Consider the following 139,673-nt stretch of genomic DNA (forward strand, 5'->3'; position numbering starts at 1 on the left):
ATCCTTCTGAAAGAAGCCACTGCCACCAGGGAACACGATTGCCATGAAGGGTTATACGTGATCTGCAACAATCTCTAAGTAGGTGGTATGTGACAAAGTAACGTCCACATGAATGCCAGAACCCAAGGTTTGCCAGCAGAACATTACCCAGGGCAAAAAACTGCCTCCACTGGCCTGCCTTCTTCCCATAGTGCATCCTGCTGCTATCATTTCCCCAGGCAAATAATGCACACACACCTCTGGCCATCCTCCTGATCTAAAAGAAAACATTATTCATCAGACCAGGCAACTTTCTTTCATGCTCCATGGCAACGTTCTGATGCTCACATCCCCATTGAAGATGCTTTCAGTGGTGGACAGGGGTCATAATGAGCTGATCGGTCTGCAGGTATGCAGCGCTATACATAGAAAATGGGACACTATAGGCATCAAAACAACTTTAGCTTACTGTAAAAACTGCTTAATGAAGCTAATGTTGTTTTGATGCCTACCGTATCCCTTCAATGAATTGGCTGTAGATAGACTATTCCAGCTTGCAACTCTTAGCAACGTAGCTAAAACAGAAAGCATGCAATGTGACGTACTCAGGGTCAGAAGAAGTGTATCCATTTGAAGGCTGGTTCTGCAATCTAATTAAAGTAAATGGCCTGTAATAGCTGCTAATAGCTAGTCTCGATTTTACCTCTATTTTATGTATATTGACTTTATGGAATCCTGTAGCATTCCTCCCACCATTCCAACAAAAATGAAATGCTCTGCAGTTGCAATATCAAAGAGTTATCATGCCTCGGGATGCGTAATAAGAAATCTGATAATATAACTGGCGTATGAACTATACAATATCCTTCATTATTAAAGGGACACTATAGTCACCAGAAGCACTACAGCTTAATGTAGTTGTCCTGGTGTCTATAGCATGTCCCTGCAGGCTTTTCAATGTTAACACAGCAAACTTTCTTGCTAAGAACAATGTACAGCCCACTGTGTGCTTGCTCCACTCCCCACCCCACCCCACCCCCAGTGCTGTCTAAAATTAATGATGGAAATTGCACTCATTTAAGATATTGACCCCTTTACTGCACAGTAGCAAAATATGCATTATTCTCCCTTCATTACGGGCTATAATAGCACAGATCACTTCTTTATCACTTCTTTTAATTACTTCATTGTATGTGTTATATATATACATATATATATATATATATATATATATATATATATATATATATTTAAACTAGAACATATATGTATAACGATACATCATAAGCAAAACAAGGTAAGTAATTTTTACATGGTATAGATACTACATGACATGCAAGTCTCAGGACACATCAAACTATTAAATGGTGTGTGACATAAAGGCTTGCTAATGGATCGGTCAAAGCTGCATCTCAGTCCTACTCTTAAAAATAATCAATCATGTACTTGATTTTAAACATAAAAGGTAATTTGCTGAGCTGCAGTTAATAGATAGTCAAGTTAATTAAAAATTGTAGATTGGATATAAAATTAGGCTGCCGGCTGGAATTGTAGATGGAACGCTTGAAAGCCCAGTACCCCTTCGCTGAGAATTCATCTCTCATAAGCTCCATTTTAATCATTATTTATATTCTGGGATAGATAATCTTTGGTAATTCATAATTGATCACCTGGAAAACAACTTCATAGATATGTCAATAGTCTACAGAATCCTCCAGTGCTTTTAATTGTTTTGCACAATGGATAATCTATGCATTTCATAACTGAGCTAATTAAATACTGCTGGACATTCAATGAACGCTGCTTAGAAATGCAGACGGGAACTTGCACCGTGTTCAGCCAACTCATTTATTAAAGCTCAGCTGCTGATGAGGCCAAAACAATCATTTATGAACTAGTGGACCCTGGAGGAAGTGATTGCCAAGTGGTTGCTACACTGTAAAAAGACACAAAAAAGATTGATGCAACTCTATGACACATTTCAGTGAACCAATAAAGATATATGTAATTAAAAGATTTACATGTTTATAATTAAACACCTATAAAAAAAACACACAATATTGAGTGGTGGAGAATTCTTCAACAGAACAGTTACACAGAACAGGCTTACTCTGCAAAAGCCCATATAATACACAAATACCAACAACAAACTCCACAATTTATTGGTACGTGATTATCGTTAGCACCATATCATTCTATTTACCAAAGTTATCTAATTTCCTATCCCACCAATAATCGTTTGTTGTTATATATATATATTTAAACACAGTTGTTTGGTCTCCCATTGATATATGATCACTATGAAGGAAATTCTACACATGTAGTCAGACATTTTATTTAGAAACAATGTACAGAGGTTATTGTTGTAATCATTTTCCCAATATTGCTTAGTGTATGGATTGGATTTCTCCAGCCTAACACAATGCATGCTTATCGACGCAATGGACTTAAAAACGATGAGAAGATTTCTCCTGGAAGTGCTGTCTCTTGACCCATGTCCACTAAACCTTGCGATAGTCAGAATGGGATCCGATTATCTTATTTTACCAAGCATTCCTTATGGTTAACTTTAACTCTAAAATCTTTGTTCCAGGTGTAGGAACCCATAATATCTTGGGGGCATGCCTGTCAGAGGTTTGAGGTGAATGGGCTCAATATGAGAGATTTGGACAAACACAGTCACTAAACTTAAAGTCTTTACTGATAAGGCAAAATATATAGCTGAAAGTCCCAGTGCAAAATGGAAAACAGCAAACAAGGCAGAATCTTGATTGGCAATACAAGTAATATTAAATATTTAATATGTAAAATAAAAATTTACCAAATGGTCACCACTGGATTAGCCAGGCGAGGGGTTAACCAAAGCTGGAACACGGGGCGCCCGGTGAGTAAGTGTGTTGCGCCGTGACAATGCCTTTCACCAAGAGATTATATTAATGAGGACACTACTTGAATACTGGTTGCAATCCCCATTTCCCCTCAAACAGCCTGAGTTATTTGTGGCATGGATTTCACGAGGTTCTGTAAACATTCTGGTCCGTGTCAAATTGAAACATCATACAGTTGTTGCAGATTTGTCAGCAGCACATCCATGTTTTAATACTGTAAACCTCATGTGCCATCACATCTCAAGAATATTCTATTGGATTGTGAAGTACATTGAACTGATTGTCATGTTTGTGGAACCAGCTTTAGATGGTGTGTACTTTTGACATTTTGTGTTAAATGGCTGGATGTAACCATTAAACCAAGGGTAGACAACCTTCCGCACTCCAGATGTTGTGGACTACATCTCCCTTGATTCTTTGCCAGCATTCTGCTGTAAGAGCATTATGGGAGATGTAGTCTGAGTGCCATTCTGGGGTCAAGAAGGATTTTTTTTCCTAGCTTGTTGCAAAATTGGAAGTGCTTCAGACTGGGTTTTTGCCTTCTTTTCGAACAACAGCAAAAAACAAATGTGAGGAAGGCTGAACTTAATGGAAGCAAGTCTCTTTTCAGCTATGTAACTATGTAACTATATGTAGTCCACAACATCTGGAGTGCCGATGATGGCCTACCGCTGCTTAGCCATATAGCCACAAACAATACCGAGGTATTTATATCTGATACTTAGTTGGTAATCAGGGGTTAATGTGTGGTGGCAAGTAATATTCCCCACATCATTTTGACCCCACCGTCTTCATGTTGCAGCAGAAAATAAGATTTGCCAAAACATAACTTTTTTTCTTCTTCTGTTTCAATACATTTGTGCCTGGTGGAGACTCAGTTTCCTGTTCTTAGTTGACCGCAATGGTCTTTTCCTACTGTATTGTATCCACTTCAAGGTTCAGTAGTTTATTGATGGATGATATCCCGCCCACTATTTGCACCACATTACATTACATGTTTCTTGAGCCGTATCTTCTGCTGTGTCTCTCGGTTATTCACCTCACTTTTATGAGTAGCATTCTCTACACTGTATATAGTTTTTAGCCATTACGGATATCCAGTAGGCACATGTTATCTAGTGTGCCATGGTATTTAGGCCGCGTGTAGGTGTAAGTGTTATGATGGGGTCCGTTTTATGTTTAGTTTACCCTTACTAGTGATAACCTCACGCGGACACCGTGTTGGTGCTATTGCGCGGTGTGCTTTACTGATGGGTTGTGTACCTTTAGATAGGGACCCTCTGACAGTTTTGTGACCTTGCTAGACCAATGTAGCTGTAGAAGTTTGTCTTTTCTCCCCTCTCTTTTGCGTATATTCTTGAGGGTTCTCCTCTATCTATATTTTGGTTATGTAAGTACACCCTCCTGGTTTATGGAGTACTGATGTAATGTTTGTGATTACAGTTAGTTGGGGTCTATTTGTATGTTTTGTAAACCTACCCAGAACCCTTATTATTGGGAACTATTACCAGTGGTGCATCCTGGTTTTGTGCTGCCCTAGGCTCAGAGGAAGTGCTCCCTCGCCGCCCACCCAGCAGCCCACCGGCATGTCAGTTAGCCGCAAGGCTAACAAGACATTTGCCTTGGGCATTTGGGGGTGTTTTTTTTTGCCGCCCCCTGGAAAATGCCGCCCAAGGCAAATGCCTTGTTTGCCTCGCGGCTAAAACGTCCCTGACTATTACCCAATTTATTTTTCCTCATTTGTCTCTTTTTCATCTTTTTATTTGTGGGGGCTGCCTTTGGGACTTTTCAGTTAACCTTTATAGCTCCTGACTCCCTTACCTGACCACACACATCTGTTCACCTCCATTCTGGTAACGTTTGCTTTATTTATGTTGCTTAGCTTAGGAGTTGTGAATATTCGGAGTATAGGAAGATTCTTATTTTACTTAATTACTCTCTTATACTCAGATCTATTTCTGTCCCATATCCACTTTTAGCAATTAGAAAGTCACTGGCTTTTTATACTATTGCTTCACTCGTTTATTATAGACACTTTTTGGGCCATTTCTCCTCTCTATCTCTATCCTAAATGGATCAGGTGTCCAGTTCTAAATATCCTTCTATTTTGATTGATTTCGGGTTAAGCCCAGGCTTGAAATAGAAGGATTAGTGACAGTTTGCTGCCACAGCTCCCCCCTCCCCCCTTTCTTTGGGTGAAAACTTTTTTTCCCCTTAATTGGTTTTGACGTTCAGAGAGACTTTTCACAATTTTACTTTGGTTTTGCATGTAAAAGCTTTAACATACTTTAAATAGCAAACCATCTACTTTTTAAGGCTGGAATTGGGGCTTTTGCTTTATTTCTTGTGACTCGTAGATGGTGAGCAAGGATGTGTCTTCAAATCATCTCAATTGACACCTAGCTCACACAATCCATCCCAAGTTTTCATGGCCATTTTCTCTGTATTTATACAGAATAATTCCCCAACCATGAATATTTAGCAGTTATGTAAATTGTGTGGACCTTACACTACTGAATGACACATTGATAATCACCGAAATCTTTTGTTAAAACTTTTTCAGGTCATTCTTCATTGTCTTTAAAATGTATATTAAGTATTTAGCAAATTACATCACAATCCAGTTCCATCCTGGCACAGCCAAGGCATACTATCAGGGTTATTTACTAACAGTGACAATTCAAAGTGGATTTCGATTTTGAACCTAAGTTTGAAATCTATTATGAATTCTCTCGGTATTAACGTTATTGTATTGAAGGAGGTGACATGAAAACAAAGATAGATTTACCAAAGTGTCATGATCAGAAAAGCTCAGTTCCATGAATAGGAAGACAAAAAGCAAAACACAAATTCATCATGAAATGAATGCAAGTTTAATAACCATGTAGCCTAAAAGGAAGACATAATAATCAATCCATTTGTTTAAAGGGGTACTGTATGCATAATAATTACGTCATGTTATGGAATTGGCTATGGTGCCTGGATCCATTGGCGCCATCTCTCCATTAAGTCTTTCAACCATTTTCAAATAGTTTAACAATGGATGAGAGTCCTTGACTGCCAACATCCCAACCCCCACTAGAAGTATGGCTAAGGCAGAGATTACATTCTTCATTTGCCAAACCAATTCAAGCCACAATAGCCATAGTGCTAGGCTGAGGGTGGTTAGCCGACATTCTGAGACAACCACTAGCGCCCATTGCTGCTCGGGCTTATGACCCAGAGGCACAGAGGTAGATTGGCTGATGGGAACGCTCATTTAACATTACGCTATTCAAAAATAGTTAAACACTGAACAGAAGGACTGCACAGGGGGCTCCACACACTATAATCACTTCAAAGAGAAGAAGTGGTTACACCGCATAAAGTGTCCCTTTGAGTTCTAGACTGCAAATGATAACGGCAATAAGGCATGTCACTTTACAGCCACTTGTTCTGTCACAATCAGTATTGATAAATAACATTGCTGAAATGGTTTAGAGATTAGCAGATGCATAGTACAGATAGGAGACTGCATTACTTGGATCAAAGTAGCAGACTGGCAGTTAAACTACAAATTCAATTTCAGACGCCAACATTTTAATCACTGCTGCTTATCAAAGCATGTTTATGCCAAGTCAACCCAATTTGCTTTAAAAATTTAAGTACTACTAAAGTTTATAATCACCACTTAGTGTACAGAATCATCAGCTATAATAATGGAGAATAAGAAACATGGTATGTACATAAAAAAAAAATGCTGGTTTTACCTTTCTGGAACCCGCTTGCTTCAATATTAACACAGTCTCCCAATCTACAGCTTTTATACATCACCATTCATACACCAAGAAACACTCCTCCACATTATGACAGTCTCTGCTTGCTAGAAAAACATTTGGGGGACCCAGAACATGTATTATTTAATAGTGGTGCTGTTAGATCCTTAAAATTACCTTGGTTTTAACATTATACGCAAATATGTCTCAGCGCAGACAAAAAATGTTAATGTATTTTTTTTCTCCCAAACAATCTTTCAGGGCTATTTAAAAATCACCTGCCTCGTATGCCCCATATGGAGATTTAAATGTAGAAAGTAATCCAGGCACTCCAAAGTATCCCCAAAACAGGCAACTTTTATTGGTTCGTGGGTCCAATAAAAGTTGCCTGTTTTTGGGATCCTTTGGAGTGCCTGGATTATTTTCTACATTTAATTCTACATTTGGTCCTCTGGTACTGGGACTGACCCGGTTAGTACCCAAGGGTCCCTGAGAGGAAGGGTCTGGGTGCAGTTCCACAATCTATCTATGCACATGGAGATTTAGTCACAGCACGTGACCACTTTGTGTTTAAAGTCCACCACTTCTTATTGCTTACTCAAGTCTGAATTTTGCAATTTAACTTTCAAATTTACTACAATTCGCTTTGTAGTGAATAAACCCCGGACCAGTGGGACCCTATGCTGGTATATAAACCACTTAATTTTAGCGCAAGTATGGACAACCTTCAACGTAAGCTAATAGAAGACAGACTAGAACTTTAGTCAAGTCATATCCAATTACAGCCAAGTAATTGAAGGTTAAAGTGGAAATTAAAACAAACAGAATAGCAAATCATGCATAAATTAAATTTTTACTGCAATTTAAAAAAGTTTACATCCTCTGGTTTACAAATATAGTCATTTGTTCTTGTAATAGTCACATTGAAGGGTTACTCCAATCAGCGTGATCAGTTCAATGATTAGAAGTAGTTATGGTTTCTGGAGTCTATATGTGCAGTGTTTCACTTTGAACCACGGCATGGAGATTAAGCTCTCAGTTGCCGGAGGTGTAACTCCAGTTCCAGCAGGGTCATTGGGATTGTTCCAGGATGGCGAATATCAATATTGTGCAAAATTGGTGTCCGATGCCGCCAACCCCAATCAGTGTCACCCCTGTCCTCCCCTCAGTCTGCCCTCTCTAACCTCCATTCCCCTGGCAAATGAGATTGACATCCGCCAAGAAGGAATTAGTCTCAGTGGAGAACTTAGAAAAGAAGCTAGTTTATGCTCAGTGAAAACACTTTTTTTTTGAGTTGGAGTAATCCTTTAATGTAATTAATAACCACTAGTTATTTTCCTATTATCTCATATGTGTGATAGAAGGCACAGTGTCATTTTATACAAAGTGCAGACCGATATGAATTCTTCAGGTGTATGTACTAAACAACAAGTTATAGGTAAGGCAAAACGGATATGCAGAAAGCAGGCCAAAAACAGAGGGGGGAAAATAGGTTATAAAATTGTTTAGATGACCTGATACAAATAGATACTTTTATATATAGAGAAAATCTATATACGGTAGGTGTTCTCCATCTATCAAACCTCAGTAATATTGACAAATATTCTATAATAAAAAGCAAATCGGTCTGGTAATCGGACAGCTAAGAAGGCAGTGAGGAAGCTGCAGTCTGATCATCAATCGCCCAGAATTTAATTGGTGGTAGATGTGAAATGATTGCCAGGGATTTATACTACTGCAGTTGGAGGGGTCTCATCTATTACTGGTGGGGAGGGGGGTTGTTTGTAATTAACCCTTTATTTATTACAGGGTACGTCACCACATCTGAACAATCAAGGGTTTAAAACCAAAGCGACTGCAAAAATAAAACTTATTGGATAAAATGTAAAAAAATGCAGGAAATAAAATATAAGTATATTATTTCACTCGACCCACCTTCACTAAATAAATTGCAGTTATTGAACAGAAGTGGATCAATCATGAAACAGACATGTATCAATCAAGTGCATTTCTTCCATTCAGTAATATATTGTACGTATCGTTTGCTTCTGTTACATTTCATGATTTGTATGTCATGCCCCAAACGTTCCCTAATGGGTAGATTCCAAGGCCACAGAATTCTACTTTATTTCACACTATGAGAGTTATGCATAAACAGGCTCATTTACTAAACTGAGAAGACAATGTGAATGTCAAATACAAGGCTAAACTAAAGAAACTGGGGATCGCTACATCAGCTATGCTTCTAGTCTGACCACTTTGGCCTTACAAATGTAAATTCTCACTATACTGAAGGCACCTAAAATAAGCAATTCTGGGGCAAAAGTTTTTAGAGTGGAGTATTTGCCAAGGAGAGCAATCGAACGTTACTTATATTTGCTCATAAGCAACAACCCTCTATGTTTTGGGTTGATCCACTTTGAATGGACACTCCATGTAATTACAGGAGCATGCCATTAAAATGTGTAATTTGTTTTACAATTTAGTAGATATACTCTCCAAACAGGGTTTAAAATTTTAACTTGCCACTAGCCATCAACAAGTAAAAATGTAGCCCTGTCAAGTGGAAACTCAGCCCTAAAATAAATACTATAGCTAGCAGTGACAAGTAGCGTTTAAGGCCTGGCTAGTAGCAAATGACTTCATATTGTAAAAGTCCTGCCTGTTTTCTTTGAGGCTTTACAATCATTATCAGTGAGCTGCCCTGTATAGTTTGTGTTTATAACCCCCTTGACTAAGCTGTATATGCTCAAGTGTTTTTTTTTTTTTTTTTTATTAAACGAGAAATGGACCGAGATTTAGTTTCTTTTGAAGGTACTTGCTCAGTTGTGCTTATTCTTGTGTGGGTTGAGAGGCAATTTTCAGTGTCTTATTGGTTCTTCTATGAGCTTCCACTACTGACCCTTTCATTCCATATCTCAAAGCACTAATATTTCCTTTTTAAAAGAGACTTTAAAAATAACTGGAAAAATAAAAACTTTTTTCATAAATATACAAAATTATGCATACTTTTTCCCCAACGCAAAAAAACAAAAAAAAAACAAATATTGCTTTGTTTATGGTTTTATAGTCTAATATTTTATCTTTCTGCAATGAAAAATAATTTAACGAGGTTTAAAGTCTCTGCATTATTTAAATCACTGTAGAACAGTAATAAAACAGCCATGAAAGACTGATTCACTTTTAAGTATTATTTCTACCCCCTGAAAAAGAAAAAAAAAAATTTATGCCTAGACAAGAAAAATAAACAATACAACTAATTAATACAAGGCTTCTGGCTTCGTTCTTCAGAGTGAAATGTGTTCTTTGTTCGCTTAAAGCTGTTGATTGGTGAAGAAAGACTTGGCTTCTCCGCAAACAGGATTAACACACATAGGACAGCGTAGAGTTAACTGTTTAGAGCAGATCTCGTTGGATTTGATATGTGTTAGAACTATATCTGCGAGGGCCTGAATAAAACAAACAAAAGGTAAAAGTTTAAAAATAAAAAGTGAGAAAAGTAAAGTAGATGAAAAGCACTAGGCATACGAGTTCTCAAAATATTGGAATCTATTCTTTGAACCCAGCATTGTGGATAACTGGTAACAAAAATGGTACGTTTTAAAGCACAATATCTGAGAAGGAACAAAAGTGTAAGTGAATTTAGTTTGCTACTTTTCTGCATTAAAGGATTGCAATTGCCTGATCAATTCTCCATGAAACTCATTTGTGTATAAACCCCATGGTTTTAAAATTAAAAATAAATAAATATCAAACAAGCAAATGAAAGCCTCAAAAACACTTTCCATTAACTATTAGTTTATTTTTCCTTTCAGTGTTAAAGCAGCTCCTAGAACACTTAAAACATTAAAGAGTCCCTCCAGGTAATGCTAGATGCTATATGTATCTTATTAGTCTGTTTTGTGAAACATTGCCACAAAACGTTATGCAAACTTTATTTGTCCTATAAACGCCAGCAGCAGGTCACTATGGGATATGCATGTGTGCATTTTCCCTTTAGATAGTTTACAATTTGTGCTTGTAACGTGGAAAACAAAGTGGAAGGACCCAAGGTGGAACAGTGTTTTGCAAAACCATGTATGGCACCATGCAGAAATTAACCTCTAAATGTTAAAAGCGGGTTCCAACTGGGGAATCTTTCTCTGTACTAACTATCTGACCTTCCATGGCAATATTTAACCCCTTAAGGACACATGACATGTCTGACACGTCATGATTCCCTTTTATTCCAGAAGTTTGGTCCTTAAGGGGTTAATTAGACAAGTATTTCATTCCATCCTTTATTGGTACAATTCATACATTTTGGAGGACCACTTCTCAGCATTTTTTTTTTTATCTCCTTTACTGTATAAAAATCAAAAATATTGTGTGCGTTGTATAAATTTGCACATAAAACTTTATTAAAGAACATAGTTTTGTTAAATTTTTTTAAAAAAAAACTAAAAAAAAAAACTGTCGAAAACATTTTTCTTCTCCTTTATATTGCCCTAGAAGACAAAATAATACGTGGCTTGATAATTTGAGTAGTGGTCTTTAACTCTTTCAGCAAAAATGGAATGAGCAAAAGTGCAGCTTGTTATGTCTAATGCTTTAAGGTGTAACAGACATCCATGCAAAGGCTTGTATTGTTTATTCTTGGCTAGACTGCTTCCCACTTAAGAAGAATAGATTTTCACATTGTTGTAGTGGTTAGAAGTGAGAACCGATAATCACTGGGATACAGTCAATAGCATTAAAGCAAGTTTAACAATACTGATACCTTAGAGAACAATGGATTTCCATTAAGGGATTCAGCTCTTCTGATGTTTTCAACTCCACACTAAAAATAAAACAAGGAAAAAAATGAAAAAAAAAAATGCTTTACTCTCAATTGTTCTAAAGCACCTGCCAAAAAAGGACAGATTATTATACAAAAAGTTATAACAGTGCAATAAAGCAGCTGCCTAATTCTTTAAAAAAAAAAAAAAAAACTCTCAAAAAAGGTTATATAAACATGGAATATTATAACTCCAATTCTCTTTAAAAAAAAAAAAATAATAAAAAAAAAGTGTTACGCTTGTTTCAGAGGATATAAAAAGGTATACTAAAGGCATCGAATGAGCTTTAGCTTAAAGAAGCAGTTTTGGTGTATAGATCCTGGTCCTACAGTCTCACTGCTCAATTTGCTGCCATTTAGGAGGTAAAGTGACCCTAGAATCACCAGAACAACTACAACTTGTTCTGGTGCTTATATTATGCCCCTGCAGGCATTTACATGTGAACACTGCCTTTTCAGGAAAAAGGCAGGGTTTACATTACATTACTGCCTAGGGCGACTTCCAGTAGCAGTCACTCAGATGGCCACTAGAGGCGCTTCTTGGGTCAGTGCTGCACAATGTGATGTTGCACTGATGTTTAGCGTATCCACGCTCTGCATGGAGGCACTAAGCTTTCCCCATAGAGATGCACTTAGTCAATGCATCTGTATGAGGAGATGCTGATTGGCGCAACACAGCGTTTTGCTGCACGTACACATTAGCCTCCTAATGCTTTCCTATAGGAAACCATTGGATTGGCAGAGATTGTCAATTCTGATGATCTCAGCCATGGAGGTGCATCGGGACGGTACCAGTGCACCCACACAGAGCTCGAATAAAAAGGTATGCTTTAATGGAGGCAAGGGGCGGTCACCTAACTTTATAGGGTCAGGAATAGACGTTTGTATTCCTGAACCTATAGCGTTCCTTTAAATAACGGTTTATGTAGCCCTAGACACAGCATCCTGCACAATATGTTCTAACATCAAAGCTATGTTTCCTTGATAAATCTACTCCAGTTGTATGCCCTGTATCTGCACGTGCATGTTGCTGTACTGTTCTTTGTAAAACAGTCAATAAAGATTGAAAACACTTAAAATAAAAATAAAATGCTGTGGCAGAACCTTGGAGAGCTGTGTATAAACAAATGCCAGCATACCTCAATGAACTAGAGCAAAGTTGTAAACAAGAGTGGGACAAAATTCCTCTAAAATGATGTGAGAGAGACTGAAAGTCATACAGAAAACGATTACTTCAAGTTATTGCTGCTAAAGGTGGTTCCACAAGCTATTGAATCAGAAGGTGTACTTAGATTTTCACATGGCTTCTCCATTTTGTTAAATAAATCATGGCACAGTAATATATCGTGTGCTGCTGCTCATCTGAGGAAATAGTTACCCAATTGTAAGACCTGCTTAGGAACAGATGGGTGTTATGTCCGGATATGTAAAACCATAACCATTCTTTTTCCCCCATGAGTAGAGATCTCTCTACAAAACACACACACATACTGCCAAACATACCCCAACCACTTTATAGAATCAATACATACGCCCACTTTTTCGATCACACCATGACATTTTGGTTAGAGAATTTATATATATATATATACACCCACACACTGATCGATAAATAAAACCACCTGCCTAATATCGTGTAGGTCCCCCTCGTGCTGCCAAAACAGCTTTGATACATCGGAGCATGGACTCCACAAAACCTCTAAACGTGTCCTGTGGTATCTGGCACCAAGATATTAGCAACAGATCCTTAAAGTCCAGCAAGTTGCGAGGTGTGGATTGGATTTGTTGTCCCAGCACATTCCGCAGATGCTCAAGTGGATTGAGATCTGGGGAATTTAGAGGACAAGACAACATCTTAAATGCTTTGTCATGTTCCTTAAACCATTCCTGAACAAAATTTTTTTACAGTGTAGCAGGGTGCATTATCCTGCTGAAAAGAGCCACTAAGAGCTGTACGTGATCTGCAATAATCGCTTGATAAGGGGTACATGACAAAATGATCTCCACATGAATGCCAGGACCCAAGGTTTCCCAGCAGAACATTGTCCAGAGCATAACACTGCCTCCACCAGCCTGCCACCTTCACATAGTGCATCCTGCTGCCATCTCTTACATAGAGTAAATGACACATGCACCTGGCCATCCACCGGATCTAAATAAAATGTGATTTATCAGACAAGGCAACCTTATTCCATTGCTCCATGGTCCTGTTCTGATGCTCACGTCTCTACTAAAGGCAGTGGAAAAGGGTCATCATGGACACTGACCAGTCTGTGGCTAGACAGCCCCACACGCCACAAGCTGCAATGCACTGTGTTCTGACACCTTTATGTTTTTCAGCAATTTGAGCTACAGCAGATCTTCGGTGCAATCAGACCCAGCGGGTTAGCTTTTGCTCCCCACGTTCATCATTGAACCTCGAGCACCCATGACTAATACTGGTTCACTGGTTGTCCTTCCTTACACCACTTTGCCAAGAACTAAGCACAGCATACCAGGAACACCCCACAAGACTTGCAGTTTTGGAGATGCTCTGACTCTGTCATCTAGCCATCACTATTTGGCACTTGTCAAAGTCACTCAGATCTTTTATCTTGCCCATTTTTCCTGCTTTAACATATGAAATTCAAGCACCCTACACAGGTGCCATCGTAATGATAAAATCAATGTTATTCACTTTACTGGTCAGTGGTTATAATGTTGTGGTTTAGTTGTGTATAGTGTAACGGCTGTGGAACATCAAGGATCCCGCAGATCGGGTTATGTAAATCCAGTTCAATGTAAGTGTTCTGCACAGATTAGTTTAGGACAAATGTAATACCAATGTGTCATTTGTGGATGATCTAATGGTTTCGAGGTGAAATTGCTCATAACAATTCCTATTACGCACAGACATCCATGACATTTTAGTGTGACACCAACACCCTTTACATATAACTGAACAATGAAACAACATCATCCATGTCTACACAAATGTGACTTTACCTCATTTGCCAAAACCTGTGCGTACTCAATATCCAACTCGTAGAGTGTTTCGATATGATCACTGGTGAATGCAATGGGGACCAACAAAATGTTCTTCTTTCCTCTCTTGCAGAGGCCTTCAATTGCGTCACTAGTTTGGGGTCCAAGCCAGGCCATTGGCCCTACCTGTAAACAATTATATACAAATGATACTAGCCAAGGTTTTAAAATCTAAAACAGAAAACACCTAGTTTTTAAATATTTTAGTTTTTATTTTAATAAACACTTTAAAGTCAGAATTATTCATGAAATGTTCAGTAAAATAGAATAGAATATTATAATGTAATACAGTCTTGGTGTGCGTTATTTTGAAATGACAATTTTTTTTAAAATGACATTCAGGTCATATTTAGCAGCTTCCTATATGTGCTAAGAAGAATTTGAAGGTTTGAAACCATGCAAAATTTAATTTGAGATGTTCCCAATGCTTCAAATAGTATTTAAAGATGGCCTCACAGAGGCTATAATGAATTAAAAAATAAATAAATCTTAATTATTTTATATTAAAATTAAACATGACGACGCTTTCCTTTTATGGAAAAGTATTCCCATTGCTGAGAAAAATTTAGCCAGGGTTTTCTCTTGCCTTGGCCAGCTCCAGGAAACACTGACAATTCAGCAATACATCTTCAAGCTGAGCATGGTTTCGTTTGAAATCAACAAGGGAACAAATCTGAGCAAACTTATCGAGATGCACAAGTCAGATATGCTAGCCGTTTTTATAGACAAAAATAAGTAACATTTGTTTTGCTCAAAAGTGGGCAAAAGAAAAAAAAATATTTAATATGGGGTCACATCAGGTCACTGAGATATGGGATATTCCAACTATAGATCATCTAAGACATACCTTGGACTGCCACACTAATCTGTAGGGGTTTGAAAAGCCTAATTTCTCCATAACTTTTTGTACAGTAGCACCAACTTCTTGTGGGTATGGATCCCCTCGATTGACAACCTGGAAAGAACGAGATTTAAGGCTAAACACACAGTTATGTGTTACTTGGTCTTATACAATAATCCCTGTACTAGAGGAACCAAACAAGCAAAATTCTTCCAAAAAAAAGGTGCAAAATAGAAAGCCCCCCTCTATGTAAAGGGATAGAGTCAAGAAATGCCGAACCAAAACAGAATACGTTTGGTAATAGATATTTCACTGGATTTTAGTAAAATTGATAAGTAAACATACAGTCACTACATTTTATCCCTGTTTCAATCATGAGTGGAGTGGAAGAGATATTTGCAGTAAAGACTTAAAGTGGAACTGTCACTTGCATATTTTAATAACTTTCAAAAAGCTCTACTGGTGGCCAACAGTTCCAAGGTATTACCACAAGATGGCAGTATTTAAGATTGTCCATATAACGTAAATACACACTTTGATAGGTTTTACTTTTGCATTAACCCCCCACACCCCTCCTTTTCCCTACTCCCCCCCCCCCCCCCCCCCCAAAAAACAAAAAAAAACACATTAATACACTAGACTAGAGTTAACGAGTTTAGCCGCTTGTTTAGAAAATAGAGGAAAAGCAAAACTACATCTCTTAATATCTTTAAATCATGCCAACTTTGCACTTCTACCATTTTTCCCTCCTAGTTGTGCTCTATTGTCGTATAAAATACCAGTTTTTTGGGGAGAGGTAGTTATACTTTATTGAGCCTTTATATCGAGGTGAACCACTTTGAAATAGATTTAATATAGTTGGTCTACCATTAATATTTTTTTTAGTCCTTCTACAATTTTTTTCCCAGCCATTATTTTGAGGATATTTATTTTTGATTTTTCATTCCAAGATTGAGCAGCACTTTATGTAACAGATATTTATCTTGGTTGGTAGTTATTACCATTCACCCTAGGGCAGGGGTGGGGAACACATAAAAAAAAAAAACAATATTAGTAAAACTCAGTTTGACATGACCTAGGTTTCATAAAACCTTGCTAGCTTAATTGCAAGTGGAAGTATAGATCAGGATTTTGCCAAGGCGTTTGATCCAGTTCCACACAATAGGTTAGTGTTCAAACTAAAAGAAATTGGTCTAGATGAAAATTATTGATCTTGGGTAAAACATTGGCTTAAACATAGAGTGGTCATTAATGGTACATTTTCAAGCTGGTAAATGGTGGTGTATTTTTTTAAAATATTCCTCCCACCCTCCCTATCCCATCTCTGGCTCTGATTGTGAGCATGCACTTTGAGCTGACGAAACGATCCAAGCACCAGTTTCCATGAGAAGCCTAGGAGTGGACCGCCCAAGTGCAGGGATGAGGTCAGGGACAGGGAGTGGAAGATCAGTGCCAGGAGCTGCGCCTGGTGCTGGATGTCGGGTAAGCAAAAATACTTTTTATAGCTTTTAAGGAGGCAGGCAATATGACCCTATAGGTCAAAAAAAAAAAAAAAAAAAGTTCTTTAAAGGGTTGGAGTAGCCCTTTAATAGAGAGTCATTTTTTTCCCCCCTACACCAGCTCTCTCATATCAAATGCACACAACTCCTGCTTCCCAAACTCAACTACATTTTTCAGCCTATGTTCCACATATTCCATTGTGGTCATAGTGTGTAGACACAAACTGCACAAGACCATTCACAGTTTTGTGATAGGCTGTCAAACATGAAGCTGTAGCAAGCTGGTAAGCCCAGTGCAGCAACACTCTGCTTAGGCACCAGCAGCCTGGACTGTCACGTTATATAAAACTTTGCCTTGATCATCATCATCTGTTATGTTCACTAAAAACATGCAAGTAAAGTCGGCAATAGAAAGAATAAAATGCTTACTGCCATGGGCAACGAGTGAGCCGAGAACAGAATGACAACATCTCCTCGTTTGTCAGCTGGAAACAAGCTCAGTTCCTTGGTAATGTGATCTGCAAAACACTACAAAGATAAGGAACACTTAATAACTGGCCACAATCGGTCTATTCAAGGAAACGCATCACGGAATTGTAACAGATGGGGAATCTTTTAAAGTGCATTTTTCATTAAAGGATTTATAAAAATAAAAAAAGTTACATTATTGTACTACAAAATAAAAGCAGATCTGCACAATATATTAGCCAAATTGCTATCAAATCCAAATATTTAATTTTGTTCTAGAAGGATGTATTTTCATGATGTGACAGCACATACAGAAAGGGCAATATGGCGTCCATGCATCGACTATGCCACAACTCCCAGCAACAGTCCCCAACTAATTGCAGATTACATTGTAATGGAAGTGATAAGCGTAACTAAATCTATATATTGGAAAGAGAGTAAGGGAGTACAAGGGATGAGAAGATCAGGCCACCTGGATAAGCAGAGGGTGTGTCGGCCATCGGTCAATAATGCTCCATCTCATGTTTGGCTTTGCACCTTTTGAATTATAATACCGGTATATTGCATTTAGACTGCTTCCTGCGAAAAAATAAAAATAAAAATATTTGAGCAATTTTCCAAAAGGATAACAGGAGGCTGGGGGAGAAAGACGTCACATCTACTTATGGGACAGAATTATGAACTTTGCACAACAGTCCTAGGTTAAATGACATCCACTGACAAGGTAAAAAAAACAAAACAAAAACAAAAAAACACACAACTGCCTATTTAATCCATCACAATTCATAAACTCAAGACAACATGACAAGCCTTTGACTAAGGGCTACCCCTAAAGCAAGAAGTTAGATGTGTCTTCTGTGCGGTCCATCATGCTATTCTGTAAAGGAAAATGCTAAAGTTAAAAAAGAAATATATTTAACCTTTTTCCTCAATCGAATTAAATGTTTCTCATAGAAATGCTACTCAGTCCCAAATCAGATGCTTCTCACAGAAATGCATTTTATTAATAAAAAGGAAATAAAAAATAAAAATAAATTAAAAAAACCTCACACCTCGAACTGAAACTACTTTTAAGGCTTCTAACATTTTTTCCCATGTTGGTTATAAAGGTGGCTCATGTAAACTCTTTTCTGCTCCCCATCCTGTCCCACGCGTTTCTATACTTTGAGTAAGTGCCATAGATTAGAAATTGATATTTTTTACATTTAAACTTGGAGGGTTTTTTTTTTGCCTGTAGTAGATTGTGTGGACTGGATCTTGTAGATCAGCAAGTCTCCATTGCATCTGCAACAACAATATCTATTTAAGCAATCAGGTTCTATACTAATATGAGGGGAATTTGGGATTTATTTAATAGCATGAATATTTTTTGCATGTAATAAATTGCATACTCTACATCCCTTGATATGTATGCAGTACCTAGCTCCACTTCACTTTTTGCTGTGCATGGGATGTGGCTTTTGTGATGCGGATTCTCAGAAAATAATTCAATTCTTCTCAAACTATTTTTTTCACAGAAAAAAAATTAAAATAAAAAGTGGTGCACTCTATGGTATGAACTATTACAGATTCTAAGGTAAACCAACCTGTAGTTGAACAGCTGTACTGAGGATATTGCGTAAAAGCAATAGCGCGTTCTACTCCATCTTGTTCCATTTGTTCAATAGCAGCTTCAGTCAGTGGATCCACATACCTGAAACCAATGTAGTATTTATGAGGTCCTGTGGAAAGAAAAAGAAAAAAAATATATATGAGATACTAGGAAAAGCATAAAGTTATACAACACTCAGATATATATATCTGCATCATGACGGGCCTCCCTTCCAAGTCTGTTCTCTTCCTATGCCTTTATATATGCTGCATGCACATAACATGACAGCTCTGACTGTACTTTGGCAAATTCGTATCATTACAATTAACCAGCTAAAACAACACAAACAGAACATGGAGTGTGCCCATAGACCACTCAATTCTAGAGTAGGCCTTTCCTGTCCTAGATCTCTCATGAACCTCACTATCAAGGTCAATGGGTACTTTCTACAGTTTTTTTCCTAGCTGTGCCAAATTAATCAAATGCCTAAACAAATTGTTTTGACCACGATTTATGAATCAATTTGTTTGTCCAGAGAATAACAGGCAATTTATGTTTTCAGTACAGGTAAACAGGGTTTGTGCACAAGTCTAGTCTTCGTTGTCTGCTTGTTATTACGCAGAATAGAACAATGAAATATGCATTGTACGCTTAACAACATAGAATGACATATTCAGCTCATACAAGGATACCTGACCATTTCCTGTACTACCTGCCAAGGTGATAAAGTAATAAGATGTGTTTCCTGTGCAAAAGGAGTTTAGGATACAAAGATATCTGGTTGATTTGCCTACGCAAATATCCTGCATCTAGGCACTCTTCAAATATTTATATAACTGGAAGATATCAATTTCTACACAATAACCATATCAAAACTAGCAAATTAGGTCTACACAAATAAATGTATGTAACAAAATAACAATATATAGAATAAAATAATCTATTAAACGATAAAACTAAATGTATTACACAGGTCATATTGCACACATACAATTCACATTTTGTTACATCCCGTGGCCATGAATCCTCTCCTACGCATGGTCACAGTACATCACGTAAATCGAATTCATTAAGAAAATCAGAAGAAAAGACTGCTCTAATATGGAAAACATCCACAAAATCTATTTAAGGGAAGGGACAGTTATAGTAATATTACTTTTATTAAAAAGAAGTGAACACGTCCCCAACACGAGTTTTATTAATTAATGAGAGGGCAGTGTAGAGTACCAGAAGTCCTAGCATTGGTTTGTGGGATCTCTTATATTAATGTGAGCATTGGTAGCGCACAGACATTGCTCCCTAAATTGCTCTCAGGTCTGTCTAGCAGAGAACATTTCATTAGAACACCAAGCATTTTTCAACTAGAAAGGATCACACAGAATCAGTAAATTCATTATTTGTTAGCTGATGCACCCACTGCTTGCTCTCAATATCACCAGCAATTTGTCCCACTGCCACGCCAGTCGACAGGAAGGGCAGCTGCATTTTTTTCGAAAAATATATGGGCCCTGAGTGGAAATCTGCTGCCATGTCATAAGACACAACACAAACACAGGAGACATATTCCAAGTTAGAGAATTTATAGATTGTTTTTTTCCCCCCAGTTTAGTTATTTAGGTGGGACTTTCCCTTTAAAAATGAGACACTGTATCTTCTCCTTACAGTATCTGGTGAAACATCCCTCCCTTTCACTGCACGTTAGCCAGTCTCCAAAACCCAACCCAGATTATCTAGTACTGCAGCTTTAAAGATCTGAGCAAGCTTTAAAGTGGTGTATATGCTACAGTTAACATTTAAATGACACATATGTATGTGCAAGATAAATGAATATACACACATAAAAAGCCATGGCCTGCAACAAGAGGTTTGAATACCTTTAAAATGATACAGTTAAGGAATAACATACATTTTGACAGTAATTAAAGTAGATGATCATTTTAACTTTGAAGGTAGAAAAAAAAAAAAAAAAAAAAAAAAAAGGGACAAAAAAATCCCTTCTGTCAATAGTCTATCAAAGAGACAATTTCCTCATTCCAGATGGAAGATTATTGCATGGATTCCAGAAAAGCGCATAGGATTAACGCTCTCCATAATAAAGATATTGCCACAAATGTATTCTTTACATATGTGCCACTCCTAAAGTATGTAACAAAATATGCGAATGTGTGTGGAATCATAATGCCAATAGAGCTTGGGGATATTTATACAGCAAACAGATACCTGTTCTCAGAACAACTATAGTTGTCTGGGCTCATAGTGTAACAAACACCTAAATTTGGCCCTCAAACAAGGCAAGCATTTCCATCTTGTGATTAGGTCATTGACAAGGAATGATATGTTAAATGGACACTGTTGGCATCCAGACCAATTCAGCTAATAGTCTGAGTGCTGTGTCCCTATGTAAAACATTGCAGTTCCGGAGAACTGCAATGTTTACATTGCATCACTAAGTCAGCCCTCTGTGGCTGTCTACCAGAAAGCCACTGGGGGGGGCTTCCGGAATCCAAACTGACTTTTGGTCCATTATCTGATGCTGTACGGCCTTACAGACCTCCAGCGTCAGATTTTCCCCATATGAAAGCATTGGGGAAGAGTAAGGGCGGAGCCTGACCCCGCACCAAGGGACATTGGCGTTGGATTCAGGTAAGTGGCTGTAGGAGTTTTAACCCCTTCAGCCTGCAGGAGGGGGGCACTATAGGATCTCTTTAACCTAAAGGCTACACAACAATTTCCTAGGGCACTGCAGGTTTATTGGGACACATTATAGAAACAGGCATACAGCAATACCTGTTGCAGGAGATAGTTCATCCAATAGTTTTACCATTCCTTCCCCTTGCAGGGCTGTCCACTTTTTAATGGGGGATCCCCCACCTATCTTGTTATATTGTTCTTGGATTTTGGGGGTTCGTCGTTTGGCAATAAAAGGCCCAAGTTTGCTGAAAATATATAAAAAAAATATATATATATATATTTTTTTAAAAAAAAAGAGAGAAAAGAGAAAAGAGAAAAGAGGTAATGTTGCAGTTATTCTATTAAAAAGCACAAAATAAAGAGCACTATTCGCTGAAGGGCAAATTTAAGTTATGGACCAAAATAGTTGAATAAAAGTCAAAACACTTTTCCCATAATCTATCTTAAAAGGTTAGCCAAGCATTATGGGAAACACACTTTACAAGTGTATCTAAAACTGGATACAATGATACCGTACGTGTATCTCTGGTAATCAAAAAGCATTAGAGGAATGATGGCTGTTCAGTTAAATTAGTTAAACTTATATTGAATCATAAAATCTATCCAACATCACCAATTTTTATTATGAAACTGTATGCATTGGCAACATTTTATAATTAATGCTGCCCTCCACATATGGGCCATACTACAACAATGAACGATTGCACAAACATTAAGCACAAATCTTCCATCTCTGTTTACTTTGGATATTAAGTGACAAGGGGTGTATTAAACATTTGGGTCAGAGAACAAAAATGGCTGTATGTTAAAATAATTAAAACCACGTTGGTGGAAAGCCATATTAGTGAAGCATCCTTACCTTTGTGCGGGAAGTGTCATGAGGTCTTTGTCCAAAAATAGGCGCAGTAAGAAATTGTGAACATCATCTGTTGTTTCAGGACCTCCCATGTTTAACATAAGGATCCCAGTCTTTGGTTTCCTCAAGGGGAGAATGAAAAAAAAGAGAAAAGGTATGAACAATGCTACAATACACTTCTATGTTGAATCTTAGAATTGTGCAATTTGATGAGTTTTCATGGAGATACCAACGTGAAAAACCTAAAGTGCATGCTTAGGCATCTTCTTCCCATTTTGTCAGGACTGCAAGCATCCTTCTAATGAGGACATGCAAAGTATCATGGGATAGCAGGAGATTTACATAATTTGCCTGGCTATGCCTTGTCAACCTTCCATATTACATAAATAAAATTAAAAAAAATACATAAAAACACTTGCAAATAGATTTTGAGCTGTGACATTATTACTGAGGTGACTTTGATCTAATGTTTGTATCAATATTGGTGCTAGTGTGAGTATGGACATATTTCGCTGTCTATTGGCTTTTTAGATTGGTTATCAGTGATATCCAAGCACTCCATAGTCTTACAGTACTGATATTAGAGTACCTACAGTATGAGCATGTGAGAACATTGTCATTGATTAAAATGTGTCTCTGCAGTCTGGGTTCTGACAGTATGGAAGTATATATGGTTAGCTACCTCTTATCTGGATGGACTGCAGGCTGTGTGGAAGCTGTGGCCGCACTTGCAATCCATCGCATTTTCAGTGTGTTCTCATTTTTCACAGCTGTACAAAGAAAACATTGGTCAGACAGTAAGACATATAATATATGATCAGGATGCTATTTGAGTGTACCTTTATAAAGAGTCTAGAACCTAAAGGGACACTAGAGGAACCTAGACCACTTCATCTCAATGTAGTCTTGGTGCTGTGCCCAGTCTGTTCAAGCCTGAAATGTAAAATATTGACATTCTTTCAGAATGGTAATATTTACATTGTAGATTTAACATGCCTCTAGTGACTGCCTAACAGCCACTAGAGCCACTTGCTAAAACCAAGTAAAACTCAGTTATAGATCAAATGATGCTCCTAAAGCAGCATACGATTGACGCAGCACAGCAGTTTACTTCATATGCGCACCAGCCTCCCAATGTTCCCTATGGGGAAGCTTTTGATTGGCTGAGATCATCAACAGTGAGTGGAACTGGCAAAGAGAAGAGCAAGTAATACTAACTTTTCAAACTCTCACGCAGGTAGGGAGCTCTGACACCTAGACAGGTGACAGGACACTAGAATATTAGTAACACATGTTTGTAAGCTTCCAATGTACATGACATAAAAAAAAAAATATATATATTCAAACTCCAGCATGGAAAGAGTTAAAAAGAAAGTTAAACTAACCTTTTTTTTTTAAAAAAGCCAGGAGAGTCCTTACCGCTTCTCCAATCTGCCTCCTGTTAAGTCATCAATACTAATGACTTGTGTTCAATCAGATGCGCCTCATACACTCAGAACAAGTGTTCAGAGGGAGTAAGGTAGGAAACCCTCTTACATTGGCGGATCCAGGGGGGGGGCAACGGGGCAATTGCCCCCCCCCGAGATTCCCCCCGGCCGGCTAGTGCAGGGCTGGCATTGCCCAAGTGCCAGCCCTGCAATGTGCCTGCGGACCGGGAAGAGAGATCAGTGATCTCCCTCCCCGGTCCGCAAGCACTGTGCTGGCAGCCGGCAGGAGAGTGAGAGAGGACCCGGCGGGAGCTCAGCCTGCAGCTCCTCCGGGTCCTCCTCTCACTAGCATGGAGCGTTGCCGCGGTAACCACGGCAACGCTCCAAATCTCGCGAGAGTGAACTCTAGCCCTGGAGCGCGGGCTAGAGTTCACTCTCCCCACCTGACCACCAGGGAATCACACTGGGACCACCAGGGACGGAGAAATGTCCCCCCTCCTCCTCCTCAATAAAGGTAAGAAGGGAGGGGGGACATAAATATATTAATTTTATTAAATACATTTTTTTTTTAATTAAAAAAACCTCCCTTCCCTCCTCCCCCCGTACACACACTGCCCAACAAACACACACTGCCCCACAAACACACACTGTCCCCATACACACACTGTCCCCATACACACACTGTCCCCATACACACACTGTCCCCATACACACACTGTCCCCATACACACACTGTCCCCATACACACACTGTCCCCATACACACACTGTCCCCATACACACACTGTCCCCATACACACACTGTCCCCATACACACACTGTCCCCTTAAACACACTGACCCCTTAAACACACTGACCCCTTAAACACACTGACCCCATACACACACTGACCCCATACACACACTGACCCCATACACACACTGACCTCATACACACACTGACCCCATAAACACACTGACCCCATAAACACACTGACCCCATACACACACTGACCCCATACACACACTGACCCCATACACACACTGACCCCTTAAAAACACTGACCCCATACACACACTGACCCCATAATCACACACTGACCCCATAATCACACACTGACCCCATAATCACACACTGACCCCATAAACACACTGACCCCATAAACACACTGACCCCATACACACACTGACCCCATACACACACTGACCCCATAATCACACACTGACCCCATATACACACTGCCCCACAAACACACACTGACCCCATAAACACACTGACCCCATAAACACACTGACCCCATAAACACACTGACCCCATAAACACACTGACCCCATAAACACACTGACCCCATAAACACACTGACCCCATAAACACACTGACCCCATAAACACACTGACCCCATAAACACACTGACCCCATAAACACACTGACCCCATAAACACACTGACCCCATAAACACACTGACCCCATAAACACACTGACCCCATAAACACACTGACCCCATACACACACTGACCCCATACACACACTGACCCCATACACACACTGACCCCATACACACACTGACCCCATACACACACTGACCCCATACACACACTGACCCCATACACACACTGACCCCATACACACACTGACCCCATACACACACTGACCCCATACACACACTGACCCCATACACACACTGACCCCATAAACACACTGACCCCATAAACACACTGACCCCATACACACACTGACCCCATACACACACTGACCCCATACACACACTGACCCCATAAACACACTGACCCCATAAACACACTGACCCCATAAACACACTGACCCCATAAACACACTGACCCCATAAACACACTGACCCCTTAAAAACACTGACCCCATACACACACTGACCCCATAATCACACACTGACCCCATACACACACTGACCCCATACACACACTGACCCCATACACACACTGACCCCATACACACACTGACCCCATACACACACTGACCCCATAATCACACACTGACCCCATAATCACACACTGACCCCATAATCACACACTGACCCCATAATCACACACTGACCCCATAAACACACTGACCCCATACACACACTGACCCCATACACACACTGACCCCATACACACACTGACCCCATACACACACTGACCCCTTACACACACTGACCCCTTACACACACTGACCCCTTACACACACTGACCCCTTACACACACTGACCCCTTACACACACTGACCCCATACACACACTGACCCCATACACACACTGACCCCATACACACACTGACCCCATAATCACACACTGACCCCATAATCACACACTGACCCCATAATCACACTGACCCCATAATCACACTGACCCCATAATCACACTGACCCCATACTCACACTGACCCCATAAACACACTGACCCCATACACACACTGACCCCACAAACACACACTGACCCCACAAACACACACTGACCCCATAAACACACTGACCCCATAAACACACTGTCCCCATAAACACACTGACCCCATACACACACTGCCCCACAAACACACACACTGTCCCCATACACACACTGTCCCCATACACACACTGTCCCCATAAACACACTGACCCCATAAACACACTGTCCCCATAAACACACTGTCCCCATAAACACACTGTCCCCATAAACACACTGTCCCCATACACACACTGTCCCCATACACACACTGTCCCCATACACACACTGACCCCATACACACACTGCCCCCATACACACACTGCCCCCATACACACACTGTCCCCATACACACACTGTCCCCATACACACACTGTCCCCATACACACACTGTCCCCATACACACACTGTCCCCATACACACACTGTCCCCATACACACACTGTCCCCATACACACACTGTCCCCATACACACACTGTCCCCATACACACACTGCCCCACAAACACACACTGCCCCACAAACACTGTCCCCATACACACACTGCACACCCATATACACACTGCACACCCATACACACACTCCACACACACACACACACAGACACATACAGTGCCGTACACACACTGCTGCCCCCCCATACACGCATTGCCCCACACACACGACCCCCCGCATACACACACTGCCCCACACATACATACAGTGCCTCCCCATACATACAGTGCTCCCCATACACACACTGCCCCACAGACATACAGTGCCCCCCATACACACACTGCCACCCTCACACACACACTGCCCCACACATACACTGCCCCCTAACACACACACTGCAACCCTGAAATACACTGCCGCCCTTACGCACTCACACACACTTTACCGCTCACACACACACTGCACCTTTCACACACACCACTTCTCCTATGCCCTATATCCCAGCAGACCCCAGGTAAGTTGTCAAACTGTTCTTAAACGGTATGACTACTTACTCTGGGGTGGGATCCTGGCACTACTGGCACCATATCTACTACACTGAGCTGTAGTGGTTATTGTGCCATGATTATTTATTTAAATAATCTACAAGTGCCCCTCCCGAGATCAGGCTCTGGATCCGCCACTGCCCTCTTAGCTGTTTGAACGCTAGCCGAGATTAATAAATGTATTTATTAAAGTGCTGATTGGCTCCTACATAAAAAATAGCCTACATGGGGTATCTAAAGCACTTCAACAAGCCAAAGTGCTTAAAGGGACAGGAGTGTTGTATGAATCATAAAATACAAAACACAAAAAAATGAATTTTAACTTTCAACCAACCAAATGAGCAACAGATGAGCAACAGATCCAGTTTTCAGGGAGTATAAAAGTCTAAATCACACAAAACCACAAAAAGCAAGTCTTACATTCAACATTATCTGACTTGCGTCGAAGTTTCATGGCTACGCCTGGCGTCCCAATGCTTTATTCACAAAGCACATCTGGGACCTTTACGACAAGCAGCTGCAGAGGATCTATATAGCTGTTGGTGTAGCAACATTAGTCATCATGAAATAATAGGTTATTGACAGACCCCAACAATAGGTGGAGCTGCAGCAAGGGTGCATGTTTGATTGCAATTTAAATTTATGACGTTTGCACACACTGGTTAACGAGCATTGTTTAGTTATACATCATTTACAGTTAAACCACCACTAAAATCAACCAGGCCACTTATTCTCACTAAAATGGACAGAGTGCCGTAGTCTTGTGATTTTAACCCTTCAAGTTAGAAACACTGCAGTTTTGCAGAAACGACAATGCTTAACAGGCCTCTACTAAAGAGGACTGTCCTACTGATGTTCCTTTAGTGCAGGGGTGGGGAACCTTCGGCCTTCCAGATGTTTCAGACTACATCTCCCATAATGCTCTTACAGTCATAATGCTAGCAAAGCATCTAGGGAGATGTAATCCACATCTGGAGAGCCAAAGGTGCTTTGGTGCAGTGATTAAAGCACTAAAGCACCTTTTGGCTCTCCAGATGACTTAAAGGTAGGCAGACAATGTAATAGAGCAGCAGGAAATGCTAGCAGAATGCTTGGTTGTATAGGGAGAGGTATTGGCAGTAGAAAGAGGGAAGTACTCATGCCATTGTACAGAACACTGGTGAGACCTCACTTGGAGTATTGTACGCAGTACTGGAGACCGTATCTTCAGAAGGATATTGATACCTTAGAGAGAGTTCAGAGAAGGGCTACTAAACTGGATCATGGATTGCAGGATAAAACTTACCAGGAAAGGTTAAAGGATCTTAACATGTATAGCTTGGAGGAAAGACGAGACAGGGGGGATATGATAGAAACATTTAAATACATAAAGGGAATCAACACAGTAAAGGAGGAGACTATATTTAACCCCTTAACACCGCAGCCAAATGTACAAGTTGTGAACAGAACAAAACGTAAACAAAACCTGGCATTTGCGCTATAGGTCTGTCCAACCGTAATTCACCTCTTTCATATTAAATACATCCCCCCTTATTATATATCATTTTATTCAGGGGAAACAGGGCTTTCATTTAACATCAAATATTTAGGTATTGAACATAATTTAATATAAAAAATATATTAAAAAAATGGGAGAAAAAAATAATTTTTTTATTTTTTTTAGTTCTATGTGACATTTTAACTGTGGATGTCAAAATACGGTTGGCTTTTACTGCAATACAATACACATATTTGTATTCAGCGATGTCTCATGTGTAAAACAGTACCCCCTATGTACAGGTTTTATGGTGTTTTGGGAAGTTACAGGGTCAAATATAGTGTGTTACATTTGAAATTGAAATTCGCCAGATTGGTTACGTTGCCTTTGAGACTGTATAGTAGCCCAGGAATTAAATTTACACCCATAATGGCATACCATTTGCAATAGTAGACAACCCAAGGTATTGCAAATGGGGTATGTCCAGTCTTTTTTAGTAGCCATTTGGTCACAAACACTGGCCAAAGTTAGCGTTAGTATTTGTTTGTGTGTGAAAAATGCAAAAAACTGCATTTTGGCCAGTGTTTGTGACTAAGTGGCTACTAAAAAAAGTCTGGACAAACCCCATTTGCAATACCTTGGGTTGTCTACTATTGCAAGTGGTATGCCATCATAGGGGTAATTTTCATTCTTGGGCTACCATAGGGTCACAAAGGAAACGTAAGCAATCTGGCAAATTTTAATGTGAAAAAAATGAAACACAAGCCTTATATTTGACGCTGTAACTTTTGAAAACACCATAAAACCTGTACATGTGGGGTACTGTTGTACTCGGGAGACTTCGCTCAACACAAATATTTGTATTTCAAAACAGTAAAAAGTATTGCAGCAATAATATCGTCCGTGTAAGTGCTGTTTGTGCGTGAAAAATGCAGAAAACTTCACTTTTACTGGTGATATCATCGTTGTAATACATTTTACTGTTTTGAAACACTAATATCTGTGTTCAGCAAAGTCTCCCGAGTAAAACAGTACCCCCCCATGTACAGGTTTTATGGTGTCTTGGAAAGTTATAGGGTTAAATATAGTGCTAGCAAATTAAATTCCCTATACTTTCGGCATGGGTTGTCAGGCAGGTCCCGCTAATTGTAATTAATTAGGATACCCAATTATGTAAAATTATTACATAAATATAGGTGTATAATTAATATATATATATATATATATATACACACACACACACACACACACATATGTGTGTGTGTATATATATATATATATATATATATATATATATATATATATATATATATATATATATATATATTTTTTTTTTTTTTATATTTTTATTTATATATAGGTATATATAGTGATATATACGTATATATTTATGTATATAGATATATATATATTATGATATATATTATTTTGTTCTACGTGTATTTTGATATAAATATATATATTAATATCACAATACAGTTAGAACGAAATAACACATCTATATATTTTTTAATTATTTATTTTGAAATATTTTTTTAATTTTATTTTTTTACGTATTTACATATATTTTTTTTATATTATATATATATATATAACAATAATTATATATATATTTAATCAGTATCAGTCTACATGTAATTTGATATTAATATATATATATATATATGTATTAATATTTAAATACACGTCGTGTATGTGTAAATGTGTGTATGTGTATATATATATATATATATATATATATATATATATATATATATATACACACACACACACACACACACACACTTAGATCATATATATATATATATATATATATATATATATATATATATATATATATAATATATATGATCTAAGTATATTTTATTTGTAACTGTAATTTTTTTAATTTATTTTTTTTAACTAATATTTTAATTTTTTCACAGGACAGGGGGCAGAGACAGTGTCAGCCAGTGATTTCACATCACTGGCTGACACACAGGATCAGTGATCACAGTGACTGCCTGTCACTGTGATCACCTCCTGCAGATTGGGTAATTGACCACAGGGGGGAGTGCCTGGGTGGTACAAGCACTCCCCCCTTCCAATCTGCAGGGGGATCATTGTGCCAGTTACATGTGTCAGCCAATAGGCTGACACATGTAACACTGATCGCAGTGACAGGCTGTCACTGCGATCAGAGCGCTCTGAGATCGCAGTGACAGCCTGTCACTGCGATCTCAGACTTAGCAGATCGCAGTCACTGACCCCAGGGGGACTGCCTGGGGGGCCAGGTAAGTCCCCCGACCGTGATCTGCAGAAGGGGAAAGCCGCCGGCTGCATGTGTCAGCCGATTTGAAATCGGCTGACATGCTGAATACTGGTCGCAGTGACAGCCTGTCACTGCAATCAGAGACTGCAGATCGCGGTCACCGGCCACAGGGGGGGTTGCCTGGGGGGCCAGGTATCCCCCCGACCGCGATCTGCAGCGGGCGATTAGCGCCAGCCACGTGGGCGGCCATTATGGCGAGGGCGTACTATTACGCCCGCCGGCCTTTAGAGCCGGTTCCTGCAGGGCGTAATAGTACGTCCTCCGGATTTAAAGGGTTAAAAGAAGAAAAACTACCACAACAAGAGGACAGTCTTAAATTAGAGGGACAAAGGTTTAAAAATAATTTCAGGAAGTATTACTTTACTGAGAGGGTAGTGGATGCGTGGAATAGCCTTCCAGCTGAAGTGGTAGAGGTTAACACAGTGAAGGAGTTTAAGCATGCGTGGGATAGGCATAAGGCTATCCTAACTATAAGATAAGGCTAGGGACTAATGAAAGAATTTAGTAAATTGGGCAGACTAGATGGGCCGAATGGTTCTTATCTGCCGTCACATTCTAGGTTTCTATTTTCAGTTGCTTTCTATACAATCCCAGGTTGTTTCACATTGTTGTTTGTATGTATATTACTATACCCAGATCAATTGCAAATATGGACTCACGATTGGCCAGGTTTCTTCTTGGTCAGTTCACATCCAAAACAAAAATAAAATGAATGCCCTTATGTTTGGAACCTGGCACCATGACCTGGCACTAGGTCTTAAAATCTGGGCATGTCGTCTGCCCTTGCCTTAGGGCAGGGCTTGACAAATTTGTTTGAAATCTAGGAGCCAGGTTTTATTTTTTATGGGTTACTATATAGTCACCAGAACCACTACAGATTAATGTAGTTGTTCTGGTGCCTATAGCCTGACACTGTTCAGAGAAAAGGCAGCGTTTACATTGCTGCCTACTAAGACCTCTAGTGACAATCACACAGACGGCCACTAGAGAGTCCTGTGTCAGTACTCTACATGGAGGCGCTGAATATTACCCATAGAGAACATGCATAATATCCTCCCAATTGTCTCTCATGGGAAAGCATTGGCAAAGCTAAAAATCATTAAGATCTCAGCTATGGAGGCAGGACAAGCAACAGCGAAACCAGCACAGCATGGGGAAAAACGGTAAGTAAAAACACCAATCATGTGATCGGAGGGGGGCCATTACCTAAACAGACAAACTCTCTCTGACAAACATACACACACTCATTGACAGACACATTTATATTTTTAATTCTAATCCACCCAGCCTCCCTACCTTTGAGAGAGCGGAGTGGACTTTTCCTGGGTTCCAGTGGTGCTGATATACCTGGGTGCGAGGGAGCAGTGATCTTCCTGCAGCTGGCACAGTATGCAATATGTATAGTATAGAGTTACGGAGGCCGGCATAGTAGGCATGAGATATAGAATATGTGGTATACAGTTGATACTTGAAAAATTTGAATATCGTGCAAAAGTTAAAGGGACACTCCAGGCACCCAGACCACTTCTGCTCATTGGAGTGGTCTGGGTGCCAACTCCCACTACTCTTAACCCTGCAACTGTAATTATTGCAGTTTTCTATAAACTGCAATAATTACATTGCAGGGTTAACTCCACCTCTAGTGGCTGTCTATTAGACAGCCACTAGAGGTCACTTCCTGGGTTCTAGCACAGGAAACCTGTGCTAGAGCGTCGCTGGACGTCCTCACGCTGTGTGAGGACCTCCAGCGTCGCTCAAAACCCCATAGGAAAGCATTGAAATTATTTTTCAATGCTTTCCTATGGGGAGACGTAATGCGCATGCGCGGCATTTCCGCGCATGCGCATTAGGTCTCCTCGGCCGGCGGGCGAGATCAGTCTCGCCCACCGGCCGACGCAATCACTGGGAGGAGTGTCGCGGAGGCGGAGACAGCGGCGAGGGACATCGCCGCTGTCCCAGGTAAGTGACTGAAGGGGTTTTCACCCCTTCAGTAACCGGGGTCTGGTGGGTGGGAGGGAGAGGGACCCTCCAGTGCCAAAAAAATGGATCGTTTTTCTAGCACTGGAGTTTCCCTTTAATTAATGCAAGGTAAAAGGGAAACTAATATATGAGATAGACGCATTACATGCAAAGCAAGATAGTTCAAGCCGTGATTTGTCATAATTGCAATGATTATGGCTTACAGCTCATGAAAACCCCAAATCCACAATCTCAGTAAATTAGAATATTACATGCAATCAATAAAACAAGGAGTGTACATAGAACAAGATTGGACCTCTGAAAAGTATAAGCATGCATATGGACTCAGTACTTTGGGCCCCTTTTGCAGCAATTACTGCATCAATGCGGCGTGGCATGGAAGCTATCAGCTCTTCTGCATTGTTCGGTCTCATCTTTCTCTTGGCAATGCCCCATAGATTCTCTATAGGGTTCAGGTCAGATGAGTTTGCTGGCCAATCAAGCACAGTAATTCCACGGTCATTGAACCAGGCTTTGGTGCTTTTGGTAGTGTGGGCAGGTGCAAAGTCCTGCTGGAAAATGAAGTCAGCATCCCCATAAAGCTCATCTGCGGAAGGAAGCATGAAGTGCTCCAAAATCTCCTGGTAGACTGCTGCGTTGACCCTGGACTTAATGAAGCACAGTGGACAACACCAGCAGATGACATGGCTCCCCAAATCAACACACTGAAACTTCACAATGGACTTCAAGCATCTTGCAGTGTGTGCCTCTCCATTCTTCCTCCAGACTCTGGGTCCATGGTTTCCAAATGAGATGCAAAAGTTGCTCTCATCAGAAAAGGACTTTGGACCAGTGAGCAACAGACCAGGTCTGTTTTTATTTAGCCCAGGTAAGACGCTTCTGACGTTGTTTGTTGTTCAGGAGCAATACGACATCTGAAGCCCATGTCCAGTATTCGGGAATAATGGCATTGAAACGTGTTCGTGCTCCTGTGGTTTTATTATTTTACAAGGAAAAAGTATTTGCCATTCAATAACAGAACAGCTCTACTTTTGGAGCAACACCTAGAGGTGTGAACATCTGATGATCATTTATTTCCTGTATCTTTGTTTAAGGTTTTATTTTCATTTTTAAAAAGTCCAAGTAAATGTGGTTTTAAATGAAAAACAAAGCACATTTTTTTGTTTAAGGAAATGTTAAAATAATGCTGAATAATTATTAAAGAGATACATTGTTATTTCACAGGCACCCTACATGCACAGAGCAGTACAGAGTTACTTTGGGGTTTACAGAGAACCATCGCACAATACTTCCAGTTTTCAGAAGCAGGGCTAGAAAGACATTATGCAAGGATTCTGTATTGTGTAACCGGCAGATGCTAATCCTATTCACAAACTGGCAGCCTGCATTACTGGGTGTCCTCAGTCACTTATGCCTGAAGCAAAGCATCTAAGGGCAGCACAACCCATAACATGTAACAGACTGCGCCTTTCCAGTACACATTTAGGGATTATATATCTCAAATGACTGCCAGGGTTATTCCCTATATTAGGAACTGTGGCAGATTTAAGAATAAATTGTACATTTTAGACCAAAAAAGCAGAGCTGGAAAACTAGATCTGGAAATGGTGCCAAGTCAGCCATTTTACTTTTCACTTCTTTCATTCATGGAATTAATGCAAACGGAACTCTCGAATATGTAAAACAAATATTTATCCTCAGTCACAGACAATGAAGATCATTCAATCCATGTTGTGGCACACTAGTGAATATGATTTTTAAAGAGAAGTGTTACTTCTCTGAACATTATACCACTGAATAAAGCATTGAAAATCCATCTATTTTTTTTTTCCCCCATCGCCTCCCAAATACATATACATATATTTATTTTAAATATAGGGGATAGACATAATATCCCCAAAATCTTGCAGAGCAAACATTTTGCTTTAAGTGCTTATTTTTAAAGCTCAACTAACCCCTTTCCCCACAAAAAAATGGATGAAATCTTTATGGAATACTCGTGTTTTGTGTTGGAGCTCAAGTGGACCCATTGGATGAAGATGGTACAAAGGACATATTCATAGGAGTAAACATCACCTTCCCCTGCACCCAGGGGCCAGTGCACTACAAGCTGAGCAGTCACCATCAGGGGTCTTTGCAAAATATGATAAGACACCAGACCGTGACAAAACCAAATTTAATAAATGTAAACATTAAACAAAAGTTATTCTCATCTGGTAGTTAAATTAAAACTAGCAGGTCAGTTTAGCTAGAAGTGCATTAAACATGCTGCATACCTCTCTAATAAGTAATCTAGTAATAAAAAGGTATAAACCATTTCTCGCTCTCTTTGCAGCGTGCCAAGTGTTTGGGACCCATTGATCAATGGTATCTGAAGAATATTTGTAAATAAGGGTGCCTTAAAATACAACTGAAAAAGAAAAAAAAAAAAAGTGTAAATTGTATGTAATTAGTTTGAAGAATTTGAGTAGGGTAGAATTCTTTGGTCATGTGGCTCCAAATTATTAATATATGCTGTACAACCCAATATGAAGGTACAGTGTGACATAATAAATGGGGTCTGAAACCATGGTCCTTTCATTTACATTATTAGAGGGTCAGTAGGGAATAGAGGGACTAGCTCAGTTTGTACAAGATCTGCGTATCTGAGTGAAAACATAGCACTGACAGTGGAAATTCACCCCAGAAAGTATGCTATGGCGAGTAACTTTTAAACCCTGGCTAGTAACACAGGACTTCAAATTTTAAGTCATGAATAAAAAGGGGTGTGTAGAATTAGAAAGCGGACATGTATATGATTTAGGAATAGGGAATACAAGGAAACATTTATCGGGAAAAAACAGGTGTCAGTTATGACCAAATTGATACTAGAATTATAGTGGATACCAGTAGCATGTCTGTCAACATTTAACACTTTACACCCAGAATAGCAACTGTTTTACTCTGATAAATCAGCCCCACCGTGTGTAGAATTAAGGGTTGGGCGCAATATGCATGAAAAGATAACACGGATACAATGTGAATTTCGGGAGCTAACCAATAAGTATGAAAAGACAGCAACACAGTATATATGATAAAAGGACAAAAGGTATGGCATTAGCACACTGACAGGAATAAGGTCTGGGGAATTGGGATTCTTTGCAATTTAAGGAGAGCAGCACAGTATGTATATCATTTGGGAATAAAATGCATAAAATTATGGGGCAAGCAGAGCCTACAGGACCGGAATTACAGTTAATGGAGCAGGGGAGTTGGCATAGTACAGTATACAGAATAATGGAGAATACAGTTAGTGGAGTAAGGGGGCTGGAGCATATAGGATATGCATATGCACACACCCCCCCCATATGGATATGCACACACGCACCCCCCCCACCACACACACACACACGCACCCCCCCCACCACACACACACACGCACCCCCCCCACCACACACACACACGCACCCCCCCCACCACACACACACACGCACCCCCCCCACCACACACACACACGCACCCCCCCCACCACACACACACACGCACCCCCCCCACCACACACACGCACCCCCCCCACCACACACACACGCACCCCCCCCACCACACACACACACGCACCCCCCCCCACCACACACACACGCACCCCCCCCACCACACACACACGCACCCCCCCCACCACACACACACGCACCCCCCCCACCACACACACACGCACCCCCCCACCACACACACACGCACCCCCCCACCACACACACACGCACCCCCCCCACCACACACACACGCACCCCCCCCACCACACACACACGCACCCCCCCCACCACACACACACGCACCCCCCCCACCACACACACACGCACCCCCCCCACCACACACACACGCACCCCCCCCACCACACACACACGCACCCCCCCACCACACACACGCACCCCCCCACCACACACACGCACCCCCCCACCACACACACGCACCCCCCCACACACACACGCACCCCCCCCCACACACACGCACCCCCCCACACACACACGCACCCCCCCACACACACACGCACCCCCCCACACACACACGCACCCCCCCACACACACATGCACCCCCCCACACACACACGCAATTGCCGTGTTGGCACGTTAAAGAAAAAAAAGTTGGCATGTATTGCGGTTTGGGCACTCAGGCTCACTGATATAGGATGACGTTATGGGGGGCTGGCACAGTATATTATATACATATAGTATGGCGTTATAGGTGGCAGGCACAGTATATACATATAGTATGGGGTTATGAGGGGCAGGCACAGTATATACATATAGTATGGGGTTATGGGGGGCAGGCACAGTATATACATATAGTATGGGGTTATGGGGGGCAGGCACAGTATATACATATAGTATGGGGGGGCAGGCACAGTATATACATATAGTATGGGGGGGCAGGCACAGTATATACATATAGTATGGGGGGGCAGGCACAGTATATACATATAGTATGGGGGGCAGGCACAGTATATACATATAGTATGGGGGGCAGGCACAGTATATACATATAGTATGGGGTTATGGGGGCAGGCACAGTATATACATATAGTATGGGGTTATGGGGGCAGGCACAGTATATACATATAGTATGGGGTTATGGGGGGCAGGCACAGTATATACATATAGTATGGGGTTATGGGGGGCAGGCACAGTATGCACATATAGTATGGGGTTATGGGGGGCAGGCACAGTATGCACATATAGTATGGGGTTATGGGGGGCAGGCACAGTATGCACATATAGTATGGGGTTATGGGGGGCAGGCACAGTATGCACATATAGTATGGGGTTATGGGGGGCAGGCACAGTATGCACATATAGTATGGGGTTATGGAGGGCAGGCACAGTATGCACATATAGTATGGGGTTATGGAGGGCAGGCACAGTATGCACATATAGTATGGGGTTATGGAGGGCAGGCACAGTATATTATATACATATAGTATGGGGCTATGGGGGGCAGGCACAGTATATTATATACATATAGTATGGAGTCTGGCACAGTATGCACTTTATATACATATAGTATGGCGTTATAGGGGGTTGGCACGGTATATACATATAGTATGGCGTTTTGGGGGGCAGGCACAGAGTGTGACATTATAGGAATTATACAATATTCTCCCATTGCATCACCGGTTAGTATGGTGTGGGTGTGGGTGTGTACAGACTGCTCACAATGCATTGAAGGTAAAGGTACTGGATACACACAGTTGGCAGGTGTTATGTACCAAGGATCGGCAAGTAGAAGGTCACTATCTGGTCATCAAGAAACTTGCGCCAGACTCAGAGGACATAGAGACCACCAGTGACCTCCCTCCCCATATAAACCCCCAGAAAGAGCACCGTCCTGTCCCTCCCACCATAGCCAAAACAAACTGAACACTTACTGTGAGCCAGCAGGCGATGTGCTGCTCTGAGGGCGGCCATGTTTGTGTTAAGTATAAACATTCCCTTGGACTCCAGCAGCTGAGTGAGAGGGTTCCCCAGCACTGCTTACACAAGCCTGAGCCTCACTCATACATATACAGCACATGGGCTGCACTCACTGTCAGAGGGCTGGCTCTCAGGATTACCACCTCCTCCTGGGCACTGCCCCCTGTGTCAATCATGGGACAGACAGCCATCTACTCCCTGCTTTACATGCCCATCTCACATGGTGTCAGCAGCAGCACGACAAGGAAAAGGACGGCAGAATGCTTCCTGCTTATAGATTTTATCCACCATCTGCTCTTATAGAGATCACTGAGCAGACTCACAAACAGGCTCATTCACAGGAAACTTGTTACAAACATTCCAAATTCTGAAAACAAAACTTGAAAGGTTATTCTTCTAAACTGTAGCAAACTGGAATCCAGATTAAGAAATGTAGGCTAAAATGTCCAGTTTAAGAGAATTGGGGAATATTTCCAAATCTGCTCCTGTTTTACATATTGTACTTTTTACATGAATTGCAGAAATCTAAATGGTTGATGCATAATATTACAAATTGTAGCTCCAACTCAATTATTATGATAAATAGCATTAATATAGTGCCAACATATTCTGCAGCGCTGTACAATTATAGAATGGGGATATTGACAGACACAAGAGGTGAGGAAGGGCCTACTCAAATGAGCATATAAACTATAGTCACAGTGCGGCTATTTTAGCTGAAATTCAATTTACAACTCAGCATTTAGGGAATAAACCGCAAAGGATTATTCATTAATGGAAAAACTCCAAGCACCATAACCACAATAGCGGTTATGATGCCAGGAGTGCTCTGGCACCCCCTATTGTAAGTAGTCAAACCATTTTAGAACAATTCAACTTCTTACCTGGGGTCTGCTGGGAGTTGCACACTTCCTCCATAGCAACCTTGAGACCAGCTAAAAGCTCTCTGCCTGAGCTGAGCCAGCAGTGCAGGGCTTAACCCATTTTCTGAAAGCTATCAGATGACATTGTCAGCCAATGAACTGGTCCTGCATTGCGGGTCTAATCGCAGCTAGTATGGTAAGGAGTTTCTGGCTCTGACCTGAGCTGAGAAGTCACCACTCATACTAAAATGGTTTGACTTTGTACAAAGCCGGAGTGGGGCACTCTGGCACCATAACCACTACAGCAACTTGCAGTGGTGATGGTGCTTAGAGTGTTATTTTACAGTGTGAATTGTCAGAATATAAAAATAAATTGCAAATAGTACACTACAATAGTTGAAATGGAAAAATTGTTGAAGTCCAGGTTGACGTTAAAGAGCCATTCTAAGCCAGCAGTTACATTGAAATAGACCTGTTTTGGCTTGTTTAGCACTTTCACACTTATTGCTAGTGGTGCATTATTTTATCTCTCCTCGGCATATTGTGGACTTGGAAACATCACAAAACTTGCCTTGAGGAGCATTTTGGGGAAACTGATTACTTTGATCTTTTGGTGTATCTTACTTCAGCCAAAGCCTTATCTGAGGGTTTCCCTTGCATTCATTGAATTTGATGTACACTAGAAAGGCTAGAGCCATTTAACGCCTGGAGTGCCATTCAGAAAGGAATACCCCAACTGTTTGACCAACCATAATACATTTTGACTACATTTTCACTTTACGATATAACACATTTTTCACAAGAATATCCCAGCTAACTTTATGTTTATAGCTGAATTTTCTTTGTGGAATGTTATATAACTTATGCATTGCAGATTATGTAAAATCTCTGAGTCAGCAAAGGGGAAGCAGTACTGACAGAAAATCTGTTGCTTGTAAGTTAGAACCAGCACTGACAGCACATGGAGAACGAGAATTATCTGTACTGTCGTCATATAAAACAGACAATATTTACTGCTGAATAAAAAAAACCGTAAAAATAAAGACAAAACAAAACTGATATGGTTTTAAAGTACACTCCTAGTACCAATCCTACTTTATATTATTAATGAAGTGGTTTTGGTGCATAGACAATGTATCAGAGAAACTGAAGCGTTTACACTTGGCCATAAACAAACCTCGTGTGGCAGTCAGAGGGACAGCCACTAGAGACAAAACCTCATTGAAAACTTTCCGTTATTGAAAGTTGTCACATTCAGCATCGTCTCACACACCATAATACCACCAAACTCTATGAATGCTTCTAATAGAGATGCATTGTATTCAATGCTTCTCTGTGAGAAACACTAATTGCTGAGTATTGTGATTGCACAGAAGTACAGTAGGTCCACAATGCTTCCCTGTGAGATGCATTGGATTGGACCAGTGATCATCTGGACACATGAGTTCAGAAGAGGAGAAATTGCAGCCGAGAGGAGACTGCCTGGTGCTGGATTATTTTAAAATGGGTGCGGGGGGAACTCACTAACATTACAATAAATAGAAACTTTTTTCAAATAAATTACATGTGAAATAGCAAACTGAGGTGTGGTTATACAAATGCAAAATGAGCAGTATTCTACATGAAATAATATGTATACTGTACAGTGAATACAATTAAAAGAATACTCTAAAAGTTCCATAACCACCAGAGCATGCTGTAGTTGTTGTTTTATTTATTTTTTTTGCAAGGAATGCCCCGACACTTTTCTAGTGTAAATTATCTAACTATTTGCTAAAGGGTTGACTTCTCACTTGTAATCCACCTGGTGTCACCACCTGGCTCTCTGCAGCTGGAAGCAGTCTCCAATGAGCTAAACCAGACAGTGCAGGGATTAGATCATTTGCTGAGAGTGATCAGCTTGTGCTCTTACTCATAGGCGTGCGCACGGGGTGTGCCAGGTGTGCCTGGGCACACCCTAATCCCCGCGGCACGCCTATGTTTTGAGACCGGCAGGGGAGATCTCAGGATCCCCCCTGTTGGTCCATGCAGAGTCGGCGCTATCCGAGCGCCGGCTCTGCTCTCAGCCTCCCCTCACCGGCTCACAGGCATGGAGGGAGGCAGGAGAGGACCTGGGGAGCTATTGCCAGCAGCTCCGCCGGGTTCCTCTCGCGAGCTCAGATCTCGCGTGAGTGAACTCTAGCCCTGCGGTTCACTCTCCACTGGACCACCAGGGATGGATGGCAGCAGCAGCAGGATCCCCCCTCCCAGGCATAAGGTCCGAAGGGAGGGGGGATAACTGATCTGCCCCCACCTCCACTGGACCACCAGGGAAGGCAGCAAGGAAGGATCCCCCCTCCCTACATAAAGTAAGAAGAGAGGGGGGATATTAAGTAATGTACCCCCACCTCCACCCCCCACAATCACCCACAGACATACACAGCACCCACAAACATACACAGCACCCACAGACATACACAGCACCCACACACATACACAGCACCCACAGACATACACAGCACCCACACACATACACAGCACCCACAGACATACACAGCACCCACACACATACACAGCACCCACACACATACACAGCATCCACTGACATACACAGCACCAACACACATACAGCACCCACACACATACACAGCACATACACACATACAGCACCCACAGACATACACAGCACCAACACACATACACAGCACCAACACACATACAACACCCACACACACATACAGCACCCTCACACACAGCACCCTCACAAACACACAGCACCCTCACACACATTACACAAACAGCACCCTCACACTCACACAGCACACTAACAGTACCCTCACAAACACAAACAGGACCCTAACAAACACACACACACACACAGCACACTACCAGTACCCTCACACACAAACAGCACCCTCACACACAGTACATTTACAGCACCCTCACAAGTGCACACACACACAAACAGCACCCTGACACACAGTACATTCACAGCACCCTCACAAGCACGCACACACAAACACCCTCACCCACATAGTACACTACCAGCACCCTCACACACACATCACACTAACAGCACTCACACACAGCTTTGTGTGTGTGTGTGTGTGTATATATGTGTGTATATATATATACATATATACATACATACATATACACATATATATATATATATATATATATATACACCACGTGTGCTTGTGCTTTAGGGTGCACACCCTAATGCAATAGGCTGCGCACGCCTATGCTCTTACTAGTGAGCAAATATGTAAATTAAAATTAAACTTAGAAATCCACAACCCTGTATCCTGCAACAGGGCACTCCATCTGAACATCCTGTCAACCATTGCTATAAGATCTGCCTTTTGCGCCTGACAGACAAAAGGGGGGAAATCAATGAAACAATCGTTCTATTTTCTGACTTCATTTGCAAAATAATCTTTGCCAAAGATTTGCCTTGTCCAGAGTAGTATTTGATGTAACTTGAAACATTATAAGCACCCAAACAAGTTCATCTCAATGAAGTGGTCTGGGAGCAGTACCCCTGTCTGTTTAACTCTGCAGTGCAACATTTCAGAGTTAAGTCCCCCTCTAGTGGCTGTTTTCCAGACAGCCACTATAGGTACTTCTTAATTCCTAACGTTGTGAAGTGACGTTGAACGTCCTAATACTTTGCATGAGGACACCTAACGTCTTCAAACGCCCTATAAAAATAATTCAATGTATTCCGATGGGGAAGCTTTTATATGCGCACATGCGCATTATGTCCATAATCGCCATGATGTCACATGAGGAGGAGACCTAGCCAGCTCTGAGGTAGCCTCGGCAAAGGAAAGAGATAACTGTGAAAAATTATTTTTAACCATTTCAAGATCGGAGGTGAGGGGACCTATTAAGTTAGGGACAGGGAACACGGTAGTGTTCCTTTAATGTAAATCTAAAAGAAAATGGTGTGCATCATAAAATACATAAACAGATCAATCAATATTTTATTCAGTGACATAGATCCTAATGGACTGTATGTAGGAGAGTCAGGGGTTCCATATATACAAAAAAATTGTGAAAGTGTTTCCCAATAGAACATCTTTCTTCTAAATTGCCAAATATTGTTTTTACAGCACTACAACACTGTGATATTGTGGGAGGTATGCTTCCATTTGAACAGAATGTTTTGCATCCCAAAGCTTGAACATTAAACATGCATTTATTAGTACCAAGAGGTACAGTGCCCTTCACTAATATTGCCACGTTTGGTAAATATGAGAAAAGACAGCTGTAAAAAAATCTTTATGATTTAACCTTTTGTTAAAAAAATATACAAAATCTCTCTCTCCGCAATAAGCTTCTAAAATCCCAAATTAAAACCTATGGTATATAAACACAGGGTATGTATTGGGAAGATCTATCTTTTCATATTGATTTTCAATTTTATCCCTGAAGAGTGACCATTGTTTAATTATGTATTTATTTATTTTTTGTATGCCCTTGGTTTTTGTTTGTTATGTTTGTGGAAGTATCTTTGATTTTTAAGCATATACAGTTGCAAGAAAAAGTATGTGAACCCTTTGGAATGATATGGATTTCTGCACAAATTGGTCATAAAATGTGATCTGATCATCATCTAAGTCACAACAATAGACAATCACAGTCTGCTTAAACTAATAACACACAAAGAATGAAATGTTGCCATGTTTTTTATTGAACACATCATGTAAACATTCACAGTGTAGGTGGAAAAAGTATGTGAACCCCTAGACTAATGGCATCTCCAAGAGCTAATTGTGAGATGTCAGCCAATCAATGAGATGAGATTGGAGGTGTTGGTTACAGCTGCCCTGCCCTATAAAAAACACACACCAGTGCTGGGTTTGCTTTTCACAAGAAGTATTGCCTGATGTGAATGATGCCTCGCACAAAAGAGCTCTCAGAAGACCTACGATTAAGAATTGCTGACTTGCATAAAGCTTGAAAGGGTTATAAAAGTATCTCCAAAAGCCTTGCTGTTCATCAGTCCACGGTAAGACAAATTGTCTATGAATGGAGAAAGTTCAGCACTGCTGCTACTCTCCCTAGGAGTGGCCATCCTGTAAAGATGACTGCAAGAGCACAGCGCAGACTGCTCAATGAGGTTAAGAAGAATCCTAGAGTGACAGCTAAAGACTTACAAAAGTCACTGGCAAATGCTAACATCCCTGTTAGCGAATCTACAATACATAAAACACTAAACAAGAATGGATTTAATGGGAGGATACCACAGAAGAAGCCACTGCTGTCCAAACAAAACATTGCTGCACGTTTACAGTTTGCACAAGAGCACCTGGATGTTCCACAGCAGTACTGGCAAAATATTTGGTGGACAGATGAATCCAAAGTTGAGTTGTTTGGAAGAAACACACTACACTATGTGTGGCGAAAAAGAGGCACAGCACACCAACATCAAAACCTCATCCCATCATGGTTTGGGGCTGCTTTGTTGCGTCAGGGTCTGGACGGATTGCTATCATCGAAGGAAAAATTAAATCCAAAGTTTATCAAAACATTTTGCGGGAGAACTTAAGGCCATCTGTCTACCAGTTGAAGCTTAACAGAAGATGGATGTTGCAACAGGACAATGACCCAAAGCATAGAAATAAATCAACAACAGAATGGCTTAAACAGAAGAAAATACGCCTTCTGAAGTGGCCCAGTCAGAGTCCTGACCTCAACCCGATTGAAATGCTGTGGCATGACCTCAAGAAAGCGATTCACACCAGACATCCCAAGAATATTGCTGAACTGAAACAGTTCTGTAAAGAGGAATGGTCAAGAATTACTCCTGACTGTTGTGCACATCTGATCTGCAACTAAAGGGAAACGTTTGGTTGAAGTTATTGCTGCCAAAGGAGGTTCAACCAGTTATTAAATCCAAGGGTTCACATACTTTTTCCACCTGCACTGTGAATGTTTACATTGTGTGTTCAATAAAAACATGGCAACATTTCATTCTTTGTGCATTCTTTGTGCAGAAATCCATATCATTCCAAAGGGTTCACATACTTTTTCTTGCAACTGTATATTAATATCTGACATGCATAATAATAGTGCTGAGATTGTTAGGCTTGATCTGGATGTCAAATTTTGTACCCTTGATCATACATACTTGCCTGATACTTGCTTGTTTTTTGTACATTTAAAAAGCTAATAAAAAGCAAATATAAATATATATATATATATATATATATATATATATACAAAAATACTCCGCTTTCATGGATAGCAAACACAACACAGGTTTATAAAAAAAAAAATATGTGTGCCACAATCATCGGCACCCTTTTAGTCAATACTTTGTGCTACCTCCCTTTGTCAAGATAACTGCTCTGAATTTTCTCCTATAATGCCTGATGAGGTTTGAGAGAATATATGGCAAGGAATCTGAGACCATTCCTACATACAGAATCTCTCCAGATCCTTCAAATTTAGAGATTGACGCTGATGGACTCTGCTCTTCAGTTCTCCCCACAGGTTTTCTATGGGGTTCAAGTCACGGGACTGGAAAGGCCGTGGCAAGACCTTGCTTTTGTGGTCTGTAAATCTTTATTGTGTTGATTTTAGTGTACATTTTGGATCATTGTTCTGCTGGAAGATCCAACCACGGCCCATTTTAAGCATTCTGACAGAGGAAGTCAGGGGTTCATTTAATAGTTTAAAATAATTAATACACCCCAAAAATGGTAGCACACACGAATACCTAATACAAGGTGTTGCAATCAAGTCGAACTGAGCAATCTAAAAGATACAAACAAGAACACAGTTCTTACTGTATACATAAAACATATAAGCACACAAAAAGAGTGCAACGCACACAGTAGAGAGCCATATCAGGCTCTATAGCAGAATCTCCAGGGTGCCTATACAGGCTTCGGGGTAGAATTTGAAGAGACCAATGTGTCCAAGGTGGATATAAAAACATATATTTATTGGAACATTAAAAGGGACACAGGGTAAGCAGTGTCAAAATAAAGTGGAATAAAATTACAGTTACATAGGCTGAAAAGAGACATGTGTCCATCAAGTTCAGCCTTCCTCATATTTGTTTTTTGCTGTTGATCCAAAAGAAGGCAAAAAAACCCAGTTTGAGGCACTTCCAATTTGCAACAAACTAGGAAAAAAAATCCCTCTTGACCCCAGAATGGCAGTCAGATTAATACTTGGATCAATTTACCCTACATTGAAAAATTATAAGCAGCAGACGTGTTTTGACCGTCTCAGGGGTCTTCCTCAATGCTGACTTGCCTTTTCATAGTTCGTTGTTAAATACCCCTAGTATTGCTGAGATCCAAAACAGATAAGTTCTAGGTATGACATCATATCCAGTATAGTCCGATACATCATCATCTCGCGTCCCACAAGTGTATTATAGCTGCACAACAGTAATAGCGTCATATACGGCTGTAATGTCCCGAAGTGTGGGCTAAAGTGCACAAATCTCATATTACTCAAGGGAAAAAAATAGGAAACATATCAGAAAAAAAAGTATAATAGTTAGAGATTGCCAAAATTGAGCATATAAATAAAGGATATTGTGATTTAAGAAGAATAGATTTTCAATAGATGCTCATTCCTGGCTAATCATGGCAGCATCACTTATGGGTAGCTCCCCCCTTAGCAGTCACAGGACAGGAATTAATTAGATTAACCCCTTAAGGACCAAACTTCTGAAATAAAAGGGAATCATGACATGTCACACATGTCATGTGTCCTTAAGGGGTTAATTAATTAATTAATTAGACCTATGGTATAAAGAGTCCCTACTCCCCTTACACCACAGTCTTTTTTCTTGTCCTTAGCAGGTTCTACAGGACTTTTTACATTTTATTTTATGGCCACCTTCCTGCGTTTGTCGTGGGTTCGTTCCAAATGAAGTTCAGCCTCTCTTCATTTGAAGGACCCAGTAAACAGCCTGCATGAGCAGGACTAACTGGGTCAGGTTCAGAGTAAGTACTGAACTGCTGCGTGGGATATATGTCTGTGTTCTGAGGGAGACACTGTTCCTAATTGTCATGGGGTTGGTTATCCTTAAAAATTCCCCCTGGTTCTTGGAGTGCCCCTAGTAATTGGGGTCAAAATCCCCCCCTTACCTTGTTGGCAGTACTTTCGAATCCATACTGCAGTCATCCTGAGGGATGGTTTTGTGTGCTCAGTTGGTTTGGAATTCAGATCTGTTTTCCCTGGATTGCCTCCTGGGGGCATGCTGGGAGTAGCTGTCCCTGTGGAGGCTGTCTCTGGCTTTCAGGGGGTCCAGCGTTGTGGTGGACCGCGGTATGCGTTCCAGCCGCGGTATTGGCGAACCCGGAAGTGCCTCGCGTCGACCGCAAGGCTTGGAACGCATGGCGTGCGTTCCAGTGTTCTGCGCATGCGCGGACCGGACGCGGCGATATTTAAACAGGGGAAGACTGACACTTGCCTGTGCGCTGTGTCAGCTGTTCAGAGTGTCTGATTTGTGGTCTGAATGTTCGCCGGTTCTCCTGTTCTGCTGTCTCCTGGCTGCCTGGAGTGTTTTTTCTGCAGTTATGAGGTAGGATTGCCTGTTTTTTATGTTTTATTGCTGGGAACTTTGGGTTTGCTTGCCAGTTTGGTTTTGAATTCTTGGGAATTGTGTTTTTTCATTTTTCCTTTATTCCTTTTGTAGTATGGATTCTCCCTCTGCCTCTGCTAGATCCCTCTCTAGAAAACATAGGTGAGCCATTTGTTTTTTAAAGGGGGGTTGTTAAAAAGAGTGCCATACTGAGCCTGTAATATATGTTATATATGGCTTTCTTTCAGCCCCAGCAAACAATTGGATTCTCCAGCAAGAAAATCCAGGGACAAGACCAATAAATGCATCAATTGTTCGTCACCAGCTCCACATGGAAGGAACCTTTGCAGGGAATGCTTGTCGGAAGCGGCTAATGTCCCCAGTAAAGCTTCTCCGCAGGACGACCTTAAACTTTGGATTTCCCGTGCTATTGCTGAGGGCTTTAAGTCTACCACGGGATGTGGTGTTCCTCCTAGGAGACGCAGAGCGGAACCTCAGTCTTCCAGCTCTGGAGAGGATCCTGACCTGTGGGAGGTCTCGGATGAGGGGGAGGAGGAAGTTGAATATGCCTCCAGGTCTCTGGACTCAAAATCTATCGATAGACTTATTACCCTCCTCAGAGACACTCTTAGCCTCACGGAAGAAAAATCTGAATTGAGAGAGGCTGACAGGTTTTTTGAGGACTTGAAACCTAATAGACCAGCGTTCCCGGTACATTCCTCAATTAGGGACATGCTCCTTCAGGAATGGAATAAGCCGGAAAGGAAGTCCATCTTGAAAAACAAATTCACAAGGATTTATCCTTATTCTGCCATGGACTGCTGCCTATGGAATTCGGTTCCCAAGGTTGATGCTGCAGTGATCCATATGGCTAAAAAGACTGCGCTCCCTATAGACTCCATGGCGTACTTGAGGGATCCTATGGAAAAGCGTATGAATGGAGATCTGATTAAAGCCTATTTGGCGCTGGGCTCCGCCCTTCATCCGGCAGTAGCGCTGACCACTTTCTCCAGGGCCTTGATAGTTTGGCTCACTAATTTGGAGGAGGACATTGGTCAAGGTGTCCGTAGAGAACATCTCCTGGAGAGTCTCAAGGACTTGAGCCTTGCTACTGAATTTTGCTCAGAAGCCTCCCTGGACATCACTCGCATGATTGCCAAAAGTATGGCCCTGTCCGTGGCCTCCAGAAGGGCCTTATGGCTTCATTCCTGGGGGGCGGACTATGCCTCCAAGGCGTCCTTGTGTGGTCTTCCTTTCCAGGGGGATCTCCTGTTTGGTAAGATTCTGGAAGATGCTATTCAAAAAGCTGCCGATGGGAAAAAAGCGTTTTTGCCACAAGTAAGCAGAAATAGTTTTTCCTCCTCCTGGAAAACTAAGCGATTCACGGATCGGTCCTTTCGGGACAGCAGAAGCTACAAACCCGGAAGGGAGTATTCCAGGAATTCTTCGTGGAAGTCCTTCTCTCACTCTTCATCCAATAAGGCTTCCAGAGGTAGAGGTGCCAGAACCTCCGGTAAGACCTTCTGAAGGTCCTCGGGCCCATCCGGGTATGGTGGGAGGAAGACTGAAGTTCTTTTACCCGGTATGGGCCGCAAATGTCACGTCCATCATAAAAGAGGGCTACAGGATGGAATTTTCTTCTCGCCCAAATACTGCTCTCTTCAGAAAATCAAGAGTGTCGGCAGGTGTCAAACGAAGGGCCATGAGGACATGCATTTCCACTCTTCTGGAACAAAAGGTGTTGGAGGAAGTCCCTACACACGAAAGGTTCCGGGGGATTTATTCCACAGTGTTTTTGGCCCCAAAACCCCATGGAAAGTGGCGTCTCATCCTGAACCTGAAAGGAGTAAACTCCATGCTAGATGTAAGGACATTCAAAATGTCCTTACAGACAATCCTAATTGGCAGTATACTCAACCCGAAACATGACAAAATGGTGGGAATCAACGGATTCTTCAGAGTACTGAAGTCTTCCTGAGCGCCAGATAAAGTCCCAAGGCATCTGGTTCTCCAGCTGCTGAGCGGGAAAGACAAGTCTGCGGTGCTGGCGGCAGTCAGAGACCTCATGCCATACAAGTTTGAGGACATGTCCCTCACTTTCTTCCCGAATCTGTCAGGGAGCACGCTAGCATGGAGAAGATCGCTCCGGCCATTTACCTCTCTGCTCAGACAATGGCGAATACTATACCAATGGCGACAGTCTCGCACCATAACGATCCAGCAAGACGGAACCAAGCACCAGATACACAATCTTGCGAAAGCTGCAGCCATATTGTCCATCCTCAACTTACCTCCAGACGCCCTGACACCTAACGGAGCCGAGGTGGCAGTCTACATCAGCACCGCTGGAATCCAGAGACAGTGATTCTATTCTCCCCCGATGGCTGAACACGGGTGGAAACGCAGCGGTCAAGACCTGAGGAGGGTATTGAGACGGACAGTCACCATACTATAGCCCTCAGATACTGCCAAGGCTAGTAAAGTTAACTCTGCTAATGTTTAATTTTGGTTAACACCTTTGTTACAATTTTATAAGTTTTGCTTTCATCTAGCACATAACACTCGAGAGCTCACACACTTAAAGCTCACAACCCGCTCGACTGCCAACTAGGAGCTAACAATAATCCCCCACACACATACACCTTCTGAGACCAGGGAGCACACAATACGAGCATGGATAACACTAGAGGCACACAATAGATAAGTACTAACCCACTCCGGAACAAACACTAACAAGGACATGGGACACACTGGGACACACTGGCACAATATTGTAAGACCATGGTTTAAGCACATCGGAGACACCCAATAACACCCGGAGGCAGGCTACTCGACGTGGAACCAACACCACATATAGCCTGATATATAAGTTAAAACAACTAAACGACAATAAATAAAAATAAAAATGTGCTGTTCATATGCATGCCATATCACTGATAACCTGACTGTTTATACTACGATTGGTATAGCTATTGTGACATACAGACCTGGTTTGTTACTATGTGCACAATATAGATAAAAAATTAAAAAAACAAAACAAAAAAAACCATCTTTAATATGAAACGATTGCCCTGTAACGAAAGATTTAAAAGATAGAATGGTCTCCTTTTTATGACTCGTGTTCTGACATCCTAAGCAAAGTTTACAAGGGTAAAAACAGATTTTTGATTTAAAACATTACTAGATTTTTTTTATTTTATTATTCTTTATTTTTGCAGTGCTAGATTTTTTTAAGTTTACTAAAGCTCCTAACCAAATTTTGTTTTACGTTATTAGCCCATCTACATATGATATTTGGTTTCTTCCCAATTATATTCTTAAGATCATCATCCATTTTTAAAATATGAATTTGGTTTGACTGACTGTTAAAATCCAAAATAATGGGGGTGAATTTATTATTGTTTCTATTATCCTTTTGCGTTGGATGTTTATCTTTATTTTTGTTCAAAATTTGGTCCCTTTGTAATGACTGGACTTCCTTTAATTGTTGATCCAAACTATTCAAATCATAATTTTTTTCCAGAAACTGTACTTTTGAAAAATTGGCTTGTGTATTAAATTATTTGTTATCGCTACAGTTCTTTAAAATTCTCATAGACTGTCCCTTAGGTATTTTTTTTTAACCAGGATCTAAAAAATGTGCCCCTTCGTTACTATATCCGCTTGTTAAAACAATAATTTTCTTATTATTGTTTAAAATGGATAAAAAAATGTTTGAGGGAATCACAATCTCCCTTCCAGATAAAAAATATATCGTCGATATATCTGTGATAGTGGACCAGGTTCACGCTCCAGCCATTTTCCCCTGAGAGGAAAGATTCCTCCCAGTGCGGCATAAAATGGTTGACATAACTAGACCAAAAGGCTTTATTTCGGTTTCATTTGACCATAGAACCCTGATCCAATTTGAAGTTCCAGTAGTATCTGGCAAGCTGAAGACTCTTAACTTTGTTTTTGGATGAGAGTACAAGCTGTTATCTGAAACCCTTTCAAACAACTCGTAGTACTGTTGGTGACATTTCGGAGATTATCTGACCCCAAAATGCAACAAACTTCTTTAATTCTACAGGTGTGATATTTGGAGATTTGTTGACCACTGGGGCCATCCTCTTCACAGTATGTTGAGATAATATAGATTATAGACACACCTTCTCTTCCAGGTTGATTCATATATTGGTCTAATCCATTGAGATTAATGACTAAGTGAATACTAAAATGTAAAATATTAATGGGAATATACTTCAAATAGATTTTTCTCATATGAGCTCATAGGGGTTCCAATATTTATATATTTATTTTAAACCTGTGTTTGCAATTGTTTGATATCGATTATTTTTGAACAAAAAGTTAAACAAAGGCAATTTTTTTTCACAACTTTCTTTGGTCATATTTCCCAAGGGATGTTAGTGGAGGGCCACCCCCACAGCTATGTCCCAATTCTACTACTTGCAGTTGCACCATTTCATTCACGGTCTCCTTTCAGGAAAACCTTTGCAGGCCTTTTATGCTTTTTGAGAAATCATGCACCTTAGGGGAGCGCCTTCATCAAGGTATTTCTGAGCTATGCAAGTTGCTCCTGGCTAATGATCCTCTTCCGCCATTCAGATCCATGTGCCGCTGGGAGGGTGCACAGGGGTGGGTTTTCAGTAAAGAACGGGTGGATAATTATTTTTTTTAATTCTGAACCTTCAGATTACCATCTTTAGGAAAATACAGGCAACAAACTACAAGCTTCTCTCAAAGTGGTATAGGACATCAGGCTTTTACATTTTATTTTCAGAAATCAGCCTAGTGCTTGTTGGCACTGTTGGACAGAATAAGGTACTTTGCTGCATATCTGTTGGGAATGTTCGTTGACCATGCTGTACTAATGAGCATCAACTCTACCTTCTGCAGCTTACTGGAAAGTCCATCCTCTTTCTGCCCTAAAGAATATATACTGCATTACGCATAAAAGTATATATGCAGGGGGCGGGGCCTAGCGGGCGAACGGCACAGACGCCATTTCTAGAGCTCCATGCGCATGTGCATTCAGCCGACGACGACCGAAAGAGGAGGAGAGTCCCCAGCGCCGAGGCGGCCCGGCGCTGGAGAAAGGTGAATGTTTAACCCCCTTCAGCCCAGCGGGAGTGAGACCCTGAGGGTGGGGGTACCCTCAGGGCACTATAGTGCCAGGAAAACGAGTTTGTGGGACACTTTAAAGAGACACTATAGTCAACTGAACAACTTTAGCTTAATGAAGCAGTTTTGGTGTATAGAACATGCCCCTGCAGCCTCACTGCTCAATCCTCTGCCATTTAGGAGTTAAATCCCTTTGTTTATGAACCCTAGTCACACCTCCCTGCATGTAACTTGCACAGCCTTCCATAAACACTTCCTGTAAAGAGAGCCCTATTTAGGCTTTCTTTATTGCAATTTCTGTTTAACCCCTTAAGGACCAAACTTCTGGAATAAAATGGAATCATGACGTGTCAGACATGTCATGTGTCCTTAAGGGGTTAATTAAGATTTTCTTATCCCCTGCTATGTTAATAGCTTGCTAGACCCTGCAAGTGATGTATGTGATTAAAGTTCAATTTAGAGATTGAGATACAATTATTTAAAGTAAATTACATCTGTTTGAAAGTGATACCAGTTTTTTTTTTCATGCAGGCTCTGTCAATCATAGCCAGGGGAGGTGTGGCTAGGGCTGCATAAGCAGAAACAAAGTGATTTAACTCCTAAATGACAGTGAATTGAGCAGTGAAATTGCAGGGGAATGATCTATACACTAAAACTGCTTTATTTAGCTAAAATAATTTAGGTGACTATAGTGTTCCTTTAACCACAACCTATAACATAACTAAACGGCCAAGAGGAAAATACACAACTAGACGAGCTCCTAAAATTCACAGATATATATATGCAAAATAAATCTCTGCTCGAACATCTCCTGAAGACTGATCTCAGTCCTCTGTAGGAGCACTCGCCCTGCAACATTCAAACAATGAATTGCTAAAGTTGTGGAAATTAGAACCAGAGGAGATGATGGCCTCACTATACCAGAGACAGGAGCTTTGTCACTGCACTTAGCCCCTCCTAGATTGACTCCTTAGAAATGAGGGGGAGGGGGCAGTTTCTGGGGATGTGGAGGGGGTTAGTAGCCCTCTTCCTGTCCCATTATTGCTCTTATTCTTTGCTCTTTGAAATTTCATCTGGCTTTTCTTTTTTCCCTGCTCTCTCCCCCATGTGGAGAGTTTGCCCTTTATTGGTCTCTTTTGTTCGTTATTCATAGTTCATTACCGAAACACATCAGCCTCGGGATTTAGTCCAAGGTTACCCGTGTCACATCTTGCAATTTGAGACTATCTAGGTTGCCACACATGTGCAGCAGGACCCTCAAAATTTCTCTATGGAAAAGATTTTCACTGGCAAAGATTATCCCTCAAGATGATCTCAAAAGTAGATGGAGAACGAGATCCTGCTGGAATAGAGGCAAGTTTACAATTTTTTTTTTTAACTTTCGAAAGTGATAAAAAAAAATCTAATACCACCAGGAATGCTTTAACTTTAAAAATACATGCGTTTCTGTTCTTTTAAAAAGTTAAGATTTTCTAGTGAGAATGCAGTGTTGTATTCAAATATATTATATTTTAAAGGACGTTATGGAGGGTTCACACTGACATTTTAACCCATCGTTACACAGTACTGACTGCCAGTATCTAATGTTTGCTTTGGTTTTGGCATTAGACTATTCTGGTTCAAAGGGATTATTTAATGCTTTCCTATGGGGAAAATCTGACACTGGAGGACCATGAGGATGTCCAGCGTCCGATAACGGACCAAAAGTCCGTTTGGATTCTGGAAGCCATCTAGTGGCTGTCTGGTAGACAGCCACTGAGGGCAGACTTAGAGCTGCAATGTAAACATTTTTTACATTGCAGCACTAATTGCAAAAGGGTCACATCACCCAGATAACTTTAATGAGCTGAAGTGGTCTGGGTGCCTAAGTGTCCCTTTAACACTGGCAAGTTAGTGGAAGATGAACAATGGTAAAAATAAATAAATACAAAAATCATCAATACAGCTATTGCAGTACAGGGACCAGCAGAAGCACATATGTTTTGAAATAAATGTTTTGTAGATGTAAAAGGTGACCTTTAGGGTGTTTAAAATTCTACAAAATGTATTATGCTGCACAGTAAGTGCAGATAATTGTATGGCACTCACCCCCAGGTGATGGGTGGACCTAGACACTGCACTGATGGATCCAGAATTACCATCCTATTGTATATGGGTGGACAAAGCCATCATAGGCCTATTAGCTACAATGTGTCCACCTATATTGAACTCTATTACTATATGGGACAGATTAAAAACCAAATTTAAATTAGTGGACACTCCTCAATGAAATCCCCAGTTCACCCCGGGCATGAGACCAGCAGATTTCAGAAAGAGAGAGCGCTGATCAGCTTTAAGGAGTTAAAAAAAGAGGGCACACATGACACCGTTGGTTGTCTTTAGTTTTCTCCAACTAAGGAACTTCACACAAGTAAACGAAATTCGTAAGCAGCTACATCACGTGACACAATTTTTGAACCCCTATGTAAAATGGGCAGATATAGAAAAGGTCTGATCTCTCTTTTATATGGAGATTTATGATAAGGGGCAATTGTAGGCAGAACTTTAGACTGTGTCCAGATGGGAGTCTGATCTGGGAGAAAAAAAAATTAGAGACGAAGAATGGAAAGCAATATGGAACAAAGCGTCAAAAAATATCTGTATGCGTAGTATCACAGGAACAAATGTTTAAAGTTATATATCGCTGGAATGTCACCCCTGTTTGGTTCAATCGGATTGAGAGAAATCCATTTGATTCATGTTGGTGACTGTGTGGGAATAAAGGTACCTATATATTTACATCTGGTGGGAATGCTCAAAGATTCTGGAGGCAAGTTAGAGAGTTCACCGAAGCAGTTATTCAGAGGCACCTGGATATGTCACCCTGGGCACGTTTACTCTCTGGAGCCATGGCAGGATTACCCAATTATTCCCAAATATTATTAAATTTAATTAGTCTAGCTGCCTGTTGAGCATTAGTAGCAAGCTGGCTGCAGATAGAACCATTCCAATTAGTGATGTAGCAAAGAAATTGAAGGATAACTGTCTAATGGATGAATAATTAAGGTTAGAAACTCAATAAACTCATTCTTCGAAAGTATGGGAACCAAGGAGGGATCATTATAAAAATAACGATGTGTACATGGATTAATGCCTCATGGGGAGAATTTTTTTTTGTGTTGGTGTGGGGTTATTATTTAAAATAAAATGATATAAATTTATAGTAAGATAAAAAAAAGGGGGCAACAGATAACACAGTTTAGGTGGGTGCTTTGGAGTGATCATAAGAATGTAGTATCGCAGTAGCTTCACTTTATGCACGTATACTTGGCTGTGTTTCTCAAATAAAGAATTTCCCTTTTTTTTATTCTACAAAAAAAAAAAAAAATATTGAATACTAAGAATATTTTTTGAAAGTGAATGAAGAAAAAAAATTAAGATGTAGAAATAAAAATCCAAACCCATAAATTATAAACAAAATAAAGCAAAAAACATTAAAGCAAAACACAAATTGATTACACAATCTGATCTCCAGCTAAACGTATTTTTATAACCAGATATTACACTTTTGGTACCTTCAACATGCAATATTTTAGAAAGAAAATCTAAATAGATATAAAAACCAAATGGATTGAGAAAAATTATATTTAGTCTAGTTTCACAGCTTCAGTTTCGCTTGGGTCCCATGTGAATGAATAGTTTTGAATAACAAGCGAAACAAGGTTCCCTTATAGAGGTTTTAATACAACGATTAATGCATGAGTGGTTGTTATTCATACTCAACTCACAGTGTTTCATATTTGCAATAAACAGTGCATAATTTCTTTGTAAATGGAGTATACGCCATGCATTTTTACTACTTTGCCATGAAAAAGGCCCACCACAAAGGATTAAATGCAGGTGACATGGAATAATGGCCTTGTTAAACCATTTTGTTGAGAATATACTGCTCAAGTATTGATCTATACAACAAGCAAAGAACAATTTACAAGTTGTTTAAGAATCTTTCTTTATTTGAAGGTGTGTTTTATGAATAACTTTACGCTGTGAAACACTCTACATATGGTGTTTGTGGCCCAGTACAGTATATTCAGTAAATACATGGCTAGGCTCAGAGTGGGGTAGCATATTTCAGATGTTGATCCCATGTGTATGTTTAGAAAATGCAGAAAAAAATCATTATAATCGGATGTTTTGGGACTGAAATCTTGGTTACCACAAGAACAAGGTTGGAAAATAAAGTTTTATAGCAGCCTGATGGTAAATCGTTTCTAAAATGTAATCTTCACAGAACACGTAGACAGCAGGAGCAGAAGCCTATACACCAATACATCAGTGTAGGATTTCCAGTACAGGTAGTTAGGGTTTGCAGCGCTGGACGAATCGTGGGTACAGACATACATCTCGGATGTGGTGTCTGTTCAGGATCCAGGTGAGGAAGCGTTCCAGGCCCAGACCGTAGCCACCATGTGGACATGTGCCATATTTGCGCTGTGGAACAAGGAATGGGAGTAAAACATCAGTATTAGGAACGGGACATGCACATAACAAATATCCATACTAGTTATTAAACAGTTTAAGGTAAATTACTAGAACACGTTACTACATCTTTATATTCCCAAATATTTGTGTTCCCCTCTCCCTATTTAAAGAAACACAAACATATAATTATACATCGGACAGAGATTTAAAAAGAAATAAAAGAAATAAAAAGAAAAAAGGACCTAATTGTAACAATACAGTGTATAAACTGCAATTTAATGTTAAGATAAAGGTAAAAATAGACTTCATTATAAGTTATTAGATGATTGCATGATATAACATATCGTAGTGTGAAATTTAGTTGGAATGAAATTCGAGATTATAAAAAATTATTATAAAATTCTAACAGTTTATTTGGAGCGATATTTGGTTAGGATAGAAACATAGAAACATAGAATGTGACAGCAGATAAGAACCATTCGGCCCATCTAGTCTGCCCAGTTTTCTAAATACTTTCATTAGTCCCTGGCCTTATCTTATAGTTAGGATAGCCTTATGCCTATCCCACGCATGCTTAAACTCCTTTACTGTGTTATAGTATTTAAATAGAACAGTTTACAAATACTATTGAGATGCATTGAAGGGGTTGTCTTGTTGCTTTCACAAATTGTTAATTCGAATAAATTGACAATATATATATGTGTATATATACACACATAAAGAGCCCCCCTTATTAGGAAGTCTATTTTTACCTTTATCTTAACATAAAATTGCAGTTTATACACTGTATTGTTACAATTAGGTCCTTTATTCTTTTTAAATCTCTATCCGATGTATAATTGTATAATTATATGTTTGTACCATCATATATGTGTGTGGGTGTATATATATATATATATATATATATAATTGTGTGGACTATTCGTTTTTATTAAAGCTTCGACATAAAATTAGATTGTGAATATAATGACACTTTTATTAACAATTAGCACGATGTGTATTTAAAGAAAGATTCTAGCAATGTTCCTCATTCCGTCTCTGAAGAAGTAGGGCGCTTCCCTACGAAACGCATAAGACAATACGATCAATCAAGATACAGATCCTGTCAGTATACACCAGCACAAGATTACATCCGTCCAGGACCTTTGGTTAACCAGTGAACCGAGACTGTCTGTTGTGCACGTCCCTCGGAGTGAGGTCTTTGCTGGGACGTACACACTGACTCACACGCCGCCCACACCGGCAGTCGATTCCAGGAGGCAATTTGCCAGTACAATCTGCATCCATCCTACCTCAATCTGAGGGTCCTTGGACATTTTTCACCTTTATAAGACTGGTAACAACTCCATGAACTTACACTGACCTGTATTTTTGACATTTTTTTTTATCTTTTATGAATTTGTATAATAAACTGCTTTTTAAATGCCATATCCAGTTTTTACCTTCCTTTTACCATTGTCTACAATCCACAGCGATACATTGTTTGTTTTGCTACAGCATGCAGTTCCATATACTGTATCGCTAATCATCTATAGTGTTAACAATTGTTATTATGAATTTTTATCTTTGCCTATTGCAAAGTATAATATTTGGAGCAATCATCAGCTACCCTGTATAATATCAGGGATAGAGAGATTTGCACTGCACACATATTTGTTGCACATCAATTTATCTTTTTCTTTTACATATTTTTAATTTTTTTCTGTCTGTTTCTTAATCTGTCTTTTATCCATCTCCCTTTTTATCCTTCTTCACTCTGTTACATTTTATCCTCCTCCACGTCTCATATTTATTCTTGTTTTTATCTCTTAAGGGCACAGTAACTATTAGTACACTAAGTACCGTATTATCAGTACCTACTATACTATCTACCTCAATTACCTTGTACCACTGTGATTTGAGCCATTACCGCTAGTCAGCTCCTGGATTTTATACACCATCCCCTTGAGTGTTTTCTTTGCTATTGTTACTTTTGTGTTTAGGACACACATTAATCTTTACCATCACTACTTGACAGGATGTTTAATACACAGTATTCATGAAAATAAAAATCTAGTTTTGCAAATACAGTGGCCATACCTGGTCTGTGTACCAGTAATAAGGTGTTGGGTCAATTCCTTCTCTCTTGTAACCTTCTAACAACTCATCACTATCCCAGATACGCATGGAACCTCCAACAATCTCACCAACATTGGGCATGAGCACATCCACCTGAAAACACAAAAATGAAAAACAAAAACAGATATTTGCTTTAAATTTGGAAGAGATTGCGGTCTCATTTCTAAGGGACATCCAGTGGATACGTAAACCACATGTAAACAACAAAATACACATACACAAGAGTGCACTTTACAAAAATAAAAAAAAAATTGTGTTTTGGGCTAGCTCTTGGATCAGTCAGACAAACCTCTTAAACTTGGTCTAAATGGATGGTACTCTGTTATGACGCACAAAGCTTGGAATGTTGAGTAGATACTCTTGAAGCATCAAATGCAGCATCACCTCTGCCTTGCCAACCATTTCAGTTACACAGGTTGGTGCAATGACCAATTCTCCCACACAGATATAACCATCAGTAACGTAGCAAAACGATGGTGGATCTTTGCTTAGAGGGGACCAACTTTAAACAGCCCTATACCTAGTAGATTACAAACCACTGAAAGAACAGATGGACGAGGACATAAAACTGACTGAATGATATCCAAATTAACTCTAAAACCTGCATTGCTTTCTTCTGGTTATTTTCTGGTAGCAATACACATACACTTACTGGAAAATATATATGTCCACGTTCAGCTATAAAGCATCATGGGAGCTGTAGTCCTGCAACAACTGGGTATTTGCCTCCTGGCATCCCTTGTATTGGGGAATATGCCTTCATGTTCTAAGTCAGTCAATCAAGATTTAAACTAATCCTGATATGCTTACATGTATTGAGAGTTTAAATGGGTTTGTGAAAAGGATTTACAATATTTAAATTTTACAGCAAAGTATCACTTGTAACAAAATGTTATGTATTTACAAAAACAATTTTTTAATTTTATTTTACAAAAAGCAATGTGGGCAGCAAAGTTTGCATGGTGGAAAAGTGTTCACAGCAAAGGGTATGACTTACAGATTCGGTAAGACGTTTATCTTCCGGGCAGCGCTGCATGTAAAAGGACTTTATTTCGGCTGGAAATCGGCAAAGCAAGATTGGTTCATTGATGGCATCTGTCATGTGTCTCTCTGGAGCTTCAGGGATATCCTGTGGAGGAAGCAGATTACATATATATTTATATTTGCTTGTAGGATTTGTAGCGTTATATTTCCCTAACAAATATACTAATGGCTTCAGAATAATAGGTACTAAGGGAGATTTTACTTGGCTATGATTCATGGTCATAAATTTAGGTTTTTGTTCCAACCCTATCAACCTTACCATAATCTATATGTAAATATTACTCTTAGTGTTTAATTATTATATATTTATATATACACACACACACATATATATATATTTCATTTAAAAAAAAATTTTTTTTTTACTCCCATACATTTTGAGATATGCAATCAGATGTTGTAAATTAATCTGAAACAAAAGCCATAATGCCAGAGGCATACAGGTATAAAATAAAACAGAGGATCAGTGCTCAGAAAACCACAAAGAGTAACAATGAAGGGCAGCACACCTGAAAGGATAAAAATCTTCTACAACGCGTTTCACCTCGCAATCTAATTCTACTTGATAAAGCCTATTGAAAGGTGAAATGCGTTGTAGAAGATTAATTTATTTTACTAATAAAGGAATATTGGCTATATTTATTCTACTCCTGTGCCATGCTCCTTTTATTTATTTTATACTTTTTATCTACTGCCTGGCATCCTGAGCATCGATTCCAATGAGAACCTCACCAAGAATACAGAGTGGGGCTTATACTACCTGCTAAAAATACACAAGAACGGCTCAAAAACAGGGAGGATAATAATTAATGTATACAGATAACACAATATCACTAGGAAATAAAGTGGGCTGCTTCACAACTAATATGAGCGACTACTAAGGATGAAAGATCAACAATAAGATAGTGTGAGTGCTCCAATAATAAAGAACTAGATAAGTATAAGTATAATAATGTCCACCACTTCAGCAATGAACATGTTAACTAGAATCTCAGCCACAACTAATTAGCCAGACAAAACATGAAAACACACTCTTTTTGGCTTAAAAATACAGCAACACATATAGTGCCTATTTATTAGAAACAAAAAAATAAAAAATGAGAAAACACACAAAGCAATATATACAAAGTAGCTAAGTGTAAACCAGCAACAAAATTAAATCCCGGACAGCTGCCGGATACAATTTAGCAGGCTAGAGTATCACTAATTAGCCTTTCCACATAATGCAAAAATAAACATGTCAAACCGGTTATACAAATGTAATAATTCACACAAGCACCTTGTAAAAATAAGGGTTTCCCCCCAAAAGTCATAAATCCAGCTTCAGTGAGAGGCCCCTCCGCTGGAGCTGACGGGTACCAGAAAATAAAAACATTAAAACAAGCACAAAAGTTAGTAAAATAAAAGGAAGACGGGACAAGGAGCTCAAAAACCAGCCCGGGAGGTGCAGGTAGGCTGAGGGTGTTAAACAGGGACTTCCAATAGCACACTGGGCTTAGGAAGCACGCCAATGACCCTGTTGAATCCTGCTTCAGGTAACCGTGTTGAGGAATGTCCGGTGCCAGGAACCGTAAACCAGGAGGTAGAGTTTGTGCTGGGGTCGTGCTGAGATCGCAGTAAGGCAATGAAGTGGTGAAAAAATGAACACGGTCTACGCGTTTCGTCTGCAGATCAGACTTTCTCAAGACTGGTGTTCATCACAACAAAGATCAGCATATATACCCATTACTTAATAGATTAATTGATATCATACAATGCATTACTAATAGGACTGTTGATTGTAATCATATGCTGTATAGCGAATTCAGTTCAAAACAGTAAATAATAATCATTAGGAGAATATTCCTCAATAATAAGCTAAAGATGATAATAATGAACTAAAAAATAAATAACATTAAAAATCAAACAGACATAGAAACATAGAATGTGACGGCAGATAAGAACCATTCGGCCCATCTAGTCTGCCCAGTTTTCTAAATACTTTCATTAGTCCCTGGCATTATCTTATAGTTAGGATAGCCTTATGCCTATCCCACGCATGCTTAAACTCCTTTACTGTGTTAACCTCTACCACTTCAGCTGGAAGGCTAGTCCATGCATCCACTACCCTCTCAGTAAAGTAATACTTCCTGATATTTTTAAACCTTTGTCCTTCTAATTTAAGACTATGTCCTCTGGTTGTGGTAGTTTTTCTTCTTTTAAATATAGTCTCCTCTTTTACTGTGTTGATTCCCTTTATGTATTTAAATGTTTCTATCATATCCCCCCTGTCTCGTCTTTCCACCAAGCTATACATGTTAAGATCCTTTAACCTTTCCTGGTAAGTTTTATCCTGCAATCCATGAACCAGTTTAGTAGCCCTTCTTTGAGTTTAGTAGCCCTCTCTCTAAGGTATCAATATCCTTCTGAAGATATGGTCTCCAGTACTGTGTACAGTACTCCAAGTGAGGTCTCACCAGTGTTCTGTACAATGGCATGAGCACTTCCCTCTTTCTACTGCTAATACCTCTCCCTATACAACCAAGCATTCTGCTAGCATTTCCTGCTGCTCTATTACATTGTCTGCCTACCTTTAAGTCCTCAGAAATAATCACCCCTAAATCCCTTTCCTCAGATGTTGAGGTTAGGACTCTATCAAATATTCTGTACTCTGCCCTTGGGTTTTTACGTCCAAGATGCATTATCTTGCACTTATCCACATTAAATGTCAGTTGCCACAACTCTGACCATTTTTCTAGTTTACCTAAATCATTTGCCATTTGGCTTATCCCTCCTGGAACATCAACCCTGTTACATATCTTAGTATCATCCGCAAAAAGACACACCTTACCATCAAGACCTTCTGCAATATCACTAATAAAAATATTAAAGAGAATGGGTCCAAGTACAGATCCCTGAGGTACCCCACTGGTGACAAGCCCAAGCTTCGAATATACTCCATTGACTACAACCCTCTGTTGCCTGTCACTCAGCCACTGCCTTACCCATTCAACAATATTCGAATCCAAACTCAAAGATTGTAGTTTATTGATAAGCCTTCTATGTGCAACAGTGTCAAAAGCCTTACTGAAATCTAGGTAAGCAATGTCTACTGCACCACCCTGATCTATAATTTTAGTTACCCAATCAAAAAAATCAATAAGATTAGTTTGGCATGATCTCCCTGAAGTAAACCCATGTTGTCTCTGATCTTGAAATCCATGTGTTTTTAGATGTTCAACAATCCTATCCTTTAACATGGTTTCCATCACTTTCCCCACTACTGAAGTAAGGCTTACTGGCCTATAGTTGCCCGACTCCTCCCTATTACCTTTCTTGTGAATGGGCACAACATTCGCTAACTTCCAATCTTCTGGGACTACTCCTGTTAACAATGATTGGTTAAATAAATCTGTTAATGGTTTTGCTAGTACACCACTAAGCTCTTTTAATAGCTTTGGGTGTATTCCATCAGGTCCCATTGACTTATTTGTCTTTACTTTTGACAGTTGAAATAGAACCTCTTCCTCTGTAAACTCACGTGTAATAAATTACTCATTTATCCTTTTTTTTAACAGAGGTCCCTTTCCTTCATTTTCAGCTGTAAATACCGAACAAAAATATTCATTGAGGCAGTCAGCTAGACCTTTATCCTCATCTACATACCTTCCTTCTTTTGTTTTTAATCTAACTAATCCTTGTTTTACTTTTCTTTTCTCATTTATGTATCTAAAAAAAGTTTTGTCCCCCTTTTTTACTGACTGTGCTATTTTCTCTTCTGTGTGTGATTTGGAAGCTCTTATAACTTGCTTAGCCTCTTTCTGCCTAATCTTATAGGTCATTCTGTCTTCCTCACTCTGGTTTTTTTTATAATTACTAAATGCTAACTTTTTGTTTTTTACTATTTTGGCCACATCTGCGGAGTACCACAGTGGTTTCTTGAATTTTTTGCTTTTACTGACAAGCCTAATGCAATTTTCTGTTGCCTTCAGTAGTGCAGCTTTTAAATAATCCCATTTATTTTGGACTCCATTTAAGTTGCTCCAGTCTGATAATGACTCCTTTACACATATTCTAATTTTAGAAAAGTCTGTTTTTCTAAAGTCTAAAACTTTTGTTTTTGTGTGGTATCACTCAGTCACTGTTCTTATATTAAACCACACTGACTGATGATCACTGGACCCTAAACTTTCACCTACAGTAATATCTGATACCAAATCTCCATAACCTTGTAGGCAAATAGTCCATAATAGTAGAGGCAACTCCATAGATAGACTATGGACCAATCAAGAGACTAGCTATACAGGGCTAATTGACATAGCAAATTGAATAAGGAAATAAATGAAAAATAAAACAAATGAGGCTATCTGTAATTTCCCCATCATGGGGGGCTGGGTTGTCATATCTTCACTATACAACAGAGGGTCAATAGGAGGTCCCTATATCCATATATAAACACAAAGTATCTCAAATAATTAGGACATAAAACTGCAAGCAGTGGTTATGGTGGAAAATGATAATAGAAAATAATTATAGAAAAATAACTAAAAAAATATTAAAAATCTGTTCAATGTCTTCATTGAGCCCATAGGGGTTAAGCATATTCAATTTGAATATCCAGTATGTTTCTGCAGAGATAAGCGTTTTTTTTCTGTTCAAAGCACTATTTTTATCTGGGATCTGTTGGATCCCCATAACAGTAATACCCCTCGGGTTACTCTCATGGTTAGCCTCAAAGTGTCTTGCTATCTGGGTTTTCTATTTTTATGTAAAATTGCCCCTCGATGTTCCCTGAATCTTGTTTTCAGGGTTCTTGTTGTCTGACCCACATTTAGCAAACCACAGGTACATGTTAGGAGATATACCACATATGAGGAATTGCAGGTGATCCTGGTGCTGATAATAAATTTCTGGTCATTCAATGGGGATCCAAACTCGGTGCTTCCATGACACATAAAACGACATGTGAGGCAGCGTACAGAGCCACATCTATAGTTCCCAGGTTTTTGATGTATAGGTAGAGTCACAGTGTCAACCTGTTTAAATTGAGACGGAGCCAGCAGATTTTTAAGGTTCATTAATACTAAAGCAAAGCCACAGGTCTAAACTGAAAATCGGCCAATGCTTTCGTAGGATCTGAATGATCTGTTCATACTTGCAGTTGAAAGCAGTGGAGAAAATAGGGCCCTTGTGTGTCGAAACATCCCTAGTACGGATATTGAATAGACAATGTTTCTTCCTTTTACTGGCTGGTTGTGCAGCCAATAGTGATAAAACATCCTCATGTGTATCTGTTGAAACTGGACAGACAATGGGTTCCGATCTGTTAACCTCTTTCATTGTTGTAGTCAAAAGTGATTTTCTATTCAAATTTCTTGCTCTATTATAAGCATGTAAGATCAGGGCTGAATCAAAATCTTTTTCCAAGAAGCGTTGACACAGATCAAGAGCTTCCCTTTCGAACTCTGTGAAGAAGGTACAATTGCGGCGTAGTCTTACAAATTGTCCAAACGGGATGATGTTGTTCCAGGTAGGGTGATGCTCACTGGCAGAGTGTAAAAAAAACTATTGACATCCACCAGTTTCTTATATGTTCTTGTCACTACCTGCCCGTCTCGGCCGCATAGGATTAAATCAAGGAATTCAATCTCCAACTTGCTTTTCTTACTGGTGAAAGAAAGACCCCAATCATTGGTGTTGACTTCCTCAACGAATTTATCAATCTCCTCGTATTCGCCCTTCCAAATAATGAGGTCATCAATAAAGCGTCTATATATGACTAGACTTTCCTTCCATCGTTCATTGTCATAGATATTCGTTAGTTCCCAAAAGCCCATGAACAAATTTGCGTAAAACGGGGCAAAGCTCGCCCCCATTGCATTACCCTTCGTCTGTAAGAAAAACTTCCCATTAAACTGAAAATAATGGGTTAAAATAAAAGAAACACTTTCCAGTAAAGCTTCTGGCTGACCCCGAGGGAGTAACGGGACGGCATAGAGGAAGTGTTCTAAAGCTTTCAGGCCTAGACCATGTTCATTTTTGAATAAAGGGTAGCGACATCTATAGTCACCCAACAATAATTCTCATGCCAATCAATTTCCTGCATTATAAAGAGAACATGACCGGTGTGTCATTGACATATGAGGACAAGTCAAGTACAAACTTTTGGAGATGGATATCAACCCATTTTGACAAGTAAGCTGTTAAAGAACCAATGGAGGAGATGATAGGACGTCCAGGAGGGTTGGTGAGGGACTTGTGCATCTTGGGAAGGTAGTAAAAAAAAAAAAATCGGGGTGTCACCATGGCCAGAGAGTAGATATCCCCTTTCAGAGATCCTATCTACCATCACACAAAGTTTCTTATTGATATGGGCTGTAGGATTATTGGGAAGTGACTTGTAATACGATGTGTCCCCCAAAATTCGTTGTGCCTCTTTTAGGTAATCTTCCCTATTCAAGATAACGATCCTTTTCTGCTCCTTTGATGATGATGTTGCAATTTTTCTTTAGGTTTCTCAAGGCTCCTAATTCTGCCAGGGTAAGGTTATTTTCAGGTACAATTCTCCAATGATAGTTATTCCCATTGCACTCCAACATCCTGAAGTCCTTCATCACTAATTCGTAGAAGATCAGTATGAAGTTACCTTTATCTGCGGAAAGATAGTATGAGGAAGGAGGTTTCAAACCCGTAGTGATGTTGGCATTGAGGACTTCCATTGCATCAATCTCTTTATTGATGCTCTGCTGCTCATCTAGAAGAGACATTAGGTTCTTGAACACAATTCTATCCTGGGGATTTTTTAAAAAGCCAGGGCAATGATTAACACTGTTCGCTTCCTTGATATTGAAGGATCTCACACGGGTTAAAGCGGCACTGTCATGCCGAACTTACCTTTCCTCAATCTCTTCCTCTTCTACCCCTCTCTCAGGATCTGTTCTTTTCTTCCTGTCTCCTTTAGTTTTCTTTAAAACCATAAGACAAAGTAGGGACTCTTTGTCTTATGGGATTCCTCCGCTTGACCAGCTCTGACCAGCGGAGGAGCAAAGTGTGCTTCATTTCCGCTGGTCAGAGCAATTTTCCCATGATCCCTAGCTTTCCTCCCTGTTCCCACAATGCTTCCTGTCAGTATTGCCAAACGTCCTGTCACTTAGACAGAACGCCGGCAAAACTGCCGAATTGCATCCTAACAGAATTCTCCATTGGTGTTAGGATGCAATTCGGTACTTTGTTCGGATCGGAATTTCATTCTAATGAATGAAACTCCGATCCTATTCATTGCCGCGGCTGCATCTTGCAGCCGCTTAGTAGATAACTCCCTAATTCCCACGGTATCAGGGAGCTATCTACTAAAAGGCTGAAAGACCTGAATTGGTCTTTCAGCCACCTTTACTAATACTAAGTAAAGATTACTTGGTATTAGTAAATAATATGCCCCTACTCGCTATACCGCGAGTAGGGGCATGTCTAGTAAGCAGTGAGCAGCCTGTGGCTGCTCACTGTAAAAAAAAAAAAAAACAAAAAAAAAAACTAATAAACACCCCCCCTCCCCTGCGCGGGGGTTAAAGATTGGGGGGGGGGGGGGACCTACTGTCCCCCCCCCCGCCCCCACCCCTGCGCGGTGGGTGTGGGCCCTAATAAAACAATAAGGGGGGGGGGACCTACTGTCCTCCCCCCCTGGCCCCCACCCCTGCGCGGTGGGTGGGGGCCCTAATAAAACAATAAGGGGGGGGGGGACCTATTGTCCTCCCGCCCTGCGTGGTGGGTGGGGGCCCTAATAAAACAATAAGGGGGGGGACCTATTGTCCTCCCCCCCTGGCCCCCACCCCTGCGCGGTGGGTGGGGGCCCTAATAAAACAATAAGGGGGGGGGACCTATTGTCCTCCCCCCCTGGCCCCCACCCCTGCGCGGTGGGTGGGGGCCCTAATAAAACAATAAGGGGGGGGACCTATTGTCCTCCCCCCTGGCCCCCACCCCTGCGCGGTGGGTGGGGGCCCTAATAAAACAATAAGGGGGGGGGACCTACTGTCCTCCCCCCGGCCCCCACCCCTGAGCGGTGGGTGGGGGCCCTAATAAAACAATAAGGGGGGGGACCTACTGTCCTCCCCCCCTGGCCCCCACCCCTGCGCGGTGGGTGGGGGCCCTAATAAAACAATAAGGGGGGGGGACCTACTGTCCTCCCCCCCTGGCCCCCACCCTTGCGCGGTGGGTGGGGGCCCTAAATGACCCCCCCCCCCATCAAGGTGACTAGGGGTCCCAAGCCCCTAGTCACCCCCCACCCAAAACATTCTATCCCCTACCTACCCCCCTCACCCTAAAAATAGTGAGGGGGGAATAAAATAACTAACCTGTAAAAAAAAAAAAATTAAACTTACCATTTGACGTCTTCTTTTTTCTAAATTCTTCTTACTTCAGCCCCCCAAAAGGCCAAATAAAAATCCATAAACCCGTCGCACTTTAAAAAAAAAACAAAAAAACAAAAAACGAGCGCAAACAAAAATTAATCCATCTTCACCCATGGAGGGCACGCCGCGTACTGAGCTCCGCAGGGCGGGTCAAGGCTTATAAAGCTTTGCCCCGCCCTGCAATTAGGCTTAGAACACAATGATTGGTTGGTTTAAGCCAATCAGAGTGCTCTGTGTCATTTTACACAGCGTGGGAAAATTCAAAAGAACTTTTCCACGCTGTGTAAAATGACAGATCACTGTGATTGGATGGTTTTCAAGCCATCCAATCACAGTGCTCTGTGTCATTTTACAAGCGTGGGAAAATTCCAAAGAACTTTCCCACGCTTGTAAAATGACACAGAGCACTGTGATTGGATGGATTTCAAACCATCCAATCACAGTGCTCTGTGTCATTTTACACAGCGTGGGAAAGTTCAATTTTCCCACGCTGTGTAAAATGACACAGAGCACTGTGATTGGATGGCTTGAAAACCATCCAATCACAGTGATCTTTCATTTTACACAGGTGGGAAAGTTCTTTTGAATTTTCCCACGCTGTGTAAAATGACACAGAGCACTCTGATTGGCTTAAACCAACCAATCATTGTGTTCTAAGCCTAATTGCAGGGCGGGGCAAGGCTTTATAAGCCTTGACCCGCCCTGCGGAGCTCAGTACGCGGCGTGCCCTCCATGGGTGAAGATGGATTAATTTTTGTTTGCGCTCGTTTTTTTTTTTTTTTTTTTTTTTTAAAGTGCGACGGGTTTATGGATTTTTATTTGGCCTTTTGGGGGGCTGAAGTAAGAAGAATTTAGAAAAAAGAAGACGTCAAATGGTAAGTTTAATTTTTTTTTTTTTTACAGGTTAGTTATTTTATTCCCCCCTCACTATTTTTAGGGTGAGGGGGGTAGGTAGGGGATAGAATGTTTTGGGTGGGGGGTGACTAGGGGCTTGGGACCCCTAGTCACCTTGATGGGGGGGGGGTCATTTAGGGCCCCCACCCACCGCGCAAGGGTGGGGGCCAGGGGGGGAGGACAGTAGGTCCCCCCCCCTTATTGTTTTATTAGGGCCCCCACCCACCGCGCAGGGGTGGGGGCCAGGGGGGGAGGACAGTAGGTCCCCCCCCCTTATTGTTTTATTAGGGCCCCCACCCACCGCTCAGGGGTGGGGGCCGGGGGGAGGACAGTAGGTCCCCCCCCCCTTATTGTTTTATTAGGGCCCCCACCCACCGCGCAGGGGTGGGGGCCAGGGGGGGAGGACAGTAGGTCCCCCCCCCTTATTGTTTTATTAGGGCCCCCACCCACCGCTCAGGGGTGGGGGCCGGACAGTAGGTCCCCCCCCTTATTGTTTTATTAGGGCCCCCACCCACCGCTCAGGGGTGGGGGCCGGGGGGAGGACAGTAGGTCCCCCCCCTTATTGTTTTATTAGGGCCCCCACCCACCGCTCAGGGGTGGGGGCCGGGGGGGAGGACAGTAGGTCCCCCCCCTTATTGTTTTATTAGGGCCCCCACCCACCGCGCAGGGGTGGGGGCCAGGGGGGAGGACAATAGGTCCCCCCCCCTTATTGTTTTATTAGGGCCCCCACCCACCGCTCAGGGGTGGGGGCCGGGGGGGAGGACAGTAGGTCCCCCCCCTTATTGTTTTATTAGGGCCCCCACCCACCGCGCAGGGGTGGGGGCCAGGGGGGGAGGACAATAGGTCCCCCCCCCTTATTGTTTTATTAGGGCCCCCACCCACCGCGCAGGGGTGGGGGCCAGGGGGGGAGGACAATAGGTCCCCCCCTTATTGTTTTATTAGGGCCCCCACCCACCGCGCAGGGGTGGGGGCCAGGGGGGGGGAGGACAATAGGTCCCCCCCCCTTATTGTTTTATTAGGGCCCCCACCCTCCGCGCAGGGGTGGGGGCCAGGGGGGGAGGACAATAGGTCCCCCCCCTTATTGTTTTTATTAGGGCCCCCACCCACCGCTCAGGGGTGGGGGCCGGGGGGGGGAGGACAGAAGGTTCCCCCCCCTTATTGTTTTATTAGGGCCCCCACCCTCCGCGCAGGGGTGGGGGCCAGGGGGGGAGGACAATAGGTCCCCCCCCTTATTGTTTTTATTAGGGCCCCCACCCACCGCTCAGGGGTGGGGGCCGGGGGGGGGAGGACAGAAGGTTCCCCCCCCTTATTGTTTTATTAGGGCCCCCACCCACCGCGCAGGGGTGGGGGCCAGGGGGACAGTAGGGCCCCCCCCTTATTACCATTTTTTTTTTTTTTTTTACAGTGAGCAGCCACAGGCTGCTCACTGTTTAGTGGACATACCCCTACTCGCGGTATAGCGAGTAGGGGTATTGGGGAGATTTTAATCTCCCTTGTCCTATTATGGGGGTCATATTGACCCCCATAGAGTGAGGGGGGACATGGGGGGCTTAGGAAGTGGCGAGGAGCACTGCTCCCTGCCGCTTCTATAGTTACATATTACAAGGAGGGAGCTGCACGCCGGTAGCTCCCTCCTTGTAATAAACTGAAGGAACAAACTAACACTGATACTCAGTGTTAGTTTGTTCGTCTGATTTTTTCTATTCATTCATTCGTCTGTCTGATGAATGAATGAATAGATGAAATTCCCGTTCGCATGTCCAGGTGTTTCACTGGGCATGTGCGGGAATCTCACAGTCTGTGTAGTGTGGGTAGATGACGTGTCCCACAGGGACTTCACCTACCCACACAAAGATGGCGGCGCCCTGAATAAAGATCGGGGCAGAAGATAAAGAATAAAAAATAGGTAATGTGGGGGGCTTAGGGGCATTTGGGGGTGACTAGGGGGTCGATTGGATGTAGTGGAGGCGGGAGGGGGGTTAAAAAAAAAAACGGGATTCGGCATGACAGTGCCACTTTAATTTTCTGATGAAATGATTGAAGTCTTTGAATAAATCCAACATATTTGGGTTTCTCCTAGGTGCAAAATTCAAACCTTTATTGAGCAGTAGGATTTCGGAGGGATTAAGTCAGTATTCCGAAAGATTGAAGATCCCTTTCAAGGGAGGCACAGCATCTTGTTGGGATTGCATTCCCTTTCCCCTTGTTCCTCTATGGGGGCATCTCTCTTTTTGCCACCGTTTTTTGTAAATAACGGAAACATTCTGGGATTGTGTAGGAGGCCCTCCCCTAAAAAATCATTAGATACGTCTGTATTATTACAGGTCTTAGGGCGGGCCCCTAAATTCTCTGGTACAGACGGAGGGTGAGGGTCCCTTGTGGATGGATTGTAATTGGTCATGCGACGCTGGCCAATCAGAGGAATGTGGTTAGGATTACCTCGTTCCCTCTGACGCCAACTAGGACGCTTAGGAGTATAAGCTCGGTCATCGTTGTCGTAGGATGGTGGATAGTGTGACCTCTACATGAGGTATGTAATTACGGTGAGGGGAATAATCCCTTGAAGGGCGACGTTTATGAGGTATCCTATAGTAACCTTTGAGAACTATCCTGATGTGACACGCTGGCGGGGATCTGAGGCTGCCCCCTTTTCTGTCTCAGTTGTTTCCTCTGCCAGTTCCTGACAAGGTCATTATCGTAATCGTTTTTGTCCCTCTTAAACTTGGAACTCTTTTTGTTAACTATTTCTTTTTCAAATTTCATCATCTTAACATTAACAGTCTGATCCAAATGTGAAATTAATTCCTTGTTATCAGAGGCATTGATTTTCGAGTGTAAGAGTTCTCGCTCAGACTATGTTCTTTAACCTAAATTGTCTATATTTAACCAAAATTTGCATAAGGATTATGGAACAGTTGTCCAATGCACCCAGCCCTTCATTTTCCAGTTCTAAGTGATCCGAGAAAAAGGTTTTTTTTGTCAAACTTCAAACCTCTGGGGATAATTTTATGTTCCAAATACTTTTCCAATAACACACTATCCCACCAATCACGCATCTCTGTTTTTAGGGTTTTCTCTAAATCAAAGAAAAGAGATTTGATTAATTGATCATTCCCTAAGCCCGGTGTGCAGTGTGGCAAATAGGGTAAGTTACTATTGGAAGTCCCTGTGTAACACCCTCAGCCTACCTGCACCTCCCGGGCGGGTTTTTGAGCTCCTTGTCCCGTCTTCCTTTTATTTTACTAACTTTTGTGTTTGTTTTAATGTTTTTATTTTCTGGTACCTATCAGCTCCAGCGGAGTGGCCTCTCACTGGAGATGGATTTATGACTTTTTGGGGGAAACCCTTATTTTTACAAGGTGCTTGTGTGAATTATTACATTTGTATAACCGGTTTGACATGTTTATTTTTGTATTATGTGGAAAGGCTAATTAGTGATACTCTAGCCTGCTAAATTATATCCGGGATTTTATTTTTTGCTGGTTTACACTTAGCTACTTTGTATTCATTGCTTTGTGTGTTTTCTCATTTTAAATGTTTTTGTTTCTAATAAATAGGCACTATATGTGTTGCCGTATTTTTTTTTTTTTTTTTTTTTTAATTCTTTATTTTTGCAGTGCATATGGTGTTAACATTCAGGCACGTGGTACCCCAAAGGCAATCCGCATGCATATTTCAAAACAAAGAGTGATAACATGGAAAGCATTAGGGTATGGTAGTACAATGCACTATTTTTATATTTATAAACAGGCTTAAATCACGCTATTTAGGCATATTATAGATTATATTTGTTGAACATGCTAAACTAGGCAATTTTATGTATACGTTAGTAATCTATTAAACAGACGATTATATCTGCGTTAAACCCCAGCGATGGACATAAAAAAGAAAAACAGTGGTCTAATATTTATATTCGTGTCTACATGCTGAGTTACATGCTAGTGGATTCGTTTTTGTAATCGCTTATGTAGTCGCTATGTGGTTGCATATGTAGCTTATCTCATCTATACTTGGTTAGGCTTAAGTATTGATTGTTCGATTACTTGTTGAACTGACAGGTATACTTAGGACTACCCTACATTTGTGGATAACATTAGCTTGTCACAGTTGCTTAGAACATTTGATAATTTAACAGCTTTATAACAGTAACTTGCTATCATATTATGGATAGCATATGATTAGTGACTATTTAGCTACGTCGCATGAAAGCAGCACGATTAGTCTTGAAGTGGTTTACAACATATATCGTATTCTGCACTGTTTTTGTGAGTATGCATACATGCCTAGAGGACCTGCCCTATTACAAGACAGATAATACGATTCAAGAGACTGATTGATAAAAAACCTCAGGCAGGCTCATAGATTATCAGCAAGCTTTCAGGTACTTATGGTAAACGGTTGGTAGTTACCGCAGATTATTGTGCCCCAGGGACCTCCCCATCTACATGGTATGCTGGGTGGGCAGAGGACCCCTGCCCCTCAGGTTGAACTAGGGCTAATGGGGGAAGGCAAGCATATAGTACAGACAGCAGACAGCAATATTAAGAAAAAGAGGGTCCAGAACAAAGGTCAAGACTCTGCATGGAGTTAACTGTTGCAGCGTGATAGTGGCAGATATCTCAGGGACTCGCCGTGAGTGTTCACCTCTAGCTGTAGGCTGCTGCGTCCGTGGGTTCTGACTGCAAGATGGAGAGTTCGTGCGAGCTGTCGCCCCCTTGTGGAGAGGCTGTCATCAGGTGTTATCGCCTTGTTGTGGAGGCCGATCAGGCTGGAGTCCCTCCGTGGAGTGTCGCCTCCTGACGGGTCGGCCCGAAGGTAGGTTCTTTGGTGGGGAGCGATATGGGCTACCTCTGAGCCTCGTTCGCAGGTCTGTCGCTATCTCCATTCCACTCGCCGCCTGTGGGCCCGGACTTTTAGCGGTTATGTTCCGGCGGGTATCGAGTGGGCACAGATCAGAGCCCCATCCGATCCAGTCTCTCCGACCCCGGTGTCTGTCTCCACCAGGGCTCTGTGGGGAGTGTGGACAGTCAAGAGGGAGAGTCCACATGCCTCTGTGTATGAGTTTTCAGCGTTGAGTTTGCCGCCATTTTACACGCGGCTCCAGGCCTTATCCATAATGTGGTGGCAGTTCTTTGCCGCAGGTTCACTGCTGTCGCCGGGGTCTCGGGGCACGGGCCAGGATAACCCCCACTGGCCCAAGGGGGGGAGGCGGGGCCTGCTCCACGAACTTGTAGGGGTCTGGCGCGACACAGTCGGGCGGGATAGCAGGGCAGCGGCCGTCTACCCCGCTCACCGCCTAAGTAGGCCTCATCCTATGCGGACAACATGCGTCTTTCTGAGGGACTAAAACAGGGAGTGCAAGCCTCTCCTCAGGTCCAGGGCCCCTTCGTGTATCGGACCGCGTTCACTGGCCGTCAGGAGTGTGCTAGGTTAGCTTTGACTTGCTTAAATTTCGCCTGATTGCAGGAGCTCTTGTTTCATGCGGCTGTTCTGCATGGCGGTCAGGCCCCGCCCCCCGTGTTGCCGTATTTTTAAGCCGAAAAAAGTGTCTTTTCATGTTTTGTCTGGCTAATTAGAGTTGTGGCTGAGATTCTAGTTAACATGTTCATTGCTGAACTGGTGGACATTATACTTATCTAGTTCTAGTTATCTAGTTCTTTATTATTGGAGCGCTCACACAATCTTATTGTTGATCTTATACTACCTGCACCCTATACAATCGATCAAATGTGAGTACAATACCTATATTTTAGACATACAGAGAACACTATTCTTTTTCCTTTTCATCTGTTTTATACTACCTTGGGCTCCACCAACGACTCCACGCTGAGAGACTGCAGAGAACTCCTCCTACACATATATCCGAGAAGTGGGGATAATACCACTTTGCGCTGTTTATACCAGAGCAGATAAATGTGACTAGGACCTATTTTTATACCAGAGCTCTGGTAAATGTGACTAGGACCTATTCATTATCTGTACAGTTTATATTTGGGATAAACTGTACCATTGGATCCTTTCTTGTTCTCTCTACATATGTACGCTTGGACTCCGAGCCACACGTGACCCAGAACCCCATTAATAGTCATCCACTTCTATCAAGACCCGGCTGTTCCCATGCTAGTGGAATTTGATTACAATTTTACAATTCTATTTTCATTTGGACTTTTTTTTTTTACTGTGGACTTTTTATATTTATAATTAATTATTGTTATTAGTTTTTACCTTTTTGGTATATACACCTCTGTATTTATTTTTGGTGCTACTTTTGTAATGCCAGAGGCAGTATGCAGCTGCTCGATTAATAAAAAAGTACCTGTTATACAGTGTTCAAGATTTAGAACAGGAAAATTAGAGAAATGTACAATTACATCATGATAAACGGAAATAGTGGAACATGATGTAACAGAGACCCTACAAACAATGACTGCCAATAACAATATCTGTTACACTCCGTTAATTACTCACCTGTCCATTCTATTAGAAGATTGTTTCTGGTTAAAACACAATGTAAATAAATAATTCTAATAGAGTACAGGAACAGCAGGAAATGAAAATCTGTTAAACTGCCCCTGTATTATATAGGAAGACACAAAGGATCCATTATAGGATTGTTTCTGCAGTGATCCACCCAAAGGTAAAAATAAAACAGCCTAAATTCATCAGTGGATTTTAACAGTGTTAAAAGTCACTGGTTCCCAGCCTAACCCCTCAAATCCAACCAATAATTTAAGTTCAAATTGGGAAATGTCTAAATCCTAGACTGCTGGTGAACCTTGAGGGTAGAGAAACTCTGGGGTAGGCCACTCAGAGAAAACACACATATACTGATCAGGTTGCGAAGGTAATTTAGGTTTACTAAAACTTCCATGAATGTCTAACCGCCTGTGTGCGCCATAGCTACAGTAGACACAGAATCATGGGAGTTTTTAGTAATCACCGGTGAATGGCCAAAGATTGCTTTTTTGCGGTAGCATGTTAACTGAAGAAAATTTAAAGAATCACGTCAGAATATATTTGAGACACAGATATTGCCTCCAGAAAAACAAATAAAAAGTAAATATTACCTCTCCAAACTCATAGAAAGTACCATCATCTTTCTTAACATCGTGCTCCTTTAACCAGGCAATGGCCTCCGTATAGTTCATTCTCCTGAACGGACGTTTAGGTGGCTTGAATTCCTGCAGTGACATTTCATGTGTTAACATTTTGGATGTCAATAGCCTTGTCATCTTTTGTTAATTTAAAATGGTATTCATAATGAGTTTATAGCTTTGGAAACAAACAAATAAATAAATAAATAAAAACGCCACAGATTTCATTTTTCCCAGATCGTACACTAGGTTTAACAAAACCAAATCCTCAGCAATAAATGGTGGAAGTTATTTTACCCCCTTTTATTCTTTTGTTGTCAATCTTTGTTTTATTGAAGCAATGTGAGTTCGTTACAAAAAGGAAGAATATATCAGCGAATATACACACATATACAGTAACCATTAACATTGATATATACTCTCACGAGTGTCCGCTTCATTTGACGTTTTAAGGGATGTCGCTTTGTCTGGTTAGTTAGGCATATATAATTGTGATAATGTAGTAGTAGAGTAGATTAATACAGGTTAGGTTTAGCTGTTGTGTAAGCATGGGTAGAGTTTATATAATATGGTTTATCGCAAGTTAAACATGCTATGCTTTGGTAGTAGGCAGTATAAATGCGATAGGGCATATGGATATACTGTGCACACAGGATACAAGGTAGGCATGAGTAAACATATTAGGCATAACTGTTGGTTTCGACAGTACTATGTTAACAGACTAATCGTGCTTGTCTAGTCCCAAGTTGCTGCAGTATGTTAATAGTTTTTACAAGCTAGTTTGGCTGGATTATGCAGTTACTAGAGTTTTAAACTCATGTTAAGTTGCTGCCGTGGCTCAGGGTGCTGCGTGAGGGCTCCCGGCCTAGCGGCTGGCGTCTCGATGTCCCCTGGCTGGTTCACCCTATGCCTTGTTGGGGCTGGGTACTTCTCTGCTGCGAGTGCTCTTGTTGCCTCGTTGTGGTGCCACTCTCCGACGGGTGCTGTTAGGGTCGGATAGCTGGATCGTGCGGCTGGAGCAGGGTCACCCCTGATGTGGTGGGTGCTGGTGAGATTCTCATGCTTGGTTTCTGCAGTCCCCTCCGCTTTGCTGCTTTGCGCATGAGAGGTGAGTGTCGAGCTCTCTGCTGCCATCTTGCGACTTTGTTTGCTATTGGAGTTGCTGGCCTTTGCTGTGGTGTGTGGAGGTTGTCGAAGTAAGCGGTTTTCTGTCGTTTTTAGGTCCCCTTTGTGTAGTTTGTGCTCAAGCTTGAGCCAAAAGTCTGCAAAGATTTGGTCCAGGCTGGACTTTGGTTCGTGAGTGTGAACTCCCAATTTTCTATTTAAGTGTGCACTACAAGAATATTTTAAAATCAGATGGTCTGCACTATATTGTCTATATATGTATCTTTTCAGATGATTTTTTTATAAAGGTTTACTGGTGAGATATATACTTACTAGATAGACATAATAATACTCTAGCGCAACATCTTTTTCTGGATATTGGGTTGTGTTGTACCTCGTGGCTGTTTGGGGCCTGCGTGGTCTCCGCCATCTTAAGTAGACCCTGCGGCTCTCCGGCTCTCTTCCCAAGGTTACTGCCGTGTTCGAGAGGGCCCCCAGAGGTGGACTTGGATTACCCCGGCCGGTGCAGGGGGGGGGGGGGTGGGGGGGGGAGGGGGAGGTGGAGTTGCGGGGTACCCGTTTGTAGCAGCCGGTGTCCGGGGAGCCCCAGGCTGGGAGGTCGGCCACCTCTCCCATCTGGTATCCGCCGGGCCTTTTGCCCTCGTGGGTAGTGTTGACTGTCCGACATCCACTCACGGGCCGCATTACCGGTTCACCGTGGGGATTGATAGCAGGTGAGTCGCTTGAAATCATGTTTTAGTGCGCTTTATGAGTGAGAAATGTCGTTTTAGCTGAGTCTAGCGAGGAGCTCTAGCTAGGCACGTCTTCCCTCCATGGCAGTCAGGCCCCGCCCCCCTCCCCCTTTTATTCTTTATTTAAATTGGCAGAGACAATATACAACTGTATAACACGGTACAGCATAAAATCTAAATTTTCTGTATAATTAAGCAGTTCATTTTGAGAAAACCCAGTGTGATAAAGCTTTGAACAACCTCTCATCCACTTGAAAAACCAAGCTGAGAATCTCTCGCTATGGAAATAGAAGTTGCCCCCGTCTGCTTTTAAAGTCTAATTCCCCCCCCCCCAAAATGAATGGAAAAGTTATTACAATTCTATTGTGCAAGCTTGTGTAATTCACTTGAATACCAAAAAAATGGGTTCTTGCTCATAAGTGCAAACACAATGCTGCAGATGTTTTGCACAACTAACAATTTCCTCAAGAGGGAGGAGTAAGGATGCAAATATTTTGCCTTATTGGATTTTTTGGTTATTTTCCACAGTGCTATTTTAAAGAAAAACGGTCACCTCAAAACTATTTTTTAAAGGGACACTATAGTCACCAAAAGAACTTTAGCTTATTGAAGCCGTTTTGGTGTGCTCAATTCTCTGCCATCTAGGATTTAAATCACTTTATTTATGCACCCTAGTCACACCTCCATCCATGCGACTTGCACAGCCTTCATAAACACTTCCTGTAAAGAGTCAGCTAATGTGTATACTTCCTTCATTGCAAATTCTATTTAATGTAAAATGTGTTATCCCCTGCACTATTGATAGCTTGCTAGACCCCCCAGAAGCATCCCGTGTATGATTAAAGTTCACTTTAGAGATCAGGCAATAACAACTTTTAAAGTAAGTTACATCTAATCGAAAGTGAAACTATTTTTTTTTTTAATGCATGGTGTGTGAGTCACAGCCAGGGGAGGTGTGATGAGGGCTGCATGGACACAAACAAAATGGATTTAACTCCTAAATTGCAGGGATTTGAGCAATGCGACTGCAGGATCATGATCTATACACTAATACTGCTTCCTTAAGCTAAAGTTGCTTTGGTGAGTATAGTGTCCCTTTAATATAACAACCTTTTGAAAGGAAATATATATATATATACACACATACACACAAATATATATATATATATATATTTTTTTTTTTAACAAAGTATATGTACAAAAAGGAGAAACTAGCCTTTAGTATATGACAAGATCATTTAGTCATACACATGCACCTTAGGTGAGACAGTGTTAAAAAAACAAAACAGCCTCTAAAGTTTTCCTTGCTTCTGCACAGGGGGTGGAGCGGGGAAGATTAACTGTGGGTTTTCAAACACTATCTGACCCAGGGTGCATGTACATGGCTGAAGGTTCCTATCATATACTAAAGGTAGGGACGAGTTTTTTTTTTACATATACTTTATTTCAATAATTGATAAAAGGCTTATATTAAAAATAGTTTTGAGGTGACAGTTGTCCTTTAAATGCATTTTTGTGCCATAAGTGGCCCATTAACTTCACCCAGAAATCAAGTGAACAAGGCGGTAGCATACCGGATGCAGGTCATAGATCAAGCTGGCTACAGGAGACTTTAACACTCTGTCAACCACATCGCACACCAAGTCCTCGAGGCGATCAAGCAAATCCTCATATGTCATGAATGGACATTCGGCTTCTATGTGCGTATATCTAAATAAAAGGGAAAAAAAACAAAACCACATTTGAAAAATATACATTTGCCAAACCATTATTTGTGATGTATGAATAAAATTGTACCGTATATACTCGAGTATAAGCCGACCCGAATATAAGCCGAGGCCCCTAATTTTATCCCAAAAAACTGGGAAAACTTATTGACTCGAGTATAAGACTAGGGTGGGAAATGCAGCAGCTGCTGGTAAATTTCTAAATAAAATTAGATCCTAAAAAAAATATATTAATTGAATATTTATTTACAGTGTGTGTATAATGAATGCAGTGTGTGCGTATGTGTATGAGTGCAGCGTGTGTGTATGAGTGCAGCGTGTGTGTATGAGTGCAGTGTGTGTGTATGAGTGCAGTGTGTGTGTGCATGAATGCAGTGTGTGTGTGCATGAATGCAGTGTGTGTATGCATGAATGCAGTGTGTGTGTGTATGAATGCAGTGTGTGAATGCAGTGTGTGCAGGGCCGGTGCAAGGATATTTGCCGCCGTAGGCAAAAAAAATGTTGCCGCCCCCTCCCCCCCCCCATATGTCCTGACTTCCCCTCCTCCTCCCTCAGTGGTCCTTACCTCCCCACCCCCGTGTTCCTTCACCCCCCCCCAGTGGTCCTGACTCACCCCTCCCCCAGTGGTCCTTACCCTCCCCTCCCCTAGTGGTCCTTACCCTCCCCTCCCCTAGTGGTCCTTACTTCCCCCTCCCCTCCCATAGTGGTCCTTATCCCACCCCCTCCCTCTCATAGTGGTCCTTATCCCCCTTCTCCCTCCCATAGTGTTCCTTATCCCCCCCCCCATCCCTCCCATAGTGGTCCATATACCCCCCCCATCCCTCCCATAGTGGTCCTTATCCCCCCCATCCCTCCCATAGTGGTCCTTATCCCACCCCCTCCCTCCCATAGTGGTCCTTATCCCACCCCCTCCCTCCCATAGTGGTCCTTATACCCCCCCTCCCTCCCATAGTGGTCCTTATACCCCCCCTCCCTCCCATAGTGGTCCTTATTCCCCCCTCTCCCTCCCATAGTGGTCCTTATACCCCCCCTCCCTCCCATAGTGGTCCTTATCCCTCCCCATCCCTCCCATAGTGGTCCTTATCCCACCCCCTCCCTCCCATAGTGGTCCTTATCCCCCCATCCCTCCCATAGTGGTCCTTATCCCCCCCCCCCCCCTCCCATAGTGGTCCTTATCCCCCCCTCCCTCCCATAGTGGTCCTTATCCCACCCCCTCCCTCCCATAGTGGTCCTTATCCCCCCCCTCCCTCCCATAGTGGTCCTTATCCCCCCCTCCCTCCCATAGTGGTCCTTATCCCCCCCCTCCCTCCCATAGTGGTCCTTACACCCCCTTTTTTTGTTATTATTAATTATTTTTTTTTTATTATTTTTATATTATTATTTCTTATTTTATTTATATTTTTTTTTTTTCGTCCCCCCTCCCTGCTTGATATATGGCAGGGAGGGGGGCTCTCCTTCCCTGGTGGTCCAGTGGCAGTTCAGTGGGGGGAGAGGGGGGCTGGCAGAGCTGTAACTTACCTGTTCTGCAGCTCCTGTCAGCTCTCTCCTCCTCTCTCCTTACACTGGGAGCTGACCGAGGTGCTGACCGGACGGCGCAGAGGAGGAGAGAGCTGACAGGAGCTGCAGGAAAGGTAAGTTACAGCTCTGCCAGCCCCCCTCTCCCCCCAGTCTGTATTATGGCAATGCAAATTGCCATAATACAGACCTTGACTCGAGTATAAGCCAAGTTGGGGTTTTTCAGCCCAAAAAATGGGCTGAAAAACTCGGCTTATACTCGAGTATATACGGTAATTGTTTGACGTTTTAATTTCAATATGACATATGAACAGAAAATTACTCTACTACTGCTAGGCAGGTTGACAACTTCTTTGCCAGAAGCTCAAGGAAGCAGGCTGAAGGGTCAGTGTTAGGACCCGCTTAGGGGGGTCTGCCTTGACGTTGGCAGGCGGGCATCCCTCCAATGGCCATTGGAGCAACTAAATGACCTCCATTTGTCTAAATATACATAGGGATTAAGGAAAAAGCGCAAGTAACATTTTCTTTTCTTTGGTTTTTACTATATATTGGGGCTGATGTGTGTTGTAGTCCTTGCTGCTTAAGCGCAGGACTTCTCTTTTTGTATTTGTATTTACTTTGTATCACACAGCCTGGTTACAATGCTGCTACCCATCCCATGTGTTCCCTATTAAGGGTTAATAAGTAAAGGGGTGTATATAAAAAATATCCCTTTCTGTCTCATTAGAGATATCTTTGCCAGAAGCTCAAGGAAGCAGGCTGAAGGGTCAGTGTTAGGACCCGCTTAGGGGGGTCTGCCTTGACGTTGGCAGGCGGGCATCCCTCCAATGGCCATTGGAGCAACTAAATGACCTCCATTTGTCTAAATATACATAGGGATTAAGGAAAAAGCGCAAGTAACATTTTCTTTTCTTTGGTTTTTACTATATATTGGGGCTGATGTGTGTGGTAGTCCTTGCTGCTTAAGCGCAGGACTTCTCTTTTTGTATTTGTATTTACTTTGTATCACACAGCCTGGTTACAATGCTGCTACCCATCCCATGTGTTCCCTATTAAGGGTTAATAAGTAAAGGGGTGTATATAAAAAATATCCCTTTCTGTCTCATTAGAGATATCTTTGCCAGAAGCTCAAGGAAGCAGGCTGAAGGGTCAGTGTTAGGACCCGCTTAGGGGGGTCTGCCTTGACGTTGGCAGGCGGGCATCCCTCCAATGGCCATTGGAGCAACTAAATGACCTCCATTTGTCTAAATATACATAGGGATTAAGGAAAAAGCGCAAGTAACATTTTCTTTTCTTAGGTTGACAACAAAGACCAAAGATGGCTGGATATACAGATGTCTAGGTTGTCTTTGTTTTTTTACTCAAGCAAAGAATATGGTATTTGCACAACACTTTAAAACAATGTTAGAAATTTCCTGGTCTCTGCAGAAGCTGCAGATTGACTACAACCAAGGAAAATTCAAACTGGAATATCTTAATGTTTATAATATACACAAGACATTAAAAACAGGGAGGTGAGCACCCTGAAAGATAGTCCCTTTAAAAAAAAATTAACACACTATTCATAGTGAAACCCTACTGATGTAGACAGCATAGAAGAATACCGAAACTGATTATATGGGCCCATAGTACAGCGGAATAAAATCATGGTGGAAAGAACTCTTACTCAGCAAGATGTCTGCGTGTTCTAGACTGTTCTGCGCGGTAGGACTGAGCAATACAGAAGGTGTCGCCCAGAGCTGGAATGCAGGTTTCTAGATACAGCTGAGATGATTGTGTTAGGAAGGCCTCTTCTCCAAAGTAATCCAGCTTAAAGAGAGTCGAGCCACCTTCCACTTGTGTTTGGACCAATGTTGGCGGCGTAACCTATGAAAATAGACAATGACGCAGTTACATAAAGCGGTGTATAGGGAAACTAAAAAATATCATGTACATCTTTCAAAGCAACTAAAATTACATCCTTGTGACACTGAAGTAGAGTAGAAACCAATGGATTGGAATTTGTAAGAAAAAAAAAAGTAAATGTCTAGCTCTCGTTACTGATTAATCAATCAAGGACCACTACTCCAGTTATATAAAATAACAAGACTATGACTGAAGAATAGATCGACTGCTAATAGTACCTTGGCTATATTTGTAGAAAAGTGATTTTTAAAGCCTAACTGATCAAGTGTGGAAATCAAGATGCTGTTGGACTGTGACCTACATAAGCCAATATCAAACACATGTTGAAAAATTCTGTGAATTAAAGGCCTCTAAACAAGTGGAGCGCTACAGTTAGACACCCAAGATCTAAGGGGTTTGGAGGTCTGAGCACAGGTGAACGAAGCTATTGTAGCTTGTGTGCTCAAATTAAAATATCTTTTAAATTTGTTCTAGAAGAGACAGAGGATTCCTGTATCACGTGTCCTGTACAATTCAGCAGTGAAAGATGATAAAAACAAAAAAACAATAAATCGAGAAACCTAATTTCAGGTTTGTGCATAACTGCACAAAGCATTCTGAAAGGTGTATACAGGTTTAGGTACTTTCTAATTGGACATTAGAGACCGAGCACAGCTGGTTAACCAAGAAAGCAAAAATCAAAGATTATCTTGGAATTCGCATTAGCCAATTACTTCAGTGTACTTTCATGTATGAAACAGACCCAATTTCAAGGTTCATGTTAATGATCAGCAACAACGTATCTAATCATGACAGAACAAACAAAAATGTTTGCTTTTCTCTGGTTACTTCCTCTGTTTACAGATTTGCATTCCACACAAAAAATGACACACCACTCCTATCCATAAGGTCAGCATTAATGGCTTTATGGATAAACCACTGCTTTCCAGCTCTGAAAACACATTGCTGGACATGGTTAGTGACCTTCCCAAAATCGTTTTACGATCAAAGAAGTGGAACAGAATTAATTCAGACAGAGATAAGGAGGGATAGCATATGTTGGGCATTTTCTCATTGAGCCTATATTATTAGTGTGGTGGAATCTCGGTAAAAATAAATTTAGTAGGCCGAGATTACCACGTGGCATGTGTACGTGCATATGCTGACGTATCGATCAGTTGGTTGCACGAGGCAAGATACGATCAGTAGTGTACGGAGCATGTGCAAGAATACAGGATGTAGTATTCCCCTCCTCCATTGTGCTGGACAGGCCATGCGGTCAAACAGGAAGTTAATTCTTATTTGTGTTGATTGGTCAAGAGAATGTGCGGGTGGAGCTTAATATGGGAGGAGTTATGTGCCTATATAAGGAGCCTGCACTATTGTCCGGGGCTCAGAACTTGCTGTATTTTGGTGACGTTAGTCCCTCTGAGTCCCGATCGGTGATCCAATAAAGAATCTCTTCCTTCCTGAAGAAACCTGTGTCCATCTCTCTGTGCTTGGCTTCCGTCAGTTTCTCCGGTATCATTTGGTGCATTGGCCGGGAAGCTCATCGTTCAACGGTAGCTGAGAGGCAGAGGCGTGAGACGGTCTATCTTTGCCCACGTTCTCTACGGCTGCACCCCTGAACTTCTGCGTGGACCTCCCTTCGTCTCGGCGCCACTGGTCTGTTGTCCAGGAGATCATCGGCCTCTACGTGAGAAGTGCTGGGGTGTCCCCGTCGATGAGTGTGAACTCAGGTTCAGGAACGAGGAGGTAAGACAACTGCTGTTTTAGACGGCAGGACCCACTAGGGGTATACCGATTGTGCGGTAGGCCCAAAGGGGTTTTGAATCTGTGTATCTGCCCCCTCTGTCGGAGGGAAGGAGCGAAGGCGCACCGCTCGATCGAACGCTCTTTAGTCAGACCGTTTGATTTGGTTAGTCAGGCGGGGTCCTGGTGTAAATAGCCCTAGCCGGACACCGGTGTCTTGTCTAGACTAGCGTTCTAGGGTGTATATTACGTTCGCTAGGTCGGAGGGACCGGGAGACTAAGCGGCGCCTGTGTAAATTCGGTTCGCTAGTTCTCATCCTATCTGGGCTAAGTGGGAAGGCGTGTAAATTTGGAACCCACTAGACTTTTGATAGTGCGACTAAGAGGCGCCTGTGTAAATTCGGTTCTCTAGCTCGCTATATATGTGGTGATTGGGCAGTGTGGCTAACCAAAACGGGTGTATATAGTTTTAGGTAGTCCATTCAAGGTACTGGCCAATAGTTTAGTTGGGAATTGTAAATGTGTTAACGATTGTTTTAGTAAAGTGTATATCTTGTTAGATAGCGCGAGCTCAGCCGTCTAGCGAGAGTGTTAATAGTGTGTTGCTGTATTATAGTGCACGGTACCATAACCCTGTATATTTACTGACACTTTTTATAAGTACTAATCATTGTCGTCCATTGCATGTTTAACACCATAACCACTAATAATTGTATTGTGACCTTAACTTGTGCTTTGACCTATGCTAACCGTACTGTAACCGCTATTTGTAAAAGACGATGTTACTGGGGTGTGTTATAGACGGGTAATTCGTATATAGAGAATTATAGCGTGGGTGACTGTATAGTTACGCCAAAGGGCATAATATTGATTATATAGTGACTGGTGTAGCAGCTGTGTGTGTACGGGAATTCCCTGAGTGTTTATTGTTATTGTGTACGTTTCACTTGGTAACCGTACCACGTGGTGCTGTTGCCAGAGGAAACGGGTGTGACTGTTGAATAGTACGCGTGTATAGTATTCGTTGTCGACGACGTTCCATTGTTAAGTATGGGTGCGTCGCAGTCAACGATTCCGGATCCCTTAGGTTGTATGGTGAAGAATTTTAAAAAGGGATTCAAAACTTGTGATTTTGGGGTTAAGATGTCTCCTGTGCGTTTAGTTACTTTGTGCACTAGGGAGTGGCCTACTTTGGTTGCGGCATGGCCGCCACGTGGCAGTTTGGATCTAACTCTGGTACAGCGCTTACACGTGGCTGTATCAGGTAGGCCTGAACTTTACGGCCAGTTTCCTTATATTGACTGTTGGAGACAGGCCGTAAATGACTCGCCAAAATGGCTCCAGACATGCCACGAGGAGCAGTGTCGCCTCATGGTAGCTAGGACTTGTTCGTCCACTAGGACTGGTGTTAGGCCCATTTTGGACACGCCCCCTGAGTCCGAGATCCCTTTGCCGCCCCCTTACTTTCCGTTAAGAGGAAGTGACGCAAACGCAGGAAGTCCTGCAGCCCTCCCCTCATTACCCCCATCCACTTCCGCTTCCTCCTCCAGTACAGGATCCACCCCCCCTCGTACTAAATCTCCCCTTCCGGAACCAGAACCCACCCCCATTAGAAACGAATATCCTGATTTGGCGCCACTTCAGACTTCCGGTCAAGCTTCATCTAGCTCGGCTCGAAGTGTTTTATTTACGACCTTTTCCCAAAACCAACCTCCCACATCCCCATACCCTATCTCTCCCCGACCGAAACCCATGACTGACGCCTCTCTACGTAGCCCCATCCAAACCCAACAGTTGACTGGTGCCCAACAATTAAAGCACTATCAGATGCCTCTTCGTCTGAATCCCGGGTCAGCTTATATCGATGCCGCAGGTCAAATGGCACACGCTGACCCAGTCTTCGTATATGTCCCATTTACCACAACCGATCTTTTAAATTGGAAGACCCACAATTCCTCGTATACTGAGAAACCACAAGCTATGACTGATCTGTTCACCTCAATAGTACAGACACATAACCCGACATGGGCTGATTGCCAGCAGTTATTAATGACTTTGTTTAACAATGAGGAAAGGACAAGAATTAACCAAGCAGCCATTAAAGCACTAGAGGATAGAGCCCGTGCTTTGAACCAAGCTAATCCAGCAGCATGGGCCGCAACACATTATCCCAACACCGATCCCGATTGGAACGTAAATGGTGCTGATATGGTTCAACTCAGAGCCTATAGAGACGCTATAATTGCTGGCATGAAAGCCGGAGGAAAGAAAGCTATTAACATGTCGAAGACAGTTGAGGTGATTCAGAAAAGCGATGAAGCGCCCAGTGTCTTTTATGACCGATTATTGGAGGCATACCGCTTGTATACCCCCTTTAATCCGGAAGACGCAGATAATTCCCGAATGGTGAACTCCGCCTTTGTCAGCCAAGCTTACGGAGATATTAAGCGCAAGCTACAAAAGTTAGAAGGGTTTGCAGGTATGTCAATCACCCAACTAATGGAGGTAGCGAATAAAGTTTATATGAATAGGGAAACAGAAAGTAAGAAAGAGGAAGAGCGCAAGATGCGTAAAAAGGCTGATATGCTAGCGGTAGCGATCGCAGGCGTAGATAGACGGGGCCCAGATAGAGGCGATAGTAGATGGAGTAGGGAGCCTTTGAGTAGGAATCAGTGCGCGTATTGCAAGGAAGAAGGGCATTGGAGGAACGAATGTCCGCAAAGAGAGCAGTACGAGAGAGACCTACCCAGGGCAGGCTACGGAAACTTAAGAGGCAGAGCGAGAGGTAGAGGAGGCCCCGGAGGGAGTAATGGTTATAGAGGGAGTAATGGGAACAGAGGAAGTGTTAGGGAAGACAGGTATATTCCAGCAGCGCAAAGGTCCCGCGATAGAGAAGGTAGGGACTTTGTAGGATTGGCTGACACGGTCATGGAGGACTATTGATACCGACCGGGCTCCATCCCCCTTGGTCGAGCGGAGCCTATGGTCGATGTATCAATAGGGGGAAAAAGGAGTGCGTTCATGATCGACACTGGTGCTGAACATTCAGTGGTGACTAATCTAGTTGCTCCTCCATCTGGAAGGACTATTACTGTGATAGGAGCAACTGGAAGAAGTGCTGAAAAACCGGTTCTTAAAAGTCGACTCTGTACATTGGGAGGCCACGTAGTAAAACACCAATTCCTTTATATGCCTGAATGTCCAGTCCAATTACTGGGACGTGATATGCTATAAAAATTACAAGCGCAGATTACGTTCCTACCAAATGGAACAACATCCTTAAAGTTTAATGGACCTTCAGGTATTATGACTTTATCCGTACCAAAGGAAGAAGAGTGGCGACTTTATACAGTGTTGACTAGCCAAAACCCTAGGAGTGATGAGACATTGTTTAACATACCAGGAGTTTGGGCAGAGAACAACCCACCAGGACTGGCCCGCAATATTCCACCTATAAAAATTGAACTGAAACTTGGGGTTTATCCAGTGAGCCTAAGACAATACCACATCCCACAGAAGGCTAAGAAGAACATCCAATCCTATCTGGATAAGTTCATACGGTATGGTATCCTAAAATTCTGTACTTCCCCCTGGAACACCCCATTGCTGCCTGTTCAAAAACCCGGTACAGATGAGTATCGACCTGTGCAGGACTTGAGAGCAGTCAATGATGCGGTTGTTAGTATACATCCAGTTGTACCCAATCCATATAACCTGCTTGCTTTAATTCCGGGCGGGACTACTTACTTCACAGTCTTAGATCTCAAAGATGCCTTCTTTTGCCTCCGAATTGCCGCAGAAAGTCAATGTATTTTCGCTTTACAATGGGAGAACGCTGTAACGGGCTCAAAACGCCAAATGACTTGGACAAGACTGCCCCAAGGGTTTAAAAATTCACCTACCCTATTTGGTTCAGCTCTAAGTCAAGATCTACTGGATTTCGAGTCTATCCCAGGAGAATGTGTATTGTTACAATATGTAGATGACTTGTTGATAGCAGCAGTTACAAAAGAAAAATGTCAGCAAGCAACGCACGATCTACTACATATTCTCTGGAAGGCAGGATACAAGGTGTCCAGGAAGAAGGCTCAGTTGTGTTTGCCAACTGTCAAGTATCTGGGATTCCATATCTCTGAAGGTCAAAGGATAATGGGGCCAGAGAGAAAAGAAGCTGTCTGCCAAATACCAATACCCAAGAATAGAAGACAAGTGCGAGAATTCTTGGGGGCAGCAGGCTTCTGTAGGATATGGATTCCCAGCTATGCGATACTGGCAAAACCTCTGTACGCAGCCATCAAAGGTACAGAGCACGACCCCTTCTTATGGACCCAAGAACAGCAAACGGCATTTGAAGATGTGAAGAAGGCTTTGATGAGTGCCCCAGCATTAGGTCTACCTGATCACACACGACCATTCTACTTATATGTACACGAGCAAAGAAGAATGGCTGTGGGAGTATTGACACAGTACTTGGGATCATGGCAAAGACCTGTTGCCTACATGTCTAAGCAACTGGATGCAGTGGCCAGCGGACTTCCACCTTGTCTAAGAGCCGTAGCTGCAGCCGCCCTGCTAGTAGCTGAAGCCGATAAACTCACTCTGGGTCAAGAACTTTATGTAGGTTGAAGAAATACATGCAATGGAACAGCTAACTGCCGCTCTCAATGGCACCACAGAAAGATACATGCATGTTTGGATGCCCTGGATAACGTATATATCAAATAGACCACAATAAACACCAACACAGACCCCCGGAGTGAGATCGGAGCAGGGAACGTGACGGGGGGTCAAAACTTGGGGAGCCTTTTCGGGCCCCGGAGGGGTGCCCGGCTGGATGGTCCGGAGGAATGCGGGGGGCCCCGGCCTAGCCGGCGAACGAGCCTTCCCCTCCCTCCCCTTCCCCCTCTCTGCCACACCACCACCCTCCCACCCTGACCACTTCGACCCCACCCTTCTCCTTTCCCCCTGAACACACCGTTCCCTCGAGCAAGGTACAGGCTTAAGGCATACTAAGTCGAGGCTGTCGCCTCATACATGCCACCTCGCAAAAGTTAGAGCTGGGCCGTACTTAGGCCCTTCAGAACAGCTCCGAACCATGGACAAACACCATGTTCCGGGGAGAACAATTAATAGAGGACAACAGGGACTAGAGGCCATCTGTACGAGGGACACAAGGGCCATTGGCACTGGCAGTGAGGCATAAGGAATCCTAGACCCTTACAAGTCACAGACTATCTGCTGACCACCACCGACTACCCAAGCCGCCAAGACTGACGCATCCCACAGGCGACTAACAAGCTCAGACCCTACAGTCCACACCACTGGCAACGAAGGGGGGAAGGTTGACTGAGAACCCAAACGGAACACATGTTCCAATGCTGCTGACTAATGCTTGCTACCCAAAGGTGCACTTAACAAACACAATGAGGTCACACCAATTACGGACCGACCACTACCCCCCCCTCAGTAGAGGAAATAAATAAAGAAGGAGGACTGAAGGGTGTAATTCAGGGATGACGGATGGGAAGACAGATGAATGGGTAACTTGGAGAGACACCTACACTGCTGTCCGTAGTCCCAGGCTGACACTCCCACCCGACACCTCTGCTAACTCACTTGGTTATGCTGCCTTGCTTGGGACACATACTAACCATGTAAATGTAAGGACGATGTAATGGCGACTGGGGTCACCCCCCACAATTGAACTATATATTGGAATAGGCCCTACCGGGAAACGAGGGCGTATCCTAAACTATGTTCTCGATGTTTGTGTAAAACGTATTCCTTGAACCTTACTTTATGTTTTGTTTGTTTCTGAAAAACTTAAAATAAAGATTGACTAAAAAAAAAAAAAAAGAACTTTATGTACGAGTCCCACATGCAGTACAGACGTTGTTGGATTACAAAGGAAATCATTGGTTTAGTAACAGCCGTATGACCAAGTATCAAGCAATGTTGTGTGAAAACCCAAGAGTGCATTTAGAGACTGTAAACACCTTAAATCCAGCTACCCTTTTGCCGCAACCTACTGAAAGTCAACATGATTGTTTGGAAGTAATGGATGAAGTATTTTCAAGTAGACCAGATCTTCGTGATTTTCCCATCCAGAACCCCGATGTTCAATATTATACCGACGGCAGTAGTTATGTGAAAGAAGGGATCCGCTATGCAGGATATGCAGTAACAACAATAGACAAGGTGATAGAAGCTCGGCCACTGGCGAAAGGAACATCAGCACAAAAGGCAGAATTAATAGCACTAACACGAGCGTTACAATTGGCTGAAGGTTTAAGAGTGAATATCTATACGGACTCTAAGTATGCGTTCTTAACCACTCATGCCCACGGAGCTTTGTATAAAGAAAGAGGACTACTGAATTCAGAAGGCAAAGAAATCAAATACGCAGCCGAAATCCTACAACTATTGGAAGCAGTGTGGGAGCCGAAAGAAGTCGGTATCATACATTGTCGAGCGCATCTGAGAGGAGATGGTGATGTAACCAAGGGAAATCGGATGGCAGATAGTGCAGCTAAGCGTGCTGCTGAATCAGGAAGACAGGAGTATGTGGGGCATATAGCTGCTCTTATACCAACTCCACTGTCCCAATGGACTCCAGTTTATACAGCTCAAGAAGAGGAGTGGTTAAAGACTGAACCGGGAAAGTATTTGGAGAACAAGTGGTATCAGCTAGAAGATGGAAGAATAGTCATACCAGCATCACTAGCGGTAGAAATTGTCCAAAATTATCATAACGGGACACATTCTGGGAGAGACAGCACTGAAGAATCTCTTAGAAAACATTTCTACATACCAAGATTGTCCAACTTGACTCAGGCCATTGTACGAAGATGTGTAACGTGTGCTAAAAATAATGCAAGACAAGGACCAGTAAAGCCACCAGGAGTCCAGTTTATGGGGGGACTCCCCATGTCCGATCTACAAATAGACTTTACAGTGATGCCTAAATCGGGTGGACATCGTTACCTGTTGGTAATTGTGTGCACCTATTCAGGCTGGGTAGAAGCATGTCCTACTCGTACAGAGAAAGCAGGAGAAGTTGTAAGATTCCTGCTACGAGAAATAATACCCCGATATGGACTACCCTGTTCTATAGGATCGGACAATGGTCCAGCTTTTGTTCACCAGTGCCTACAACAACTGACTCATATGCTTGGTATAAAGTGGAGGCTTCATACTGCATATAGACCCCAGAGTTCTGGTAAGGTAGAGAGAATGAATAGAACTATTAAGAACCAGTTGGCTAAAATGTGTCAGGAAACCCAACTTAAGTGGAACGTTCTCTTACCCATAGCTCTATTGCGAATCCGCAGTACCCCTACCAGAAGGATGGGCCTCTCTCCTTTTGAAATTATGTATGGGCGACCACCTCCCGTACTTGGTAACTTAAGGGGGGATTTGAGTCAGTTGGGAGAAGGAATTACCCGGCAGCAGGTTGTAGAGTTGGGTAAGACTATGGAGGAGGTACAGAAATGGGTACAAGATAGATTACCTGTGAATATTTATCCCCCTGTTCATAGTTATCATCCAGGAGATCAAGTGTGGATTAAAGAGTGGAATAATGTACCGTTAGGGCCCAAGTGGAGAGGTCCTTATGTTGTTCTTTTGTCTACCCCTACAGCGATAAAAGTAGCCGAAGTAACTCCGTGGATACATCACTCCAGGGTTAAACCAGCAGCAGTCGATTCTTGGCAAGTTACAGCAGATCCAGAGAATCCCTGCAAGATCCGGTTGAAACGCACTACTCAGTCGGAGTAACGAGGAATTATTGTGGATTACAAATTTTATTGTTACAGGTGTGAGTGAGAAGGCCATAATAAAGCCTGTCCGCTTACCAACACATAGTGTATAAGCCAGGAAAGTCTCGAAGGGACACCTGTGAAGACGAGCAGAACTCCATTCCCTGCAGCCCTCACATCCTGGAAGCTGAGGTTCCATCGCACGGACGAAGACTGAGGATGACGGCGAAAGATGTGCTTTTGATTGTGTTTATTTACATGTGTTTTTATATTCAGGAAGGTAGAGGTACCGACACTCCTAGCTGTGAGGTATGCATTAAGACTACGAGAACAGGTAACCATATTTCCCAAACCCTAATTTGGCATTCACAATACGAATGTAAAGGAGAGGTATCAAGATGTAGATACCTAAATATAGACTATAGTGTGTGCCATTTAGGAGTAGGAGAACCTAAGTGCTTCAGTCCAGAGTATCAACCTCGTACAATTTGGTTGACTCTCAGGAATGGAGATCCTCAGGGGACCCTAATTAATAAGACGGTGTTAGAATCCGTATATTCTTCGGGTGTTCTGCTATTTGATGCATGTAAGGCGATATCAAGTGGTAGAAAACCGTGGAATGTATGTGGGGATCTTAGATGGGAGAGGACGTATGGGTCTAATGATAAATATATTTGTCCCAGTAGTAAAAATAAATATGTAAGTCCTAGATGCCCAAATAAAGACTATAACTTTTGCCCATATTGGTCTTGTGTGGGGTGGGCGACTTGGGGACAGACAGTAGATAAAGACATGATAGTGACTAAGTTGCCGACTAGCCCTTATTGTAAGTCTATGGAATGCAACCCAGTCCATATACTTATTAATAACCCCGACAAGTTCCTAGATAAGTATGGAAATTTATTTGGGTTTCAGATATACGGGACGGGTTTAGATCCTGGGACATTATTGTTTATAGGAATAGAGACTGATACGGTATCCTCCCAGACTCATCAAGTATACCATTCCTTTTATGAAGAGATGAGTATAGATAATAAGATCCCCCATAACGCTAAAAACCTGTTCATTGACCTAGCTGAAAGTATTGCCGGTAGTCTTAATGTTACCAACTGCTATGTGTGTGGAGGTACTAACATGGGAGACCAATGGCCTTGGGAAGCAAAGGAGGTAATGTCCGGTTCTGAGGCAGTTGACCAACTAATATCTACACAAGCCGATTATCATTTGAGTGTTAGAGGTAAATCTGAGTGGAGATTAAAGACCTCCATCATAGGTTATGTTTGCATAGCAAGGAAAGGAATAATGTATAATACTTCTGTAGGAGAATTAACTTGTCTAGGGCAAAAAGCTTATGATGATGATACTAAAAATACAACTTGGTGGTCGGCTTCAAATGTCTCAGAACCATCTAACCCGTTTGCTAGATATGCCAGTTTAAAGGATGTGTGGTTTGATTTATCCATCACATCTACCTGGAGAGCCCCAGCAAATTTGTACTGGATCTGTGGTAAGAAAGCCTATTCGGAGTTGCCACAGGACTGGGAAGGGGCATGTGTGTTGGGTATGCTCAAACCATCCTTCTTCTTGTTACCGATTGAAACAGGTGAGACTTTAGGTGTTAAAGTGTATGATGTGATAGGCACCTGGGAAGATAATGAATGGCCTCCCCAGCGTATCATAGATTATTATGGGCCAGCCACGTGGGCTGAGGATGGTACCTTTGGTTACCGAACCCCTATTTATATGCTCAACCGTATTATAAGATTACAGGCGGTGGTTGAGATTATTACTAACGAGACATCACAAGCGCTCAATCTCCTAGTGAAACATAACACCAGGATGAGGACAGCAGTCTACCAAAATAGATTAGCCTTGGATTACCTTTTGGCAGTAGAGGGAGGTGTATGTGGGAAGTTTAACCTGAGCAATTGCTGTCTTCAAATAGATGACGAAGGGCAAGCAATAGCTGAGCTTACTAGCCATATGGTTAAACTAGCGCATGTGCCTACTCAGTTATGGAAAGGGTACAATCCAAGTAGTTGGTTTGGTAGCTGGTATGAGTGGTTTGGAGGGCTTAAGGCAGTGGTAGGTGGAGTCCTACTGATTTTAATGTTGTGTCTACTCCTGCCGTGTCTTATATCCTTAGTAGTTAGGTCTGTGCAAAGCCTGATAGAAAATATAGCAGAGAGGAAGGCTGCTGCACAGATAATGGCGATATATAAGTATAAGGCTCTAGATCAAGGAGAACCAATGCAGGAAGATGAGTGTTAAAAGATTCACATCATAAGATAAGTCTGGTCTGGTTCAAGGTAACTTGCGGTGTAAGCAAAACTAAGGTTATGTGATGCCTCAAGTAATTGTAAAATATCAAGAGGCATCAAAGGGGGGAATGTGGTGGAATCTCGGTAAAAATAAATTTAGTAGGCCGAGATTACCACGTGGCATGTGTACGTGCATATGCTGACGTATCGATCAGTTGGTTGCACGAGGCAAGATACGATCAGTAGTGTACGGAGCATGTGCAAGAATACAGGATGTAGTATTCCCCTCCTCCATTGTGCTGGACAGGCCATGCGGTCAAACAGGAAGTTAATTCTTATTTGTGTTGATTGGTCAAGAGAATGTGCGGGTGGAGCTTAATATGGGAGGAGTTATGTGCCTATATAAGGAGCCTGCACTATTGTCCGGGGCTCAGAACTTGCTGTATTTTGGTGACGTTAGTCCCTCTGAGTCCCGATCGGTGATCCAATAAAGAATCTCTTCCTTCCTGAAGAAACCTGTGTCCATCTCTCTGTGCTTGGCTTCCGTCAGTTTCTCCGGTATCATTAGAAGTGTAGATTTGTGGGCTGTTCCTGGTCTGCTGCTGCCTGTGGGCATAAGGACTAAGGTTTCTTTACCCTTTTAGTCCTCTTCTGGCAATCCATGCTTACACTTCTTACAGAGGCTATATGAGTGATTGTCCATGTCCAGAGTAGACCTTTTTTAAGGTTTATTCCCATGGCTAGGGCAGGTCAAATATCTTGCAACTTGCATATTCCTATTGCTGAAAAAAACCCTGTATTTATGAAATGTGGAAGTTCTCTGAATTACCTACAGTTCCATTGGTCTCACGTGGCTTGGCCCAGACTGGGCGAACAGACCACAAGTCCCATATTCTCAGCAACTCATACCCATCCATCTTTTCTGAACATCTGTGGCCCTTTCTTGGACTATGCCAAAAATTCAGAACATTGTATTGTCACCTTTAAATTGAACAGAGGTTGTCTTTAGCTTCACTAACCTAATTTTCATTTATCCTGTCTTCCCTTTTGACTTTTTCCAAAGTGATATTTTATTGGATTTTAAAACGTGTTAATAGGGTGCAGAAATAAAAAGGAAAAAGGGAGACAAAAAGGTAATGGTACATTGTGCGCTGCTGCGGATACAACTTAAGACACATCATAGTAATAAACATACAGAAGGACATCTGTATCACAACATTAGGCTGTACTTCCTAAACTCTGACCACCTCCCTTTGGGTCGGTCACGGTGCCTTTGTTTTCCAATCTGCAGTATCCTGCGCCACTCAGACACTGGCTATGCCTGCCTGCGGTTTATTTATTTTTTGTTTTGTGTGGATGAAATGGAAGGTGTATGCGTGCCTCTATTAAATTTGGATTGTAGTAGTTGTTGTGCCTCTGGAAGTTCACTTGTTTAGTTGCACTGTTTGTAAACTGTGGATATCTTATATGGTCCTTTTGCGACCTGCAGCCTTGTATGCAGTTGATAAGTAGGGTATACACAAGGAATGTAACTATGTACAGTGTGGGTAGCTCCCTTTCCTTTTAACTTAATACACTTTTTCTGCTTCTTATTTTATCTTCCTTGTGATACTTGGAAGTTAATATTTTGCCTTGTGTCATGTACATACCAGTTGTACCCAATACTATTATAGGAGTCTTTCTTTTCCTGATTAAAAAAATAATAAAATTTAAAGGGGGAAAAAAAATTAAACAAGTTTAAAAATTTGAATTTATGGGTGGTGTATATTGAGAAGGTGAAATACTGGATTCAGATGTTAATTGTACTTGGTAGGAAAAGTTGCTCTGTATGGGGCACTTGGCTGCAATCTTTTATTGGTAACTTCAATTTTCCAGGTTTATGTCAGTAACACAAGGACAAACAAACATTGCTTAAATGAGAAGAGAAAAAATAAAATAAAATAAAAACTTGCCTCATAATAGCCACGATCAAAGAAATGACTTCTGAAGCAATTGATGACAGTAGAGCGCACTTTGAAGATTTTGGACATGTTTTCCCCCCTGATCATCATGTGACGGTTGTTAAGCTGAACATCCACATCAGACTCTTCATTAAGAAGGTTGTCAGCACCACCAGCAGGAGCCAAACCTATGAGCTCCCAGTAATCACAGGTCAGTTCATGGCCTCCTGGAGCCTACAAACAGGACAAAGAACAACTTGAGAATTAATTCACTGCAGAATATTGGTGGAAGCAAACACCATTTAATGCAGATTTATAATAATTGTTTGGATTCACCGCCTGCCTTTAAAACATCCAAGCATGCACTTTCAGACAGATTTAATGCTTCCCAAAAATAGTAACAATATGGTTACTGTGAATGCATGGCCTGTACAAAATCCTATTTGTATTTGAGAAAATAAAAATGTATATTTGCATTTGTTTACTTTTTAGGTAATAAAAATCAGTTGTGCCTCTTGAATTTAAGTGCTACTATGGACTTCAAGAGAAAAGTAACAAACTGCACTAAATACCTTGACATTAGCCTAAAAGGCATTTTAAATCATAATACAAAATATAGCCAGAAAGCAATACCCAATAGTGGTGAAGATCACATACCTGTTTTCCTTCTGGCACCAAGTTCAGCATGCCATATACAGCAACCGTGCTCTCTGTGGAGAGCAGGAGACCATTGTAACACTGGCACTGTTAATAGTTAAAAGATAACAGATTTTAGTATCACTGACATCATGAAACATACTTCCACATAATCAAGAACTTAAATCACAACCTTAAAATGGCCTAAAATCAGAACCTTAAAAATGGTGTCAACAGCTGCATTAAAGGCACAAAAAAGGGGCTAAAAATAATGAGAGATGGGTTATGGAGAGCAAACAGGGGACTGGTGTGGGAATAAAGAGGAATGAAACATGCTGCTAATACCTGTAAAATGGTGTATTTAAAAGTACACTATAATCACCAGAAGAACTACAGCTTCTGGTGAGTATAATCATTATATGCAGGCATTTTCATGCAAACACTGCCTTTTCAGAGAAAAGGCTGTGTTTACATTGCCCCTAGGGACACATCCAAGTGGCCACTCGAGGTGCTTCCTGGCTCAGGGCTGTACATTAGACAGCTCTGCCGTTCAGCGTCCCCACGCTCTGCATGGTGATGCTGAATTTTCCTCATAGAGATGCATTGATTCAATGCATCTTTATGAGGAGGAGTTTCTGATTGGCCAAAACGGCATTTTGCCCCACCCTATGACGATTTTAGCCAATCCAATGCTCTCCCCATCGGAAGCATTGGATTGGCTAAAAATCGGCAATTCTGATTATGTCACCAGCAGTCCCACACGGCGCTGGAAATAAGGTGAGTTTTTCATGCTTTTAAAGAGGAGGGGGGTGGGGGCAAGCCACATTACTGGTGGGTTTTGCACTATAGGGTCAGGAATACATGTTTGTGTGCCTGACCCTATAGTGTTCCTTTAAATTACAAACAGTGTCTGCACCACTAAACATTCAATAATCCCAATACAAATGTGCTGCACCATATTAAAGGACATACTATAGTCCCTAATAAAGGTATTTTAAATATATTGTGCGTCATTTTACATTGATTTAAGCATACATAAAAAAAATGACATTGGGGGGCGGGGCCTGACCGCCATGCTGGCAGGTCGCGAGTAACAACAGCTCCTGAAATATTTTAAACTATTCCGTTTAAAAACGGGACTCTTGGCCCAGCCAGAGGACCAAAAGCATGCACCAACCCAAGAGGAAGCACCAGAACCGAGGTGAGGCTTGCGACCAGGTTCGTTTTAGTCCCTCGGAGAGACAACCGTCGTCCTCAACGGATGTGGCCTACTCAGGCGGTGAGAGGGGCGGACGGCCGCTGCCCCACTATCCTGCCCGACGGTGTCCAGACGGACCTCCTCAGAAGACCGAACCGGGCCCCATCGCCCCCTCCCCCTGCGGGCCGGTGGGGGTGATCCCGGCCCACACCCTGCTGCACACATCCCAACAGAGGTCTCAAGGCCCCAACTCACTGCCACGACGCAGCCCAAGCCACATCTAAAATGGTGGCAACTACGAACCGGGCAGAGCGCACGGGGGAGACTGCTGCCTCCCGCTACCTGGGGAATGCAACTCACACGAACCCAAGTGATGACAGCCCGCAGGTACCAAGACCCCCGCACTCACACATGGCAAAGAGGTCGAAAAAGCGGCAAACAAGTATAAGCAGCATAGAACCAGCTCACCAGACCCAGCAGCCCACCCCTCGATCTGGTCCAGACAGATGGCATGCGCACACATCGCCCCATCTCACAGCACCCTCACAGCAACACCTACCAGTGGAACTACAGCGGCTGGAGGACACAGAATCACCACACATGCTTCAATCACTGCATGTTGATATATGCACACTGCACACGAGCATGCTAACACCGTTTCATCTAGGGACTGTGCCTGCCTGGATTACTCTGTCAGCTACTTGCCCAGCTGGACAATTGCCACACAGCCCACGCAGAAAGATACAGGGGTGAGGAGACCAACGCTTACGAGCAACGGATAGACACAGAGCGATGACCCAGTGGACAATTAATCTTAAACATTCAGCGTAAATAATAGCGTCTCTCCAGCAAAATCTGTATGCCTTTACTTTCCATGACCTGCTGTCACTCTTCTCATATATCACCCTGTCTGTCACTGACATAGGTTCAGACTTACTGCAGCACCATTCTACACTTAACTGTTTAATGCTACATAGGACTCTCGAATGCTCTCTCTCACACACTGAACATGGGCTAATGAGATAAGCTACATATACAACCACATAGCGACTACATAAGCGACTACAAAAAACGAATCCACTAGCATGTAACTCAGCATGTAAACACAATTATAAATACTAGACCACTGTTTTCTTTTTATGTGCAACGCTGGGGCCCAACGCAGATATAATCGTCTGTCAAATAGATTGCTAACGTATACACAAAATTGCCTAGATTAACATGTTCAACAAAAACAAAATTTGTGCAAGTTTCTCATGCCACTGTTTAACTCATATGTAACTTTATGTAAATGAACGCTGTTGTGGCGTATGACAATGCCCTGTAATCACCCGCACAACAAAAATAAAGAATTGAAAAAAAAATAAAAATGACATTACATATATTTATATTTGTTTTGGTGACTGGTTTTGTTTGATTTGGACAGCGGTGGAAATGTATCATGTATCTGCCGCTCAGATTGTGATAAAGTTATGAACTTGTGTGTGAACTTACCAACTGGTCATTCAGAACACATTGTAGAAATCCAGTGCCGTCTCTTAGTACAATGAACATCAAGTTCTTCCCTAGAACAAAGAAGAAAACACCGAGAAAAAAAACAACAACGAATAAAATAAGAATTAAAATGTTGCCAATACATTTGCAGCGACTATTGCACAAACAACAATGATGGAAAATAATGAGTGCTCTACATTTCCATAATAGCAACATAAGCCTTCAGGAAGTATAACAAACCAGCAGCGGTTTATCCATACACTGCAGTGCTGCTATAACCAATACTGCAGCACTTCAGGAATCACAAGGAGGAATTTTATCAAGTACTACTTCTTGACCTCAAAACAATAAAATCCTAGCTTACAAAGAGCTGCGGCTGGTTCTAAAGCAATATATTCCCCAAATTGTTATGTTATGTATGTTTATATGCTAGCTATGCATCCCTTGATTCAAAGACAGCTTATGGTAATATTTTTACAATCTAAAAGTACTCTGTAGTGAATGTGTTAATGAAAACATTTTAATTATAAAATCAAAATGCTGGAGAGATAAGAACATTTTAAAATACCTTGTCTACGCAGCCTGTGTACCCAGCCAAACACTTTCACTCTCTGGCCTCGATATGCTTCCAATTGACGGATCTTAGCCTGTGGTTAAAAGATAAGTTTGGATTTGCATAAACCACACTTTAACTTGTACAAACAGTTACATGTATCACACTTGCATAAAACTGCTAAATTTAAAGCCACTTGATCATCTGAAGATTTCCATTTTAAAACCTATACTGCAAATAAATTATTATATCATCTGAGCAAGCTGCAGTAAATTTAGCAGGAGTTACTATTGGAAAATATGTTTCAGTTTGGAGGTGGATATTTCAGAATAATATTCCAATTTATCTCTCAGTAACATGTACTCAAAAAAAAAAAAAAGAAAAAAAAAGCTGCATAGTTCTTGTGATGTCAGTGCCCAATTAAATTCTGTGAAAACTATCCATTTATGATTAATCTGATATCTGATCGAGCTGAAAAATTATCAACAGTTTTTCAAATGCTTTATGGCATTTGTGATGACAAAGCCACTTTAAATGTGCTGCTCTGCATAAGAAACATGGTGAGGGCAACACACCACCTCTCTGACATAGGCAATATTGTATTTTAGTTACACTCCTCTTTACACAGGTACCAAAAGGCATACTGCTTACTGCTGTTGGTGTTGGGAGACTAGGGTCATTCTGGATTTCAATTTTCTTTGCGTCTTCCAAATTCTTTTCGCGTCTCGAGTTGTCTTCTGCCTGAAAACAATAAAAGTGATTATCAGTACAGTGCCCTCTGTGGCTCCCATTCAAGGTATAGTTTAGCAGTGCCAACATAGGAGCACACAATCTGACCTCTCTCTTTTCCTTTGCTTCATTCTTCATCTGTTCCCGGTTAAAGAGCTTTTTCACATTTTTCAGCTGTGACTTGGAAATCACATCCCATCTCTGCAATGAAGATTCACACAACGTTTAGGATGATCCCCTTCCATCCTTACATTTTGCAGACATTACATTACAGGTTAATGTTTATATTGATTAGAACATTAACCATGAATTACATTGTGAACTTTTACTTTAACATAAAACGACAACCCAATACACAGGCTAAATATGCAAAAAAAAAAAAAAAAAATAATGGCATCAGGGAAAATAATCTTGTGCAAACCAACCTTATTATGCAAATAATGAATAAAGTGGAGAAAAAAAATACACTTATTGTGAATAGTTTATTTTCCTTATGTGGAGTAATATCATATAACTGCAATCAACATGTCAATGTAACTGGGAAAATGCATGTCCCTGGCTATGGCCCACTGCACACCAGGTTGACAGATCCATCCAGATTTCCTGAACATATGTAACCTCTTCATCCTGTCAGGCAGAGCTTGAAAAGTGCTGCCCTGCATTAGGTCAAACAATAATGGTGTACGGAGGAAATCAATTAAAGCGGCACTGTCATGCCGAACTTACCTTTCCTCAAACTCTTCCTCTTCTCCTCCTCTCTCGGGATCTGTTATTCTTTTCTTCCTGTCTTCTTTAGTTTTCTTTAAAATCATAAGACAAAGTAGGGACTCTGTCTTATGGAGAATTCCTCCGCTTGACCAGCTCTGACCAGCGGAGGAGCAAAGTGTGCTTCATTTCCGCTGGTCAGAGCAATTTTCCCATGATCCCTAGCTTTCCTCCCTGTTCCCACAATGCTTCCTGTCAGTATTGCCGAACGTCCTGTCACTTAGACAGAACGCCGGCAAAACTGCCGAATTGCATCCTAACAGAATGAGAAAAGTTTCTCCATTGGTGTTAGGATGCAATTCGGTACTTTGTTCGGATCGGAATTTCATTCTAATGAATGAAACTCCGATCCTATTCATTGCTGTGGCTGCATCTTGCAGCCGCTTAGTAGATAACTCCCTAATTCCCACGGTATCAGGGAGCTATCTACTAAAAGGCTGAAAGACCAATTCAGGTCTTTCAGCCAAATTTACTAACACTAAGTAAAAATGACTTGGTATTAGTAAATAATATGCCCCTACTCGCTATACCGCGAGTAGGGGCATGTCTAGTAAGCAGTGAGCAGCCTGTGGCTGCTCACTGTAAAAAATAAAAAAAAAATATTGCCCCCCACCCCTAAACGACGGGTGGGGGCCGTAAAGTAAAACAAGGGAGGGAGACCTATTGTCGTCCCCCCCCCCCGGCCCCCACCCCTGAGCGGTGGGTGGGGGCCATAAAGATAATGAGGGGGGGGACCTACTGTCCTCCCCCCTGGCCCCCACCCCTGGGCGGCGGGTGGGGGCCATAATGGTAATAAGGGGGATGGGGGGGGGAGACCTACTGTCCTCCCCCCCGGCCCCCACCCCTGGGCGGCGGGTGGGGGCCATCATAGTAATAAGGGGGGGGGGTTCTTTGGAACTTTCCCACGCTTGTAAAATGACACAGAGCACTGTGATTGGACGGCTTGAAATCCATCCCATCACAGTGCTCTGTGTAATTTTACAAGCGTGGGAAAATTCCAAAGAACTTTCCCACGCTTGTAAAATGACACAGAGCACTCTGATTGGCTTAAACCCACCAATCAGAGTGTTCTTAGGCTAATTGCAGGGCGGGGCAAGGCTTTATAAGCCTTGCCCGCCCTGCGGAGCTCAGTCTGCGGAGCCCTCCATGGGTGAAGATGGATTATTTTTTTTTGCGCTCGGGTTTTTTCTTTTTCGTCAGGTTTTTTTTGCGCTCGGGTTTTTTATTTTATTTTTAGTTCGACGGCTATCATGGTTTTTTATTTGGCCTTTTTTGGGGCTGAAAAATGAAGATTTTAGAAAAAAGAAGACGTCGAATGGTAAGTTTAATTTTACTTTACAGGTTAGCAATTTTATTCCCCCTCTCACTATTTTTTAGGGTGAGGGGGTAGGTAGGGGCATTTTTTATTTGGGTGGGTGACTAGGGGCTTGGGGACCCCTAGTCACCTTGATGGGGGGGGGGGGGGGAATTTACTTAGTGCCCCCACCCGCCGCCCAGGGGTGGGGGCCGGGGGAGGGGAGGACAGTAGGTCCCCCCCCCTTATTACTATTATGGCCCCCACCCGCCGCCCAGGGGTGGGGGCCAGGGGGGGGGCAGTAGGTCCCCCCCCCTTATTACTATGATGGCCCCCACCCGCAGCCCAGGGGTGGGGGGAGGACAGTAGGTCCCCCCCCTTATTACTATTATGGCCCCCACCCGCCGCCCAGGGGTGGGGGCCGGGGGGAGGACAGTAGGTCCCCCCCCCCCCTTTATTACCATTATGGCCCCCACCCGCCGCCCAGGGGTGGGGGCCGGGGGGGGAGGACAGTAGGTTCCCCCCCCTTTTATTACCATTATGGCCCCCACCCGCCGCCGAGGGCATTTTTTATTTGGGTGGGTGACTAGGGGCTTGGGGACCCCTAGTCACCTTGATGGGGGGGGGGGAATTTACTTAGTGCCCCCACCCGCCGCCCAGGGGTGGGGGCCGGGGTAGGGGAGGACAGTAGGTCCCCCCCCCCTTATTACTATTATGGCCCCCACCCGCCGCCCAGGGGTGGGGGCCGGGGGGGGAGGACAGTAGGTCCCCCCCTTATTACTATGATGGCCCCCACCCGCCGCCCGGGGGGGGAGGACAGTAGGTCCCCCCCCCCTTATTACTATGATGGCCCCCACCCGCCGCCCAGGGGTGGGGGAGGACAGTAGGTCCCCCCCACCTTATTACTATTATGGCCCCCACCCGCCGCCCAGGGGTGGGGGCCGGGGGGGAGGACAGTAGGTCCCCCCTCATTCCCATTACGGCCCCCACCCGCCGCCCAGGGGTGGGGGCCGGGGGGGAGGACAGTAGGTCCCCCCTCATTCCCATTATGGCCCCCACCCGCCGCCCAGGGGTGGGGGCCGGCGGGGGAGGACAGTAGGTCCCCCCCCCCCTTATTACCCTGTTTGTTTGTTTTTACAGTGAGCAGCCACAGGCTGCTCACTGTTTAGTGGACATGCCCCTACTCGCGATATAGCGAGTAGGGGCATTGGGGAGATTTTAATCTCCCTTGTGCTATTATGGGGGTCATATTGACCCCCATAGAGTGAGGAGGGGACCTGGGGGGCTTATGAAGTGGTGGGGAGCTCTGCTCCCTGCCGCTTCTATAGTTACATATTACAAGGAGGGAGATGCACGCCGGTAGCTCCCTCCTTGTAATAAACCGAACAAACAAACAAACACTGATACACAGTGTTAGTTTGTTCATCTGATTTTTTCTATTCATCCATTCGTCTGTCTGATGAATGAATGAATAGGTGAAATTTCCGTTCGCATGTCCAGGTGTTTCACTGGGCATGTGCGGGAATCTCACAGTCTGTGTAGTGTGGGTAGATGACGTGTCCCACAGGGACTTCACCTACCCACACAAAGATGGCGGCGCCCTGAATATAGATCGGGGTAGAAAATAAAGAATAAAAAATAGGTGATGTGGGGGGCTTAGGGGCATTTGGGGGTAACTAGGGGGTCGATTGGATGTAGTTGAGGCGGGAGGGGGGTTAAAAAAAAAAACGGAATTCGGCATGACAGTGCCGCTTTAAACAAGGATGTATCAAACAGGAGCATTATTTATATATTTGCCCCTAAGGCTTACAATTGCTACATACACGTTTCAGGTACTGCTCACAAGTATGAAGAAGCTATGAGTGTCAGCATCCCACGGGCGGCTGCGAGGGGAGGCTGCAGTCCGCTCGCGGCACTCACCATCCAGCCGTCCGCGGTCCCCTTCCTGGTGTGCGCTCGGCATCCTCCCAGCCACGGATGCCGCCCGCGTCTTCTTCTACATCCCCCAGCGGCAGCATGCATGGCGCTGCACGCTGGGAGACCGCTCATTTTCACAAACGCCGGGGTCAGCCACCTGACCCGGCGTTAAAGGCACAGTGCCTCAATCACAGTGGGAGGTCTAGATATCTCCCACGTGTGATTGTTAATTCTGATTGGAAATTATCCAATCAGAATTAACCTATGGATTTAAATACTTACCTTTCCTGTTCCTCTCTGCCCTGTTGTGGTCTTTGCTTGCTAGTATTGCTACTGAACTTGTGTTTCTGGTTACGTACTCTCTGGCTTGTTTATCTGACTTTGTGACTTTCTCCTACCCTTTGACCTCGGCTTGTTTCTTGTTATTCTGTCTTCTGGTTCCCCTTACTCGGCTTGTCTCCTGACTATTCTTTGTGTGCTTAGCCCGGCCACTCTAAGGTCCGGTACTGCACCTTTTCTGTGTGTGTGTTAGCGTGTTTGGTTCCCGGAATCGTGACAATGAGTATATGAACACATGGCAGCACTAACTGCCTAGAGTTGTAAGCACATCTGATGCTTAGAGTTGCTTGCAGAAGCTACAAGTTTCTATCCTTGCAGCCTCCCTATGATTTGCGAATTGTAGAATGAAGATATATTGCCTTCCTCATTTTGATTTTTAAGAGAAGTAACAGCTGAGGTTTCAGAATTACAGGTAAACAAATTCTGTACTGCAAACGTTGGGGGATAATATGGCTTTTAGTTCCTGATACGTCTCTGTCATTGTGCTCAGCTAAATGCAAACTGTCCATAAGCTCATGTGACAAAGGAGTTAGAAGGAAAAGCAGCGGGGCCTACAGCTTATTCTTAGCATGTAGGGTGTGCTCAGTCAGTATCTCAATATATACATATATCAGATCAATAGCTAGAACGCTTAATATTGAAATAAAGATATCAGGAGTTATAACTGGCCATACAACCTCATTTTCTTTCTGTGAGTCCACGTAGAATGTAGGAAATGGCTCTTTACCAACTTTCAGCATTGCCTTGAAACAAGAACAACAAAATAGAAGTCATTTTTCTATGCCGGCAAGACGGAATAACATCAGCAGAAGATATCAAATACAGTCTAGACCAGGGCTGTCCAACCTGCGGCCCCCCAGATGTTGCTGAACTACAACTCCCATGATTCCCTGGCTATCTTTTTAATTGAAAGAATCATGGGAGGTGTAGTTCAGCAACATCTGGGGGGCTGCAGGTTGGACAGCCCTGGTCTAGACAAACTAAGGGTAAAACTAATCATGTGGAGTTCTGCAATGAGAGGGGGCAATTTAAAAAAAAAATAATTAAACAAAAAACAAAACAGAGTGGGTTTGTGGTCACAGAATTACAAAACATTTTATTAATTCAAACACTGGAGATAAACAATAAGTGATGGGTCATAAACCTCATACCAACACCGCAAGTGTTAGCAAAAAGTCAATTAGTAAAACGGTTAGATACCAATACAAATAAGACATGTTAATTACAAAGTACCTTGAGAACCGTTTTCAATGGTTTTTCTTTAGTTCCATCCCCGGTTTCATCGCTTCCCTCTCGGTCAGAAATGTACATTTTGTCTATGAAAACAAAGCATTGTTAAAATTATCATTTATTTTTTAATGTTAAATTGACCAAATACTTATATTAAATTACTGTGTGAAATGTTTTGGATTAAACAATGTGCTTAATTTGTCTGTAGCTTTTTTTGGGTGCTTGATTAGGTAGTTATTGCATCAAGGAGCATCTTCAATGCCTTTCTTCCATAACTAACAGAGCATACATGTGCCAGTAAAGTCATTCAGACTCACACTAGATACTAGTCACTAGTGTTTAATATATCAGTGTGACATTGGCATAGGAAAAGGGAATGTGAACGTTTGTTATAGAGGAACATATATACACAATATATACAAAAAGGGACTACAAACAGAAAGGGTTCCGACAACCGACTTTGTTTTGGAACACAGACGTTGCCCCTTTTCTTTGATCGTTTTTGAGAAATGATGATGTTTACATTTTGCAGAAAACACTTTTAACTTGATTGACACAAATGCAGCTTCCTCCTGCACTTCCTTTGATTTGCAAAGAGCTTCACTTCCAGCATGATCATACACAGCATAAAAAATGCAGCACTATGAGAAGCATATGACTGGATAAAGGTCATCAGGAATGACTTTACTTAGCTCCCATTTGACAAGCCTTGACAGATCCATCACTTTTCAGTATTTCATAAAGATATCCTCTATATGATATACGAATCAAGACTGAGCTGAAATTTCAACGGAACCCAAAATTACAATGAGACAAAGTAGGGACTGCTTTGTATTATGGTAAAGCCTGAGGTTTACAAAATGCGGAGCTCCTCTGTCAACCTTTTGCCAATCCCAGCCAGCAGCCATCACAAATTATGACTGTGGGATTCAAGCTTCGTCTATCGAGGGTCCTACGCTCTCCTCCATAGACCTTAGTGTTGCACTCTTGCTCAAAACATGCAAAAACTCCCAAAATTTAAAGATCTGCTTTAAGGACTAGGCTTTGTCAAATAATTCTACCGCTTTAATTAAATGAACACTATAGTCAACAGAACAAATACAGCTTATTGTATTTGTTCTGGTATAATCCGTCACTTCGGCTTTTTTGCAGTAAACACTGTCTTTTCAGAGAAAAAGCAACGTTTACATTACAGCCTAGTCATACCTCCATTGGCCAATACACTGATGGCAACTAGAGGTGCCTCCTGGGCACTGTTGCACACTGTGCAGCACTGCCATTCAGTGTCTCCACCCTCTGAATAGAGACACTGAACTTTCCTCATAGAGAAGTATTGCACTGATTGACCAAGGCTGTGTTTGGCTTGTGCTGACTCTGCCCTGATCTGCTTTCTTGAGAATATCAGCCAATCCAATGATTTCCTATTGGGAAGCATTGTAATTGACTTAGATCACCACTTCTGATGATGTCAGCCAAGAAGTCAGATCAGGGGCAGAGCCAGTAGCAGCAGACTAGTATAAAGGTAAGATTTTACCATAGTTTGGGGATAAAGGGTGTCCAGATGGTGTTTTAACACTAAAGGGTCAGAAATACATGTTTGTGTTCCTGACCCTACAGTGTTCCTTTAACCAGAGGTGGCCAAAAGGTATATCCCCCATCTGTTTCAGTACTACAACTTCCATGGTGCCTTCCAAGTTTAAGAATGGCAAAGGAGCTGTACGCTTTAAAACACGAAATTGTTAAAAGACAGTTTCTATGCATTTACTATAAACGGTCAACTTCAGGGCAGCACGTCTGCAGGAGAAAAAAAAAAGATATAGTACTTTTCTCTGAACCATAGCAGGTGGACACTACAATTTCTTTAACCCTATCACAACATGCAAGAACCTAAATACCCCCCAAACCCTACAGTCATATTAGTGTCATATTTTTTTTTATGTCAAAGGGAAATTTAACTGAGCTATTTTCAAATTAATAGCATTGCAGCAATGCCATCCATCTTAAAATAGCAATGATCCAATCATAATATTCAGTTGATAAGTGTTGAGCCATAAGTGCTCTTTCAGAGTAAGTAGTGAAGCTGTTTAAAGGAAGGCACTATAACAACTTAATCTTACTGAAGTAGTAATAGTGCCTTCAGTCCTACCCTCAAGTCCTACCCACCAAAACATTTATAGTTTGAAGGCTTGGAAGTGCTGGTTAATTCCCGGTTCTCATGCCTTGATCTCATGCGCTGTGCCGTCAGTCTGCCATAGAGAATTAACTGTATTCCATAATTCTCTATGGCAGAATTATGAGTGAGCACAGCGCATGCGCCTATGGTCCCCAATGCTCCTCAGAGAGGAGCACAGATGACATCACATAAGTAGGCCACGGCAGCCTGATACTGTACTGCACTCCGTGGCTAGAATGCTCAACTGACGCTCATTAGTGAGCCCTGCTTAGTAGAGCACCGGGTAGGGAGTTTCCATAGCAGCTACAGCACACGCACTGTGGTTGCTATGAAAGGAGAGCAGAGGGCTCTTGTGGAAGGCGAACGCCGTGGCATTTACAGACAGCCAGGAGAAAAACCTATTTTTAAATTGTCCCTTCTCCTAATCTACAATGTACATAAACAAAAATCTTAGGTTCAATCTAATGAGCATAAGTTGTTTGTGGCAATTCATTGAAGTGGTCTGCGTGCCATATGTACCCCATTTAACCCCGCAGATGTAAACATTAACGTTCTGCACACTTGTATCTACAAATCATAATAAAAACAAAAAACAGATTACATACATGCTATGTCAGGAGGTTTAATAATGAAATACCCCTGTAATTATGTTATACAGATTTGCACAAGAACATGCGGTGACAGAGGCTAGATATTTCTACGTACAATTATAATGTTGGTTGCTACAGGAGTCTATTTTATATCAAAATATTGATCTATGAAAGATTTTAACCACTAGCCCTTTCAGCAAGTGAGGTAACAGGCTCTCTGCCACATAAAATGAAGAGATAAAAAGCTCAGGCAAAAATCTGGATACTGTGCAACAATCAGCACAAAACATTCAATCGCCCTTTAATGATTATTGCTGAGCCTTTAACAAGCTCCCCACAACATACCCCTTCATACACATGGCACGCCGTCTATAGCCCTTCATACACATGGCACGCAGTCTATAGCCCATCATAGATATGACACACTCCCCCCTTCCTACATATGGCACACTGTCTATAGCCCATCATAGATATGACACACTCCCCCCTTCCTACATATGGAACACTGTATTTCCTCGGATATATCCATGGCAGCACTACGTATGGGTATAGCTCCTCCCCTTCTCAATTGGACAGAAACACCTAATAATTAATAAAAGAGAGACTCCCTCGTATGCCCTCTCAGTCTTTTTTTCCTGTACACTTCTCATGGACACTGGATGTTTCATCTATTTTTTTTATTTTTTTTGTGGCTTATTCGGAACTAATTGTACCCCTTGCCCATGGGGAGTTCAACCTCTCTCCCCATGGAAGCCTCAGGACACGGCGCCTCATCAAGAGCGACCCCCTGGAGGATTCTCCCCTTAGCAACCACGGAGCTATGCTGCAGTGACCCTATAGGTAGCAGCTGGATGTGCCAGACCCATTGAGGTGGTAATTCCGAGAAGGGTTCACCTACTTGCTGCATAAAATTTGGGCTTTTTGGCTTTCCCACTAAGATAGCCTGTCCTATCCCCAGGATGTAAGTGGCAGTGAATTTCAGAGCTTACATGACCGGGGGGGGGGGGGGGGGGGGGGGGGGGGGTAGTTTCTTGTCTCTGGTTTCAGCCTTTCCCTGTTTCTTATACGTTCCGGTTATGGAACGCATGATGGAACGCACACCAAAATCGCGCGTTCACCTTTGGCACTTCCGGGTTCGGCACTTCTGGTTTTCTCAGCCTATAGCTTCCCTCACTACGGTCGTGGAACGCACACCAGAGTGAGTCCTGCAGCAAGGGGATTTACTTCCATGTTCAGTATCCTATATTTAAAAGGGTAAGTACCTCTGTGCCTCAGTAAGCAGTTTCATGTATCCCTGCATATCTGGATTGAACTTCTGTATTCTGGCTCCAGGTAAGTGACATTGCTTTTCCTTTTATTTAGAATAGACGGATGTGTGTCAACCAGGTTGGGGAGCTCATTTGGACCTTCTTCATGTACAGGGTCAGTGGAAAAACAAACAGTATCTTCTATCCTCTAATGTTTTAGAGTTCCAAGCAGTCTTCCAGGCTCTTCTGCACTTTCCTTCTCTGAAGCACAATTGGGTGAGAGTAAGGATAGACAATACTTTCGCAGTAGCATACATCAACCACCAGGGGGGTACGAAGAGCAAACGTTTAATGAAAGTGTTGACTCCACTGATGTCCTGGTCGGAAAAGAATTTGAAGGGGATCAAGGCAGTTTACTTTCCGGGAAAGAACAATCAAGTTACGGATTTCTTAAGCCGAGTAATTCTGGATCCCACAGAATGGGTGTTATCCCCTCGGGCATTACTGAAGCATAATCCAGAAGTAGGGCTTTCCTCAAGTAGATCGCAAAGTGGAAAAGTTCTTCTCGCGTTACTTTGACCCTTTGGCGGAAGACCAGGATGCTCTTTGTTGCGAGTGGAAGTTCCATCTGGGGTTTTCCCCCCCAACTCCCCTGATTTTTCCCCTGCTAAGGAGGATCCTTCAGGAGCAGGCGACAATTCTGGCAGTAATCGCCTTCTGGCCCAGGCGACCTTGGTTTCCCCTGCTACAGAAACGCTCTCAGGACATCCCTCTAAAATTCTCAGACCAACACAGTCTTCTACAACAGGGCCCAATCTATCACCCATCTCCTCAGTCTCTCAATTTAATGGCATGGAAATTGAGAAGCAATGTCTCTCCAGCAAAGGTTCCTCTACTTAAGTAATTTGTACCCTTCTGAATGCCAGGAAGAAATCTACTTAATCTGCTTACCATCGTATTTGGGACATCTTCTGTAGCTGGTGTATGGCACACAATATTTCTCCTTTGTCTCCCAGTATCTGTGACGTCCTTCAATTTTTTGCAAGGCAGATTTGACAAAGGGCTGAGTCTCAGCTCCCTAAAAGTGCAGATTTCAGCTCTCTGCTCTGTTGGATCGGAAATTGGCATTTGACCCAGATATTGCTAGATTTCTTCAAGCTGTTCTCAAGCTACGCCCTCCTGTGAGGTTTTTCTCCCCTCCTTGGGATTTACCTCTGGCTTTGCAGACCTTATCTGATTCTCCATTTGATCCCTTGGAGAATGTTTCTCTGCTTACTCCAACGTTGAAAACCGTTCTTCTAGTTGTGCTTACCTCGGGTAGAAGAATCTCAGAGCTGGGCGCTCTTTCCTGCGAGTCTTCCTTTTTGATTCTTCAGGAAGACCGAGTGATTCTTCGTACCGTTACAGCATTCAGACCCAAGGTGGTTTATGCATTTCATATGAATCAGGACATCATTTTGCCATCCTTTTTCCCTCATCCCTTAGCTGAAGAAGAAGAGAAATGGCATTGTTTGGATCTGGTGCGTTGTTTATCTGCATACCTGAACCGTACCTCTGATATAAGGAAAACTTCTAGGCTGTTGATCATTCCTTCGGGTTTCAAGAGGTGTCAGGCCGATTCTCAAACTTCAATCGGCCGATGGATAATCTCAGCCATCAGTCAGGCTCACACAGTTCCGGAGTTCCTGTCCTACAAGGCCTTCAAGCTCATTCCACCAGATCTTTGGCCTCTTCTTGGGCAGCTGCAGCCAACATTTCTCCGGATCACATTTGTTCAGCAGCAACATGGTCCTCCTTCAACACATTTATTCATCACTATCAGTTGGACATAGTTCGTTCATCTACCACAGAAATCGTTAGAAGTGTCCTCTCTGCTGCCTTATAGTTGATGGATCAATAAACAGTTTATTTGCATGGACTTATGCATTTTTGGATATTATTTTTCCTCCCTTGCACCTTTCAGCTTGGGTATAACCCATACGTAGTGCTGCCATGGATATATCTGGGGAAAACAAAAAATTTATGCCATACGTACCGATAGTTTCTTTTCCCGGATATATGCCATGGCAGCACTGCGATCCCACCCTTTTCAAGAATTTATGTTATTTCGTGGCTTTAAACTAAGACTGAGAGGGCATAGGAGGGAGTCTCTTTTTATTAATTAGGAGGTGTTCCTGTCCAATTGAGAGGGGGAGGAGCTATACCCATACATAGTGCTACCATGGCAAATATCCGGGAAAAGAAAATATCGGTAAGTATGGCATAAATTTTCTGTTATAGCCCTTCATACACATGGCACACTCCCCCTTCCTACATATGGCACACTGTCTATAGCCCTTCCTACATGTGGCACACTCCCCCTCTTCCTACATATGGCACACTGCCTATAGCCCTTTCTACATATGGCACACTGCCTATAGCCCTTTCTACATATGGCACACTGCCTATAGCCCTTCCTACATATGGCACACTGCCTATAGCCCTTCCTACATATGGCACACTGCCTATAGCCCTTCATAGATATGGCACACTGCCTATAGCCCTTCATAGATATGGCACACTGCCTATAGCCCTTCATAGATATGGCACACTGCCTATAGCCCTTCATAGATATGGCACACTGCCTATAGCCCTTCATAGATATGGCACACTGCCTATAGCCCTTCATAGATATGGCACACTGCCTATAGCCCTTCATAGATATGGCACACTGCCTATAGCCCTTCATAGATATGGCACACTGCCTATAGCCCTTCATAGATATGGCACACTGCCTATAGCCCTTCATAGATATGGCACACTGCCTATAGCCCTTCATAGATATGGCACACTGCCTATAGCCCTTCATAGATATGGCACACTGCCTATAGCCCTTCATAGATATGGCACACTGCCTATAGCCCTTCATAGATATGGCACACTGCCTATAGCCCTTCATAGATATGGCACACTGCCTATAGCCCTTCATAGATATGGCACACTGCCTATAGCCCTTCATAGATATGGCACACTGCCTATAGCCCTTCATAGATATGGCACACTGCCTATAGCCCTTCATAGATATGGCACACTGCCTATAGCCCTTCATAGATATGGCACACTGCCTATAGCCCTTCATAGATATGGCACACTGCCTATAGCCCTTCATAGATATGGCACACTGCCTATAGCCCTTCATAGATATGGCACACTGCCTATAGCCCTTCATAGATATGGCACACTGCCTATAGCCCTTCATAGATATGGCACACTGCCTATAGCCCTTCATAGATATGGCACACTGCCTATAGCCCTTCATAGATATGGCACACTGCCTATAGCCCTTCATAGATATGGCACACTGCCTATAGCCCTTCATAGATATGGCACACTGCCTATAGCCCTTCATAGATATGGCACACTGCCTATAGCCCTTCATAGATATGGCACACTGCCTATAGCCCTTCATAGATATGGCACACTGCCTATAGCCCTTCATAGATATGGCACACTGCCTATAGCCCTTCATAGATATGGCACACTGTCTATAGCCCTTCATAGATATGGCACACTGCCTATAGCCCTTCATAGATATGGCACACTGTCTATAGCCCTTCATAGATATGGCACACTGCCTATAGCCCTTCATAGATATGGCACACTGCCTATAGCCCTTCATAGATATGGCACACTGTCTATAGCCCTTCATAGATATGGCACACTGTCTATAGCCCTTCATAGATATGGCACACTGTCTATAGCCCTTCATAGATATGGCACACTCCCCCTCTTCCTAAATATGGCACACTGTCTATAACCCATCATACATATGGCACATTCCCCTCCCTCTTTCCTACATATGGCACACTGTCTATAGCTAATCATACATATGGTACACTCCCCCTCCCCCCCTTCCTTTCATACATATGGCACACTGTCTATAGCTAATCATACATATGGCACACGGTCTATAGCCAATCATACATATGGTACACTCCCCTCCCCCACCCCCCTTCCTTTCCTACATATGGCACACTGTCTATAGCCAATCATACATATGGTACACTCCCCTCCCCCACCCCCTTCCTTTCCTACATATGGCACACTGTCTATAGCTAATCATACATATGGCACACTGTCTATAGCTAATCATACATATGGCACACTGTGTGTATCCCAGCTGTCACTCCCTCCCTGTAATACAGCAGACCTGCCAGTAAGCAGTAATAGCCGCTATATGACAGCTGCTGAATACAGTGTATAGATCCTCACCGAGCCGGAGCTGAGCGGTGCCCTCGCTGATCTCCGCACTCATGGCTATTCTGCTCACACTGTCAGCCGGTTGCATCAGATTGCTGCTTCCTCCGGCTCACTGCGCAGGCGCGGGAGGGGCGCGATCGGAGTGACGTCACGACCGCATTGAGCTGTAAGCACTAGAGACAAGTGCTGACTCTTACTTCCGGGTGCCATGACACCCAAGGCACTTTTGATGGGTTGGCACTAACTGAACCCTGGAATGGACCTGCAGGCGTGAAGACACTAAATGTTAATCACAGACCACATGAAGTGAACTACAGGAGGAGCATTAAAACAATCTATACTCCCAAGCAGGGTTAATATCGCCAACTACGATGTTCAAATGATTTAGATGACTATAATTTTGGAGATTTAATGGACTAAAACAATTCAGATGACTAAAGTACGACTAAAACTAAAATGGCTTTTTAGTCAAAAGACTATGTCTAAAACTATTTATTTTATTTATAAAATATTTTACCAGGAAAGATACATTGAGATTTCTCTCGTTTTCAAGTATGTCCTTGGTCCACAAAACATTACATTGATACAATAGGGTACGATAAAATACAAAAACAATATTAATACACAATAAATACAAAATGTAACATAGAACAGGTAGGAAATATATAATCACCCATGACAGGTGCATTCTGTTTTGAGGTAGGTAGAGAGGGATCTTTTAAAGGACTTTAGGCTTGGGGAAGATTTTAAAGTGTGCGGGAGGTCGTTCCATAATTGCGGCGCTCTGTAGGAAAAGGAGGATCGGGCCGCTTTCTTTTTGTATTGAGGTAGACTAAATATCGTGCTGGGACTGGATCGGAGGTTATAGGAGGTGGGAACAGCCGGGGAGAGCATTCTGCTCAGGTAGGGTGGGAGCTTCCCAGAAAAGCTCTTAAACACAAGGCTGGAAAGATAAAGGGTGCGTCTGGATTCCAGCAACAACAAGTTTAGTTCTTTTAGCATGTCACAATGGTGGGTCCGCCAGTATTAACACTGGTGGGTAAGACACATGGGGAAGGGAGGAGAGGAGATGAAACACATGGGGGTGGGGAATTGAGACACATGAGGGGGCTAGGATAATGAGACACATGAGGGGGCTGGCATAATGAGACACGTGAGGGGGCTGGGATATTGAGACACGTGAGGGGGCTGGGATAATGACACACGTGAGGGGTCTGGGAATATGAGACATGAGGGGGCTGGGATAATGAGACACGTGAGGATGCTGGGATAATGCGACACGTGAGGGGGCTGGGATAATGAGACACGTGAGGGGGCTGGGATAATGAGACATGAGGGGGCTGGGATAATGAGACATGAGGGGGCTGTGTCACTGCTCCCGACTCTTACACTGATCAGTTCGGTCACGCTGAAAGTATAAAGAATTACCTGGATCTGTCCCCAGCTGATGCAGCGTTCCAAGAGACGCCGGCCACTGCAATTCCGTTTTAAATAGATTACTTGCCTCCGTCCACGACCATGATGGCACTGATGTGCGTGCGACATCACATCATCAACGTGCACGCACCTTTTGGGGTCAGAGGTCACAATCTGGCCAATCAATGCTTAGAGAGGCATATTTAAACCCTGGATAGCTTTTCATCAGTGTCCTGTCGTGGTTTCTACTTGTTGGTTATCGCAGAGTGCAGTCTGGAAACCCTTACGCTGCCATGGACTTATGCACTAACACTTTTCTGCTGTCCTTTGTCTGTATAATCAGCTGCTAGGAATACTCAAATAAGTCTCACCATTTCAGATGGATTATTGTGGTGGAATCTCAGTAAAAATAAATTTACTAGGACAAGATTGCCACATGGTATGTGCATTTGCATATGTTGATGTACCAGTTAAGTCAGTTACACGTAGCTAAGATACAATCAGTAGTGTAAGGAGCATAAGGAGGAATACAGGATATACGAGTATTTCCCCTCCTCCATTGTGCTGGGCAAGCCATGTGGTCAAACAGGATTTTAGTCTCTATTCGGTTGATTAGATAAGAGTATGTGTAGGTTGAACTGATTATGGGAAAAAATGGATCTACAATACAATAATAACAGACATAGCATAATACTGTTGACTTATAAGATAGAGTGGAAGTATAAATAGTAATTCACACTCACAAACCAAAATTGATTGTAGGCATATCTTATAAAGCGATGTAAATCTCAAGGTTGGTGGACCATCATAGGATACATAGAAGGGAATAAGAAAGCAAAATAGTGCAGAGTATCTTGGTAAAAAGTTACACTTTAATAATGAGGCACACTTACAGTGTTGTAGTGGCAAACAGGCATATAAAATCAACCGGTCTCAGGATCTCATGATGACTTGCAGGATCAACTTAACCCGGTCAAAATAATAAAAATAATAAGGATAAAAATAATAAAACAGCCTAATATAAACAATGAAAACTCTAACACTATCAATCAGCCCTACGCGTTTCGTCCAAACGTCCTTGGACTTCCTCAGGGGCAAAAGCGTCCTTCTATGTGTAGGTATAATCCTTCATATGATGCTGGTGGCTCTTTTCAATCCGTCCGGTTTGGCGCGCCCGGAGTGTCCTCCAATCATTAGCTCGCTTCCGGGTTCGTCCGTGTCATGCCTTAACTATGGTATCCTCTTACTTCCTGGTTCCACGGAGCTTAGCCACACCCCTTTATGACACGGTCTCCTTATTTAATCCGACCGCACCAGCTGATCGACGCTGGATTATTGAACTACGTTCCGTACTCACGAACCGGCTACAACATCGTTGTGAAAGCCCTCTGTTACCGGACCGGACTGGAAGACTTCAAGTTCCCTTCACCTCTCCTCATCCACGACTAAAAGCTGAACTCTCTCCATTCAGGATAACCACCTCTGAGGAGATCTCGGGAACCAGTGTTCTATGTGCCGGAAGCTAAGTAAAACCTCTGTGATAAGCGTTGCATCTCAAAGCTGTTATTTCCTGTCTCTAAAGTCCTTCGATAAAACAAACCCGTTACAGCTAACTTCAACTCATACTTTATATCAGTTAGCTGCATCTGTCTTGCTTCAGTTAAAGCCTATGGAACAGCTATTGTAACTTCTTATCACCTAATTCATTAACACTACTAAGAGACTCTTTCTGATTCAGTGTCTGCTAATTACTACCGTTTACTACTTAAAGCTACAGTGCCTGTAATTGTGGACTTCAGTTATCGTGTACTACTTAAAGCTACAGTGCCTATAATTGTGGACTTCAGTTATCGTTTACTACTTAAAGCTACAGTGCCTGTAATTGTGGACTTCAGTTATCGTTTACTACTTAAAGCTACAGTGCCTATAATTGCGGACTTCAGTTATTGTTTACTACTTAAAGCTACAGTGCCTGTAATTGTGGACTTCAGTTATCGTTCACTACTTAAAGCTACAGTACCTGTAAATTGGACTTAAAGTCAATACCTTTTACTTTTTATAATAAATATTCAAACTATAAGAAATCTGCAGTTGTGTTCCTTCATAACAAATGTTTAGACGTGACAGTCCGTCCATAGTACTTCCGGGTGCGAGCCAATGACGTAACCGGATATGCGTCTCGCATCTCTCTTCCGGGATTTGTTTATGCGTTCCACCTGATGTGCGTTCCACCGCTCGTTTATAGAGCGGAGAATAGCCACAGATAAAGAATTAATTTAGCAATATGCAACAGTAATAATCTCTTAAACATGATGATATTTTCCAAGACTTCACTTAGAAACTATTTACAACTATTTACAAACCCTTGATAACTATACAAAGTATAACATAAAGATGGAAAGTAGAATAAAAGTATATCATATTCTACAAAAATGATGTGCTTAGTTAGACCACATAGTCAAGACATATATTTGTCATTATTAAGGTTAGAAACAAAAAAGAAAAAAGTACAGAAAATACATACAAGAAGGTGTTCATTAGAGAAAACAGACCAAATCAAAATCAACGTTGAGTCCCCTAGGTTGCATGGTTTGTAGGGTATGTATCCAGTATCCCTCTCTTTTTCTCAATAATGACATCAGGTCACCTCCTCTATCATCTAGAACTACTTGTTCAATGATGATACATTGGAGGGTATTAAAGCTGAAGATTGGACATTTATTGCAGTGCACTGGCACTGAGTGGGTCAACAGATGGTTTCTGATATTGTGTCTATGTTCCTGGAACCTGACTTTGGCTTTTCTACCTGTTCTTCCCACATATTGCATCCCACACCCACATGTGAGTAGGTATACAACATGTGTCGAAAAACAGGATAGATTGCCTTTGATTTTTTTTTGTTTTGTTTCTAACCTTAATAATGACAAATATATGTCTTGACTATGTGGTCTAACTAAGCACATAATTTTTGTAGAATATGATATACTTTTATTCTACTTTCCATCTTTATGTTATACTTTGTATAGTTATCAAGGGTTTGTAAATAGTTGTAAATAGTTTCTAAGTGAAGTCTTGGAAAATATCATCATGTTTAAGAGATTATTACTGTTGCATATTGCTAAATCAATTCTTTATCTGTGGCTATTCTCCGCTCTATAAACGAGCGGTGGAACGCACATCAGGTGGAACGCATAAACAAATCCCGGAAGAGAGATGCGAGACGCATATCCGGTTACGTCATTGGCTCGCACCCGGAAGTACTATGGACGGACGAACCCGGAAGCGAGCTAATGATTGGAGGACACTCTGGGCGCGCCAAACCGGACGGATTGAAAAGAGCCACCAGCATCATATGAAGGAATATACCTACACATAGAAGGACGCTTTTGCCCCTGAGGAAGTCCAAGGACGTTTGGACGAAACGCGTAGGGCTGATTGATAGTGTTAGAGTTTTCATTGTTTATATTAGGCTGTTTTATTATTTTTATCCTTATTATTTTTATTATTTTGACCGGGTTAAGTTGATCCTGCAAGTCATCATGAGATCCTGAGACCGGTTGATTTTATATGCCTGTTTGCCACTACAACACTGTAAGTGTGCCTCATTATTAAAGTGTAACTTTTTACCAAGATACTCTGCACTATTTTGCTTTCTTATTCCCTTCTATGTATCCTATGATGGTCCACCAACCTTGAGATTTACATCGCTTTATAAGATATGCCTACAATCAATTTTGGTTTGTGAGTGTGAATTACTATTTATACTTCCACTCTCTCTTATAAGTCAACAGTATTATGCTATGTCTGTTATTATTGTATTGTAGATCCATTTTTCCCCATATCTATTGAGGACCTGGAGGAGTCCTTATCTACTATACATTTAGTTCAAGGGTAATTGTTTTTGCTATCCACTATTACCCACTAAGAGTGTGTTCTATCCACTAGGAGGTGAATCTACACTTTCTATATTTGAACTGATTATGGGAGGAGCTACATGCCTATATAAGGGACCTACAATGTATGATCAGGACTCAGACTTTGCTGTTTTTTGGTGACATTAGTCCCTCTGAGTCCCGATCGGTGAACCAAATAAAGAATCTCTTCCTTCCTGAAGAAACCTGAGTCCATCTCTCTGTGCTTGGCTTCCGTCAGTTTCTCCGGTATCATTTGGTGCATTGGCCGGGAACCTCATTGTTCAACGGTAGCTGAGAAGCAGAGGCGTGAGACGGTCTATCTTTGCCCACGTTCTCTACGGCTGCACCCCTGAACTTCTGCGTGGACCTCCCTTCATCTCGGCGCCACTGGTCTGTTGTCCAAGAGATCATCGGCCTCTACGTAGTAAGTGCTGGGGTGCCCCCGTCGATGAGTGTGAACCCAGGTTCAGGAACGAGGAGGTAAGACGACCACTGTTTTAGACGGCGGACCCACTAGGGGTATTGGATACCGATTGTGCGGTAGGCCCATAAGGGGTTATTTGGAATCTGCCCCCTCCAGTGGAGGGAAGGAGCGAAGGCACACCGCTCAATTAAACGCCCTTTAGTAAGCCCGTTTAATTTTGGTTTGGAGTCAGGCGAGGTTCTGGTGTAAATAGCCCTAGACGGACACCAGTGTCTTGTCTAGACTAGCGTTCTAGGGTGTATATTTTGTTCGCTAGGTCGGAGGGACCGGGAGACTACGCGGCGTCTGTGTAAATTCGGTCCGCTAGATCTCAACCTATCTTGGCTAAGTGGGAAGGCGTATAAATTTGGAACCCACTAGATTTTTGATAGAGTAAATAGACTAAAAGGGTGCTGTTGTAAATTCCGCCCTCTAGTTCGCTATATGTGGTGCTTGGGCAGTGTGGCTAACCAAAACGTATGTAGATAGTTTTAGGTAGCCCATCAAGGTACTGGCCAATAGATTAGTTGGGAATTGTAAATGTGTTAAAGATTGTTGGTAGCGTGTATATCTTGCTAGATAGCGTGAGCTCTGCCGTCTAGCGAGAGTGTGAATAGTGTGTAACTGTATTATAGCGCACGGTACCATAACCATGTATAATTACTGATACTGTAAATAAGTACTAATAATTGTCGTCTATGTTGCATGTTTTAACACCATAACCACTACTAATTGTACGGTGACTTTAAATTGTACTTTAACCTATGCTAACCGTACTGTAACTACTGTTTGTAAAGACGATGTTACTGGGGTATGTTATAGACGGGTAATTCAAATATAGGGAATTATAGCGTGGGTGACCGTGTAGTTTCGCCAAAGGGCACAGTATTAGTTACTTAGTGACTGGTGTAACAGCTGTGTGTGTACGGGAATTCCCTGAGTGTTTTGTTGTGTGCGTTTCACTTAGTAACTGTACCACGTGGTGCTGTTGCCGAGGGAACGGGTGTGACCGTTGGTAGAGTGTTTGTATAGTTTCTGTTGGAAACGACGCTCCATTGTTAAGTATGGGCGCGTCAGATTCGACGATTTTGGATCCCTTAGGATGTATGATAAAGAATTTTAAAAAGGGATATACAGTATGTGATTTGGGGGTAAAGATGTCTCCAGCACGCTTGATTACATTGTGTAGTAGGGAATGGCCTACTTTGGTTGCCGCATGGCCGCCACGTGGCAGTTTAGATCCTAAACTGGTACAGCGTGTACACGTGGCTGTATCAGGTAGGCCTGAACTTTATGGCCAGTTTCCATATATTGATTGTTGGAGGTAGGCCGTAAAAGACTCGCCAAAATGGATCCGAGTATGCCACGAGGAACAATGTCGCCTCATGGTGGCCAGGACTCGCTTGTCCACTAAGGCCGTAATTACGCCCATTTTGGACACACCTCCTGAGTCTGAGATCCCTATGTCGCTCCCTTACTCCTCCTCCACCGGAAGAGGAAGAGGAGGTGCTGCTGGAAACGCTCCTCCCCTTGCCCCGTTGTCCCCACCTACTTCCTCCTCTAGCTCAGAGCCCAGCCCTCTTGTTTTAAACCCTCCCCTCTCAGTACCTACCTCTGTCAACTCCACCTACCCAGATTTGGCGCCATTTCTAGTTCCTGGTCAGGCTCCTCCTGGCCCGGACCGGAATATTTTACTCACCGACCTCCCCCTCAGTAAAGCGTCCCCATCCCCTTGTCTTACTACCCCTCGACCAGAACCCCTAACTGACGTTCCTAAACGAAGCCCCATACTAACCCGACAATTGACCGGTACCCTACAACCCCGACATTATCAAATGCCACTTCGACTGACACGTGGCCCGACACACATTAACGGTGACGGCCAGATACAATATGCTGATCCAGTATTCGTTTATGTTCCCTTCACTACTGATTTATTTAATTGGAAGACCCATAACTCCTCATACACCGAAAAGCCTCAAGCCATGACGGATTGTTTACCTCCATAGTCCAGACACATAATCCCACTTGGGCTGATTGCCAGCAACTGCTTATGACATTGTTTAATAACGAGGAAAGGACAAGGATAAACCAAGCGGCAATTAAAGCGCTGGAAGAAGTGGCCCGTACACAAAATCAGGCCAATCCGGCAGCATGGGCCGCAGCACCTTATCCAAACACTGATCCGGAATGGAATATCAATGGCGCAGATATGGCCCATTTAAAAGCATACAGGGACGCTATTATTGCTGGCATGAAAGCTGGAGGAAAGAAGGCGATTAACATGTCTAAGACGGCTGAGGTATTGCAGAAATGTGACGAATCGCCCAGTGTCTTTTATGACCGATTATTGGAGGCATACCGCTTGTATACCCCCTTTAATCCGGAGGCCCCTGAGAATTCCCGGATGGTTAACTCTGCCTTTGTCAGCCAAGCCTACGGAGATATAAAGCGCAAGCTACAAAAGTTAGAAGGGTTTGTAGGAATGTCCATAACCCAACTAATGGAGGTAGCGAATAAAGTGTACATGAACAGGGAAACAGAGACAAAGAAAGAGGAAGAGCGCAAGATGCGTAGAAAGGCAGATATGCTAGCGGTAGCAATCGCAGGCGTAGATAGAAGAGAAAAGGAAGTATATAGGGGAACAGATAGAGGCGATAGTAAGTGGAATGGGGAACCCCTGAGTAGAAATCAGTGCGCATACTGTAGGGAAGAAGGGCATTGGAGAAGTGAGTGTCCGCGAAGGGAACAGTATGAGAGAGACAAACCTAGGGCAGGATATGGTAATTATAGAGGCAGAGCGAGAGGTAGAGGAGGTCCTGGAGGGAATAATGGTAGCAATAGAGGAAGTGTTAGAGAAGACAGGTATTATCCAGCAGCGCAGAGATCCCGCGATAGAGAAGATAGGGACTTTGTAGGATTGGCTGACACGGTCATGGAGGACTATTGATACCGACCGGGCTCTATCCCCCTTGGCCGAGCAGAGCCTATGGTCGATGTATCAATAGGGGGAAAAAGGAGTGCATTCATGATCGATACTGGTGCTGAACATTCGGTGGTGACTGACCTAGTTGCTCCTCCATCCGGAAGAACTATCACCGTAATAGGAGCAACTGGAAGGAGTGCTGCTAAACCGGTTCTTAAAAGTCGACTCTGTACATTGGGAGGCCACGTATGAAAAACATCAATTCCTTTATATGCCTGAATGTCCAGTCCAAACTGTTAGGACGTGATTTGTTGTCAAAACTACAAGCGCAGATAACGTTTCTACCAAATGGAACAACATCTTTAAAGTTCAATGGACCTTCAGGTATAATGACAATATCTGTACCAAAGGAAGAAGAGTGGCGACTTTATACAGCGTTGACTAGCCAAAACCCTAAGAGTGATGAATCCTTGTTTAATATACCAGGAGTGTGGGCAGAGAACAACCCACCAGGACTTGCTCGCAATATCCCACCAATTCGAATCAAACTGAAACTTGGGGTCTATCCAGTGAGCTTAAGGCAATATCATATCCCACAAAAGGCCAAGAAGAATATACAATCGTATTTGGATAAGTTCATACGGTATGGTATCCTAAAATTCTGTACTTCCCCCTGGAACACCCCATTGTTGCCTGTTCAAAAGCCCGGTACAGATGAGTATCGCCCTGTGCAGGACTTGAGAGCAGTCAATGATGCGGTCGTAAGTATACACCCAGTTGTGCCCAATCCATATAACCTGCTTGCTTTAATTCCGGGCGGGGCTACCTATTTCACTGTCTTAGATCTCAAAGATGCCTTCTTTTGCCTTCGAATTGCTGCGGAAAGCCAGTGTATCTTCGCATTCCAATGGGAAAATGCTGTAACGGGCTTGAAACGCCAGATGACTTGGACAAGACTGCCCCAAGGGTTTAAAAATTCACCCACCCTATTTGGATCAGCTTTAAGTCAAGACTTACTGGATTTCAAGTCCATCCCAGGAGAGTGTGTACTATTGCAATATGTAGATGATTTGTTGATAGCGGCAGTTACAAGAGAAATATGTCAGCAAGCAACAGATGATCTACTACACATTCTCTGGAAGGCAGGATACAAGGTGTCCAGGAAGAAAGCTCAGTTGTGTCAGCCAACTGTCAAGTATCTGGGATTCCATATCTCTGAAGGTCAAAGGATAATGGGGCCAGAGAGAAAAGAAGCTGTATGCCAAATACTAATACCCAAGAATAGAAGACAAGTGCGGGAATTCTTGGGGGCAGCAGGCTTCTGTAGGATATGGATTCAAAGTTATGCGATATTGGCGAAACCTCTTTATGCAGCTATAAAAGGTACAGAACACGCTCCCTTCCTGTGGACCCCTGAACAGCAAAAGACATTTGAAGATGTGAAGAAGGCTTTGATGAGTGCCCCAGCATTAGGTCTACCTGATCATACACGTCCATTCTACTTATATGTACACGAGCAAAGAAGAATGGCTGTGGGAGTATTGACACAGTACTTAGGATCATGGCAAAGACCTGTTGCATATATGTCCAAACAACTGGATGCAGTGGCCAGTGGTCTTCCACCTTGTCTAAGAGCTGTAGCTGCCGCCGCCCTGCTGGTAGCCGAAGCTGATAAGCTCACTCTGGGTCAGGAACTCTACGTGCGAGTCCCGCACGCAGTACAAACGTTGCTAGACTATAAAGGCAATCATTGGTTTAGTAATAGCCGCATGACTAAGTATCAAGCTATGTTGTGTGAAAACCCAAGAGTGCATTTAGAGACTGTTAATACCTTGAATCCAGGTCCCCTTTTGCCACAACCTACTGAGAGTCAACATGATTGCCTGGAGGTGATGGATGAAGTGTTCTCAAGTAGACCGGACCTTCGTGATTTTCCTATCCAGAACCCTGATGTCCAGTATTTTACGGACGGCAGTAGTTATGTGAAAGAAGGGATTCGCTATGCAGGATATGCAGTGACTACCATAGACAAGGTGATAGAAGCTCGGCCATTGTCAAAAGGAACATCGGCACAGAAGGCAGAATTAATTGCACTAACACGAGCGTTACAATTGGCAGAAGGTTTAAGAGTGAACATCTACACGGACTCCAAGTATGCGTTTTTAACCACTCATGCCCATGGAGCTTTGTATAAAGAAAGAGGACTATTGAATTCAGAGGGTAAAGAAATTAAGTACGCAGCTGAAATATTGCAACTACTGGAAGCCGTGTGGGAACCGAAAGAAGTTGGTATTATACATTGTCGGGCGCATCTGAAAGGAGATGGTGACGTAACCAAAGGAAATCGGATGGCAGATAATGCAGCTAAGCGTGCCGCTGAATCAGGAAGACATGAATATGTGGAACATATAGCTGCACTTATACCGACTTCACTGTCTCAATGGACTCCAGTTTATACAGCTCAAGAAGAAGATGTCAGGGTACCTGAAGCCTCTACCTCTGAGAGAGGTAGAGACTTAGAAGTTTATCCGTCCGGACGGCATGTCTCCTCGGTTCCTCGCGGTTCACCCGGTCTCGCAAACGCCGGCCGCGAGGGAGCTACTTCCTTTTATAGCAGGAGGCCCAGAGGCCGACGTCATGACGCCAACCCGGAACGCCCTGTCACTCAAATCTGTGGAGACGAATCAGGACTCGCCGGAGGCGTGTCTTCTCTCCCTAACCAGCATACTTAACAGTGGCTCTCCCATTTACTCATTGCCCTGTCGTGGTTCTAGTCTGCCTAGTCACACAGTGCTTTGATATTCTCTTGCCTTTTGGTTCTGACCCGGTTTTGGTATTTACTCTCCTGTCTTTCTGTTATCCTTGACCCGGCTTGTCTCTCGCTTACCTGTCTTCTCGTTCCCTCGACCTCGGCTTGTCTCTGACCATTCTATTGTAGTTTTACGTTAAGTCCGGCCATTCTAAGGACCGGTATACGTATCTGCTACTCTTTGTACTCTGCGTGTTGGATCCCTGACCCGATCCTGACATTACGACAGGGCCATGGATCCTGCAGGTACAAATTGTCAGCTTGGTTCTCCTGATCCTAGGTTTGACGCCATGGATCATAGGATGGATCAGATGGCTCTAGCACTACAGGCGCTGCTATCACGTCCTATTAATCCACCGGAGGAGATGCGTAATACGTCTGCTTCTTCTGTGGGTCCAGGACTAGAAGTAGCTAATGTAGGTGCTTCTTCCCGAGTTACCCCACCTGTACGTTATGCTGGTTCTCCTGAGAGGTGTCGGGGGTTTTTGAACCAGATCAGTATCCATTTCGAGCTACAGCCCCGCTCCTACCCTACTGATAGGGCAAAAGTGGGATTTATTATTACCTTACTCATTGAGAAAGCTCTGAGATGGGCTAATCCGTTGTGGGAGAATGATAATCCATTAGTCTATAACTATAATGCCTTTGTAGCTGCTTTTAAAAGAACTTTTGATCCCCCTGGCAGGAGGGTCAATGCAGCCAGATTACTGTTGCGCCTTAGACAAGACAACCAAACACTTGTGGATTACGCACTAGAGTTCAGGTCTTTGGCGGCAGAGGTAAAATGGAATGAACAGGCTTATATAGACGTATTTTTAAATGGATTATCCGATGTAATACTTGATGAGGTAGCGACAAGAGAGCTTCCCGAGAACCTGGAAGACTTAATTTCCTTTATCTCTCGTATTGACGAACGTCTAAGGGAGAGGCAGAATACTCGGGATAGAACCGGTAAATCTTCCTTTAGACTAGCACCATCATTTCAAATTTCTGAAACCCAGACTCCACAGGTTTCAGAACCTATGCAGTTAGGCCTTACTCGTCTGTCAGAGGAGGAGAGACAGTACAGGAGAAGGGAGGGACTATGTATGTATTGTGGAGTCAGAGGTCATGTACGTTTGAGCTGTCCCAGTCGTCCGGGAAACGCTCGCACCTAAGTTTCTCTAGAGGACAGACCTTGGGTGTTTCGATTTTGTCCTCTACTCATAACTACAAAGAACATAGACTCCTATTACCGGTCTCTTTAACTTGGGAGAAGGGAACCTTAGAGACTATGGCATTGATAGATTCCGGCGCTGCTGAGAATTTTATCGACCAAAAGTTTCTCACCAAACACGCTATCCCATTCCAGTTAAGGAAGACACCCTTGGCTGTTGAGGCCATTGATGGTAGACCTTTAGTTGAGCCTGTGATCTTCCGGGAGACCACACCTCTTAACTTAACTACTGGTATTCTACACAAGGAGGAAATATCCCTACTACTCATTTCATCTCCTTCTGTTCCCATAGTCCTGGGATACTCCTGGCTTAAGAGACATAATCCCGTTATAGATTGGAGATCAGGGGAAATAGTTTCGTGGGGTCAGACTCACCACGGACAAGTCAGAAGGGTTTTACACAAACTTCTTCAGCATGGCTTGTACTGCAAATTAGAGAAATGCAGCTTTGACCAATCCCAAACTACCTTTCTTGGTTACGTGATTTCTGGAGAGGGGTTTGAAATGGACCCGGAGAAGCTCCAATCCATATTAGATTGGCCTTTACCTAAGGGTCTCAAAGCTATCCAGAGATTTATTGGTTTCTCCAATTACTACAGACGTTTCATTAAGGGATACTCCTCTATCATTGCTCCCATCACCAATATGACCAAACAAGGGGCTGATACTAAGAATTGGTCTACTGAAGCACTTCTGGCTTTTAAGACACTCAAGGAGCTGTTTGCTTCCGCACCAATTTTAGTTCACCCTGATACTACACTACCTTTCCTACTCGAAGTTGACGCTTCTGAGACTGGTATAGGTGCCGTCCTGTCCCAAAGGTTGGGTGTAGATAAACCATTACATCCTTGTGGATACTTTTCCAAAAAATTGTCGGGTACTGAAAGCAGATATGACATTGGTGACAGGGAACTACTAGCGGTTATAATGGCCTTAAAGGAGTGGAGACATTTATTGGAGGGTACTTTGCATCCTGTTACTATTTTGACAGATCATAAAAACTTATCCTATATTGGAGAGGCTAAACGACTATCATCTAGACAGGCGCGTTGGTCCATATTCCTCACTCACTTCAACTACGTACTCACATATAGGCCAGGTTCTAAGAATTCTAAAGCCGATGCCTTGTCTCGCCAATATGAACCTGCTGCCGTGTCTGAGCCGGTTTTGTCCTCTATAGTACCCAAGTGTAACATTATCGCTAACACTACTCTCAAAGTCCATTCTCCGCTACTTGATCAGATAAGGAGCTTGCAGCATCTGGCACCTAGACTGACTCCGGCTTCCAAACATTTCGTTCCTCCTGAACTCCAATTGGAGCTCTTACAGTGTCTTCACGAGAGTAAGGTGGCTGGCCATCCGGGTGTTCGCAAGACGTATTCTTTGATTTCCAAGGATTTCTGGTGGCCTTCGTTACGGAAGGATATTAAGGATTTTATTGGAGTTTGTGAGGTCTGTACTAGAACTAAACTACCGCATTCGCTTCCTTGTGGTCTTCTACAACCTCTGGAAATTCCTGACAAACCTTGGTCCTGTGTGGCAATGGACTTTATTGTGGATTTGCCTGTTTCTAAAAGGCACACTGTTATCCTTACCGTAGTCGATAGGTTTACCAAGATGGCACATTTCGTACCTTTGCCTAAACTCCCAACTTCTCCTGAATTGGCGGAGATCTTTGCTAAAGAGATTTTTCGTTTGCATGGGATTCCTTCGGAGATCACTTCTGATAGAGGCTCCCAATTTGTTTCACGTTTTTGGAGATCATTCTGTTCTCAATTAGGCATCAAATTGAATTTTTCGTCCGCCTATCATCCTCAGTCTAACGGAGCTGCCGAGCGTACCAACCAGAAGATTGAGCAATACCTACATTGTTTTGTTTCCGAACACCAGGACGATTGGGTCGGTTTGATTCCTTGGGCGGAGTTTGCGCACAACAATCTCGTTTGTGACTCTACGCATTCAAGCCCCTTCTTCATGAACTATGGCTTTCATCCATCTATTCTTCCCTCGGTTTCTCCTTCCCAAGGAGTGCCGTCGGTTGATGTCCATGTGGCCAATTTGAGGAAGTTGTGGGATCAGACTCGACAGATTCTTCTACACAATTCTATGCTGGTTAAGAAACATGCTGACAAACGTAGAAGGGCGGCTCCGAATTTTGTTCCAGGTGATAGAGTTTGGTTGAGTACTAGGAATATTCGCCTTAAAGTTCCTTCCATGAAATTCGCTCCTCGTTATATTGGTCCCTACAGGATCTTGACTCGAATTAATCCGGTGGCGTATCGTCTAGCTCTCCCAGCCACTTTACGCATCCCGAACTCCTTTCACGTGTCATTACTGAAACCTCTAATCTGTAACAGATTCTCCTCCACTATCGCCCCTCCGCGCCCTGTTCAGGTGGAGGGTCAGGAGGAGTATGAGGTTAACTCCATTATTGATTCTCGTGTCTCCCGGGGGAGAGTACAATATTTGGTTAACTGGAAGGGTTATGGTCCTGAGGAGAGGAGTTGGGTACCACAAGAGGATGTTCATGCTCCTCGCCTTCGCAGGGCATTTCACTCACGCTTTCCATCTCGCCCCGGCTCCTTCCGCCCGGTGGGCGTATCTGAGAGGGGGGGTACTGTCAGGGTACCTGAAGCCTCTACCTCTGAGAGAGGTAGAGACTTAGAAGTTTATCCGTCCGGACGGCATGTCTCCTCGGTTCCTCGCGGTTCACCCGGTCTCGCAAACGCCGGCCGCGAGGGAGCTACTTCCTTTTATAGCAGGAGGCCCAGAGGCCGACGTCATGACGCCAACCCGGAACGCTCTGTCACTCAAATCTGTGGAGACGAATCAGGACTCGCCGGAGGCGTGTCTTCTCTCCCTAACCAGCATACTTAACAGTGGCTCTCCCATTTACTCATTGCCCTGTCGTGGTTCTAGTCTGCCTAGTCACACAGTGCTTTGATATTCTCTTGCCTTTTGGTTCTGACCCGGTTTTGGTATTTACTCTCCTGTCTTTCTGTTATCCTTGACCCGGCTTGTCTCTCGCTTACCTGTCTTCTCGTTCCCTCGACCTCGGCTTGTCTCTGACCATTCTATTGTAGTTTTACGTTAAGTCCGGCCATTCTAAGGACCGGTATACGTATCTGCTACTCTTTGTACTCTGCGTGTTGGATCCCTGACCCGATCCTGACAGAAGAGTGGTTAAAGACAGAAGCTGGGAAATACCTGGAGAACAAATGGTATCAGTTAGAAGATGGAAGAATAGTCATTCCAGCATCACTAGCTGTAGAAATTGTCCAGAACTATCACAACGGGACTCATTCTGGAAGAGATAGTATGGAAGAATCTCTCAGAAAACATTTCTACATACCAAGATTGTCCAACTTGACTCAAGCCATTGTACGAAGATGTGTAATATGTGCTAAGAATAACGCAAAGCAAGGACCAGTGAAACCACCGGGAGTCAGTATATGGGGGGACTCCCTATGTCCGATCTTCAAATAGACTATACGGTAATGCCTAAATCCGGCGGACATCGCTACCTACTAGTAGTTGTGTGTACCTACTCAGGTTGGGTAGAAGCATGTCCCACTCGTACAGAGAAAGCAGGAGAAGTTGTGCGATTCCTGTTGCGAGAAATAATACCCCGATATGGACTACCATGTTCTATAGGATCGGATAATGGTCCAGCCTTTGTTCATCAGTGCCTACAACAACTGACTCATATGCTTGGTATTAAGTGGAAGCTTCATACGGCATATAGACCTCAGAGTTCTGGGAAAGTGGAAAGGATGAACAGAACTATTAAGAACCAATTGGCAAAGATGTGTCAAGAAACTCAACTTAAGTGGAATGTTCTTTTGCCTATAGCTCTGTTATGTATTCGTAGTACACCTACCAGAAGGATGGGTCTCTCACCTTTTGAAATCATGTATGGGCGTCCACCTCCCGTACTTGGTAACTTAAGGGGGGATTTGAGTCAGTTGGGAGAAGGAATTACCCGGCAGCAGGTTGTAGAGTTGGGTAAAACTATGGAGGAGGTACAGAAATGGGTACAAGATAAATTACCTGTGAATATTTATCCCCCTGTTCATAGCTATCATCCAGGAGATCAAGTGTGGATTAAAGAGTGGAACAGTATACCGTTAGGGCCTAAGTGGAGGGGTCCTTATGTTGTTCTTTTGTCTACCCCTACAGCAATAAAGGTAGCTGAAGTGACTCGGTGGATTCATCACTCCAGGGTTAAACCAGCAGCAGTAGATTCTTGGCAAGCTACACCAGATCCAGAGAATCCCTGCAAGATCCGGTTAAAGCGCATGACTCAGTCGGAGTAACGTGGAGATATTGGGATTACAAGTGTGTTTAAAGAGATCAATAAGTGAGTGTTTTGTCGGCCATAATAAAGCCAGACCACTCACCCACGTGACATAGCCAGGGTGTCTCGAAGGGACCTCTGTGAAGGGAAGAGAGGACCTGCAGAACTCCATTCCTTGCAGTCCTTACATCCTGGAAGCTGAGGTGCCATCGCACGGACGAAGACTGAGGATGAAGACGTCGAAAGAAGTGCTCTTGATAATGTGTATTTTTATGTTTTTTATTATTCAGGAAGGTAGAGGTACCGACACACCTAGCTGTGAGGTTTGCATTAAGACTACTATAACAGGTAATCATATTTCCCAGACCCTAATTTGGCATTCACAATATGAATGTAAAGGATATGTATCAAGGTGTAGATACTTAGGTATAGAGTATAGTGTATGCCATTTAGGAGTAGGCGAACCTAAGTGCTTCAATCCAGAGTATCAACCCCGTACAATTTGGTTGACCCTCCGGAATGGAGACTCACAGGGGACCCTAATAAATAAAACAGTATTAGAAACCGTACATTCTTCGGGTGTTCTGCTATTTGATGCATGTAAGGCGATATCAAGTGGTAGAAAACCGTGGAATGTATGCGGGGATCTTAAGTGGGAGAGAACGTATGGGTCTAACGATAAGTATATTTGTCCCAGTAGTAAAAATAAGTACGTAAGTCCAAAATGCCCAGATAGGGATTATAATTATTGCCCATATTGGTCTTGTGTGGGGTGGGCAACTTGGGGACAGACAGTAGATAAGGATATGATTGTTACTAAGTTGCCTACCAAACCGTATTGTAAGTCTATGGAGTGTAACCCAGTCCATATACTTATTAATAATCCTGAACAGTTTATAGATAGGTTCGGAAACTTATTTGGGTTTCAGATATATGGGACGGGTTTGGATCCTGGGACAATATTATTTATTGGGATAGAGACCGATACCGTAGCATCCCAAACTCATCAGGTTTTCCATTCTTTTTATGAAGAGAGGAGTGTAGAAAATAAGATTCCCCATAATGCTAAGAACCTGTTTATTGATCTAGCCGAGAGTATTGCTGGTAGTCTTAATGTGACCAACTGCTATGTGTGTGGAGGTACTAATATGGGAGACCAATGGCCCTGGGAAGCAAAGGAGGTAATGTCCGGTTCTGAGACAATTGAACAAATAATATCTTCTCAAGCCGATTATCAAATGAGTGTTAGAGGTAAATCTGAGTGGCGATTAAAGACCTCCATCATAGGTTATGTTTGCATAGCAAGAAAAGGAATAATGTTTAACACATCTGTAGGAGAACTAACTTGTCTAGGGCAAAAAGCTTATGATGATACTACAAAGAATACAACCTGGTGGTCGGCTTCAAATGTCTCAGAACCACCTAACCCGTTTGCAAGTTATGCCAATTTAAAGGACGTGTGGTTTGATCTATCTATCACATCTAGTTGGAAAGCCCCAGCAAATTTGTACTGGATCTGTGGTAAGAAGGCCTATTCGGAGTTACCACAGGACTGGGAAGGGGCATGTGTGTTAGGTATGCTCAAACACAGTGCCTAGTGCCTAGTCACACAGTGCTTTGATATTCTCTTGCCTTTTGGTTCTGACCCGGTTTTGGTATTTACTCTCCTGTCTTTCTGTTATCCTTGACCCGGCTTGTCTCTCGCTTACCTGTCTTCTCGTTCCCTCGACCTCGGCTTGTCTCTGACCATTCTATTGTAGTTTTACGTTAAGTCCGGCCATTCTAAGGACCGGTATACGTATCTGCTACTCTTTGTACTCTGCGTGTTGGATCCCTGACCCGATCCTGACAGAAGAGTGGTTAAAGACAGAAGCTGGGAAATACCTGGAGAACAAATGGTATCAGTTAGAAGATGGAAGAATAGTCATTCCAGCATCACTAGCTGTAGAAATTGTCCAGAACTATCACAACGGGACTCATTCTGGAAGAGATAGTATGGAAGAATCTCTCAGAAAACATTTCTACATACCAAGATTGTCCAACTTGACTCAAGCCATTGTACGAAGATGTGTAATATGTGCTAAGAATAACGCAAAGCAAGGACCAGTGAAACCACCGGGAGTCAGTATATGGGGGGACTCCCTATGTCCGATCTTCAAATAGACTATACGGTAATGCCTAAATCCGGCGGACATCGCTACCTACTAGTAGTTGTGTGTACCTACTCAGGTTGGGTAGAAGCATGTCCCACTCGTACAGAGAAAGCAGGAGAAGTTGTGCGATTCCTGTTGCGAGAAATAATACCCCGATATGGACTACCATGTTCTATAGGATCGGATAATGGTCCAGCCTTTGTTCATCAGTGCCTACAACAACTGACTCATATGCTTGGTATTAAGTGGAAGCTTCATACGGCATATAGACCTCAGAGTTCTGGGAAAGTGGAAAGGATGAACAGAACTATTAAGAACCAATTGGCAAAGATGTGTCAAGAAACTCAACTTAAGTGGAATGTTCTTTTGCCTATAGCTCTGTTATGTATTCGTAGTACACCTACCAGAAGGATGGGTCTCTCACCTTTTGAAATCATGTATGGGCGTCCACCTCCCGTACTTGGTAACTTAAGGGGGGATTTGAGTCAGTTGGGAGAAGGAATTACCCGGCAGCAGGTTGTAGAGTTGGGTAAAACTATGGAGGAGGTACAGAAATGGGTACAAGATAAATTACCTGTGAATATTTATCCCCCTGTTCATAGCTATCATCCAGGAGATCAAGTGTGGATTAAAGAGTGGAACAGTATACCGTTAGGGCCTAAGTGGAGGGGTCCTTATGTTGTTCTTTTGTCTACCCCTACAGCAATAAAGGTAGCTGAAGTGACTCGGTGGATTCATCACTCCAGGGTTAAACCAGCAGCAGTAGATTCTTGGCAAGCTACACCAGATCCAGAGAATCCCTGCAAGATCCGGTTAAAGCGCATGACTCAGTCGGAGTAACGTGGAGATATTGGGATTACAAGTGTGTTTAAAGAGATCAATAAGTGAGTGTTTTGTCGGCCATAATAAAGCCAGACCACTCACCCACGTGACATAGCCAGGGTGTCTCGAAGGGACCTCTGTGAAGGGAAGAGAGGACCTGCAGAACTCCATTCCTTGCAGTCCTTACATCCTGGAAGCTGAGGTGCCATCGCACGGACGAAGACTGAGGATGAAGACGTCGAAAGAAGTGCTCTTGATAATGTGTATTTTTATGTTTTTTATTATTCAGGAAGGTAGAGGTACCGACACACCTAGCTGTGAGGTTTGCATTAAGACTACTATAACAGGTAATCATATTTCCCAGACCCTAATTTGGCATTCACAATATGAATGTAAAGGATATGTATCAAGGTGTAGATACTTAGGTATAGAGTATAGTGTATGCCATTTAGGAGTAGGCGAACCTAAGTGCTTCAATCCAGAGTATCAACCCCGTACAATTTGGTTGACCCTCCGGAATGGAGACTCACAGGGGACCCTAATAAATAAAACAGTATTAGAAACCGTACATTCTTCGGGTGTTCTGCTATTTGATGCATGTAAGGCGATATCAAGTGGTAGAAAACCGTGGAATGTATGCGGGGATCTTAAGTGGGAGAGAACGTATGGGTCTAACGATAAGTATATTTGTCCCAGTAGTAAAAATAAGTACGTAAGTCCAAAATGCCCAGATAGGGATTATAATTATTGCCCATATTGGTCTTGTGTGGGGTGGGCAACTTGGGGACAGACAGTAGATAAGGATATGATTGTTACTAAGTTGCCTACCAAACCGTATTGTAAGTCTATGGAGTGTAACCCAGTCCATATACTTATTAATAATCCTGAACAGTTTATAGATAGGTTCGGAAACTTATTTGGGTTTCAGATATATGGGACGGGTTTGGATCCTGGGACAATATTATTTATTGGGATAGAGACCGATACCGTAGCATCCCAAACTCATCAGGTTTTCCATTCTTTTTATGAAGAGAGGAGTGTAGAAAATAAGATTCCCCATAATGCTAAGAACCTGTTTATTGATCTAGCCGAGAGTATTGCTGGTAGTCTTAATGTGACCAACTGCTATGTGTGTGGAGGTACTAATATGGGAGACCAATGGCCCTGGGAAGCAAAGGAGGTAATGTCCGGTTCTGAGACAATTGAACAAATAATATCTTCTCAAGCCGATTATCAAATGAGTGTTAGAGGTAAATCTGAGTGGCGATTAAAGACCTCCATCATAGGTTATGTTTGCATAGCAAGAAAAGGAATAATGTTTAACACATCTGTAGGAGAACTAACTTGTCTAGGGCAAAAAGCTTATGATGATACTACAAAGAATACAACCTGGTGGTCGGCTTCAAATGTCTCAGAACCACCTAACCCGTTTGCAAGTTATGCCAATTTAAAGGACGTGTGGTTTGATCTATCTATCACATCTAGTTGGAAAGCCCCAGCAAATTTGTACTGGATCTGTGGTAAGAAGGCCTATTCGGAGTTACCACAGGACTGGGAAGGGGCATGTGTGTTAGGTATGCTCAAACCATCCTTCTTCTTGTTGCCTATTGAAACAGGAGAGACTTTGGGAGTTAAAGTATATGATGTGAATCATAGGAAGAAAAGGGGACCCCTAGAGATAGGTACCTGGGAAGATAATGAATGGCCTCCCCAGCGTATCATAGATTATTATGGGCCAGCCACTTGGGCAGAAGATGGTACTTTTGGATATAGAACCCCAATATATATGCTCAACCGCATTATAAGGTTACAGGCAGTGGTTGAGATAATTACCAATGAGACATCACAAGCGCTCAATCTCCTAGCGAAACATAATACTAGGATGAGGACAGCCGTTTACCAAAATAGATTAGCCTTGGATTACCTATTGGCAGTAGAGGGAGGTGTATGTGGGAAGTTTAACCTAAGCAATTGTTGTCTTCAAATAGATGATGAAGGGCAAGCAATAGCTGAGCTTACTAGCCATATGGTTAAACTAGCGCATGTGCCTACCCAGGTATGGAAAGGGTATAATCCAAGTAGTTGGTTTGGTAATTGGTATGAGCAGTTTGGAGGACTTAAGGCATTGGTAGGTGGAGTCATGCTAATTTTGATGCTGTGCCTTCTCCTACCATGTCTGATTCCTTTGGTAGTTTGGTCTGTGCAGAGCATTATAGAGAATATAGCAGAGAGAAAGGCTGCTGCACAGATAATGGCTATATATAGGTATGAGGCTCTAAATCAGGGAGAACTAGTACAGGAAGAGGAATGTTGAGGGATTCATATCCTTAGGGAGTCGCAAAGTCTGGTCTGGTTCATAACACCCTGAGGTGTAAGCAAACTATGGTTAAGTGATGCATCTGGAATTGTGAAATATCAGAAGCATCAAAGGGGGTAAAAAAAATAAATTTACTAGGACAAGATTGCCACATGGTATGTGCATTTGCATATGTTGATGTACCAGTTAAGTCAGTTACACGTAGCTAAGATACAATCAGTAGTGTAAGGAGCATAAGTAGGAATACAGGATATACAAGTATTTCCCCTCCTCCATTGTGCTGGGCAAGCCATGTGGTCAAACAGGATTTTAGTCTCTATTCGGTTGATTAGATAAGAGTATGTGTAGGTTGAACTGATTATGGGAGGAGCTACATGCCTATATAAGGGACCTACACTGTATGATCAGGACTCAGACTTTGCTGTTTTTTGGTGACATTAGTCCCTCTGAGTCCCGATCGGTGAACCGAATAAAGAATCTCTTCCTTCCTGAAGAAACCTGTGTCCATCTCTCTGTGCTTGGCTTCCGTCAGTTTCTCCGGTATTCTGGAACGGCTGCAAAGGCTATGAATGTGATTTTCAGGAGCACATGGCGCTCATTGCCCTGATGAGATTATCCATACCAAATCACCTTCCCAGATAGTTTACTCAGTCACAACTCACATGTAAGAAGATCTGGCGCTGTTTATTCGTCGTATGATCTGTAGAATGTGCAGTTACAACAGGTAAAAGAACGATTCTTCCAAACAGGTAGGAGAGATATCACAAGTCACATATAGATGTACAGCATAGAATACACTGGAACAGGAAAGGGGGAGGGGAGAATCTGAAGCATCATGCAAACTATGGAGTGGCCCAAGAGACAAACTTAAGATGAACATTAAAGAAACAGTACATTATAATAAAACAATATCATGTAACATGACACTCCCCGCCTGAAATCTTTAGATTTCAAAGCCTATTATATATATATAAAGATAAGTCCAAATGTCTAAAAGTCCAACTTGAACCTGTAAGTGAAGAAAACATTGGAAAATAATACTGGTGTGTAAACCATAAATACAAGATACCTGCAACACAGAGAAGGTATGCAGTAAATAAACAATAAAACATGAAGTCCAATAACGGATGGCTAAAGTCCTGTAGTCTACAGTTTATAGCCGTGGAGCTTCAACAGTGGCATAGTTAACAGTTATAGTGGTGTTCTCCCCGCCATAGTACCGTACGGTCTGGTACTCTTGCATAAGTCACTCGCTTGGGAGAAGTACCAATTCTGTGATTGGTCGTGAGAAA

The 139,673-nt window shown here is 42.5% G+C and overlaps 2 protein-coding genes across 2 annotated transcripts; both read right to left on the reverse strand.

Moving 5' to 3' along the window:
• Positions 1-9,742: 9,742 nt before the first annotated feature.
• On the reverse strand, positions 9,743-38,644 carry FECH (ferrochelatase). Its single transcript, XM_063456827.1, has 11 exons — positions 38,392-38,644; positions 23,091-23,178; positions 22,412-22,531; positions 21,649-21,797; positions 18,857-18,991; positions 17,743-17,849; positions 17,232-17,330; positions 15,310-15,417; positions 14,424-14,588; positions 11,382-11,441; positions 9,743-10,071 (listed from the first exon to the last, which is right to left on the reverse strand). Exons 1-11 carry the CDS (start codon positions 38,450-38,452, stop codon positions 9,937-9,939), a joined length of 1,227 nt encoding a protein of 408 aa, XP_063312897.1. The 5' UTR covers positions 38,453-38,644; the 3' UTR covers positions 9,743-9,936.
• An 18,284-nt stretch (positions 38,645-56,928) lies between these two features.
• On the reverse strand, positions 56,929-116,173 carry NARS1 (asparaginyl-tRNA synthetase 1). The gene is made up of 15 exons (XM_063453935.1): positions 116,061-116,173; positions 107,803-107,885; positions 107,247-107,312; positions 102,363-102,455; positions 102,177-102,266; positions 101,541-101,619; positions 100,973-101,043; positions 98,302-98,388; positions 97,657-97,878; positions 83,717-83,916; positions 80,383-80,518; positions 76,926-77,039; positions 60,534-60,665; positions 59,498-59,629; positions 56,929-57,427 (listed from the first exon to the last, which is right to left on the reverse strand). The coding sequence occupies exons 1-15, from the start codon at positions 116,134-116,136 to the stop codon at positions 57,296-57,298; spliced, it is 1,713 nt and encodes a 570-aa protein (XP_063310005.1). The 5' UTR covers positions 116,137-116,173; the 3' UTR covers positions 56,929-57,295.
• Positions 116,174-139,673: the final 23,500 nt, after the last annotated feature.

This window comes from Pelobates fuscus, chromosome 5 (genome assembly GCF_036172605.1).
Source record: "Pelobates fuscus isolate aPelFus1 chromosome 5, aPelFus1.pri, whole genome shotgun sequence".
NCBI classification, from domain to species: domain Eukaryota; kingdom Metazoa; phylum Chordata; class Amphibia; order Anura; family Pelobatidae; genus Pelobates; species Pelobates fuscus.

Coding starts and splice junctions, on each gene's coding strand:
- NARS1 (XM_063453935.1), bottom strand. CDS start 116,136: ATGCAACCGGCTGACAGTGTGAGCAGAATAGCCATGAGTGCGGAGATC. Junction 107,886..116,060: donor CACCGCTCAGCTCCGGCTCG/GTGAGGATCTAT, acceptor TTGTTTTCATAG/ACAAAATGTACATTTCTGAC. Junction 59,630..60,533: donor ATAAACGTCTTACCGAATCT/GTAAGTCATACC, acceptor TTGTGTTTTCAG/GTGGATGTGCTCATGCCCAA.
- FECH (XM_063456827.1), bottom strand. CDS start 38,452: ATGTTTATACTTAACACAAACATGGCCGCCCTCAGAGCAGCACATCGC. Junction 21,798..22,411: donor ATGACACTTCCCGCACAAAG/GTAAGGATGCTT, acceptor ATATATTTTCAG/CAAACTTGGGCCTTTTATTG. Junction 10,072..11,381: donor GAAATCCATTGTTCTCTAAG/GTATCAGTATTG, acceptor TGTTTTATTCAG/GCCCTCGCAGATATAGTTCT.